General features: G+C 40.1%; 3 protein-coding genes across 7 annotated transcripts; 1 reads left to right on the top strand and 2 right to left on the bottom strand.

Moving 5' to 3' along the window:
• Positions 1-12,497: 12,497 nt before the first annotated feature.
• Positions 12,498-33,138, bottom strand: GCNT4 (glucosaminyl (N-acetyl) transferase 4). The gene is made up of 3 exons (XM_065656747.1): positions 33,057-33,138; positions 28,465-28,671; positions 12,498-15,625 (listed from the first exon to the last, which is right to left on the bottom strand). The coding sequence occupies exon 3, from the start codon at positions 15,622-15,624 to the stop codon at positions 14,257-14,259; it is 1,368 nt and encodes a 455-aa protein (XP_065512819.1). The 5' UTR covers position 15,625; positions 28,465-28,671; positions 33,057-33,138; the 3' UTR covers positions 12,498-14,256.
• A 4,426-nt stretch (positions 33,139-37,564) lies between these two features.
• ANKRD31 (ankyrin repeat domain 31) lies at positions 37,565-101,019 on the bottom strand. The gene is made up of 25 exons (XM_065656409.1): positions 100,913-101,019; positions 100,035-100,090; positions 98,422-98,501; positions 94,993-95,039; positions 94,228-94,322; positions 93,172-93,212; positions 87,353-88,006; positions 85,172-85,392; positions 84,728-84,846; positions 81,992-82,168; positions 78,704-78,846; positions 75,346-75,490; positions 73,216-73,277; positions 70,408-70,948; positions 69,600-69,848; positions 64,335-64,529; positions 63,331-63,473; positions 61,083-61,242; positions 60,517-60,617; positions 59,004-59,082; positions 56,775-56,871; positions 54,407-55,460; positions 52,118-52,258; positions 51,462-51,558; positions 37,565-37,747 (listed from the first exon to the last, which is right to left on the bottom strand). The coding sequence occupies exons 1-25, from the start codon at positions 101,017-101,019 to the stop codon at positions 37,596-37,598; spliced, it is 4,956 nt and encodes a 1,651-aa protein (XP_065512481.1). The 3' UTR covers positions 37,565-37,595.
• Positions 101,020-102,737: 1,718 nt separating this feature from the next.
• Positions 102,738-121,451, top strand: HMGCR (3-hydroxy-3-methylglutaryl-CoA reductase). Of its 5 annotated transcripts, none has more exons than XM_065657295.1 (20): positions 102,738-102,848; positions 106,325-106,520; positions 106,930-107,041; positions 107,574-107,661; positions 107,754-107,838; positions 109,390-109,495; positions 109,976-110,082; positions 110,504-110,620; positions 111,118-111,269; positions 112,134-112,378; positions 112,513-112,685; positions 113,172-113,366; positions 113,880-114,038; positions 114,174-114,331; positions 115,387-115,492; positions 116,391-116,561; positions 118,584-118,724; positions 118,836-118,994; positions 119,303-119,457; positions 119,603-121,451. In XM_065657295.1, exons 1-20 carry the CDS (start codon positions 102,748-102,750, stop codon positions 119,655-119,657), a joined length of 2,781 nt encoding a protein of 926 aa, XP_065513367.1. In that variant the 5' UTR covers positions 102,738-102,747; the 3' UTR covers positions 119,658-121,451. The 5 variants fall into 5 exon arrangements, with proteins under 5 accessions (XP_065513367.1, XP_065513371.1, XP_065513372.1 ...); XM_065657299.1 differs by having other exon boundaries at positions 102,793-102,864; XM_065657300.1 differs by lacking the exon at positions 102,738-102,848 and adding an exon at positions 102,952-103,150.
• The last annotated feature ends 3,512 nt before the right edge of the window (positions 121,452-124,963 follow it).

Below are 124,963 nucleotides of genomic sequence, written 5' to 3' on the forward strand. Positions count from 1 at the left end.
TAACTGAATTATGTAATTTTTTTTCCCCTTACTGCAAATTCTACTGCATGCAGCTTTTGGCCATGCAAACTGCCCTGAATGCTGTCGTGTCACAGCTTCTCCCTTGTGTGAAATTCACAGGAGCATTATACGCAAAACTCAAGTCAGCAATTTTCAGGAATTAAAACTTTCTGATGTTTTTCACTTCTCCTCACTGTTTATCCATATCACTTTGCCACTAATCACTTTGCCATCCAGCAGAGTAATTTTTCCAAGATTTGTTTTCATCCCGGTTGTGCTTCTTCCTGGCCCAGAGACCAGTGTCACTGCCTGATCTATACATCTGCCCTCCCCGTGCTTTTCAGCAGCTAACTCTGCAGCATGACAGACCGCTTGCTATCAGCAAGCACCAAACACGCATTTTATTAAACTGTAAAAAAGAATCCCTTCAATAAGACACATATTATATTAACTTGAAACAGAGCACTATATTCTTGTTCAAGATTTCCAGGCACATTGTTTCTTACATGATAAAAAGCAGTGCTGCCCACAAACGTTAGCTGAGAAACCACAAGAGCTTAAGGAACCTACCCCAATATGAATATAAGATGACAAATTGATTTGCTACAGAGGTAGAAAACATATTCAAATGATGGCTATGTCAAAACGGAACGCGCATATGAACAAATGTAAAAAGACAGTAAACAGATCTTTAAGATCAAGAGGAAAAATTATAACGAACACTAGGGAAATACCCTTTTATGGTGGAAATTTTACTAAACTTATCGAAGCTTCAACGAGTGTTTGATTATGTGCAGATAGGAACTTTTACATTCAAAGACAGCAGAATACAATAATGGTGCCAGACCAGTTATTTATTATATTAATTAATAATATATGTAACTCTATATAAGGTAACTATACATGATCACATCATTTTGGTAAGATAAAAAATATGTTTGGGAACCTGATACTCAAGCTGCTGCTTCCTATCACTTGTGGAACACCCAAGCTCAGGTCTACCGTTCACCTCTGACATTTTCTGGTCATCATTGGTTAGCCCAACATTAAACTGATCTAGACTCCCTGTAAGGTTTATTCATGTGTGCTAAACTACCCTGCTCTTCTACCTTGAAAGGTTAGGATGTATTAATGCCTATATTGTCTTATGGTAACTGCTATGTCTAGGCCTTGTAAAAGGGCTGAGATGAAAGGATAGCTCTTACCCTGGAGCACCACAGCCATGGTATTTCCAAGCCCAGGACTTCTGATGCTGTTAGCAAATAGACACATAAGAAAGGAAGAGAGAGATTTGCTCCAAAGGGATTGCTTTGGCATTGCAAATTAGGATGGCTCAGAATCCCTTGCTCTGTAAAAAGGTTCTTACTATTTTGGTGCTATGATACGAGCACTGCATTTATTCAGGCATTATTTTTTTCAATAAATTCTAAACCACAGCCTTGTTATTTCTCTGTTATCTATCTTACTTTGTTCCTCATTATTCCAATAGGCTAGAAAACATCCATCCATCTCTACTCCTAGAAAAAGAGTGTGTTTCAGTTACAACCTCTGTCCATTACTACCCTTAGGAAACATGATGACGTTTCTGCTCCTCCAGGTGTGTTGGACAAATACAGGAATTTCGTAGATCTCCTCCTCCTTCTTTTTTGCAATACCTAACTTCAGTTCTTACTACTGGCCCCTGAGGGAATGAAAGTCTAATGAAAATAAGGCCCACCTGGCTTGTTAGGCAGAAGGGTGACAGCCCCCCTATCATTATGACACGTGTCTGCAGAGGAAGAGAATGGGTTCCTCAATCAGTGAGCAAATCCTTGGGGAGAGAAGAAGGAGTTGTACCTTCTAGACTATAAAATCATGGCTAGCTTTTATGAGAAGTACATACAAGTAAGCTAATATAGAAAGATAATGAGCAAATCACCATTAGGTGATTGCTTTGGCCATAACTTTGTTAGTTGTCTGAGTATGGTCTCTAGGACCTGCATGTGAAGCGCAGTTGTAGCAGGATTTAATGCATTTGCTCTCTTACTCAAACTTCCTGTCAGACCTCATGCTCCTGTGTTCTGCTGGTCCCAGATTCTGAAGCATAAAATCATGTTTATTCTAGCCAAGCTCAGCCTTATTAAAGTCTGCTGCTCAGCTGTTCTCACAAGCAGCACATGAACTGCTCTGAGGGTTTCTTGGTCATTTCAAGACAATTTTGGAAGCTAGAAAGGAAAGAAGCATAAAATAAACAATAGACTGGTCAAGTAAGGACTGGAAGTACCTAATGAGTATCTATGAGATCACAGTGAAAACACACACACATACATATACACACTCATCTGTTCATAACCATCTGTATTAACTGGCAGAATATACTGAGCAGACGTTATTTTCTTTAATACTATAGGAGGAAGACGCTATAAAGCAATCATTTCTGAATCCACAGAGTGACCTTCTGGGCTGCTGTGTGCTGCAGACATTCCCAAAGCTGATGGAGACAGTATGATTCATTTTCATAAATTATTGAACCAAAACCAACTTTCAGCGTCCAGAAATAAATATCACATTGGTAATTGTTGCATTATTCACCGTACACAGGCTGACTGAAAATCCATGTGCCTAGCGGTGAGTCAAATGTTTATTCATGCCAGAGGGCTAACAAGGACATACACACACATACACAGAGACACGGGGTGTTTGCAGGGGGCTTACTTCCTAATAGAGCGACCATGTCTGTTTATTATTTACTTCTAGCTTGCTTTGCAAGAATCATTTACACTTTTAACACTAAAGTTGACATCAGGTCTCAGAATTTCCATACATAGTCTGAATGCCCCAGTTCTGTACATGCTGGGTGGGTGCCAAGTCCAAAGTCTTAGCTCCTGTTCATTTGCTTTCTTGCTTATTTTAAACCAAAGGTTTGAAGAACACAGCAAGGAGGTTTTCCTTTCCCCATGTCCAAGACGGTATATACCTTAGTAATTCATTCTTCTTCATTTTAACAGGACAAGTGGTATTGCAGACAGGCTGCAGAGTAGAATTTACCCAGTTACAAATGCAAAAAAACGTGCCACATAGGGCAAGCCAGAAGGGAAAGATGAGAAAAGGAGCCAGCAGGAGGAGAAATACATTTTGGAGAGGATTTGAAGAGTATATACATGCTGTACTGGGTCAGACCCTCCTTGAGATTTGTTTGCATAACTTAACACTTCTGTTCTTCAGCACATAAATCATTTACTTCTAATAGCATGCTACCTATTACAACCTCACAGTGACTAGACATATTTTCACTGAGAAACTGGGAAAATGTTTCACCTGAAAACTGAGTTTTTCATATTCAAGCAATAATAAAGTCAAGCAGAATCTTTAAAACTTTAACTTTTTTTTCAAAGTGAAGTCAATATGGTAGCAGAAGAAATAACACCCAGAAGTCCAGTATCCTGTAGAATGGCTTCAGCAGATGTTTTCTGACAAGTTTACTTGCAAATTCCTCAAAGCCTCACAGTAATTCAATATCAAACTCAGAGCTTTGCTTCAATTCAAAATATAAATAGCATCCAACTGACATTATTTAAATGGCTTTGTCATAGTAGAACCCAGGCAGAACTCATTTCTTTATACTTTTAAGCTTTTTTTTCCCAGAGATACTCTGCACCTTCACTTCTTCTGCATGCTTTGCTCTCACACCTGGTTGCTTGCAATATCAAAACCACCAAATTCAGGGGCAGCCTGAATTTACACCTTTGTCACAGGCATGGTAGGGCAGGGAGACAAAATCAATACTGCTTAAATGATGGCTCACTTGGTCACAGTAATGCCAGCATATACATGTTGGCACTATTTTGCCTGCATTCAGGCCCTCAGAAATTGCTATTTCTTTACATATGCATCCAGGAAGAAGGTAAGGCCCCAGGCATATAATTAAGGTATTTGCCTAGATCTTAAATTGGAGGTCATCTTAGATAACCTGTATTTTTCAAAGCAATAAGGCAACAATGGAAAAATACTGGCAAAAGCTAAAACAACAAAATGCATATCCTCCAAGTGATCCAGACCTTACACCTACTCACTCTGCAAGGAGCTTGCCACAGCCTTTAAGCAGACACTCCCTTCTCTGCCTCTCCCCAGCCCTCGCTTTTTCCCCACAGCCATCAGTGGTCCCACACACCCCTTGCAACCCCCAACCTCCCCTGCTGAGATGTCCCTCAGGTCCCAGCAGTGCAGGGGCTGAAGACCTCCGAGCTCCCTTTGCTCCGCCGTGGCCGTAATCCAGGGGAGCATCCCTCCCTGCCTCCCTCCCACAAACCCCCCGCGGTGGCAGGTCCTCCAGCTCTGCCACCAGCTCCAGAAGACGCCACTGTCTTTGTAAAGCAGCCCTGATTCCAGAGCAGTATCCACCAACAGATTATTTTTTTTAGCTAATTTAATTCTGAAACAAACATTTCATATATGTAGGACTATGTGGTATGTCCGAGGGAACGAACCAGTTGACAAGTCCAATACAGCTCCACGGTCGATTTATTAACACTCCTGCTGCCCTAATACAGCAAAACCTATTTCAGAGTCATTAAATATTTAAGACACTTGCAAACAGAAGTGTAAAGCTGATTTGCCATAGAGGCCACTCCCAACACTGGAAAACAAGCAAAAAAACCAAGCTGCCTCGCTGTAGCTAGAGCAGGAAGGGATCGGTCACTCGATGCCGAAAGCACAGACACATCCTCCTGAGACAACAGCCAGAATTGCTATCAGAAATTACATTTTACTTCCATGGCTCATTCATGCTTCAACCATCTCTCTTTCCTCCTAATATTTAATTAAACTTTAATCTTTCTCTGAGGGGCCCCCCCATGGAGCCTGGCAAACTGGGGTTTAAAACTCTGTTTCAGGAAATGTAAAAAAAAAACGTGTCTGGAACAGGAAAAGTTGCTTTGCAACTGTCAAGAATTAGGCTTCTCAGAAAGCCTTTCAGTAAGACCCATCTATAATTTTTTAAGCAACCTGGTGGCAGGAACGGGATTCCTGCAGAAGCAATGAACAGCGAGGAGAAACTCTTTGAAGTCTGAAGTGGGATTATGCTTAGAGAGAAAGTGATTGCCTTTCACCAGGGAGCGTTCAAGGTGTGACTGTGCAGCAGTGGCACCTCTCCATTAACTTCAAGTTGCAGATGTTGTTTTTCAGTAATGTATGACCCACTAAAAACTTCACTTGGCTTTTAGACTGAGTTTGCATCACTGGCTGTTAGCTTTCCTTTAGCTTGTAAACCAAGACTCTGAGTAGATGTATTGGTACAGAAGGCTGTAGCATGAAGGCTGATGTACAGCAAGCCATTGCTGCAGGACCAGCAATTGCAAGTCGTATGGGCAGGTTTCTCTCAAACAGCTGAGCCAGGAGCATCCTTAGTTGTGGCTGACACCTGAGCTCCGATACTTTGAGTCCCAGGGACTATTGTTACCAATTTGGATTGCTGGGTCCACACCAGGTTCCCTGATCTCTGGTCTTTACACTGAAGTGTACACCTTTGATTAGGCTTCTGATTTGTCTCTGATGTAGCTGCTTGTGTATGTGCTGTACAGATTATCTTTCCCTTCACTGCTTATTCTCCTTCCTAACAAGAATAAACTACATAAGGATAAGCATTGCTGAACAGGTGTAACTGCTCTGGCTAGTAGGGCTTCAGCTGCTTCAACGAGAGCAGAAAAATTAAAGCTAGCCACTTTTATGTATAGAGTACCATCACTGGTGCTAATTAATGCAAGGGCCCTTTGTGTTTTTAATGGTCAATATGAGCTACTCCCACTCCCGCATGAATTCAGCTGTATTTTTTCCTTAGTTGATTCTAGTATTTTATCTGCAGCCTTGATCAAATGCAGCCTTCCTTCTGCATAGAACAGACCATGAAAAATCAGAGTAATTCTCACATCAGGCATTGGAGTTACAGCTAAACTAGGAAATGACACAGGATCAAACATACTCCTTGGCAATTTGTTCCAAAGGCAAATTCCTTTGCTGAAAAAGAGCAATAATTTGAATTTCATTGCTAGTATCTGGCATCACGTTCCAGCCACTAGACATTTGTTATATTTCTGTCTGCTAGATTAAGCAATACTGTAGTAGCTGATTTGTTCATTTTCTGCATTTATGGCCCAAGATCAAGTTGCTTTTTTGCTTGGGGGTAAAAAAAGGCAGGTATCTCCATTTATCAGAAGCACTGACTAACTTCTCTTTGGCTGCTTTCCCTTCCCTCTGGGTGTTATTTCACTTTCGTCTGGTCAAGTCACTCATCCATAACTCAGTTTCCACTAAACTTTCACATCAGCAGGGTCAGCTGCAGTGATGAACAATGACCTGGTTGTGCCTTACAGGATTCCTCAGCAAGGAGACGCGTATGGACTTGCTTTTCTGTACATATCACAAAAATGAAGAACATGATAAAATGGTTGACCACAACAACAGACTTCATAGAAAACATAAGCAGAAGGTTTTTGCAGGATCTTTTACCCAGCAGCCAGAGGAAAGGAGAATGAATCCACTCTTAGAAAGGCTTCAGGACTGGTTTGTTGTGAAGCAACGTAATCACCCAGGGGTGGATTCAGCAGCTCCACAACCGCCCCCCAGGTCTTACATTCCAGTCTTCAAACACATCCCCATCCCAATCTTGGAGACCAGAGAGCTGCTGGGTACCCTACCCTTTAACTGATAGCACTCCAGGGCTGAATCACTTCCTGATTGTGTGCAAAACCAGCCAAATTTGACTGATCTGTCTGAGCATCCCTATGCCTTGACTAGGTGGACAAATGTGAGCTTCTCATCAGTCTTGTCAGCTAACCCAATCTTGGACATTCAGCTCAATTAACAGAGTCAAACGCACCTAAAAGAGGATGTGGATCCTCTCTCCTTACAGCCCAGCAGTCACCGCACTTCCTGGAGTGTGAAAGTTCAGATCTCATCCCTGCCTCACCATGCCTTGAGTTGGAGGAGAAGGCACTAGCCACCAGGAGGACAGATATTCAGAGCCATCTCTCTTGGACACTATGCAAAGTGCCACTTGTTTAACAGGAAACATTTCTGTTTAATTTTAAACTGTCTGTGAGCAACACCCAAACTTCACACTATCAGGTTAACCATCAGTTAACCTGGCAACTGTGGAAAGCCCCTAAAGCAGCTGAAGCCCTTGTCAGATCAAGTTCATGTCACTCTACCCCTCAGCTGGACTTGAACCACTATGCAGAACTCAGCGGTTCAGTTATGAAGAAATTTGAAGTAGATTTGTAAAAAATCTGTCAAAAAGCCCTAACCAAACAAGAATATTATAGCAGAATTATCACAGCAGGAAAAACTCTGTTTTGATGAAATGGGGGCCAAATACCATTGGGCTAAGCAAGTGAGCTCTTGCTACTGGTTAAACTAGCTCAAAGAGTGCAATACATTTTCTCAATGCAACCTGAACCTCCACTTTCTGTGCCTGGCCATCTGAAGGGAACATCTCAGCATGCCTGATTCTGAGTGTTTTTTTCTTTCTGGGATCCAGTGCATCCCAGCCCTTGTCTCCAATCTTTCCCAAGGCTGCAATATTGAAGCTCATAGTTGGTTGTGTTTATTTACTCCAACAGCCTTTAAATGCTGCTAGGTAGGATCACTGCCCAAAGGGCAGTGGGACAGAGGCCACCTTTTCTGTCCCCTCACCTGGTGACTGCAGCACTGTTGGGGACAGCCCAGCCTCAGAGGCACTGGAGGAGATGGCAATGGTGCCACTGTGCCAGCAGCATCTCTGTCGTGTGTGCATCTGTCCAGCAACTGAAAGCGACTCACTTCAGGTAGACTGAAACAAAAACTTCCAGGTAAGTGCTCTTGGTAAATTTTTCTTTAGTATCTTCTTGCTATTCTGATTTATGAAATGCCTCAGGCTTCTGAAACAGAATATAAAATAATCCACTTACTGACCATAGAGAAGCAAAATACTACAGCTACCTAATTTTAGGATGACACTGTTCTTCACGTTTTTGGCTCTTTATGGCTTTTTGACTTCAGAACCAGATTTGGCTGCCTTGGTTTTTGATGAGGACAGGACATGCAGTACAAAAAGACATATTGTGTCTGTTCCCAAATATATGCACAGAGATTTAAAATAAATCTTCATTTTAGAGAGACAACACAGATAATACAATTAGCCGGCTGGTCTTGAAAATTATAATGGTGTTGTTCTCTAATGAAATGAAACAGAGGCAGTGTTTGCTCTGCCAGCACAGTGGGCTGACTACTGCTCCAGTTCAGTTCCTGGAGGCAGCCCCATCCTCAGGAGGCTGTGTTGTCTGATCACTTGAGTGCCCATGGCCAGATGCTTTTCTGTTTCTGATCTGCCTTATAGGAATGCTGGAATTTGAGTCCTGGCAAAGAAACAAACCACCTAAACCTGTTCATGCTTTCACAGGGTACAACTCTGTTCTGCAAAGAATAGGGATGAAGCTTTGCCCACTGCAGGCATGCACATCCCAGTTCAGCAAAAACTTGGAAATAAGAGTGCATTTTTAAGAACATTATTAGCAATACAAAGTCAGGTTTGTGATTCTCCAACTGGCTGAGACAGCAGCTCTGTGTATTTTATCCCTGTTCAGTCCCGGCATCATCTGTTTTTTCAATCACTTGAAATGACTTTTCCAAACCAAATTTTTTTTCTTTTTTCCCCTTTTTTAGTGATGCACATATTTTTCCTTCTTTGGATGCATCTTCCTGAGACAACTTCTTAATATATAGCTTGTACCAAGCAGAATTCAAGACAAGATAAAGAAGTTGTTTGGCATAGGAATAAAGGATAATTTTGACAATTTTCCCTAGAAATACGAGTGAAGTAAAATATAGGTAATCTCCTAGTGATGGAAGCTCATAACTGTTGTACTTGTTCAGGCTCAGGGTGGCTGAGCACAGGCAGATGTCCTGCTAAAGCCAGTTAAACGGAAATCCACCCATGCCCCATGTTGATTCTGCTAAGAGCCCTTAGACCTGTTATGGGACAGAACGCAAGTTACAGACTACAAAGCAGCTTTGAGTAAATGAGACGTAAATGATAAAGTTTAATTAATATGGGTATCTTAAGGTCAGAAAGGGGTGGGACTGCTGTATTAAAAGTTAAGAAACCGTAGGAAACAAAACCAAGCATAACCTTTATTGGAGAAAATAAGCTGATGCCTTTAATTCTGCCATTTCAGACCTCTGTAGGAGGACTCCTAGTTTTCCATTAACTGGAAGGTCTTGCAGTTCACCTACAGCTAGTTTTTCCTTGTGTCAGATAAAAATGCATGTACCACCTATACCTTTCATCCTACTTTCTATGGTTCCTGGAAATTTAGTGCTAAAATATTTGCATATGGTCACTTCCAACTGTATTATTTCCAATTCCTATTGCTTTTGTGAATAAATGGAGACATGAACTCTAAAGTATAAGATGCAGTTATTCTTACTTCGCAGCTGTTATGTTATGATAGGAAAAATGCCACCTGCAGCATCTCCGTACACTCTCTCATTGTCTCATTGCCCTGAGTAAAGCTTAGGCTTGCCATCCTTTCTGTCTCAGAGGAGAAACTCAGGCAGAGAGAAGAAGCCCGGCAAGAGAAAAGCTGCTGCTTTAATTAAATCAGAATGAAGTCTGTAACTGTAGCCCAGGGAAGAGTCTTTTAAATAAACTCATAAGTATTCTAGCAAACACTTGAGATGCAAGGTGGAAGTCAGTCATTAGTTTTTCCAATTACCACATTTTTATATTGCTTATTTTATATTGCAAATAACGCAGAAAGCATCACTAAAAACCATTGACCTGCCTGGAGAAAAAAAAAGCAGAGACTACTTCTTCTGCCCTCTCCGATGCAACTCGCACAGCCTTCTGAGTCTTTTTGTAACTCACTAGTCAATCTGCAGTAAATTATTGAGAGCACCTATTTTTTTTTTAACAAGACAAACTGACACAGGCCCCAGGCATTTTTTCCTAAATGATCTACATTTTCAAAATGTACTTAACTCAAGTCTTGCTTACCTCAATCAGAGATGGCAGCAGCAACCATGTTATTTGTTGGTATTTCCACCTAAGCAAATCCCTGCTAAGACACATACATAACAGCTCTGAAGCAAGCAATAGTATTGTTTCTGTCTCCTTTTACAATATACCATCTGGCTCCTTCCTGTCTCACGTGAGAAAATGCATCATCCAAAGTTTTATGGCTTTTGCTTTCTCCCTTTTATAAGAAGGATTGGTACTCTAAGGAATAGCATTCTTTAACCATAGAAAAATCAAGGAGCCCAGTAGTTTTGAAAAAACAGAACCAGGATAGAGTTTTCAACTATCAGACTGAAATACCAAAGAGCACTGGAGTACTTTCAGTACAGACTTACTGCATGTTACTAACAGACCACATTGTTCCGAAGAATCATTTCTATGTGGGTGGAAGCTATCGTCACTAAGAATTACAGAAGTTCTGTAAAAACAATAAATAGAAACAGATATTATACCTGAAATAAAAATCAAGGTCATACTGTAAACACAAGCTAGTGTGCTACATATACTCTACATTTGCTGCCCAAGCACTGTTTTTCTTATGTTTATACATTCTGATTCAAATGCCACAGTAATGACATGGCTGCCACAGAAATGGTCAACAGGCTAAGTCCATTTTGATTACCATTACAGGTTAGGGGTCTAATTTCTAGTCTTTCCTTTCCCACTCTTTTATTCCAACATCAAAGAAAAAATGTAGTGGGGCATTTATTTATATTTATAATCCTCCTGACCCCACATCCAGCCTAATAAATTTATTAGTAAGACAAGTTGTACAAACGTCTCTGCATCTCTTTCATTAAAGCTCATCCTTTCCTTTTCTTCCTCACTTTTTTTGTTAAATGTTAGAACACATTTGGCATTTTTGCTGTTTTCAACCACTAAGAAAACAGCGGGCTGGACCCATACACCAGCGCTGACAGCCAGGAGCAGCATTAGCACCTTGCCCACGCATCCTTCCTGCACAGGAAAATCAGGCTACCTGATAGTCCGGCCGCTCCATGCGGCCAGCACAGGGCAGGGTGGGTGGAAGAAAGCTAGCACTGGTCTGCCTCAGCAGCACAGAGTCAACCATCCGATATGTGCAAATGTACGTGCATTTCAAGTTTCTGAAATAATTTAAAAGACTAATCTTTTTTTCATAAGTGGGGAAGGGGAAGAAGAAAGGGACATCTGAGCTTTACTAAGGCAAAAAAAAAAAAAGCCTGTGAAAGTAGAATGACAGATAACTGCCTATAATCTAAGTTCCAGCCCAAACAAAACTTCATATTTGCTTTGCCATAAGCTAGGTTCCACCGGTTTTCTTAGAAAGAAAGGTGTTTGTAGATCATGCCTCAAGTTCCATTTTCAGCAAAGAAAGACTTACCTGTGTAAAGAACAAAGATTCTGAAGTCAAAGGTAAATAATGAAGTTGTTCCCCATCCCCGCATTCTAATCACTTAAGTATGATACAGGCATCAGTATGGCATATACATTGCTGAATGCGAAGTCAAAAAACAGCAAGAAAATTATTGAAAAGTTAAGGAACTTATATTTTGGCAGTACTTTTTCCTGGAGACATTGGAAAACCTTGCCCCAGAAGGCTGCAGAATCTTTCTTGGAGATCTGCAAGACTCCTTGGGACAAAGCCCAAGAAACTCAGCCCAAATTTAGTGTCGATCCTGTTGCAAGCAGGTGTCTGGGCTAGATGATCTTCCAGTCTGAGTGAGCCTATGATTTTTGTGAACAGCCTTTCTAGAAGCTTGAATAGCCTTTAAAGTTACCTACAAAACCCCAGAAATATCTATAATTCATTAGAAAATCTGCACTTCATAAACTTGCAACTGCGCCCGTACAACTTGTACTTCCCCAGCCAGCAAATGTACCTGTCTAATGGGTGATGTTACCTCACACTCTGCCATCTCTGCGTCCACTTCTTCCCTACATAGGATGTACAAGCTGCCTTATTTCAGACTAGTTAAATTACAGATATCATTCAATCCAATTCAGCTAAAGTAGCACAAAGTTGCACGTTGATTAAAATTATTTGCTTCAGTTAAGTTAAGTTTAACGTGCTAGTGGATTTTGGTTATAAATTCATGGTAGAGCAAACTACTGAAATTGAACATGAACACAAAGCCAGTTTAACTAAAAAAAACACAAATTAAGTATATCATTAAATATCAGTTTACGTATACAGAAGGCTGAGGCTTGGCCCTCTAGGATCCTAACGTCCTTTTTTTTTAAACCTTTTTCCATGTGTGAACTCTATACTTTATATACAAGCACTGATGTATGGATCTGTGAATACTGTCAATATTTCATAATCTACAAAGTGTCTAGAAATCACATCAAGTCAGGACATCCCCCAGCAGACATGGCAAGTCACTGAAGTAAGCAACACACACTTTAAAAATAATCCCCATTTATTTCAGAAACAGTACATCAAAGAAATACTTGACCTGTGCGTTCACAGAATTCATAAATAGTTTGATAAGCAATTAGTACTGCACAACCAACCCATAACGGCTGTCACCCATAGGTTTCTACGTGCTTAGCAAAATACTAGAACACTGCTGTTCCCATTTTGCAGCTGGAAGAGCTGAAACAGAACAGATAACTTATCTGAGGTCTCATAGGAAATCAGTGTCATGAATGAGAGAAAAGGCCCACAACTCATTCTCAAACTCAATCTTAAACCATAGATGACTTGACCATGACTAAATTTATCAAGAAAAACTGAGACAAAAAAATCAGTTGGCTCTTTCAACTCAAATATGAATCAAAGATTTCTTGTGGGTACAGGACATGGTCACTAATTGCAGCAATTTTTGCATGAATAAGACCAGATATCCCAAAGACGCCCACGGGAAGAGGCCTCTTAATAAAAGCCAAATGGGTAGAAACGGGACAATGGCACGGAGCAAGCCAGACCCCTGGGTCCACCAGCACCACCGCAACCAAACCCGACCCAGAGCAACACTCCAGAGAAGCCTCCAAAATGCCAGCAGGCATTTCCCTGTTGCGAGAGCTTCTGCAGAGACCCTCACACTAACAAACACTCCCCTGATGCTGTAGCATGGGGAGCCCAGCTGCAAGGAGGCTCCCGGACCACTTTGCCACCAGGAGCGGCAGAGGCTGTTGGGGTACAGTTGCTTCACAGCTGGACCAGGGCTTCCTCAGGCGCCTGTCAGCCTGAGATCATGGCAGTGCGAGGCCTGCACAGAAAGACACTTCTACACAGGGTCTTCATTTCTGCAATATGGCTATGCTGAGGATTACCGCTCGACTTTGCACGTTTTGCAATTCGGTGTGGCACCACATTGCCGAACACTAAATAGAAATAGCACTTGTTATCCACTGTGTGTAGAAATACTGTCTCAAAAGGACTAGGATTTTACAGGAGGATATTTCTACTGGCAGAGAGAGAAATTAAGACCAACCTCTTTTGGCATGGTATCTACTCTAAGGGGCTGCAGACATTGCCCTCGACACATGCTTATATACTGCCTTTGAAGAACAACGGTACGTGATTCTGTTTCAATCAACCACCACCGATTTCATAGGCACGGCATGGCGCCTGAGCACACGTTTCACAGAAAGAAAAGCAATACACAGAAGAGCTGGGACAAGAGAACAACGCTACGTGCAATGCAGTATCTAAGGATCTTCCTTCCCTTGTGTGATCCAGACATCTTTGCATTGCAAAGATCTTTGTTGGCTCCCACAGACAGGGAGTTTGGGACTTCAAGTGAGGCCACGCGGCTCATTTGGTGTCGTGTTGATCTCTTGGTTTTGTCTGTGAGGTGGGCACTTCCAGTTTTCCTGAGGTAGCAGATACAGAGGTCTTTGTTTCGTACGTTTAAGAAAAACAAAGGTGGAGGAAAAGGGGACAGGCAGACAGACATGTTAAAAAGTTTCTTAGGAAAGATGCAAAGACACTTGATGCAAAACATGTTTCTGAAATACTCCGTTGGTACAAACATCATCAGAGCCTTCAAAAGCAAACCTCATCCCCTCAGAATTACCTTGAAGAACAATTACAGGATTATGTGGCAAGTTATACAGCAGTTAATCAGAGAGGCATGACTTTTCATAAATAAATGGCTGGGCACTCATTCTCCAGGGCCCTGAACTTTATGCAGAATGGACGTTTCACTTGCTCACATCCTGCAGCAGGTCAAGGCAGAGGAACTGCAGGCGCTGTGCTATAACAGAACATAGTACTGACAGCAAGGAAGACAAGACTGCTATAGCGAGGCATTCATAGAATTTATGTGCAGAAAATATTTATCGGAGGACAAATGTACCCACTCTTTCTGTTGTTCTGCCAGTTTTTCTGCCAAGCATTTTACCAAGACAGGATCTACTTTGGAGTCAAACTTATTGGCAAACCAATGCCCATAATTCAGAAGCCATCTTAATTCTGCAGCCCCATAGATGCAGACACTGCGAAGGTGGGTACCAGTGCACGGAGGATACAAATCATCTTCAAGATAATTCCACTTCACCAGACGAGTTTTACTTTGTAGGTCTGTTATGTCCTGGGCCGACCTTGGAACTTCCCCAGGGACACCAGGAACACGTACAAGAGTGGCCCAGAAATGTTCATCTGGAGAGTAAGTATCCTTTGACCACTCAAAAAAATCTTTTGCAAGAGAGCTTTCAAGGGTATATTGAATAAATGCTCGACTCAGAACAAAATAGGCGCTGCCTACGAATACCTCAATATTATGAGGTGGTGGATTCTTGGAAATGTTGGTTTTTACAGGCATTTGCATGTATTCATAAGGCACTTTCATAAGTTCATAGTGATAAGTAAATCGTTCTCTTTTGCTACTGCTTGGCTTTACAGTTTCCAGCATGTTTCCTCCCCTGAGTTTCTTCAGTTCAGCAACCAACTGGAAATTTGATCTCAAAGGGAAATCTTGGCCACACAAGTTAATCACATATTTCCAGGGAACTGAAGAGTCCATCAAATCAGACAAACAATTGAAATCTGCTTGCAGCCTCGAAATATGTGCATAGTCCACTGTCTCCAGCTTTGATGCAATGAAAATATTGGGGAAACATCTAGCAAGATTGTTCATAGCAGATTTGAAACTTTTTGTTGCTTTTTGGTCATAATGAATGCAGTAAATATTTTGATGACTGTACAGTGAATGTATAAGCCTTTCTACCATTACTGCGTCTTTGTGAACAACCAAAGAATAGGCGATTGGAAAATCCTCTTCCTCTGGAGAAACAGGTTTTAGGTGGTATTTCCTAAGTGAACGATACACGTGGCAATCACTCGTTATTGCTACAACATCTTCATCAGCTAAATCAATTATCTCTTTTCTTCTTATCTCTAAACTCTTGCCAATTTCATGGGGATCTTGCTTGTATATTGATGAACAATTAATTTCATACTGGAAGTCATTTCTAAGATAGGAATACCTGTTCCTAACAAAAGAAGAAGTGCTCAAAAAGTGCTCAACCAAATAAATGCCCTTAGAGGGGAAAAAGTGTCTTTCGACATGGAGAAGTTTCAGCAGTGCAATCAGCCACCCCGTAACACACAGGATCAGTATCTTCCTTCGTGCAGGACATTTGTTGGGACACTTGCGCCTCTTCATTCTGTAAGAAAACAGACATGACGATATTTTCAATCAGGAACAAGGCATCGGAAACAATTCCAGCTTCTAACAAAGATGTGCATACCAGTCTGCCTACAGCATAAACACCATTTTAGCAGAACTGGACACTGTAAATCTATGGTATCTTCTTATGATGTTAATTCAAAGACAGATTTTCCCACAATAATAAGCAAGGACTTCATTCCTTCAGAATCTTTGATGTTATGATTCATTCCCCTGAACTAGTTGACCGAGGGCAATAAAACGACTCGGGTTTCAGATTATTTCCAGCTAAATAAGAGTGTTAGAACAATACTTCCACTGTTTATTTTCCAAACCTTTTTTAAATTTCTTATGAGTCACAAACTGAAGTACAGTGACACCTGCACTGGCAGAAACATGACTGTGCTCTGAGTAAGTAGGACTGTTTATTTTCCTGAGTAACTCCAAGGGATTCAATGGGAGCAGCAAAGGAATTTTTTGCAAATCTTCGAAGAACATTCACTTAATGGTAGATATTAGTATTTTTTAAAAATAAAGCATTAAACTGAAAGGTTCAGAATTCAGTCGCAGCATCCTCTTTGTCTCTAATACTGGGACTGTTCCATGAAGATGTCCAAGGGGAAATTCATTTCCTTATCATCCTCTCCCAACAGAGTCTGATACACCCAAAGTCCCCCCTGTGTCCAGATTTCTTCTGGAAAATACTGCTAACCTGCCCTGAAGAAAGAGGTGGATGAAGACAGCACTTTCACCAGAATGAGTATAATGTAACCTTTTGAAGGCAGGAGGAGTAGCAGTGGGCAATAGTGCATCCATCCTGTTCTCTGCTGCCTGACAAAACCTCTGTTGTGACTGCAAAAACACAGACGTGGCCCGTTTTTATGCAGAACAGTATTTAATAACATTCCTCTGTAGCAACTTAACGACTGAGATATTACCATCATAAAAGCTAAATACAGTGATTTTTCCGTATAATTTCACTTTACCAGCTGAGCGCAAGCAGCGTTGTTGCTACCCCTGAATTAAAATGAGACAAGTCTACACCCAGGTGCAGCATTAAGCTTAGCTCTACTTAGCTTAAACTAAGCTCTACTTTGTCTCTAAACTGAACAGCCCCCAATATTTTATTTTGAGAAGAGCTGTTCCAGAATGCTTCTGAGGGAAGGAAATGCCTGCCCAGTGTGTCAGCTTGTGTTCAGACCCATTATTGGGTTTGAAACTTTGGAAGTGCACAATCAGCAGAAGCATCCCCATAACCTGCTGTAAATGTTATGCCAGGCCATTATGAGGCCAGAAAACCTTCGATTCAGAACAGAACAAATGCAACAACATCGTCATCTGCAAATAAAAGAGATTATTTGATACGATGGTACATAATATCAGCAACAAGAGGTTCCCTGGGCAGCAGACAGCTTGTCTGTGTCTCCCCCCATCATTCACGCCCTGCACGCCTCCACAGGTGATGATGCCAAGGCAAAACAGTCCCCAGATAGTCCCTGCATTACAGCTGGGTGGACGGGTGGCTCAACACAACCCTTCTCCTTCAATTCCTGCAACAAGGGTAGGGCAAACACCTGTAACACTGTGCCTTATTCTCCTCAACTGCACTGACCTCCGCGGGAGCTCTGCTTCCACAAGCAATATCAAAATGAGCCCTCCAAACCAAATGTTGGGGCTTCCCTCTCCCTCTTCCTCAGTTTCCAGGTGAAGTTACTGGCAGGAACAAAATGGTGGGACCACCGCAAATGGCTCAGATGTCTGCAGATCCCGCGGATGCATATAAAATCAAATACTGAGGTTGTGCATGCAACAATTTCTGAAAAAATAACTTGGGCATCTTTAGCATTCCCACCAATGTCAGGTCTTGCAAGCGTAGCTTCAGTCAAAATGCAGCCAGTCAAGGCAGAGCTGCTTCATTAGTCTGTTCTCTCTGACCTTCCACTTCTCTGTGTCTCTTTCTGCTCTTCCGGGGGCAACAAAAAGGAGAAGGAAATGCCACCTCCTCATTTCACCTGGGGGTACCAGCTACAAGCCTAAGAAGGGAATGGAATGAGCCAACATGTACCTATTTTGTAGAAGCCAGAACTCAGCAGGTCTCTGCAGGTTTTACAAACAACCTCCAGGTATGCTAACGAAGAGAAAAAGATCTATCTGCCCTGTGCACCATTACCAGAAAGCAAAAAATCCCACCTTCCCCCTTAGTCAGCAGGTGCTTTCCTTCACTTCTCAAACTCAGCTCAGTGTCTAATCCAGGTCTCTGCTTTACCTGTTTCCTTCCTGTACCTACGCTCCTGAGAAAAGCTGCTCTCAAAAGCCACTCCTAATCAAAGCCCGGTTTTCAGCCACGTGATGGAAGTCCTGCAGATGGGAACACGGCCAACTTGCTCCCATTTGCTCTCTGGAGAGAGCAGACCTGTGTGGCACGATCTCCGTGTACAGCCCATGCTGTGCCCCAGGCCAGTGGTCTCCCTGGCTGACAAGGACAACCTGTACCACCCCTGGCTGAAGAGCAATCACCTCATTCAGGGAGTGGATCTTTCCTTCCTCTTGAGCTCCTTCAAAAAGCTGAAAGAGAACCTGCAAAAATATAAGGGAAGGGGAAAAAACCCCACGTCTCCACTGCTCAGAAAACCATCTACCTATGGTAGCTCTGGCCACATTCCACCCAGCATCAAACATTCCGTTTCTAGGCAAACAAACAAAAGCTCCATTGTGCCATGCTTCCCTGCCTGAAACTACTGATCCAGACCCTTGCAGACCAGTGAGGTCCACAGTTACACCACACGTGCACAAAATCATCTAGACAGCACTGAGGACTCTCTCTTTGCAACTGCTGAGCAAAGGATCCACTCTCAGCTCCCTGAATATTCCTATGGTTTTCAATACTGACAGCCCCAAGGTACTATTGTGCCATATAAAGAGGTCATAGAAAACCAAGAGACTCTGGTAACATGGTTCAAAGTCCCAGTGGAGGAAGAAATTAAGGAGCTCTGGTGAGAAATCTCAGGTCTTACATCGAATCCCTTGTTTATGGAGGATGTCCCCCTGATCCTCGCCAGCGTCTGGTCAGATGACAGCATCAGGATGCAGCAATTACATCCATGGCCCCATGCGTATGTTTGTTGTTTTCTGGGTTTTTTTTACAACACATCACTGTTGCCACAGTGGTCCAGACAGAATCAGGCCATGTGTGACCCCAGCCACTCTTAAACACTCCAGCAGTGCAGTTCACTATTACAAATATCCCACTGTCCCTCCTGCTCCATCCTTATCACATTAAATTCATAGTCTCTTGTTGTTACCTCCAAGGCACTCCACGGTCAGGGTCAGTATATCAGTACAACAGTTTTGCTCTTTAGGCACAAATCATTTGCCTCTAACCAGGACGAAGTTAGTTCCTGCAAAAGATCGGGATTTCTTGAGGAACAGTGCGAGACCAGAGAACGAAATCCCTCAGGACAGAAGGGCCATCATAAATCTCATCAGGTTTTGATTCAAGTGCAAAACTCCTACTTCTTATCACATGCAGCACTCACAGCCCCACTCAAATATAGCAGTGCACCGTACATGCAGGCCTCTCTGGAGGTGGGAACAAATGACACGTGGCAGATTGGAACAGACACCCAGAGCTACCTGAAGCACCTACCTAGGGCAGCACTGACCAGACACCACCTCCAGTTATCTCGCTCATGAGTGTTTTCTTTTCATGTGTTACCATACTATCAGCAGACAAACATTCCCTCTTTTTGCACAGAATGTTATACTAGAAAGGAGCACAGCATTGCCATCTTGCCTTGTTTTGTAAAATGTTTATTATCTTCCGTGTGTGAAAAGACTCCTGAGGAAATTAATCGAGACTGATTGTATCTTGTGATCAACACCTATTGCACAGCTGGTCCATAAACACACATACACAGTGTCTGATCTGGTCAGGGCACTTACTGCCTGGGATGCAAAGGACAGAATGATTCAGAGCAGTTAAATGGGTGTTTTTATTTATCCTTTGCTTCTGTAAAGCAAGGGGTCTTCAAAGAAAAAAGATGCACCAAATACAAGAGAAACTCATATGTAGTGTGTACAAAACACGTATTCTCACACAACACTTAATTATAGCTTGTTATTATAACAAGCTATACGTCAAAGATGGTGTGCTCAGCAGGATTCAAGAAGGAAACAGGCAATCAGCCGGCTATTGAGAGTGTCCAGAGTTGCCTTCACCAATGCATAAACATGGACTGAAAGCTAAATTCCCTGTAACCTTGACATCAGGCAGTTACCAGCTGTCAAGTCTTCCGACTGGAAATTTTTACCAATAAAAACATTTATTGTGACCATTGCTCTGTTCTCCAAATCTGTTTTTATCTACTGCTGGACCAGAAAAGGGATTGCTAGTTAGTTCCATGACAGCAATACTTGTATCCTACTCGGAGAACATCTAGGTTTTCCACTGGTGTATTTCACTGCCTTTTTTTTTCCTATTTATCTCCCTGCAAGATGCTGTTTTGGGCAGCTTTACACCTTTCCAACACTTAAAATCACTTGCTTTCTGCAGCTGCGCAAGCTGTGCAATGACACAAAAGGAGGAACAAGGCGGGTGGTGAGAGAATTTCACACCCTGCTGAAAAAGTTCAGCTGCAGATCAAGTCTCTCCACTCGCTGGATGCTGTATTTGCCTTAGCAGAACAAACCCTCCTGAGGGAATTGAGCAAAGGCTGAGCCATTCCACTCTCAGAATTGAAACTCTCAGTCCTCGCCTTCAAGGTGCTCTCCAGCCAAGCTCAGCTGTCTGTGTGTGCCTAAGACAATGATGCTGGACTTGCAGGAGGACCAGAAAACACCTGGCACTCTTCAAGCAGGCAGCGGAGCTCCACTCCTTCCTATATGCTTGAATCTAGCCTGCACGTCTCATCTCCTGCGGCTCACATGGCACTCACAAAAATCTTTAAAACCCACAAAACTAAAGGATAAGCTTTCTCCCCTGTGTACAGAAAGTGTTGAAACTTATGAACCAAGCTAAGGCCGGCTAAACGAAGTTCTGAGATGGAAGGCCAATCTGAAGGCAAAAGCGTGCTTGAAAACGCACATAAGGACATACACTAGAATTAGACCTTGGTTTCTATTGACTTGGAGCAACTGGGGAAGACAGAGAGAATGTGGAAATAAGAACAGTGGAAATAACACATATTTGTCTACAGACATGCATACATATGTTTTGGGTAACACAGCGAAGGTGCGGAGAAGTGAAGTACGGTCTGATCACAGAGAAATACCTGTTGCCTCGATAGTCACTCACAGCTGCTAGCTGTCAGATGTGCAGAAGTTTACCTTCCTGAGAAAAATTGTTGCTCCTGCTTGTAAACCACTGAATCTTATTCCTGCAATCTGTAAACATAAATTATCAGACAGTGAAGCTGCAGAGTTCCCAAAAGCGTGCAAATCCCTCCTGTGGGCACATCACAAGCTGTAAGCAAAGACTGCAGCATGTCACGCGTATAACCGACCGGGCACCTTTCTGTCAGAAGGAAGCAACACACGCAGCACCCCACTCCTTCTTCTCCCCTTCCCATGCCAGCCTGGCACAGCCTGCGCTCCGGGACTCTGCTCTTCAGCGCTGAGAGGAGGATGGGCCTGGAATCAGCAGAGAGCACAGCCGCCGGATGGTGACTTTCTCCCGTGCCTGCCTGTCCCCATCCCATCCCTCCAGGAGTCACCTCGAATCCTGCAAACAGGAGTGGGGCGAGTTTGCGTGGCCAAGCACTCAGGGAAAGCAGGAGCCTTGGGTCTTCACCAGGCACAGGACTTCTGTCCAGTTCCTCCCTGAGTTATACAGCCCTTTCATGAACCCTGTTTCCCAGGGAAATTCTGCTGCCCTCTTTCTGCACCACATTTTCGCTAAACCTCCCAGATTCTACCCTCTGGCCAAGAACAAACACCCACATGTGTATCAGTCTGATTAACAAACCCATTACCAGTTTGTTACATCAAAGTTTAATCCATGGGAATTCATCTGAAGATTTCAACTGCAGGAATCTGCGTTTCCCTTTTCACTAGCACCATAATGCAAGACACACACACACAAATATTAAATCTGGACAGGGGCTCTCCCTTCACTACTGCTGCTCACATTCAGAAAAGACGGATGAAGGCAAAGCATCCATCCCCCAAGCACCAACTGCAGCTCTTAGCCTCTCAAAGATCATGCCCTCAGCTGCAAAGATTGCTGTGTCAAAGGTTTCTTTATTCATAAAGCCACACATACCACTCAGGATTCAATTACAAAATGAAAACAGGTGAAGATGTTGCAAAGATGAGGAAATCCTCCTGCCAGGTGCTTGGGCTTGAAGTGGGAGCACAGCACAGTGGCTGGGGAGGGGTCCAGCTAAAAGCTTCCACTCACAAACCTCAGGCATTATTACAACTCTTCTGACTGACAGACAGGCTCTAATCTGTCTTCTGTGACACTGAAATGTAAAGGCAATCCCTGAGAGGGTTAAGTAAAGACCAGGTGTGCTGCTAACGCCACATGCAACCCCATCAGAAAACTCCAAACACCCCACTCTGTAAGTCATGTTAACAACCGGGTGCTTTTGCATTTCACTGGCACTCCTGAAAAACATACGCATTGCCTCAAGTCAATATTTTTCTTTCAAACTCAAAAGAAACATATCCTTTTTTTTTTATTTAAACTGAATTTTAAAAAAAGTTCTAAAAGAAATACAGTTTCGAACAGGAATAAAATATCAGAGATGGCAAAAATCCAAGTTTTGGCTTGTTTTGCAGTTTAACCTTTTTGTTTCGTCAAAATTAAGCTGTATTAGAGCAACGTTTGCTTCTTCATTTGCATTTTTCATAATAAAAAAGAGGTTGCATCATTTTCTTCTGTAAAAATCTGTAAAGGCAATCCTGGCTTGCAAGGCAGAGCTTAAGAGGGAGTGATGACCTGCCTGCCTAAAAAGCTCTTCTACAGTTTCACCTGAATACTTTGTCAGTTTTGTCACATTCTGATCTAAACACACTGAGGCCACTGCACACTATCACAGAGATAGCAAGGTCATTGAAAGTGAAGCCTGTAACTCTCCTATATTATTTAATTTGTATAATTTATAGTTCTGTAACGTGGAATCTCTAAGGCGCTGTGGAAACAACAGCAGTGTAAGCTAGATTCAAACTAGCTTTGCATGTGCCTACCTGGAATTTCACTGTATTGACCAAATCACTGGAAAAGTGGACCTTTTAAACTGCTGCATCTTCTCAGCGCTATGCATTCAAATAAAGTGTCACAGTTCAGATGGTGAACTGCATAGCTGGGGTAGCATAGGATGCCTCCTACCAGCCCATCTCTTCCCTGGAGGAAAGCAGACCACACATAAAGAGCAGTAGAGCAAAGTTGAGCCCACCTTCCTGCAGGATTGTGGCCCTTGAAAGGAAAATAGGAGCTGCAGATGCTGTGTGTTGGAGGAAGAACAGAACAATCATGTATTAACCACCTGAAACTGTACATTATGAGACGTGGTGGTCCAAATTTCTGCTCTGAAGAGCCTCCTGCAAGCACACAAATTAGTTTATTAAGAATGACATTTTTACAAGGTGTACACACATTCCTTCAGAGTAAAAGCACGTTTAAAACCTCACTCCTACTGAGAAACCAAATAAACACACCACCATGTATTATTTCATAGAATCACAGACTGGTTTGGGTTGGTAGGGACCTTTAGAGGTCATCTAGTCCAACCCCTCTGACATGGGCACAGATATTTCCACTGGACTGCTTGAGGTTGTCCTCCAACATCTAGGAATATTTTACACCAGAGAGCAAACTCATTGTAGTTGAATTACTCACAAGTGCTTCTGGATTTGGACTTGAAGAAAATGAGCATAAAAACTGTCCTGAATCCTGGTCATTGGTACCACACATGCAAGACCCACCTTGCCCAGTGTTTGCCAAACTAAGAGGTTCCTCTGCAGCTGGTGGACAGATATAAGGAACAGCAAAGGTCCATCAGTTCATCCCAGAGCATGGGCTGTGGCACAGGCTGGATGAGCCATCCCTAGGGAAGTCACAGCCCCAACAAACAGGAGCCAGGACAAGACCCTGGCTTTCGTGCTAGCAGTGCGAGCTCTACCAGCTCTGTTTGCAATGCACGTTCAGTGTGAAGCGCTGTGGGTACAGCAGCACTGCACCAACCCTGACCCTCTGACAGTAACACTCAAGCAACTCCTCCATCCCAGAGCAGTGCCCAGGAGCAACAGACAAAACCCAGCCTGGAAGCTGCTCCGGTCAGCACAAGCCTGAGTCAGCCCGGAGAACCAAACTCCTGCTCTGGCTGATCTCCAACATCTCATACCCACCAGGGTTGCAGCCACTTCAGACTTCTTTGAGGCCAACCCTCTACAAAGGGTTAAGTAGCTATTCAAGCAACCCAGAGAAACAGACAGGTTCCCTCAGCAGCGCAGAGAAACTGGCAGGCTCTGGGCTCTGCTGCCTCTCTGGAGGAGCATTTCCACTGTGCTAAGACTCTAATGACTTACATATGGAGAGCCCTGTTCCTGAGAGCGCTCAGGGCTTTACTGCTGCTTCTCACACTATTGTTTCTGCTGTTCCCATAAACCGCGTGTACACGAAGTAACAGCAACTCTCAGTCCGCGCAACTCAGAGATGCCAATGTCGTCCTTGTACAGGAGAATTCTGCAGCTCCTTTCATCCCGAGCAGGAACAAATTACCAACCCTCACCCAACTCTCACTCTGCGTGGCAAGTTTTAACCTGCAGTTCACACAGCCAACCACCTCTTGCATCCCTATATCAGCAGTACAAATCAGAAAATACGAAAACTGACTGCATCTCTTGCCGCAAAAAAGACAGTACTGAAAACGCAGCCCCAGCCCCTCCAGCAGCTTTTCTTCTTATTTTGCAGACAACTCTCATATGGCCACTGGAAACAGCCTTTTTGGGAATAAAGCAGTTTCCAAAAAACTGTTCTTTTAAAGTAACAGGCATATTATTCAAGGTAATTTTTCTTTAACTCAAAAGTCAAAAACCCACAGATATTTACATTTTAACATCTACACTTTTTTCCTTCTCCCCACCCAGTAAAAACTCCTATGGGGCAAAAACAACCATGAAAAACAGTGACAGTTCAGACAAGCTACTTTTGGTAGAGATAATTTGTAATTAAAAAGTACGCAATAAAGAGTTTGCTTTAACTGGTCCAAAAAGGGCAAATGCATCACTGACCTCATTAAAATCTGTGGTCTTCTTCCAGCCTTTCCTACGCACTGCAGAGGTTTGTCTGTATTCAGATCCCACTGATTTATTAACAACTCGTCAACCACTTTGTTTGAGAGCACAAAGAATTTCGCAACTCCAGAGCGCTTCATTCCCTTTCCTCATGGTGTCTTTTCTATTATATTCTATTATGTTCTCCACTAAACACAACCACTTCAGTGATTAAAGGCAGAAGCTGCCAGGTGGATCTATAGAGCCCACAAGCTGTCTGGATGCTGCCCGCAGGGTGGAGCTGTCATTACCACCCAGGTCCATCACAGGAAGCCAAGAGCCTGGTGGGGCCACGAAGCACCAGATGCCTCCCTGCAGACAGAAGGAAGAAAATCCTGCTTTGAAGGTTGGGTTTTGTCCAGGGAGACTGGAGGAATCTCTGCCCAGAGCAGGATGGCCTCACGGAGAGGGAAAGGCACTCCAGGCAGTGCTGAAAGCAACAGGGTCAGCAGCAGGACATGCAGGCAGGGCTGAGGAAGCTTGCAACCTGTCTGCCTGCAACAACCAACGCATCGCAACTTTCCTGAGGAACACAAGGTATGTATCAGCCAATGTCCACTGGCCCCCCTGCTCTGCTCTCTGCCAGTCCTTCCTGAAAGACCTACTCAGTAGGTAAGCAAAAGTCCAAGCTCAACCACCAAGTACACTGAGCTACAGGAAAACAAAAGCCACAATCTCCCTTAACGTCTAGCCCTATCGAGTTTACGCCACTTCATTTCTACTTTGGCGCTACCCATCAAAGGGGTATGTGACTCTCTACAGTTAGCTAGAGAAGCCACAAACGACTTTTGGTGTCACGCCAGGTGGTCAGCTGGTGGGTACCATCTCTGCACCTGTTTTCACATCAGCTTGGGAGTGGTTAAACCAGAGCAGGGAGTTGCATGACATTGGCTGCTACCAGAATAGAGATTCTTGGAAAATTCAGGCTGCGAGTAGGCAGGTGGATCTGGAATACACAGAACTCACTACAAATGCCGTCATGGGGCAACCTGCTTTTGCGCTTGCCACAGAGCAAGAATTAAATGAAAAGGTCAAGTCTGAGGCAAGTCTGTGGAAGGAGAGGAAATGGAGGAAGTGGATGCAGGGGAACAGGAGTGCTCCTACCCCACCAGGTCGCTCTCTCTCCCATGCAGAAGCCTTTCTGCTGATCCACAGCACGAGCCAGGCTCCTTGCTTATCTCTTAGGTTAAACACATAAAAAGGGAACGGGTGCTGAGAAGAGTAGGAGCAGCAGAACAGAGGTTGGGAAATGTTGCAAGAGGAGAATGGAGGGAGGGATCAATGAGAGCAAGTGCTTTCGTATAGGTGGCATTAACAACAAAAAAATCAACCAGAGCAGCAAAACAGGTGCTTTCCCTGACTTGCTGCTCCACCATCCCTCAAAGGCACCTGAGGCAAAACCCTTCCTTGGAAACCAGGTCACAGGGTATTTCAGCAACAAACACTATTATCATGTAATAGCAGGAACTACAGGTACAATTCCCTCTCCCCCAGGCAAAAGCACTTTGGAAAAAGTTCTCCCTGATAAAATATCTCTGTTTGCTTAACACACACCTGCTCCCACAGCAATGCAAACTTGGTCGAGTTGTTTGCATGACCAGCTCTGCAGAAAGACAGTTAGCTCCTTCTGGTTTTCCCCCTACTCTATACAAATCAAGTCACTTAATGGGTGTCTGGGAAGGTAGAGAAGACAGTATTCCCAGGAAGCTGGGGAAAGAGAAAAGTAATGATGCACCTTGCTAGGTGATTATTTTATTTTTCTTTTTTTAGTAAACTGTTTGTGTTAAACTTTTAACTCTACTTGATTATTCAATTCTGCTAGCTGGGAAAGTTTATTTATTCATGTGCTCGTATTTACTGCTACTAGCTGGTTATTTCAATTGCAAAATTATCTGTTGATAGGGATCGCAGAGCTTCTGTAGGAGTTCTTTTTAGTGGCATTAAATCTAGATCAGTTGATTCTATCAAGTTTGCTGGTTCTCCACCTACTCTCCTTGCATTGGAGCCTCAGCCTGTGTCCCTGTAATATCATAGCACCCACTACCAGCCTCCTTCCACACAGCTGACCCCCTTGCTTTGGCCTGCCTGATGTAATACTTAGATTTCCTCTAAATGATGGGCAAGTAAAGAACTAAGTAACTACAATGACTTGCATGCTGCCTTATGGGCCTCTAATTGTACGATGTGGAAAAATACGCCCTTACTTTCAGACCGGACCCTAACTAAATGATGAGCCTGCCCATTTTAAGACCCTGATGACTTAAAACAAGACTATGACCCAAGGAACAGCAACAACAAAAATCTGCCGTTTACCACAGCCTGTTTTGTGCTTCTGGAAGAAGACAGACAGCTTCTCACCAGACACATGGGAAACAGGTTCAGCAAAGCTATGGCAGTTATGGGTGTCACGTACGACTTTGTCATGAAGACTCCTCATCACATGCGATACACAGATCTGCATTTCCTGACAGCACCTGCTGCACTGACAGTCAGTTGTTTTGCTTGTCTGTGCCACTCAGTCCCAGCTCTCTAGATGTGCTTTAGAGAAGGCTGGGTGCTCTTTTCTAGCTGCCTCCAGTTCATCGGTGATCCCCATAACTGCAGTAAAATACTGAATATTAATTCCCGCATGTCCATGTCCCAGGGATATGTCGAGGAAAAGAAAGCCTGTGTCTCTGCTCTCTAGCCAGGCAAAGAGGCATGCGACTTCTGCAGGGTCATGCAAGAAGACAGCAGCGCAAAAGATAAATGAACCTGGCTCCGCTGCATCCCCAACTAATCTGAACTGCTTTACAATAACTTTTGATGGAAGCTGCTCTGGTGGAGGCCTGGAAAGAAAAAAAAATCTCTCAGTGAATCACTTGGTACATCCAAAACTATTCTGTCATGACAGTCAGATGATTTGCAGCCCTGTTAAGGAAGTGTTTAGAAAGCTCAGGGATAGTTGGACATGGAAATTCTCAAGCCTGATTGCTTACACATTGCATATATAAATTATCTGACTTTATGAGATGAGAGTATCCATGTTTGCCAAGGATTTAATGCACCATAAAGGCAGGAGTCGAGATTAAAAAAAAAAAAAGAAAAAATATTTTTAAAACATGCAAACCCTGGTAAATAGAGTTTCCTCCTAATTTTGGGAAATCTAGATTTTAACAGCTTTGCTCCAACTCATATGACAGTTTAAAATACTACTACTACTACAGTGGAGAGAGGGTTAATCTTTACCCCTCAAACTACTGCATAGCGTATAAATCGGGCCCAAAGGACCAGAACTTGTGTACATTGGCAAGAAGTAGCACCACAAAAGAGGGTGGAAGTTTCCTGTTAGATGAGGAGGCAGGAGAAACTGCACTGTGCTGCTGAAAAGCTCCCATTAAAAGTGCAAGATATTTCTCCATTTCCTTCACCTCTCCACTAAGCTGCCTGCAAGACTCTTGTTTGTGAGCCCCCACTGTAAATCACCCCCTTCGAGTCAGTTCCCCCATGTCAAACTCTTCACCACCAAAGTCTCTGCTTGTGACATCAGCAAGATGATTTCAAGGAGAGCTGCAGACCTACCTCCTGGACTTTGGTTTGGTCTCCTCCCCTTGCGGAGCTCTTTAGGATGCCCTGTCCCAGAAGATCGACACGGGCAAGGCCAGCTCAGTGGTTGAACAAAGTCCCCGTGTCTGCTGCATCCTGCCGGTGCCCACAGCCTTCAGCTTCATCGGTGTTTCAAGCGTGTATGCAGCCGGATGTACCGAAGCAGCAGGGGCAACAGCATTGCTTGCAAAGATTAAGAAAGAGAAGTGTAAAGTGTTAGCTGAAAAACAGTGGGTATGAAGGCTTTGTGTGATAAGCTGTAGAAGCCATTGTCTGTACAACAACCCTATTTTTTTGTTTATTTGCATAGCATTTCTAAGCACCAACATGATGGGGGAAAAATAAAATACTGTAAAAAGAACAGATCACATCAAAGCAACCTGATTTTCTTTTACGGGAGGGTGAAGAGGACTTGGGGAGAGGCAGGAAAGTGCTGAGATCTGATGAGTCTCTGTCAAACGCCTCACCAAGTTCAAGTCTCGTGCAGCAGTTCAGACACCAAGACCTCTGGTCTCAGAGGCCTTGCTAACTCCACAGATAAATAGCTTTGCCACCAACCCAAGGCCAGAAATTTAGACTACTGGTATGACCACCACAGTGCTGGAGATACTTTCTGAAACTCTGTTTAGACACAATGATCTGCACTGCAAGTTCACCTATACTTAAGTACCTCATACAGTATACAAGGTCTCTTACATGGCAAGGAATATATTTTTGTGCTATTGTACCTAAGCTTTGCATGGGTGATGGTTACAAAGAAATCTGGGCAACTACACACTGTACTACTTGCATGTGCCACAAACAAATACCACAGTATCTTCCCTTAAGGAAAGCACGGCAGTGGTACTCCTAAAGCATATTTAGCATTCTCCACCTCTCCATCCACTTTCCAAACAGAGTATTGTGCACACCAGCCTCCTCTTCATCAGCACTCCTCTGGCTTGTATGGATATATAAACTGCACATCTCTGTACTATGGAGCTTTTTATAATACTTGTGCTCCATTCTTCAGTATGGTAGGAGCAGGTTGAATCTCATAAGCTCCAAGGAGAAGTCTGGGTGCAGCGGATCCATGGGAACCTGCAGTCCTGCCCTAGTTCGATGGGTCCAGCACAGCAAATTCATACAGAGAGAACAGTTTCTGAATTCCCTGCTTAATATTTGGAAATCCCTGTATACATAAGACATGCCATGGCCTGACACTAGCTGGGTCAACTTTACCCTTTTTCAGTGTGATGGGGAGGTACAGTGCGCAACAGTATCCAATGTTATTGATAGACAAAAAATTAGGAACATAGAAATAGAGATATTATGGGAATTTTCTGTGAGGCAAAAGCTCCTGGCACATGCTGAATTGGAAAAGCTCTGCAGAAGCTGTGCATCTTTTGCATAATACTTAGGGTGTTGGCTTGTCCTTGCCTGAAAAGCAACCATGCAGAAAGACACTTCCATCAAACAACAATGCACCACAGAAACACACACAGGCCAACCACGCTCTGCAACATCAATCCAAAAGGCCTTTGTTCAGCACCAGGGAATCCTGCCCGGGCCAGCAGCCAGCTTCCAGATGCACCACGCAAGCCACATTGCAGTTAGACAACCCAACAGAGCACGAGGATGCGTGGGTCTCCAATGGGCTGATATGTACCCTGTCCTCTGCTCAACAATGCATGTGTCTGGGCATGATGCAATTAGAGAACTCCTCTTTCTTCACAGTTGTCCCTCTTGTACTTAAAGGAGAGGGACCTGTGCATCGCGCTTGGTCATATTGCAAATCCTGCTGAAGCCCTCTTCATTTTTTTCAATGAGAGGTCTGATGAGACTTGAATTGTTGACAGAGTTACACAAAACTTATCTCCTCTGCTGGATTTGGCACTCTGCAGTTTATGTCACAGAAATGAGCTTTTTGTGACTCATCTCATGTGTCTCTTAGTTCCTTTATTGATATTTCCTGAGAGACCTCAAAAGCTGGAGCCACCGTATGACTCCTGATGCTTTTCTGCAGCTGCAACAGCTACACTAACACCATAAGCTCCTCTTAAGCATCATCTGTTAGTGATACCAACCTTGCTCCAGCAGCAGACATCAGGACAGCCCACGCTCCTCACCCACTTCCTACCTGAAGTCATTTTATCGCATATGTACACAGTAACCACCAAGACTAAAGGCAGAGCCGGCCCAGCAGCACCTCTCTGGTGCTCTACTCCTAGCTCTGACCAACAGCCAACACATTTTCAAAATCCCTGCATTACCCTTTCCTGAAATCTGAAAGTCTGAAAATGCTTCGTTTCCATCCGGTTCATGGCCATAAGCTTCTGGAAATCATACTGTACATTGTGGACACGTGCTGAGGCCCTCAGCCATACCTGGCCAGGATAAACAGCTGCCACGCTGACAAGATCCAGAATCGGCAACCTCTGGACTTACCTGTTTGCTCTCAACCAATGTTTCAACATTTTCTAGGCATCCCTGAATCCTATACGTCAGCACTTACCAATTTCTTTATACCTAATGGTAGCACGTGGCTTTGACCCTTTGTGCTTTTTAAATTTTACCTTTAGTTAATTCTTTCCAGCTCACCTGGGCAACTTTTAAAGAAGTTCAGGGATCTAGTCTCAGCCAACAAGGCATTTAAGAAGAGTATAGGTTATCATCCACAAAATCTATAGAACCTAGTTCAGAAGCAGCTTTCAGTGTCTGGTCCACTTTCCTGCATCCCTAGAGTAATCCCAGAACAAGTGTTGTGCCCACACAGGCAATTCAAATCTGAATGTGTCCCTTATCACCATTACTGCTTTTCAAAAAGCTGTAGGGCTTAAGAACTGCTCACATATACTAATCATGTGTCAAAAAGCACTAGCCAGAGTTGTTAGGGAATTTCAAATGCCTTTACAGCTGGGGAGCATACAGAAAATACATAAGAACTAGACTGAAACCCATCAGTATCAGACATATAAGACCCAAAATCACAGATGTACAAATATAGTAGCAATTCACTTCCCTTTCCATGACCATCTCAGAAAAGCTACATGCATGGAAGAACAGGCACATCACATCCATAGGACCCACCCAGCCCAGGATGCTGTCTCACAGTAACGAAGAACAGATACTTGGAAAGAGGAGAAAGAGCAGAAGGAGAACAAGTACTTTCCAACGTCTTCTCCACGTGTTCTTTCAGATTCTGTTCCCTTACAGCTCAGCTGTTTCCAAAGCCAGGGCTTACAACTTTCTACTTCTCATGAAATGTCTATTTCTTCCATTCAGCTGCTTCTGAACCCATGTAAGTTTTCTGACATCCAGTAAACTGGGCAGGAGGGAGGGAAGAGGGGGACAAAACACTCTACAGCTGACTGAGTCTTGTGTAAAAACCCCCTTTCTCTCACCGATTTTCAATCTTTTGCCTTCCGGAATCACTCGACCGTTGTAGCTCTTGGTCTGAAAGAGAGCAAGCAGCTCTTTCCTGTTCACTGCCTCCACTCCAGCTGCAAGTTTATCTACCGTTATCTACCCCTCAGCCGTGTCTCTCCCAGGCTATCAAATGCAAAAACATTATTATTAAGGAAGTTTATTATAAAAGGTCAGTATTAAGCAAATTTGCTAACTCAAAATGAAACAGGCTGGTTTATGGACTAGATCTTTGCAACAAGCCAGAGGATGTTCAGTGAAGCAGATCTTCAGGTGGTACACAGTAGACAAGTCAACATCAAGAGATGTTCTCCTTAAAGTCTCCTTCCACAAGCCTCACTCTGACATTAATGTCTGTTCACCCCATAATGAGAGAGAAGCCTCTCCTTGTGGGAAAAAAACAAAACAAACCAAACGTATTTTAGACAGACCCTTGCTGTTCTGTTACTTTTTATTTCCTCATAAGGAAAAATAGCATCTTTCCACACTAAAGAAAAAGTGCACTTGGCATATTAAGCACAGCTATGGACTAACGTGTACATTTTTAGGAATTTACCGAAAGACGAGAAGAACCACGACACTTCAGCCAACGTGACAACAGACCCGGTTCCTGTTACCAAGCCACACGTTAACTTGGTGTAACTGTTGCTCCTCAGAGAAGCTGATGCGGCTGCACAGCTGGGCACACCGACCGAGAGCCGGGCTGCAGGCAGGTGTGCGCCCGACTTCAAACGCCTGCAGCCTCCTGATCGCTGCCTCCCGCTGTCCCCGAGACCTAAACCGCTCCCCAGGCCCCCATAATTAACTTTTAAGACGCTGGCGCCTTCTTACCGGAGCTCCCCATCAGCACCGACCCTCCTCCTCCAGCCGCCACCAGCGCCGCGCCCCGCCCGCCCCCGCCTCCCCGCTGCGCGCCCGCGGAGCGCCGCAGCTGCCGCCCTCTCCTCCTGCTTCTCCTCCACAAACTCCGCCACCGACCCTCCAAGTTTGCGCCCATGGCGGAGCCGCCGGGAGGACGCGGGAGCTGCTGCGGCCCCAGAGCGCCGCTCCGCGCAAAAAGTTCGGGCCGTGCTCCGCGGGGCAGAGCCGAGCCGGGCCGGACGGGTCCTGTCCCCCCTCCCGCTGTCCCTGTCCCGGGAGGTGCCCGCTGGCAGCGCACTCACCGGAGCGGAGTGCGGCCGTCCCGGGCCGGCAGCTGCGGGCAGGGCGCCGCTCAGCTCGGAGCCGTGTGTGTGTATATATGTGTGCACGGACATGTGTGCGACACGGCACCCCATGACGTGGAGGAAAAAGGAGGGGCCGCCGCCCGCCCCGCAACCTGGCGGGCAGGAGAAGGAAGCCGCAGCGCCGGCGGGGTACCCGGGAGCGGGGCGGGAGCGGCCGCCCCTTCCCAGCAGCCGGCACCCGGGCTCGGGAGGAGCCCGCACCCGCCGCCTCGCCGGACCGGCCCCGCTGCTGCTCCCGAGGAGGCGGCGCGGCCGCGGGGGCAGCGCAGTTGTGCGCTGCGGTTTTGCAAACGCTGCGGCCGGGAAGGAGCCCGCTGGGGCGGGGAGGATGGGCGGCAAGACGGCGCTGGGCACGGCCCCGGTGCCGCCGGCCCCGAAGCGGCCGACGCTCCTCCGGGAACGGGCCCCTGCGTGACCGCCCCGCCCGGGCGCGGCCCGGGCTCCTCGCCCCTGCCCTCGGGGCGGCGGCGGCGGCCTCGGCTTGGCTGCCCTGGGAAAGCACAGACGTGCGAAGAGCTGTGCTGCAGCGGCTCCGGGGCCGGCGGCGACTGTGCTGGTTTGAACTAATAAGCTGCGGTCTGGCTTTCAACCACTGCTAATAGTAAAATAACAACTCCCGTATGAGGAAAGGCTGATGGAGCTGGGTCTCTTTAGCCTGGAGGAGACTGAGGGGTGACCTCATTAATGTTTATAAATATATATAGGGTGTCAGGAGGATGGAGCCAGGCTCTTCTCAGTGACAACCAATGATAAAACAAGGGGCAATGGATACCAACGGGAACACAGGAGGTTCCACTTAAATTTGAGAAGAAACTTCCTCACCGTGAGGGTGGCAGACGCTGGAACAGGCTGCCCAGGGGGGTTGTGGAGTCTCCTTCTCTGGAGACATTCAAAACCCACCTGGACACATTCTTGCATAACCTCATCTGGGTGTTCCTGCTCTGGCAGGGGGATTGGACTAGATGATCTTTTGAGGTCCCTTCCAATCCCTGATGTTCTGTGATTCTGTGGTAACTTGCCCTTGCACTGGCATACTGCGGTTCCCCAACGACTTCCAGGCAAAGGTCGGTATTTCAAGCTCCAACTGACCTGTGAGGCCCTGCCCTCCGAGTGCCTGCACGCCTGGTGCACAGGTTCAGTGGGAAATTTTGAAGACGTTGCCGGAATGGAGAGCATCTGCCCGCTCCTGCAGCGCAGACCTTGCAGCTGGGCACAGCTGTGACAGCTCGGCTGGAGGCTGGTAATTGCTTAAGCCACTGTAACTGAGTTATATGTAACCGTATGCCTGAGCTCCTTCCACTGAAACCTGCGTGAAATCAGGACACAGCTGCTGGACCACTCGCCTGCAGGTTACTCTGCTAGAGTAATATTGGTGTAAGGGGTAAAACTTTCTTCCCCGAGATCAATCCAAAGCCTTAGCAACAACCTCCCTAAACAAAAACCACAAACAAAACCACAACCAACCCAACAAAATATACATATATGAAAATCTCAAGAGTCCTCTGAAGGTTGTTCCATCTCTGAAATGTTTTACTCCCTTCCTGTGTCATGTTCAGGTTTCTTTTCTTGACATGGCCAGAAACTTAATCATTCCAGATCATCTATATCATTTCCCATCCAACTAATTATCTGACTACTGGTGACCAGAAAAAGGGCCTGAATCTCACCTATGTAGTTGTTAAATCTCTTAATTGTTTAAACAGGGTGTTTTTCTCCAGTTAACAATAAGATTTGGAAAACAGAAAAAAAGTCTTTGCCCCTGTGTCATAATGTCAAAATACTCACCAACCACAACTGCTCCAAGGATTTATGGCAACATTTTTCTGGTATCACTTTTGCCTCTCCTCCTTCTTAGTTGCTTTTCCACCACCAAAAATCCAAGGTGTATTTGGACCTTACAGTACTTTAAATACGCTTCCAAAGCTGGCCTTCATTCCCACGTTTCTCTTGCTCTTGCTGGTTATAGTTCAGCTTTTCCTGGCAAGAAGGCACAAAGTTTTGTGCTGATCCTCTGCCCAGAGTGAATTTAGTTTTATCCACATCTTTGTCTTTCTTTTCTCCTTTCCCCATGTCTTCCTTGCTTATATAATTTCATAACCTCTGGCCTGTGTTATTCAGGAGGTCAGTTTATCACATTGGTCCCTGCTGGCCTTAAGAATCTATGAATCTCGTCTTTATTGTCTGCCTCCCAGCTGCTTATCTTCCTTCTCACTCTCATTCTTTGGTTTTGTGCCTTGCATTCTTCCTCACTGGTATTAATCTTCCACTGATTTTTTAACTCCATCTTGGCAACAAATAAATAAATAATTCTGTGGAAATATTAATCTGAATTTGCAGCATTTGTTCACTGTATCATCTATTTCTCCTCTTATTCCCCATCTGAAGATGAACAGCAGGCAGAATGCCAGGGGGTTTGTATTCTTTGCATTTTATGTCCTTTTTACTTTAGCCTGTATCACACAAAATATGGGCTAATTCGCAGCCCAGGCATGGAGAAGGGGTTTACTGAATAAAAGAACTGAAAAATGAAAGGAGCAGGAGGGGCTGGGAGGACTAACCACTGCTGTTTGCCACTGGTGAGCAGGAGCTTTATTAGTCTGGTGTAATTAGGATCACTAATAGCTGCCTATCTTTGACTTGTGATAACATCTTTTATTTTCGTCCAAAAATACACTTAGAAAGCACAAATTTAAACAGAGAAAACAAAACACTGCATTACTGATGGCATGACTTCTTGCCATCTCTTAATGGATCTTTACAGTAAGAAAAAGAATCCAGTAGGGAGAACAGGGAAAATTCAGAATCTTACATTTGTTAGTCATATTGAAAAATATTGGCAAGCAAACACCTTTTTCAAGATGCTTATATACAATAGAAATATTGAAAAAAACCCTGGTAGTTTACTTCTACCTATAGCATCAGTAAGAGACAGCAGTTTTCATGTAACACTTTGCATTTGTACCTCTTAGCCCAGCTTGAATCAACCAGATTTTTTTGCCACTGTATTTTCGGATTGCCTTAGGTCATGTAATCACACGAATATAATGGACTAAAAGTATTACTGTCAAGTCCTCCCAGTTTTCGTACGTTAACTTTATTAGACATCTTGTAACAAAGAAAAAAACGTCAAACAAACCCATAATTCAGTAGTCACTGTAACAGTCAAAAGCCTTTCACTTTTCAGTGAAAGTGCAGTATTTGAATGAACATTTCCTTTAAACCAGTATGCCTTCAGGTTTGTTTGGCTGCAGCAGCTGAGAGACTGCTCCATTTTCTTTGTGTGTGTTAAGTGCCCTTTACGAAATACCTGTCACTCAGTAGCCCTTAACTTTTTTGACTTCCAGGCAGTTTGCATTTCTTTATCCTGACAGCCCATCAGGCAATGATTGCTCATGCATGCTAGGGTACAGTATTAGCTCTCTGCACACCAGAACCCTCTCTCTTCCCTAAACCACCTTCTGTTTAAGACACTAATCAAATCCCTGCAGAACAGCTCTTCGCACTCCAAACAGCTACCTGAGGTTGTTCTGTATTGACAGGAGGTATTTCTCATCCCATTCACTGGAGTTAGGAGTAGGAGGTGTTATTATTTCATCTCTTCTTATAATCCAGAGAATGAAAGAGCAAGAATGCCATTTGAATGCAGATAACTCTCAGGACAGTCAAACGTGTTATAAATATGCTACTGAAGCAGATTCACACACTGTAAAATTAAAACAAACAGAAATCCTCCAGAGATCGGGGTGAATATCTAAAATGTTGTTAGATTGAAAAACTTGTGTTCCACAAACACACTAACTGCATTTCCTGCCATACGCCAGCACATTTCTGCCTATCAGAAAGACTTGGCTGGAACATTAGCAGAATTTTCCTGAGCACTTCCAATAGCCAAGACTCATCTTTTAATCTCTCCCAGCACCTACCTCCTTCTCAAATGTTTGAATATATCCACACCATATAAAGCAAAGCTGCTGGTGATTTTCAAAGATGGTCATCTTGATTTTTCACCTAATTTAACAGCTTACGTTATTACACAAACATGTGCAGCCATTCCTGATAGCACGTGCTTGTGCAGCGCAGTTCCAGATTTAGGGGTAGGAAGTGATTATCGGTGTTGATATCCGTCTGTTTCTGTGCAGCCCCATCAAGCATGGGCAGCCACTGAAATTAGTGGAATTTCATATAAAGTCATCAACCTGGAATATAATTCACAATGAGCACCAGTGTGTAACAGTCCTCGTCTAACTCCCCGTTAATCTTAATCTTACAGTGCAAAATCCAATATTGACAGTTACCCTCACCTGCTACAAAGTACTCCTCAGTTCCTTGTTTACCCAAACAATCTTTCAGTCCATTTCAAGTGCTGGGCAAATCATTTACCAAAATGACAGTAACAAAGCATTTAGTTCTAAAATCTCAAACGTTTACCTTTGAGTAACAAGTAAAAAAAAAAAAAAGTTAGCACTCAAGAAGTCTTTAGAATCCAAAATCTTCACATCCTTTGTAGAAACTCCAGTACTTTTCCATTACAGCACATGGTAGAAACTCCTCTTTACGTACCACTACTATCTCACGGAATTGAAGAAAATGTGTCAGACTTTCCTCTGAGTTGAACTGGACAGAAGAGCCTGTTGAAAATGAATGCAAATGATTACAGTGCATATCAGAGTAACAGAAAACAATCACTGTCACTGTTATCCAGAGAGGTGTTAACAGCTTGTTAGAAGCACATAACTATTAGAGATCCCTAGGAATCTGTAATGCACCCTGGGAATCTTGTCATGTAAGAGCCCGGCCATCTCATCGGTATCTCTCATTGCACTCAGACTTCAGTGAGACACGGACCATACTACATGTCGTGGTGCTCAGGGTGGCTGGTCAGCCATCCCAGCCTTTGCCAATTATATAAAGGGAAAGTGCAGTTGTTCTTCAGCACTGCTTACATTTTGACACGTTATGTCCACAAATAGGTAGGTCTAGTGTACTGCCCCACAATTAAGGAATCCCTCTTACAAGGAATGCCCTTCCTACAGTCCTGAATGAACTATATGAAAAAGAAGGTGTACACCTGTATACAAGAAACTGCAGGACTGAACAATGGGTATTTGCAATATTTAAATATCTGCTGGACTGAAGCAACTATCGCAATGCATAAACTTCAAGGCACTTGTGCCAGTGCAGGACAAGCTGAATTGTTCATTTTCACTGTTAAAATCAGCAGCACAGTAACACTGTAAAGATCCAGCAGTAAGAAATGTTACAAGACATTTACTTCGTAATAGCACAGACTCCAAAAGTCATTGGGAACCGCAGAGCTCCAGAGTTACTTGGTTTTGTTCATCTTTTGTCCACACTTTCTCCCTTCAGTACACTTGCACAAAATATCAGAGCTGCTAAGCTGTCACAAACAGCCAAACGCAGAAATTGCCAGTGAGAGCAGAACCATCACATGTAGCAGACAATATCAAGAGAGGGAGGGCTGTCATGAAAGCTGGGATGGACTCTGTTTTAAAACAAACAAACAAACCAACCAACCAAAACAAATGACAAAAAGTGTTCAGACACCATTTAAGAGTCTTGAGAAGAAAAACAGGATAGGCATTTCAGGATTACTAAATCAGTCAAGGTAAATTGTTGTCAAAATGCAGAGAAAACATGTTTGAAATTACACCAGTTGGTCATTCAGCTTGCACTTACTTCTCGGCTACCACATGCCACCCCAACAGCTTGTCTGTCTCAGTTATCACAGTTTTCCAGTTGTGTCACCTACACTGATTCCAAAATGCAGAATATATTCACTGAACTGACAACATTGGCAGGTCCCAATGCTAAAACCATCAGAGTATCTTGCAGGTATTAGACCTTTTATCTCCATGTCTCAATAAAGATTTCCCTGCTGTTTCCTGACTTCCAGAAGCTCGCCACCCAAAGCACCGAAGTGGCAAACTGCAATCAGAAGCGAGAGGTCTGTGTTCGGAAGTGCAAATATAGAGTCTTGTGTGTGAGGATGTGTGTAGTTCCACACCCATGACATCCACAGAAAAACTTGTGACTCCAGCGAGAACAGGATTGCATGTGGTACCTCACGCCCCCTGTGCATCTTCAGCACACTCACGCTGTAACAGAGTACGTAATGGAACAAAGCACACGACCTGTTATCAGTCCAGGGTATATTTAAGTATCTTTGACTACAATAAAGATAGACAGGCCAAGCACAAGTCCAACCTGAGAAGTTACATCACAGCACTCCTCACACAGTTGTTATCGCTCATGAAGCAGCGGCCAGTCACAGCAGAAGTCAATTTAGACACTCACCCAGAAGTGGTGTTTCAAAGGGCATAAACAGGAATGCTTGGGTGGGAAGTCACAAAACAGTTTTAAGGACACCTTCAGGTAAAAACTATTTTAAAAGTAAGTCTGTGATTTTTTAAGTAAAACAAACTGTCAGAAACTGAGCCTAAACATTGTCATGTTGACATTGTCATGTCAACTACAGGTACATGACAACCATGGCTTCAGCCTGCTTTGATTAGCTGAAAAAAGCTTTTTCGTTCTGAAACGTACACATTTTTACGTAAGCACAGGAAAACGTCTTGGCAAAGCCTGAAGTTCATTTAACATCCTGTTTTGAGAGATCATAATTGGAGACAAGACATTCCTTTCTTAGTTTGGAAATGCTCCTCTCAGCACTCTCACTGCAATATTCTAACTTATTTACTAAAATTCTCAATCAAACTTGAAAGTGTAATAAAGATATGACCAAATAAATCTATTGAAATAACCTTTTTCAGCAGCTGGCAGCTTTTTTCTTTGATTCCTTTGGGTCAAATTAATGTTTTACCTGTTGGATTAATATTTTGTAGATTAAATGCCAGCATTCTATCATAAATACACTTTACCTGAGTGAATTATTAAAATATCTAATCGCTACCTTTCAGTAACTTCAGGTAACAGTCAACAGTTAGCAAAAGCACAGTTGTTCTCCTCAGTTCTGACATCAGAGATATCAAAGTTTCATAGACAATAATTTTTCCCTAGTAGAGATGGATCAGTAATTGAACATTTAGTTCCTGTGTTTCTTCCTCCATGTTCTGACACAGATGACTAATGTCCTTTCCATTTCCATTTTTCTTTCTCAAATCTTCTTCCCTTTTCTCTCTCCCTTTGCTTATTATTATTTTTAATCTTTTAATATCCACTTTGATGTTTCCTTTCTCCCTTTTGCTGTCCGTTAACTCTCATCTCCTTATAAAAGACCATCAGCTTACAGGTGTAAGCAGTGAAGAAAGGCTCCCACACCGCTACTGAAAACTCATTTTAGTGCCGTGGGTACAGAAGGAAGCTTAGTAAAGTAAGATGCACACAGGGAGGTCCTCTCTGCCTTCCTGCCCTTGCTGTCCTGTTAGGTGCTCTCAGCTTCTTGCCATCTTCATGAACTACAAGATAAAGTATCAACCAATATCAATACCAGAATGAGCCTTTTTACAATAAATCTGGGTAAAATGCATATTTTCTCTTGGTACTGTCTCTGGTCTGCTTGCCAATACCTTTTCTGTCTCTGTGGGTATCTGTTTTAGCCTTATACTTTTGAAACCATTCTAAATGTGCTTCAACTTGTGTTTCCATTTTGTTACAACTTCTGCAAAGTCTTGTCTCTAGCTGCTAAGAACCCGAAAATTGTATTTAAGGAGAATTCCTCTTAGTGATGCAATGATATGCATGTCAGATCAGAATCTCCAGTTGCATAAAGGTTAGTCACCAAAGATTGTCACTTCTGTGCAAAGTCACCATTCTCTGATCATTAAAATAACCCCTGAAAGATCAGTGTTTAAAAATGGCTATCTCACCAGTATCCTCCTTATTTTTCTCAAGCAAGAAACTGCTGGAACTATCCAGTGATATGGTTAAGCATTTTATAACTATTTTACTTGTGTAAATTATTTGTAAGAGGATTTTAAATGCTTTTGCAGTTTAAGCAACATATTTGAGGCAATTTATAGGTATCTGTAAATCCAGTTTCAATACTTCTGTAAAACAAGTAAAGATTATTATCACACCTGAGGGAAAGACAAACTGATTTGTAGTATTAGCGGAGAAGTCACAGGAGATGTTATTCTTCTGACTCGAATGGATCTGGTTCAGTGCCGCTAGTCTAAACATGGGCTACAGATGTGTAAGCAAAGAGAAAATCTAAGAACAACACACTTAAAGGTGACAGCCTTTGATCTGGAGTGCCACAAGGGAGCATTTAAAACCAAAACCTGCTTAAAGCGCTTTCAAGTTTCTTGGGCCTTAGCCACACTCCTCTCAAGAACTTCGAGAAGATCAGTCACAAGCCAGGAGTTGTCCATTCAGACCAAGTAAGGCCTTGGAAATGACAGCAAGTGCCTCACATACACAACATTTTTGTATCCTCTGACTCTTAAAGGCTGCTACTGAACTCAGGCACCTGAATTCTACCCACACTAGTGGTCACTTTGAAAATAACTTTTCTTTCAGCTGAAGACCTGGTATCTTGGAAAAAGAGATTTCTGTGGACAGATTGTCATTGTAAGAACAGATCTTTCTCTGACAAAATAGGATACTTTCCTGGTATTTTTTTTTCCCCTCCAAATGCCTTTACTTGTCTTGAGGTCTCTCCACAGTTCTTGATTGACTTCACATGATATAGATCTTAATTCAGATCCTCCTGTGAATGCTGGAGTCCAAGGTCTCTGCCTTTACAAACGCATCAGTAAGTAGTGATCTTTCTCTAACAATCAGACATATGATGCCAGTCAGACACCTGAAGTTAAGGTATCTGTCCTCTAAAAGATAAAAGCCAGCAGGGATTTTGGCTTGTTGTTTTTTGATCCTCTGTGCCCACCCCCATCCGGATTTTGAAAGTACTTTTTCCCCAGGAATTAATTTATCAAGTGATCCTAAATTATGCATGCCGCATTTTTTGCATTGGTAATTATGACCCTTTGAAAAAAATTGAAGGTTATTTATCACATCTTATGAAATAAATACATCATTTCTGTTTGGAAGATGCCTAATAGACTATAATGACCAGGTACTTCAGAACACAGCTCAGTGACAGAAGGACCCAGAGCACCTTCTGATAGTCCCTCAGCCTGCAGTTCTTTCCTTCACGTAGCAGATCTGCAGGTTAAGTTCCTCATTTTTCTGTAACTAGAATTGGTATAACAACAATGTGGAACATAATTCATACTTTCCCAATGCATTATTCTATTCTATTGCTTCCAGATAAAATGCTAGATTTGAGAAAGTAACATTTCTTCCTTCACTCAGTAAAGAATAGCATTCCTCAGAAGTTCATTCTTTCTTTTTGTCCTCCAGTGAGACTGGCAAAACTAATGTCACAAAGCAGAAAAAAAAATTACATGTCTAGAACCATGCTTCTTTGGAAGTATTTCACAACAGGTGCCTTTCTTGTTACACTCTGTATTTGCATGGAAAAAAAGACTTGCGGGTATGATTAAAGACCAAGAATTCATGCCTTTTATTATAAAGCATCAGTTTCAAGGTTTATGCAGAAATCTCTTTAATTATTTTATGTTTCATGTGGCAGAAAGTATTGTTCCAACAACATGGACCTGAAGATGTCATAGTTTTTCGAGAGACACAATTAATAGTAAATCTTTCTTCTTCTAAATGTCTGAAAGATGTTCAATATTAGTAATACTTTATAGCTTTCTTGCAAGCATTGCCTAGATAAGTGATATAAATACATTATTCCCCATTTAAACTTTTGCCTACATCATCATTTTATACAGTATCTGTTTCTTTTTCCTAGGTAAATGCCTGTTAGCCAATAACCAATACTTTATATGATATGACACATTCTGAATCATTATTCTTCAGAGTCCTTGGATTAACGTACTAAGATATTGTTAAGTTTTTTATTTAGCAATGTGGGAAACTCAAAACCTCCAATCTACTACAGAAAACCCTCAATGTTACAATAACCTATCAGGGAAATGAGAGAACAATTTAAATCTCAGTGGCTCTTACTTTCTTGAGTATAGTTGTAACATGATTTTTCCACAAAAGGTGAGAGAGGTACAATTGACATATACCAATCAGGAAATGTACACAGCCTCCCATAAAAGAATGTATATTCAAGACTGAACTAATAAAGAAATAAAATATACTAAAATAAGTACTTGTAAAATAAAACGTAATGGCTGATTCAGTTTTTCTCACACAAATATTTTTATACAGCAGTCCAGATGGCCTTTCAGTTTCTTGATTAAGTCAATCGCTGTATTTAGTTATCAAAATACTAAGTTTGAGTTTGACAACAACAAATGCATACACTAGTATCCTTTATTAAAAGGCCCCAATATTGCTTTAAAATGATTCACAGGAGACTATTTCTTGTTATAACTAGTGGGGTGCCGGTTGCCACAGTACGTTTCTTTCTTTTTAAACTTATTATTATTATTGTATACTTGATTATACAATAATTCACTTGTATATTAATTTGGAAGGAAAATACAAGGTTCTCTAAAATTATTTCTAACCATTTTAGAATTTAATGTGCCAAGATGGTGGATAAGAACAGTTCCAGGGCCCACCTTCAGTAAATAAAACCAGAACATTTTAAAACTCTTGCAGTTTATAGCACGCTGAGGTGACCACTGGAAGAAAAAAGGGACAAAGAATAAATCAGGTTTCAGCTCAGGTCAGAACAGCTATTTGATAAACAACAGCTCATGTTTTTTGTGCACTGGCAAAATCTACAGGCTCAGAAAAACTTCTAGAGCCTTCTGCTAGGCTATTATCATGTCACGATTTAAAGACTGAACTGTTTTGTTTTGAAGCTTCGTCCCAACTTTGTTGAAATTATCTCCTGAAAAAGAAAAAATATAGAAGTGTGATACAAGCTGAACAGTCGTGAAGGTAAGATCTTCAGGCTGTCTCCTAAATGTTTTCATTTGACATCGCCAGAGTGTGGTGTCAAAAAAGTCTGTCTTCTGTTTCAAGCAAAGCAGCCGCTGAAGCCACTGCCTCTTGAAGCTTGCTGTTTATCACGTTGCCTTTCATTTATGGCTTTCTTAAGTAAGATGAAAAGATAGATGTGTTGTAGGAAGATTATCTACAGCAGTTCTCTTTGGTTTAGTTGTCTCTCAGTCTCCATGGGACTACCAAAGCAGATGAAAATGTCACAGTGCAGCTGATGAATTAAGATGTGTCAGTTTTCAAACAATTTCTTTTACAACTCGCTTCACAAAGTAAAAAGGCCAGAAAGCCAGTGTTTAAAACTCTTGACTAGGAGTCAGTTTACTTATTTTTAGCCAGGCTTCTTAAAGACAGATGGTTTCTATACACAGCAAAGAGAGGCAATGGTTGCAAGTTTTAATAAGCAAGATTACAACAAGATATATGGGGAAAAAAAAAATCACTAGGAGCATGGTTAAGCATGTGAATATGTTGTACAGCACTGTTCTGGAATGTCGATCCTTGAAGATATTCATAATTTGACTGGACAAGGCACCAAGCAACCTTATCTGACTTGAATTTAGTCCTACTTTGAACTCCACAGACCCCAGCTTACACACATTAGTCTATAGTTCTGTGCAGTCACACTGTCACCTAGTTACTTCTGAGTGATTTCCCAGTTGCAGAAAAACCTGACTGACAGATTAAGAAATACAGGCATAAAATTCTTAGAATTGGCTTCCATTGCATGTAGTCCTTGAAAGCTGCTTGGTTTTTTTGTGGTTTTTTTTTTTTTGGCCTCCTAAAAAGTGAATTTTGTTTGGCTCTTGCTGGTCACATAGCTCACCACTGAGTCAGTCATGCAACATTCTACCTTCTATCTTCTTGCTGATAGTCAAATAAGAGCAGATAGAGGATTTTGGAAAGGAATAGTGTGCAGATGGAGGAAGCCTATACTTCAGACATGGTATGCAAAGTTACTGGAAAATATAGCTTTGTAAATTCTTCTGACAGAACTATGTGCTTCTTTCTAAAGTCTGTAAGTACCTAAAGCAAATGCCTGGAACTTTAAATTGATGGAAAATACTTTTAAATATTTTGTCTGCAAGCCATAAAGAAAACAGCGTAATAGCTGCACCTTGAGATAGCTCTGAGATGGAAAAAGATTATGGATAGAAGTATTTGTCTACAATCTCACTTTGCTTCCAAAGTACAGAATACAAAGAATGTATAGTTCATCTCCCTGTCTTTTACAGTCACATAAATGGGGACATTGTGTAGTTGATGAATATTCTGCTATAGGTAACACAGAAAACACAACTATTAGATGCCAGGGTTTTATTTTTGTGGGGTTTTTTGTGGTTTTGGGGGGGTTTCTTTTGTGGTTTGTTTGTTGGAGTTCTTTTTAAACATGTCCAAGTACTTCTCTTCCATATTACTATTGCCATTACCGATGGTGATGACGAGCCACTACTTCAACAGTACCAAATAAAAAAAAATTCAGATATACAGAATCAAGTTCCTTTAAGTCATGCCGTTTTGTAAAAAACAAATAAAATAAAATAAAATTAAACTTGGGGCTCTCAGTTTACATCTTGACTTTTCAATCACTACATGACATTCATCATCTTTTCCAGGTTTCACCTAAAACGATGAAGAATAGTAGAGTTTTCCAGTAGTTTCTGACATAGTTTTCTGAGCCTAAGCAGAATTTGGGGCTCTGAACTGGAGCACTATGCAGCACAAAATATATTGCAAGCTTTCAAGAACGGGTAACATTTCTTTGCATTATAATTACATGGAGCTTTAAACACATTGCAGAAAAAATATACAGACTAGATTTGTTGTTTGGACTAATACCAAAATAATATCTTCAATCAGTTCAAAGAGGCACATGACATCCCTCTACTGAGGAGTTTACAATTTAAAGTCTAATGGAAGATTCTTGCAAATACACACATATGATGCTTACTAGTAGGCAAATTTTACAGCTACCTAGGAGGTACTGTAATGCTTAATAGCTTATTTCCATTCTACTGGAGCAATTCATTGGATTTAAATATTCTCTGGCCAAGTCAGCAGTTTCAGCATCACAACTCTGTACTAGTGCACAAGACAAGAACATAAGATTGACTAGCAAGAATCTGAAATTAATTACTCCTCTATCATTTTTCAGGACTAACGAAGCCCAGAAAGTAAACTAGTTAAAAGCCAATTTATACACCTGAGTTTTACAGTCAGAATTTATTTAGCATGAAGTAAAGCAGCAATGGCATTGCGTATCTGACTGGTTCTTTGTAAACAAATGCAGAGGGCAAACAAATACAGCAAATCCATCTCTGGGCTATGAGGCTTCCCATGGCACTTCCAAAGCTTCATTTAAGAGACTCAATATAATACTCACAGATACACTTGTTTTTAAAGGAATCTCCTTAAGTAGGAGTTTGCTTTTCACAGTTAAAAAAAATATTTTGGTCAGACTATGATGCCTGAAAAGCTTCTCAGAACTGGATCCAAAAGGTTTGTGTTCTATAAGACAGGTATGTGCTGGTGGTTAAAAATTTTAAAGGTTATAGTGCATGCTAAGCAGTTTCTTCTTTCATTTAACAGGGTAATTGTAGAAGGCGTAAACAAAAATGTATATATGGAACATTTCTGTAAATTTCCAATCTATTAATTTTTATTGTATAATGAATCTTTAATTTGACATAAGCCCCACTGTCTTTTAGCAGTTACCTTTGCTACAAAATGACTCTATACTCTTGCTCTAAAACTTTCCACACAGGATTAACCACTCAGATAATAGGGTGGCAAGGACCATACATGCTACAGGACCATTATCTTGGTAAACAGAACTATAACTAGTAACTATATTTGAGAAAACATGAATGCGGCTGTTCATCTGTTTAGCAGAGAAACATGACTCCTATGAGCCACAATTTGTGCAACTTTTCAATTCATATAAAAGGGCAGTTCAACCTGGGTTTTTGATGCATAGATGTGAATACAATCTACTACACAATGTATTTTTTATAGCTTTAAAGAGCATCCCCCTCCAAATATTCTGCCCTGGCATTTAAGATACCAAGCCTACTTGCTCCTTTTAAAAAAAATTTAAAAAGGTGAGATAACATAGCATTTTCTGCAGAGGACTCTCAGCTCTTGAGTTTACTTAATGCTTTGCACTGTAGCTGCAAGGTCTCTGTACAGACTAGCAGAAGCATAAAGCATTGCTTTATAGTGGGGATATACTTTCAGTTTACAATGGCTGACACCAATTAGGCTCTTCACCTCTGATTTCCCTCTGTATCCCACAGCAGACCTGACTCAGCCCTGTTACCCACTTCAGTGCCAAGTGTCACCAGTCTGAGTTCGCGCTGTTTGCGGTCAATCAGGGTCAGCCCTCTGCAGTGTAATCAAAATTGGCAGAGGCAAAAATACTAGGTCAAAGTGCAGTAAGCACTGTTTAAACTATATGAATATTACAGATAGGGTTTAATGTGTAATCAACATACAAATGTAACACTGAAAACACAGAGTTACAAGCTCAGTCAGCTCCATGAAGATCAGAGCCCCTTCAGAAACACTTCCACTTTTCCCTTTAAATTATATTACATCAGACTCTTCAGCAACACTTTTGTATCATATTTCTCCACCTAAGTCCAGAAGACATTTGTCTAATCTATTATTTTTTGGAGATACTTAACCTACTACTTAAAATGATATGCAGCTATTTTGTTAAATACATCAAAATAACAAAATGTTTCTAATTTGGGCACACGAAAGTCCAACATACTGAGCTCTGAAAAACTTCATTATTGAGTCATTCAGATCAGTGCAACCCATCAGAAGAGTCATCATTTTTCCCCAGTACTCCTTCCTTCTCCAACACAAATAAATTCCATGCCACCTACTTTCTTTCTGCTTTTGTATATCTTGTATAGCCCTTGCACCCACCATTAGGTTTTTTAGGCAGTTAAAAAAAATCTTACTCTTAAATTCCCTGGTAGCAGCTGCTTCTCTTTCAGTGCACAGCAACATTTTCACAGCTGCTGTTTGTGGCAAGGATGGGGTTTTTGGCTGAATATTGCTCAAGTCAAAGCTCCCAAGAGGCTGAGCAATGGAGACAGCACCAGGACTCTGATGGTGCTGGTTGTGGTTGCTGGTGTCACTCATGATAAAATTCTTTCCTGAGAGCATAAAAAGATCAAGACAACTTTGTTCTAAGAACAAACAGTATCGTTTAACACTGGTGGTTTAATGGTTTAATGCACAGAGCAGTCAAGCTTTTTATTTTTCTTAAAGGTAAATGCTGAGATTTTCACTTAGCCTTTTACACTACGTAACACGTGTAAGGGCATACTTTCCTCTGCTCCTTTACCAGCACAGCCGTAGCTGCTGTAAGATGACTGAGGTGTTCTCGTATTTTAAAGTATGTCTTCCTTGGCAAAATTACATTAGATGCAATGTAGACTTAACTTGAAAAGTAGCCTACTAAATAGATGTGAATTTCACTGCTAGTCTCAAGGAAAACAGAAACAAAAGATATCACATATGATCTCAGCAAAACTATTCTAATTTGCTTTCATGCAACCTCATTGAGCTCAGCGGCTCATTTTATGCTAGATACCTGAAGTAACACTAACATAGACCTTCTGAAACAGCTCACATGTTTCAGCTATCAAGGAATCATCTGGATTGCCTTGAAAACACCCTTTATTCCACACAACTTTGGGGTCTTTCATGACCTAAAGGTGAGCAAGAGTTGTTCTAATCTTTACAGATGGCTAATGGTTATCAAAGGCTGTAAGGGATTGCCAGAGCATAGGAATTGTACTGCTCATGCAGTTTTCCAAAGACCATCTTCCTGAAACAGCAATCTGCAAAATGAATGTCCATATCATGCTTACTGTGACAACTGGATATGCTTTTATTTTAAGCCACTTTGCTGGAATTTCAATGTGAAACATCTAACACCAACATCTGCTCTGCAACTGACATCTGCTCTTCAGCTGATATCTGCTTCAGAATCCTTGTTATTCTTGGCCATTTTTAGCAAATATTATGTCATCATTACATGTATCAGAAAGCACAAAGGAATATATTCCAAGCCATATAATCACTGTTTCTTCTGTCTTCCTATGTACAGACAGTCTAAAAGTATTGTTTATTTTCTTAACGTTTTGTTCTCACTCAGACTTGAATACAGAAATTCCTGCTTTCTGCTCACATGATCCTAGAAGAGATGAAAGGCTCAGACTCAAAGAAGGGGCATAAAGTTATATTTAGTTAGGACTTAGATGACTAATTCCAAAATTGCAATCTTTAGAGTTTCTCTTAAATACCTACATTGATCTGGGACTGCTTCACTACATGGGCTCTTCAAGTGTTTTGCATTAACGTTCTTCAGGTACCTCAAAATCTGCTGCTATACAAACCTTGAAGCACCTTAATCTCAACCAAGCTGAAAAGGTGGGACATTTCTTATGCTGGCAGCCACAGAACAGCAACTCCACCTGTCTTGCCTAGGGACCTTGATTTAGCAGAGGTTCTTACGACATGCTTCTCGAATTGGGATCTATACAAAGTTCAGTGGTAGCTACTTTTTTCCGTTAAAAGATGGCTAGATACAGCCACTGCCTTATACAACTTTCCTCCCACTTCCCCATTCTCTTCATACAGTAACTCAATGAACACTGAGATAAGATTTGGGAAACTGGAAGGAGTTTGGGAGAGGGGTACTTAATAGCATTCTCCTCCAAAAACATTCAAATTGTCAGGCCCCAGTCTTCTTTTTTAATGACGCTCTGGGACGCATAGAAAAGAAATTCAGTTCATTAGTAATGAAAGAAAAAAAGAAGATTGATTCTTTATAAAAGCAGGATAAAACTTCTACTATAAAATAGAGAGGTTGTAAGTATATTAGAAAGATAAAAGAGCGCCTGGGAATGTCCTCAGGCAAGCGGCACAGAATTTCTCACATCCACAACAGCAAACCTTCCCGTGCTGTCGGGCAGGTTGGCTGAAGGCAACGTGCCCTTTGGGAACGGCACCTGGAACAAGCTGAATCCCGAACTGGGCCTGGAAACTATTCAGGAGCTGCACTGTACCCGCAGCTGTTCTTACAATAAAACAGTGCAGGTTAATCCCTCTTCTGGAATGATTTAAGACATGGCTTAATTTCCTATTATATATCTGCCTATGTAGTGTCTGAAACTGAGAACACTTTGGCTTCTCCTCCCTCAATTTCTCACCTAGGGCTAACGGGTAGGCATTACCGTGAGCTTAAATTACATGTGACGCTGGGTTATTAGTGAAAAACAGGGGAGAGGGGAAAACCAACCAGAAAACATTTATTGATCTTCAGGCTGGTTTCTGTTTGTCAGGAGTATTTTTTTAATAAATGGATTTCTGATGTAGAAGTTACAATGTTTATAATAAATTTTCTACGAGAGGAATAATTACAAGAATTAGTGAAATATTCAAAAGCCACTTAAAAAGTTAGGAGACTAAATCCATTTTAAGTCACTTACACGTGGTATAAACCTAAGTTATCAAAGCAAGGCAATGTAAACTCATCATGAGGATGCCCTTAGCCTGAAGAAAATACCAGTAGAACACATCAGTCTGAATATCAAATTAGTTATTCTAACCTACTATTTCTCAATTTACTTTTAGTATGTTAAGAACAGAACAAGCTTGGTATCCCCGTTCACGTGAGGTGCAGTGTCTCATTAAATTAACAGAATCAATCACAAAACCTCAAAGCTTTTAAGACTTCAAGTGCAACTGGCTGTCAAAGGAATAGGGTTTCCCTGGGAACAGACTGTCAAAATTAAGCTGAAGTTTTTAACTCTGTTGGACAGTTCTGAAAAAATTGCTCAATGTCATTTTGTCAGATTAATGCTCTCTGTTTCTTATGACTGTTTATTTTCAGAGAATAAAGTATCCCCCTACTTATTACTGTTGCTTGGGCATACTGGGATTTCCATCAACACGGATTTTTTAATGTGATTTTAAGATGTACATGAGATTAGAACTTATGCTAGTGTATTTGAGTTTCCAACAGAATAAAAAATATTAAACCAGCTCACTAAAAACTTCACTATATATTAAATATTTTTAAAATAAAATGCTACATAAACACTCTTTACATAGCAACCAAGTCCTTAGTAATTATTCTCTTCACACAACCAATTTATGGAAGAAATGTACTTCTTTAGAGATCACGTGTAAGTTCTGGCACTATTTATTTTCAAGCCCAAGATCAGCAAAAAGCGTGTAGCCTGGAAAACTATCAGAAAGCAATAGAGGAATTTTGGAATTTAAGCTCTTTACAAATCACTTTCTGCTGCTTTCAGTCATGGTGAATATTAGATTTTAAGTGGTACATACCCAAAGGCTCTCTTTCTTGTGATGGTAATTCCAGGTCACTAGAAACTGACACTTCTTCATCAAGAAATTTTGACAACTGTGTCCCAAGATATGTAACCTGTACAAACAAATCTAAATGGATATCTGACCATTTTAATTAGTGTTTATTCTGATAGGTGTAAAGATTTCACTTTTCTTATAAAGCTCAGTTTATGCACTTAACAGTCTAATCTGTGTCTGTCAAGATCAAGCAGAAAATTGAATTTTCTAATTTGAATTCTAAATGAAAAAAAGGATAATACAATCTACCTGCAAAGCCCTCTAAAATCTGCCAGTGTTTTTGCAACATTTGTCCCTAACACGCTGACATTTCAACAGTCTTGCTCCTTTTTATTCTAACAACCTTTTAGCTTTTCCTGACAGTCTCTTAATCATCTTTAAAACTTCCCTTTCGAAGCACTGACAGCTTACAAAGTGGACATTCCACATTCTCTCAGCACTCATGATTAGTTCATCACTGTACGGGTACAGCTATGTAGCTCTTTGTTGCTTATTCATTAAGAGTAACAAGACTTTGTGACATTTATGCTTGTACCCCCTTTTGCTTTATGAACAGTAAGGTGAAATTTGTTATTGCCATTTATTATTGCTAATTTGCAGAGTAAAATCAGGCCTACCTTATTCCACGCATACTTCCATGTCACAGAAATATCACTTCCTAGTAGGTCTCTAACCCACTGAACTGGATTCTGCAGTGTTTGTCTCTTACTGGTTCTGATTTTGCCATTGTTTAAGAGTGTGGCTTTATGACTAAATTCCTGAAAAAGAAAAATAAAGAAATAATTTTCAACTCATATAGTAACAAATCTGAATTAAAAAAATAAAAATAATTTAATGCCAGTATCATAAACTGTGGTATGTAAAGTAAGAGGATTTATTCCACCACAATGACATGTTTTGGCCACACAGACACCACTGTCAGAGGACAAATCTCCCTATGTGTGTTGCAGTTCAGAACTTCTTAGACATAACAAGGGTGTGAATAAATTAATTTTCCAACAGTGAACTCAGGAACTCATAGGAGGCAAATCTGTGCAACATGAAACTGTGCTGAAATGCAATCCACCTTACACTTGTGAAACAAATGGATGTCACAGTGAAATTCCAGCAGTGATTCAAAGATGAAACGTATTCGCATAAAAACTTCACTTGTGTCAAGGGACATCACTTACACATTTTAGAAGGAACCTGACAACCTTATCTTGTGCAAAATGAAGTATAAAATATTTATTTTCACTGTCTCTGATAATGCTAATAGAGCCTAGTTCTGCAAACATACATGCACCTCCAGAAGCACAGTTTATAGTTGTTCAGTAAATAATGTTTTTGTTATACTGGTCTCAGTTAAGCTAACACAACAAAATAATGAGAAAACTAGCTGCTGATTAGAACTTAGCAAGGGTGCTCAGCATGTGTGAGGTTAAACAATCAGAATAAGACAATGATCCACCAGCAAATACTGAACTGCCTCCTAGTGTATCCACTGACTTGGGGTGTCTGTAAGAATCTAAATTAAGATATTTAACCCAAATATTTTGATGAACACTCAATCCAGCTCACAGTTCCACAGTTTAGATCTACAGTGTTCAAAACCTGCATTTTCCTTGCCCAAAGCTAACCTTAATTAAGGACTATGTACTAGCTGTACGTTGTTCCCAAGTATATCTCTATAATGATAAAGAGGGAAACTTTACTCATTATCTCGTATTTGCAACATAAAGACACTGTCTTCTAAACTTCAGTCTCCACAGCGCTATCTTCAAGACACAAACGAGTGACACTTTTATTCTAGTAAAAATCACTGACTTCTCTACACTCTGAACATCAGCATTTCAATACAGGGTTATAATTCCTTAAGATCAATCTGCATCAAGCCAGTATTACAGATAACAGTCTTGAGAAATAACACTAAGCATGCTGAATTCTTCATCCTTCTATTTAGTTATCCTGAGGTTCAGAGGAATATTACACATTGTTTAAAGAAAAAATCATGTGTATATACCTACGACACATCCCAATGTAGAGGCTTGTGACTTACTGATGCTGCCTTATGTTACAAAACACAAGACTCCATGAAACGGCCACTCTCAGCAGAAAAGCATTCCTGAGCAGATTATAGGTGCAGAAAAAGGAGCCTTTTCTACATTAGCTACACCTGGTGAGTTGGCTGAAAAGAACCTTTCACGTTTTAATCAAAATGTTGCCCTGGAAATTAACTAACTCGCAGCTGGGAACTCAGTCAATAATTCCATCATTTGCTCAATACCAAGCCAGTCCACTGTCAGCTGCCTTGCAAATCTGCTCTGTATTTAGAGGCAGAGGGGCATGTTTTTGTATTAAAAAAAAGAGGTTTATTTTTTTTTTCTTTTGCAAATACGTTTCACACCAGACCGTAAACTACAGAACCAGCTGGCATGTCAGCAAGCAATTTTGCATATATTCACGTCTATCACAGCACTATGAAATTCTTGATGTCACATCCCTTTATTTGACGGATTTGACAGTTGCTTCCAAGAATGACACTAAGTCAGAAAAACCTTAACATTCCTGCTCCTTCCAATATGAAAATCAAGTATCACACAATGCAAAACAACCAACAATTCCACTCTGGTTCTAGCAACAGCAAATGTTAACAAACTGATAATGCAAAGTTAGACACAAATCCTACACATGCAATATTCTGAGTATTAAAATTGTGGGCTGAGAAAGACAACATCCATAGCATTTTCCTTTAAAACTCATAAAAGATTATCTGTAACCAACAAATAAAAATTTTCAACACCAAGTGCTGAAGTTGCAGACTTAATAATGAGAACTGCTGTTTCCCCATTTTAGTGTTTGTTTGGGTTTGGTTTTGTTTTTTTCATTATATACTAACATTAACATTATTATATCTCAACAATTACCTGCAGTTTGAATTCTAAAACATTTTCTCCTGGCTTAATCCTTCCCAATTCAAGCAGATCTATCAATTGGAGCTTTTTCTTATTTTTATTTCCATATCTCACTTGTTTTTGTTCACATTTCTGATTACTATAGGTCTGGGAAGATTTCTCACTGAGGTTTACTGTATAATCTGTATTTGAGGTAAGATTTGTAAGCACTGAGTTGGCATTAAATGAGTTCTCACTACTCTGAAAGATCATTTGCTGCAGATAATTAGGGCAGTTCTTTGTTGGTGTTAACGGAATTATTTGTTGCTGCTGCTGGAAAGCTTCTTTCCTGTTTACATATCTGTGTAAATCCTCATCTGTAAGAATCTGCTGGCAGTCGCTGCCTCGCTGACAGACATTGCTATTGACAACAGTGCTTTGGGCTTCTACAATATTTAATGTGTTGGTCACTGAAGTGGGATTTAAAGACTTGTTTCCTTGTTCTGCAATTGCTACACAATCAATGCCTTTTTGCTGTGAGCACTTTGTTTTAGCAGTGGAAACAGTAGGTTCTGAAGGCAATGTCACCACTTCTACTGCATTTGTCGGCTTTGACATGTTGTCGAAGGGATATTCTCTTCCCCTGTTTTCAGATGTCAAAGCACGATCGGAAGCCTCTTTGCTTCTAATTGCTTCTTTATTTGCTCCCGTCTCATCCAAGCAGATGTGTGGATGTTGGCTGCATTCCTGAGCTGAAAATCTGTTTTCTAAAGAGAGCTGTGCTTCTGCTTTGTTCCCATTAGCCGTGCTGGCAGCAAGCCCCATACTAAATGTAACTACATCAGGACACATGACTTCATCAGCAGTTACACTTTGACTTTTATCATTTCCATGGGAAATAACTACGTTTGAGATTTGCTTATCCAAACACAATGCACTGAACACTTGCTTTGCTTTTTTGTAATTTTGTATTTTCTGGACTAATTGATCCTGGTTTTGGGCAACAGTCAACAGACTCTTTTGCCTAGAAGCAAGATTAACTAATTGTTTCCTCAGAGCTCCTTTTTTAAAAGAATCCACCGAAGCCCTATAGAGAAAAAAAAAGTAATAATAAGGACACCAGAGTTACTGTAAACACAAAATAAACACAGTAGATATAACTCACTAAGAACAGGAAAATGTTTCAAAGGACTCTGCCAATACCTAAAATTTGAACAATCTTTTCATCATGTATGAAGGTTATAGTTCAAATCCCAGGCTTATGGACAATAAACAGCAGAATCATGTCTAGAAGTAGGATGCAAAAACATCAAAACTTCAGTAATAGCCTTGTCCTCCTATACGACCCTTAATTCATGGAATCAAAACTGGGTCTGTATTATCTGTCTTTGTGGCTCTAATTTGGAGCCTTTTAAAGTAAGCTCAGGATGAGCTACTGAAAGATGATAGTATCAGAAATTTTTTATGGTGTACACAACACAATGTTTTGTGAAACCACAACTGTAATAATACCACATGACTATTAAGAAAAGAGGACAGAGCAGTTGATGATAATGTGTATTAGTCTGGGAATGTCTGTCCCTTCATCAGACCCTGCTCCCCAGCTGCGCTGGTCTCCCTGTGCGACTCCTTCCCTGGGAGACTTTTCCTTATTTTCCTCACTTCCTCTGGCACAAAAGCCACCAGCATAGCATACTACTCTTTTTGCCTAATTCCCCCTCATAAGACAGGTGATCGCACTACTACTCTGGTACCATGCTGGGAAGACGGGGGGAACCACAAGGTGTGGGAAAAGGAATAGCAGCATGGTTTAGAATCATAGTCCATAGTCCCAGCATTCAGGCAGTCCCTCTTAGAAGGATGCAAAGAGGCTTTGTAAGAGCTTTGAGAATTCACACAGTCCATGCATGCACTGAAGTGAGCACTCCCAGCTCATAAAAAAGGAATGTCTGCAAGCATGCTTCAAGCCACTGCTCCATATGGCTCTTGTGGGCTGTTGGTTGAACTACTCCCAGTCCAAGCGTGCTAAAGAAACAAAACCAGAGGCAGAGACACTAAAAGTTGCCACTGCTTTCCTACACAATGCTGCAAAAGTAATCTAATTGCTCAGAACCTCCATTTCCTAATTTCTACTTGGGTATTTTCCCACACCTTCTGTATGTTCATTACCTAATTTCAATGCTCACTGTGGGAACAGTAACTGATTAGTATGCATTAGCGAAACTCTGAAGTTCTTCCTTGATGTAAAGTCTTACTTGAGTAACCGAAGCCAATATGGATCATGCTTTTGCAACATCTGAATGAAAACCACATAGTTTTACGCTACTGTATGTTAACTTTCTATCAACCTCCATCACTATTGCTATAAGGAATAGCTTCCCATAAATACAGTCCTACTTACCTGTATTTTTTAGCAAGGGTATCCCTTTCTCTTTTCTGTTTTGTAAGCATTTCATTCAAAGTATCTTGCACCTGAGACAGCCTCTGGATATACACATCTGTCCAATATTTTGATATAATCAAAATTATGATGGCAATGAGCAGTAGAAAAAAATTCTAGTAATACGTTTTTAATGTAGCAAATACAGCCAAAATAAGAAAATTTTGTTACTGCAATACCTTTCACTGCCATACATACTGATAGCTCTTTACAAGTACAGTACTTTTAATGAAATTCTTCATAGAAAGAATGAAATACAAGCTACACTTAAAAGGAGATAGCCCAATTTTTGAAGTGTAAGTGCCTTGTCTAGGAAATTACTAAGAGAACAGGATAGATTAAAGAACTGGATGATAAGCACTGAAACTTTTGAACTTCTTTGTGTTGCTAGGAGCTACATAACATGACAACTATATGTGAGGCTACCTGCAGAAGTTACACAATCTTAAGAAGATGGCTAAAATCTTTATGTTTGAAGTACTATAAAATAGTTTGATGAGCTTAGACTGTTCCAAGTTGCGTATAATGGTAGAAGCATATGTATCATAGTTCTACATGGTTTCAAATCCATATTATAAAATTCTAAAAATTATAAGTTGTCCCTTTTTGTTAACTATATTTTTCTAAAGTAAGAAGAACAACTATCAATTGTTCTTTATATGCCCTGTCTCTTAGCCATAAAACATATGGAAGAGCTCATAAGTCATGACCAGCAGACTCCACTGGGATAATATGCTAAACACAAAAGCTAACTCCTGAAATTGTAAAACAGGAAATAAGAGCTTTTTATAATAATGACAAATAGGAAACTACAGGATGGCATTTATGAAATGTTTCCCCAAACCTGTTTCATAGTGTCTACCAATATTTACTTACTTATTAAAATAGAAAAATATTAAAATGTTGCTCTTATTAAAGCAACTTAATAGGGAATTTGAATCTAATATTTGCAGTAGGTTGTACTGCATGCAAATATCTTGATCTACATTATAAGTTTGCCAATGTACTTCTACGTTCTTGTTAAGTCTCAGGCCTTTTCACAAGTAATGACTGATTTAGTTTAAGAGGTGCTAGATTATTAATGCTGTTGTCAGTACTGGTAACAGATCACCATGTTCATTCCTCTCATACCTCTAAACAGGAAAAGTGTGATAGTTTTATTTTTTCTCATTTATTAAATCACACCAATCTCTGTCTATAGGCTCTGCCTACTGTATCATCTACCTGTCTGTCAAACATTTTTCAAGAAGACATGTTGATTTTAACGAACAGTTCATTCACCATAAATTTGAGCTGGAAACTATAAATCTGTGTAATTCCATATTTCGCATTTATTTTTAAAGGGATAAATTGACTGTTTTAAATATAATTTGAAAGTTCACTCTATATTCAGGAAAATAAATTTAAAAAACCCCCTCTTTTCTGTCAGGAAGCAAAACTGTTTCACGGGCATGAACTGCTCCAAAGTAAACAGTATTGCCTAGATAGCATGCGCAGCTGGGGAGAGAGACTTTGGTCAACGGTGTTCCTGCAGAAAGCTTTGCCACTTGTACAGTCATGGCACAGACACAATACAATTAAACTGCTACACAGCACCAGCATTGTATTCTCCTAGGAAGTCAATGTCACTTAGTAGGCTCTTGAGATTAATCTGAACTGAGATTTGATAGCCTAAGACAAATTACACCTCTGGGCACCAGCATTTCTGAAACTGCCCATCATCCACAGCCTGCCTTAAAGATCTCTCTTTTTTCACTCATAAATTATTTTAAGCTCCTGAAGGTCCAGCCACACTAGAATGAAAATGTTGCCTCTGTTACTTTACATACAGCCAGAGCTGCTCTTGATCATGGAGGGGCTCACGTACTTGTAACTAAAAAATGTTGCCAGCAGTGTGCATTCTTATCTAATGATCCCTCTTTATATGATTATGTTGACTTGAAACACATGCCTCCAAGCAGCATGCTTCCCTTTTTTGTCATCATATTCATTTCTCTGTAAACAAGAAATAGCACAGGAAGTGCACTTACCTGGGAGCTGTTTTCCAAATCTTACTCTCTGAAGCTGTATTTTACAGAGGCAATATTAAAATATATTACGTGCAACACTATTTTAAAAACAATTATACTACCATGGATATTCCCCTCCCCCCCCCAAAAAAAAAGTGAAACAACTTGAATTTACGTCTACCTGCATCTTTGGGAGTTCTCAGCTCAAGTAACAACAGTTCTTTTTGCTTCTCTTCTGCATCTTGTATGGCATCAACAGACTTCCATTAACAAACACAGAAATAATAGTAAGAAGTGGAGCCAAGTGCACCAAATAAATGTCCTAGTTTTGTTAAAAACAAGTTTCTCTTTTAGTGAATTTTCCTGTCAGCTAAAGTCTTCTTACTAACTGCACTTTTCTGAATGCTAGATACATGTTTTGGTAGACATAGGAATGGAATGCAGGGTCACTGAACTTATAAGGATGGTTGCACATCCTGCAAGAGGGGCAAGAAGAAGTAGTGAACTGAAACTGACCAACTAAATATTCCATCCCATTCACGTGATACTTCATATAAAAGTGGGAGATCACGAGGATCTCGTCCTTTTTTCCTTATGGCCGACATTGGGAGAGGACCTTGCGAGTTGTCCCTGCGAACTGAGGCCTAGTGACAGACTGAATCCAGTTCCGGTTGGCTGCTGAGTCCAGTTCAGGACTTCGGGTGCCGGCCCTACATCTGCCAGAGCAGTTGCCGGGACATTCAAGATTGGTTTTGTATATTTTGTATTATTTTCTCTATTTTTATTAGCAGCATTAGTAAAACATTTTTAATTTTTCCAACTCTCTTCTCTCAGTCCTTCTTTCCATCCCAATCATCTGTCTTAGTGGGAAGCGGGGAGAGGGTGGGACTAGAGGGGGAGCAGGACAGGGGAGAGGGGGCTAACAATACATCTGCAATGGTTTATTGTCACCTTGCAATCAAGCCTTGACAATAAAACACAGGCCACGATGCATGGTCTGCAGGATAAGTATTGGTGGACTCAAGTCACTCCAGGAAGGGAATTACTGTATAAAGACAGTGGGGGCACCGGTAGGACAGGCGTACCTAGTCCCAAGGGTATGCTCTGCAAAGGGCTGTCACAGCCTGGTATTACCCAGGCATTTAAACTAGTCCGTGCTCAGAATCCCACCTCCAAGCACACTGCAGGGATGAGACAGTGAATTTCACCATGACAGCATCACCCAGACAATGTAGACATAGCCTACAGATACCAGCAAGAGCTCTCCTAACATACAACTTGTGCAAAAATCTTCCTGGCTGTTTTAAATTACAATTAAACAATTTCTAAATACCTTCACTATCATGAAGCAAAATCGTACTCTTTCCAAGAGCCATTTTGGAAATGTGAAGAAAAGCCTCAAGATTTCTGTCCTTTTTTCTATCCATACAGGCAGTAAGAAATGTATGTAAGTATCAACTACTGTTTCCACAATAGAAGTGTGTGCACAGAAATCACAGAGAAAAGTGATAATATACACACGCATATACTGTAAACCACAGCTTATATACTCTAAGCCACTGCTTAATGCTGTTTACACATGCATTCTAAAAGGATAATTATTTAAATAATATTTTTATGTTATTCAGTCAGCAAAGGACACTACACAGTACTACACTATGAAGCAGTTTAGCAAAACTTCTATCTATATTTACCACACTGTATTTCTCATGTTGTGGCTCCAACGCTGCATCATCATATTCGAAGCAGTCATAACAATGACGTTTTGATTTTAACCTAGAGGGATATCTCCTCTCTTCACAATTAAGAAAAATAAATAGAATTTAAGATTAATTTGCAGGAGCATAATATATCAGATTAGCTCATATAGATTACAAAGATGCAACGGCAGATCACATCATAAAAAAAATATAAAAAAATTATCTTGTACACGCAAATGACATCAAATAGCATAAGAAAGCAAGTCTTTAAAGCTACTACTTTCAAAAACACAAGGTTCCTATGAAAGGAAGTATGGATAACAACAAAAATCTGAAGAGCCAAATATGTCCCTATACTTCATTCTCTCAGGAAGGAAAAAAAACCCTCATCTATACTAGTTTCTGAAAATAAATAAATAAATAGAATTCAGTAGTTAACAGAGTTAAAAGTATCAGTGCCAGGCAATATTCAGCTCCATAAATCAGCAGCATTCTAATATGCAGTTTTTTCTTTAGGACTACTGGATAATCCTATGATTTACATTACAAAACCAACATACCTGTAACTTCAGTAGTCTCAAGAGGAAGTAGAGAGTCCATAGCACCATAAGACTTCAGCAGTTCTTTCATTTCATCATCGCAAGCTTTATCCAAAGCACTTTCCCCTAAAACATCCCTCTCACAGGGATTTGCTCCATGCTGTAGTAGAATCCTGGCTGCCTATTATATATTATTATTACTAGTGATAATTCTTGTTATGGACTTATAATACAATTATGTGTGTTGCATCTATCATAAATCACAAATAATAAAGGTACAAATAAGATACTCTAAAACCTCTTACACTTGTAGTCCCAATTAAACAAACAAGCTTAATTGGCTATTATCAACACAGACTTGTATCTTACACTTCCAATTTTTCCATTAAAATACACAAATAATTGATAACTTGTCATTAAACCTGCTATCTTCATAGTATTGTCATAGAGAGCAATTACAAAACTTCATATATCTAAATTAAATGGAACTGGTCAATTGTATTAAGAAAAGTGCAGAGAAGAAGTGGATTCTTTTTAAGTATTTAATAGTGGTTTTGGTTTTTTTTTGGTTCCATGCTCTGATGACTTTTCTCCAAATTCCAAATCAATTGCAAGTCTGCTTAATTGTAAAATGTGGAAATGAGATGAGTGGCATCAGTGGAACCATCTACCCCTAAAATTCATAGAATGCTAGGAATCATAGAATGTCCTGAGTTGGAAGGGACCTACAAGGATCATCGAGTCCAACTCCTGCCCCTGCACATGACAACCCCACAGTTCACACCATGTGTCTGAGGGCGTTGTCCAGTCTCCTCTTGAACACTGTCAGGCTTGGGGCTGTGACACCTCCCTGGGGAGCCTGATCCAGTGCTGCAGCACCCTCTGGGTGAAGAACCTTTTCCTAATGTCCAACCTAAACCTCCCCTGGCACATCTTCCTGCCATAATTCAGATCATGTGGAAGCGCTGATGAGGTCAGAGCTTAGATGGTAAAGAATTTGTATACATATAATTTCTCATCTTTAGCATTTCTTCTTCTTTCTTACATTCAGAGGGCTGTTAACTATCACAAAGTTACCAGAAAGACAATATTCTCTCTAAGTTCAGAATCCTCCCCATTGGTTTTCCCCCACAATACTGAATAATTGCTTACATGTTTTCAAGAACCCTGCTGATAGTTTGGCATGATGACTGAGAAATCATCCCCTTCATTTTATCTTTCCTCGCAGAAAAGATAAATGGGATGAACTATCAACTCTTCTGACAGGAATAGAAGTGGTATGCTTGGCTCAACCTGGCATCAGCTTTTTACACTCAGTTCCCTGGAATTCACTGTGCCAAAACAACAGTTTATTTATTTGTGTGCAGTTCTGGGCCCCACAATTTAGGAAGGATGTGGAGGAGAAATTGAGAGATGCTGATCTCTTCTCACTGGGATTCAGTGACAGGACATGCGGGAATGGTTTAAAGCTGTGCCAGGGGAGGTTTAGATTGGACTTTACCAAGAGGGTGGTCAAACACTGGAACAGGCTTCCTAGAGAGGTGGTTGATGCACCAGGACTATCACTGTTTAAGAGGCATTTGGACAGTGCCCTGAGTAACACATTTCAACTTTTGGTCAGCCCTGAGGTGGTTGGGCAGTCGGACTAGATGATCATTGTAGATGATCACTGAAACAGTATATTCTGATCTACAGAACCATAGAATGGTTTGGATTGGAAGGGACTTGTTAATGAAAACAATGGCTGATATTTAAACAGCAGGCCTAGTTGTCTGGTTTGTATCTTTTTTTTCTTTACAAAAAGTTTTTTTGCAATGAGGGTCATGAGACACTGGAACAGGTTGCCCACAGAAGCTGTCGATGTCCCATCCCCAGAAGTGTTCAAAGTCAGGTTGGATGGGGCTTTCCCTGATCTAGGGAAAGATGTCCCTGCTCATGGCAGGGTGGTTGGAACTAGATGATGAAATTCAGAATGCTCGATTTCAGTACTATATTTTTAAAGCCCAATACATGGGAGAGAAAAATGGGGACTTTCTCATTTTTTCTGATGTGTCTGCTGGACTGAAAAAGTCAACTCACTGCACGATTTCAGCTGTCACTATTGAAAAATTTTGTTAAATTTAAAGAATATTGGTTTATTTCCTAAATGCAAATCTACACTAAAATTGTATTAGTAAATTTGACTTTCCTTATTTAAACCAGGATTTTGCTTTGCTGACCCTCTGCTGGAAATCAGACTCAGGAAATCTAATGTAAAAGAAAAATGTACCTCCAAATAATTGCCATAAACAGCATCATGTATTGGCAAAATACCATCCAGACTTCTGCTGTTAACATTAGCACCGGCTTTGAGTAATTCTAAGATCACTTCAGTAAATCCTCTATTGGAAGCTTCATGAATTGGTGTCCAACCTAATAAAAGCAGGATGACACATACAGGATGTATCTGATTTGGAAACATCTTCACAGATCACTAATTAGTGATTATATATTTTGCTGCATTTGCTGTACTATGAGCAACGGACTACTCTCTTTAAGATAAATCTCATACAAATAATCATCTTGAAACGCCAAGGTAAATTAAATTTCCTGTGTAATTCAGTTTACTTTAGAGAAAAACTCATCCAATATTAAGCAGAAAAATCCTGCTTACTTTTCTATTACACTACTAAAAATAATAAAAGAAACAAAACAATTGAGTAGAAAGACTCTAAAAACTCAGAAGCATAATACTAATAGTCTCATTTCTAATCCTAGTGGCATTTTATAGTATCAAGTCTGCCAGACATCCAGAGGAGAATACCATCCATTCTGAGACTATAAATCAAAAAATGTGTTATACAATCAGGAAGAAAAAAGAAAAAAAAAATCTTCTAATCTGATTTTTGTTGTCATTTCCTAAGCAAATAAAATTTGTGAATGTGCTTCACATGTGTACATATTCATGTGCATAAGCATTATCTCTCCTGCAGAACCTTCAAGTCCACTTTCCATACGTATCTCCAAAAAAGTGCTCCTCAGCAAAGGAGCAAGACCCTATTAATGCTCCTGCTGAGAGAAAGGCTGCATTAGCTCCACGCTGAGACACAAAATCCAGGGATTCACTGATTGTGCTTGCACTTGTTGCATGACTTCCTTTCCTCCTCACAATTACATCATAACTCAAGATTCCATAATTATATTTAAATTACACAAATTATATAAAACCATAAATACTGTAAATTATATAAAATTGTATCATAAAACAAGCCCATAAGAGAGAAATTTTCAAACCTGCATAGTCCTGTTCATTGACACAAATTCCAGATGATATTAGAGTTTTCACCAAAGACAAATCTCCTCTCCTGGCAGCAATATGCAGCTGATTTTCTCCGTTTTTATTTTTCCTCTGTTTGATCTTTCCTCCAGCTCTTGTCTTACAGGTACCATGCAAAATTACAGCTTCTTTTCTGGTAGACAGGGAGGATTCTGAACACATATTGGGTGTTCATTAGGCACCACAAAAAATGTTTCATTATAAAGAAAGAACTAAGCTTCATAACTCACTTGAATTAATGTAAAAGTGTGCAATACTGTTGCCTTGATTATTGAATAACATTAATTGACTACATCAAAAGGTTAGAAGGTACTGCCTAACAACTCAGATCACAAGCGTACCCTATGCAAAAGAACTTTCAGTTCAAATCTACATGACTTAACAAGGGTAAAATGAACTAGGGATCAACAAAAAGGTAACAAGGTTGCCATTTTATACCGTATAGAGGTATGTTGTATTTCTCCATGGGCTGCTTTCAAGTTACCGTGCATGCCTGCTAAATACATAAAGCACACACATACAAGTATTTAAGAAACTATATAAAAGGCAAGACTTGACTACCTCTTTTCCGTTCCTAACTCCGTATCGCGGAAGAGATAGGGTTCTGCATAAGGTATTTTTACAGCTTTGATGTGAAAAAGTCCTATGGATCCACTGCAAATCTCTGATTAATGTCTTGTGACATAGCTGAGCTGGCTTTTAATTCAACTTGTGCAGGATTGGACCCATCATTGTAAATACGAACTTGATTTAAACCTTCCATTGGTTCACAAAGCAAACAACATCCACTTCAAATTTTATGATGTGATTGTCAGATAGGTCCTAATTCTCACGCTTCAGGTAATAGACATATCAAATTGTTAAGAGGTGTAAAGAAAAAGCAGATTTAAAAAGTACTGATTCTTTATATAGAGTAAGGACAATCCCCTCTCCCCAAACTGCGACCAAAAAGACAGGGTCCATAAATCTTCAAAAGCTCTACTATGCATGATAGCATTTCTAAACTCCTGTTCCTGCTGTTACAATGTTGTGTTATCAGATTTTTTAGAGGTTCACTGTGTTCTTTCTCTGAATTCTTGCAAATCCCCAATTCAACCAAAAAAAGGGAAGTGTAATGTTTTAAATAAGCATTTTGCAACTTCTATCCATGTGCCTCTTAATTATTCCTGTGAACAATTAGTTTCTGCATCTCAAGCACTTCCTCTTCTCATCAGACAAGCTGTCTTCTCAAATAACTTTCAGTTATCAGTATCCATTGCTTCAAACATCTTCCATGATTTGACAGCTGCCTTTCTTCAGGCTCTTCCTACCTTCTAGAAAATCTGCTTTTCTAAGGTTTCCTTTAAGGTAAACTACCGAGCTTGTCATCCAAGACTGTCTGGAAGAACATGAAAGGCATAGTGCAACTATATTAAAGACAGATATATAGTGAGGATATATCCATACTAATTATAAACTAGCTTGTTCAGGCGCTGCTGCAGCCAGACTGTGGCAGCGTGGAGCTCACTGGAAGCTACTCTCACCTGTCAGAAAGCATTCAGGTGGCCTTCTTTGCACTGGGAGTGCTTGGCCCATACCATATTTGCAAACAGAAGGCCTGACAAGTTTTCTTTTTTAAATGAAAACTGAGGTTCTAGAGCACACAAGGGGGGTCACGTTATTGAAATAATCCTCTAATCTGAGGTCTGCTTTTCTGCAAGCTAATGTACTGTGTTTTGTCTAAATGCTTCTGAACTCTCAAAGCAATCATCTGCTTTCTAGTTCTTCCGTTTCTTCCCCTTTGATTCATGGAAGAATGTCCTAGGGACTCTCTAGAGATACGAGAAAAAAAAGATGCACAACAGCCCATTAAGCTAATGAACCTTAGCAATATTTGCAATTATTTCTCTTCATTTGCAGCCAAGTTTTTCAGCTAAGTTGTCATGCACAACAGTTTTATTCATGGTTGTTAGGAAACATTTGCAAAAGCATAATGGGACATTAGTATGTGAATCACTAAATACTGGTTCTCCATGGAATAAATTGCCAGGTGGGTCACGAGCAGGAAAGATCAGGGACTTGGCAAATACTAAATCCAGTCAGTACACATATGAAGATAAAACGGAGAGATTACAGTAACCAGCAATCAGACTACATTAGGCTGACATATCTCAACAACTTCGAGGACGTCCTCCTTCAAGAAGACATTTGAATACTTCAAAATTGGTCTATAAGTAATTATTTCCACAGATTAAACTATAAGAACAGAAGCAAGCTGTTTGTTCCTTCCTTCTATATAATCAGAATAGGAATGTTGAGAGCCTAGCAAGTGACTCACTGTAGATGGAAGTGACACTGCCTCGCTGAAGAAGAAAAGATTTTTATTCAAGAATAGAATAATATAAGGAATACCACTGGGACACAGGAACAATCAGATGAGATATAAAAGCCAGTTAATGAAGAAAAAGTGTGAGACAGCAAAAATTCTGAAAACCCCACAAGTCAGAAAACATTATTCCATCTTACACTTTTTTTTCTGCTGCAATCTGAATGTCACTGCCTCAGTCTCCATAGCTATTAATGCCTTCAGCTGTATGAAGGGCTACACTTTCTCACATCACCTCTCAAACAAGAACATTCTCCTGGGACAAAGGAAATAATTAAATTTTAGCTGAATAAAGTACTACTTGAATAATCTCTTTTGGGGGAAAAAGTAATCTGTGACATGCTATTCCAGAGGAGACCAAAATGTAAGACATATGTATGGAATAAAGTTTTTTTTAAATCACAACTGTATGTATAGGGGGTAAAAAATATACACAAAACGAAACAAAAGAGTATTAATGCACACAGGCCTTCTTACAAAGATTCAGCAGGAATACAGGAGCTACAGAAAACAACAACTGTAAGGAAAGGAATAATTTCTATGTTCAATGTTTATTCTCCTAATAATTAGCAGCAGATGATGACATATATCAGATATGCCAAGGGTTTTTCCAGAATGAAGTAAAAAGGCATTCCTACACAAGGAGGAACCAATTTGGAGACCAGAAAGCTAAGTACTGACACTGCCAAATAGTAGAGAGCAGTAAGTAACAAAAAGCACCTACTCCTTTCTTTTTCCCTTCAACTTCTAAAAGAAAACATGAACTTGGAGTCCAGACAATCACAAATGCAGCACCTTAACATGGGCTGAAAACTAGCAACCACCTGAGACAGGAAGAGGAAACAGTGTTCTGTACAGATGAAGGCAGAAGAGGAAAAGAAGACTGTGACAATCAAAGAGAAAAGAACCAGCAGGAACTTCACACAGTTCCCTGGATGTTTTTTGGCTTGTGTTACAGAGCATTGCATAGTTTGGCTGATAAGTCCTTGATGCAAGTTATAATACTAGTCAGCATCTGGACCAAGTCCCCAAGGAGAAGGAGGGTACTAAGCAAACATCAAAAGAGATAAACAAACGAGTACATTGACAGTATGCATGCAGATGTATTTGTCCATATCATCTGCGCGTGTGACTGGGTGGGCATGTGTATTTGTTATATGTATTATTTTAAGTATACATGCTGTTATGTACAATGGTTTTAAAAGCATTTAATGGACGCAGGAGCATGAATCCCATTGATTTTCAAAATATATACGATATACTTAAGGCTAGAATTCATTTACATGCCACTCAAAGGCAACCAAAGTTTGACCAGTAGACCCCAGCAACACACAGCTGCAGTCCAAGGAGGAAACTAAATTTTTTTTTCCATACACTTGGAAAAAATAAATCAGATATTATATCCACACACAAATACACATGCATTCACACATACTTCTATAAACCTACACAGATATAAAACACCTTTTCCTATGTATTTATATACAAAGCATACATTTACACTGACACAGTTATTTGAAAGGTAAAGTTTCACAGAGCTGGAAACAATTACAACTAAACAGTTTGAAGAAAAAATGTCAGCAGAAAAATATGAATAATACCTAGGAGGTATTTCGCAATATATCCCACACTCAAGACAAAAAGCTGCACGGATTCAAAAACTAACCTGTCTTGGGAATTAGAGAGCAACAGTAAATGAGAAATGAAAGAAGGGGAAGTGAACGGTAGCAAATACAAATAAAGAGCTGTAGAAAACCGCTGTGGAAAGCAAAAGAATACAAGGAGATAGTCACATAAGCTAAGGTCCTAAGATGGCACTTTTAAAAAATCTGTCGAAACCAGAAAAAATTATTCCCAAACTCTTAATGTCTAGAGAGAAATGACAGAATTGCCTAAGATAATCAGAAAAGACAAATACTCTATTCTGTAACAAGGTGAAGCTACCTCTAGTGACACAGTTCTTTTCAACACAAGGAGAATGCGAAATGAAATGAGGAGAAACATTTTTCAATCAGTTGTCGAGATAAATTACATTTCAAAGTTTTAAGAGAGGAGGGCTCCCATCTGAACTACAGGTTTTGATTTTAGTAAGTCGAGTGCTATGGTCCTCTGGTTCCAGAAAGAACCAAAGTACACGAGATGACTGCCAGCTTTACTAAAAAAGCATTAAGTGAAAAATACTTGGGGGTTATGATGAGTAATCAGTTGGACCAGGGCTCTGTTGTGACAGTAAGGCTACAAGATAAATGCAAGTCTTAGACATGGCATGAAATTGCTAAAAGGAAAGCTGTACGTGCAGGCAGAAGAGAATATACCTACCAGAGGACACTAGGTCCTTATCCTCCTATAAGTAGGTTTGTTCCTATGCTACAGCTAAAACCAAATGTACCAGTATAATCAGAGCCTATCCTGATTTGTGCCTGATGAGGATATAGTCTATAAAATATAAACGTATATATGTCTGCCAAATATATGGAGAGACATGTTTTCTTTGATCTGTGATATGTAAAATAGTTAACTCAGGACCAATTTAGTGTTATTTGAAAATATCATTTATGCAACATAGTTAACTAAGGATCAATTTAATGTTATTTTAAGCTCTTGGTTATGATCCTGCATCCTCTCAACCACAATGCTGAAAGACTAAAGAATGTAGCATAAATAAAATAGCGTAGGTATGTATGTTCTGTAAAACAGAAGCTCTGGAAATATTTCAAGTATTTGGAACTCACTAGAGTATTTGCTCAACATGCTATGCATATTTTTCCAAACCTTCCCTCGTGCCTTCTTCACATATGTCTGGAAAAACAAACAAACAAACAAACTCCACTGTTTTTAGAAAATATTAACTTTTCACCTGTTTTCTTGGATGCTTGCTGTTCTGATGCTTGACTGAATTGTGATTGATTAGATGAAAGCTTGTTTTTGCTGCTAGTGGAAAATGAGGCTGCCTTTTGGCTTGTCTCCTGAGAGTGTAATCTTACTCTTTTAGTTTGGACCACTTCTGTTTCAATAAAATCTGCAAGCATGTTGGTCTTTCCATTTCCTTCTTCTCCGGTTTCTTCAGCGCCTTCTGTTCCAGTCACTTCAGCAAACACTCCTTCATCTGTTGGTTTAACAAAAGAACTTAAGAGTATCAATGGCATAACGCTCAGTAATTTCAAAAACTATAATTGATATTAAAATGAATGTCAAAATGACAAACTAGCCTAGGTTAAAAATGCCTGCAGTAACTCACTCAATTTTTGAAAATTCTTAAACATAATAAATCTTTTATCCACTATTCACCATATGTTAATGTACTGAGATTGAATCCAAAACAAGGCAAAGATTCTTTTGTGAAAATATTACCTTTATTGATTCTTAGGTATTAAAAAAAATAACATACTTAAGAATTTCATTCTAATTATTGTAATGACACATTTTGGTAAATACAATGGGGACTTGGATATAAAATAGCCCCCAAAAACACAAAAGCAAAAATTACTAACTTGTTAATTTGGCACACTGGACTATGCCACAACACATTCCATGTGTCTGCTATTTATTTATGGCAAAATACATTCTCTGGAGACCAACAGTTGTGCATTTTTTTTTTTTAATAAAATAAGCAAACCACTTACAACAAACTCATAAAATAATTATTTTCAAACAAAACACAGCACCTGTTTCCTGGGAGGTTTCTTTCTGCATATTTTCCACAATCTGAAATGAATAAGGAGACTTGTCATTTGCATTAACACCAAAAGGTAAATCTGCTATTGAGTTTGTCTCGTGGAGATCCTCTTGTCTAAATTGAAGTGTCCCCTTTTCATGGAGTTGGAAAGCTATAGACTCAGCCTCTAAACTAGTCGCATTTTCAGTTTCCATGTGACATCCTGCAACACTTTCTTCTGCATTAAGCAGGATCCTCCCTCCTTTCTCTGGTTGTGGAGCCTTTTGTTCAATGGTGCTTAGTACACCAGTGGTAGAATTGCAAGGACTTCCAGACACATTTTCTCCATTAGTAGCTGCTAAAAGCTCATGTGCTAACAGTGTTTCTGCATTTGCTTGAGGTTTCTGTTCAATGCAGCTGGCTCCATCCACAGATACATTAGTACAAATGCTCTGCACCTCATTTACAGTAGTCTGTTGTAGTAAATTCCTGCGGTCTGAATCCACAAGATTTGTAAGCGCTGGTTCTGAATAATCTGTCTGTAAGGAATTCTGTTTGAACAAATGCAAAAAGAGTCTCAGATCCATTAAATTTGTTTCCATTAACATCAGATTTAACTTAATTTGTCAAGTTTTTCAAAGAAATAATTTGTTCTGAAGGTGTTATCAGTATTTAGATTCCTGTCACTTAAACTGCTACTGTTACTCTGCCAGAGATTATGTTGATCACTGTCATACCTCCTGACTTCCTGTCATAACTTTAAAACAGATACATCCTGAGAGGAAGTCAAAGCACCTAAGTATTGACTGAGAATCAAGTTCTGTTAAATCAGTAGTCTGACTACTTTGGGCAGCCACTTTTTCTCTAGAAACCACTGATGTGGGGTGATGCAAACCAGTGATCTTCTTTCCTGTTACAACAGTAACCAGTTCTGCCCTTTTCTTCTGTAAATGGATTTTCACTGCTGCAACTACTAAATTCATGTTCCTGTTGCAATCCTGTTTGACTTGGCTCAGTTTTACTTACAACATTAACTGGAATGTAACAATCATGAGAAACAGCAACGGTGTGGCCCATTTCACTAGGTCCAGCATCAGGAAAACACATTTTCTGTAATTTACTTGTTCATTGGTTTGTAAGTAGACCTAAATATGAGGTTACATTTAACATGAAACATTACTTCTGAATAGTTTTACTCTTGGTTGTAGCCTCTACAATGAGACTAGCAGATCTAGTTGTCTTTTTTTGAACTTTTTTAGAATTTGTTTTTCTACCTTCAGAATCCTAAAGAACTTTATTTTTTGTATATTTCACCAATTTGTTTTTCTGCTTTTCAGCAAAACTTCTTTTGATGCTTTCGTATTATCATGTTGAACTATGCCATCCACAGTTAATTCTATCTACAAAACAGGCCATATACTTAATTTCATTTTCTGATAAATTGCTATACTATATACTAAAACTGTGCTGATTTCCTCTGCCTGTGAAGCCTCTTAAAACAGCAGGACAAATAAATTAAGGAACTGAGAAATATCCTTATGAAAGTGTAAAAATTAATGGATGAAATCCAACAACAAATATTACTGAAATGCTTTACACTTTTATTTCTTTCTGAAAACTGACCTGGTTTCAAAGCTCTGCCTCTGAAGAATTAAAACTATATACCAAAGCCACAGTGTCACACTTCTGGCAAACCTGTCTGCAATGACTCTAGGAAGTTAGAAAGAAAGGGAAATAACATAGCAAAACCACACAGAATTAACTCATGGCAATCTCACAACAAAACTACTCGAAAGACCAATGACTAACTAGAATTATCCTGTCGATCACTCTGTATCTGGAGATAGAACCAGAACACAAATACTGCAACTACTCACACAACTACTGAAATCATCAGTTACACAGCCACAGTAACAGGTTTTCCCAGTTACATATTTACAACACCTTGCACTTGGAGAATACCCCTCAACAATGAACTAATGTTTTAAAGTGCAATCTAAGACTATACATCATGCATGCTGTTATAGCATAACATTTCTAAGGACACAGGAGACTGCACTACTGTTAGTAACAAGGACAAATACAATAACCACATGAATTTAGGATGCAAGAAAAAAGTGTCTGTGCAGACTGTATTATATGTTATAATTACCAGTTATAATTGCCTAAAGAGGAGAAAACGTGAGGGGGAGAATACAGCTTTTAGTGTCAAAAGCTGTAGTGCTATACACAAACAAATTCAGACCCAAGTGACTGATCATGGTGTCCTGTCTCCCTGCAGGGACAAGCTCCTCCCACATCTTATGGAGGTCTCAGGGCATGATTGTATAACCAAGAACAAGCAAGACAGTGGCTCCCTAACCCTTTACTATGCAAGCCCAAAACAACCTGCTACACAGAGTCAAGAATCAGCTATCCTACTGCTACAAGTCAGGCAACATCTTGCAGTTTCAGTCAGGTTTCTGCAAGTACAAGGTGGCACTGATGTACTGTGCTTATTGTACCTCTACAGCACTTGCAAAAATTCAGCAAGAACCACTGTACCTGAAAGGCAGCTGATTGCCTCTGTTTTGCATCTTCATGAGACTGCAGCTTATCCCAAGTACCAATAAGGATCGGCAACTGCTTGCCAAAGAATTAGTATGACATTGAATATTACTCTGTTTCAGTCCCTAGTAGGTATGAAGCATTTTGTACCTTATGTGCTGATTTTGAAACAGGTCAGAAACAGTCATCTGCTTTAGTTTAGTGAAGACTGTTACTAAGCCCTTAATAGTTTAGCATCAAATAAACATCAAGATTCTTTGTAAAGATGTACCTGGTACAGGTCTGTATCCTCCACGCTTTGAGTATTCAACTTACTACTTGAGTCACCTACACCTGAAATGAAAGACAGAAAGAAACCAGAATTGAAAAGAGACCGTAATTCTTTACATATATACCATCTTATGACCATACTCTTGTGTGTAACCATACTTAACACATTTAGCTATCCAGAAAAATTATCAAGGCATAAGGCTTTTATTAGAATCTAGCACATATCAATATATGAAATACATATTAAAATCTTGGGAGTCTGGTCTTCGTTGCAGATGGCATCTTGTACAAATCAGGACAGATGACAGTAAAGTATGAGATTATGCTTCCAAATTTTTTTGAAGATCATTGACCTGAGCAGTTATTTTTGAAACTTAGAGGAGCTACCACATTTCCTTAACTTCTAATAGGCTTCCATGATCCCAAGAGACTTTTCTGAAGCCAGTGGTGGTGGGACGATAGCCTAGCTTACATGTTTCCCTGTATAGCACATTTGGGCAGGGAAAAGGATGGAGTAGCTAAAGACAAGTCGTTGGTGTAAAAATAGGCCAGTACCAATTCGGTGCCTTGCTGATGGCTTTAGTGTTCCAGCTACTCTCTGTGCTGACAAAACGGCATAAAAAGACTACAGCAGCTACCAAGATCTTACCCTAGATACCAATATATTTACTTAATCCATGCAAACTCTATTTACTTCTGGCCAATATGTTCTTAAACCTAGACTAGTCACATCATATTGAAAAAAATCTAGCTCATCATCCTTTGTTACTTTGTACTGCAATATGAAGCCCAACCCCAGCCCTAAGATTCACCCAGCAACTCATGCTGGAACCAGCCTTAAATTTAACAGGCATTTCACAGCATGGCAACTCTTCCTCCACCACTTCAAGGAATCTGGCATGCCAGATGTTAACCCTAGCTTTAGGATCACTGTTAGTCCACTCAATCCTGTCAGTCTTAGTCCTAAATTAAGACCAATGGCCCAGCTATTGAGCACTGATTAAGCCAAACCATAATCTAAACCATTATTTTTAACATATTTTTAGCCCTCATTAACATCTCGTCCTTCTAACCTTGGTGTGTCATCTCACTGCTTGATGTTATCCCCTCTCCCTTCAAGCCTAGTTTAAAGTTCTGTCAACGTGCGCCACTGGCTTGTGAGCAAAGACCCTCTTTCCTCTTTGAGAAAGGTGAACCCCATCCGATGTCAACAAACCTGGTGTCATGCATTAATAGACTGAGCCCATCTTTTTCTTCCAGTGTCACTGCCCACAACTGGAAGGAGAGAGAGAAAAATCACATGTGCTCCAGATTCCCTTGCTAACCTTCCCAAGGCCATGAAGTCTCTTTTGGTTGCCTCTGGACTATGTGTTGTGGCTTCATTGTCACCCACATGGAAGAGCAATAACAGGTAATAGTCTAAGGGCTGAAGACTCCTTCCAGGCTTAAACATGCAACAGCCCACACTGGCCCATTGGTGTCCAACAGTCCTAATTCTAACTCTAATCAAGGCCTATCTTGTGGCACATCTTTGTACCTGCCCCTGACCAAGCAGCCTCTTCTCAGCCTTTTTCTCAACTTAGTTCTTAAGACTGTAGAAGATCCAACTCTCACCTTTGACAAAATGTTCACCTATCGAATCCTTGCAAGCTCACCATCTGTTACGTATAGTAATATTACCCTACTCCCACACCCAACACTAGCAGTTAAGGCGTGGCAACCCCTAAGATCTAGATCTAATCCTAGATCCTCCATTTTTTATCTTATGGATGCTCCAAAATTCAGCCTCTATACCAGTTTAGAACCAAATTTTATCCCTAGCTCTAAGCCATACCTCAACCATCAGCAATTTCAGCCATGCCCCATTCTATACTTAACCAGGCAACAACTATTGTGCTTCACATCTTCACTTCAAATTTAAAGGCAGAAAAGAAAAAGCCGGACATCATTACCTTTTATACTTTGACAATGTGTACAGAAACTGTGCTGGGTAAGGAGTGCTCACTGGTACTCAGGCATCAGCCAGTAAAGCCCGTGGAATTACTAGCAGTGATTAAGGAAATACAGTGCAACATATGTTCTAAATTCCTCCTTGTAATGGTGATGACATGTCAGAATAATTCTCTCTTACCTGACACTGAATGTCTTCTGGATTTTGCTACATAGCGTTCAAGCAGTTTCCTCATAGACGGGCCAGAAGCTTCATCTAATGCACACCTTCCCATCTCATTTTTTATTAAGGGATCAGCTCCATACCAAAGTAATAATGCTGCCATCTAGAAAAATAAACTTTTCAGATTGTTTCTTTTCCAACAGTGTTTTCCACACTCCCTCCTTATGCAAGCTTCTCTCTCTTGCACTTAAAAACGTGAGCAACTAAAACCAAACCTAAGGCCTATGACGAATAATACCGGTCTATTCTAGTTAATATACCCCAAGCATTACCCTAGATGCATCATTATCCTATAGTCCTTTTCATTTTTACAAATTTGTTCTAGTTATTAACCTGATGTCATTAAGCCAAGGTCTTCCAAAATATAGGGTAGGATTCATACTCCCATGGCTCTTAATTGGTAGAAGATAACAGGTGAATTTATGGTATGAGTCAGCTTATCTATTTCAGATATCTACTTTACGATAAAATAAATTGTGTTCTAGGTGTGTCTATTGTGACTCCTGTTACTGCAAAGTGAAGCTTTGACAGCTGTTTCAGATGTGCAACATACATCTGGTCAGATGAAACCCACTCAGGTGGTCTTACCCACATCATGATTTCGGTACACATATAAAGCCTGACAGTTGTTATTCAAGAAATTACCACTTCAGCAAAACGTTCCATGTACCTTTGCAGAACACTTTTTCAAGACGTGGGAAATCTATACTCTGATGACTTCCTTTCTGTGCATAACCCTGCAATCTTATTCCAGCATTAGTGTGGTTTTACTCTGCCTGTCTCTTTTCAGCGTGTGTCATCATTTCAGATTGAGCTTGACTCACATCCTTCACACACGCATTTAAAGTCTCTCATACTGCTAAACAGTTTGCTACCAAGAAAATTGCTAGTGAAGTTTTCTCAATTTGTACATTCTCCTAACAACAAAGCAAATAAAAAAGGGTTCAATCCACAGCAAAAACCCTCTTGGGCTTCACCAGCTGTCCCAAATCTATTGATTTTTTCAATGAGTAATGTTAGGAACTCTTCTTCCTTAATGAAATCTTTAGCTACACATCGCAATTGTATGCTTTCCCCCTTAACTATACTATTAGAAAGTCTTTCATATACTTACCAGTTTTCTGAAATAAGAAATAAATTTTGCCATATTGCAAGTGCAGAAAGGGATAAAGCAGTCGAACGTGTATTTCCAACCTACAATAATAACTTCATGCAGAGAAGCTAGCTTTGAAAGAAACAGCTCCAAATACTAGGTGTGGCAGTTTCACTTTCCCCCCCAACGCCCTGAGAACTGGTGTGGCAGTTGCACTGGTAGCTGCACATCCCCCTCTCAGAACTGGGGCCTTCAATGGGGCAGTTATCTCTTTGTGGAGACCCAGAGTCGGTGGGCAGGGTCCTCAGCAGAGGAGGGGCCAAGCATGCCCACAGCCCAGAGAAGCCGAGAAGCTTCTCGAATGCCCACACTCGGGGGGTGGGGTGTAGAGAAGCCAAGAAGCTTCTGGAATGCTCACAGCCAGATCTGAACAGACTACAAATGAGGTTCCCTCCGGAGACCCCCTTTGTGTGGTCTTCTCAGAGATGCGGGTCTGCCATGCTGCTGGAGTCCCCCACCTTAGACAGAGAAGCCGTCTAACGTAACCTCCTGGGACGGGGAGCGCCTCACCTCCACGTGTGGGTGAGTGATAAATTACTGAATATATGCTTTAATAAGTCGTCGTCTGGTAGGCGAGTGTAAAGTCCTCGTCTGGGACAGACGAGTGTAAAGTCCTGGCCACAGTAGGCTAGTGTTTATCTCTTATGGGCAAAACGGGGCAGAGAGGGCTTTGGTTTGTTTTCTTGTGAGTGCGTATATGCACGCTGTGGATCCTCATTATTCTTATTTCGCTGCACCCCGAATAATCTCCTAACCTAATATCCAAACCTGTATCTTATGTTATCGGAGTGCTAACTAATTGTATAAACCCCGTTTCTAATTGCTTTATCGGCGGTACTTTTCCAGCCAGAATAAAGTTTGGTTTGGACCTTGTTGTCTACCTAAACCTATTTTGGGGTGCCTCCGTGACACTGTGTTACTAAAAGGTATATTACTGAGTTTCTATCACTATTTTACTGCTAGTCAGAAGCAACAAAAATTAAGTCTGACAGACCACTGCAGACAACTTTACTGCTCCTGAGTAAATAAGTGCCACCACGTAGTACCACTCCCTGTGGACATATCAGCTCACATAACTCCTAACACAGCTCTGTATTGAGTGATGTGGGTATGCCCCAGGTGACCTAGCTGAAATCAGTGTTCTTCCAATATCATTCAAGTTGCTGACCCCTAAATATTACTTGCAAAGATGCAGAGTCCTTCATACATAACCTTGGACAAAGAACTTAGAAATATTTCATGAACCCGCAAGAGTCTGTGATCTACAAACTGAAAACCAAGCTTGGGGCTCTCAGGTCTCAGAAAAAATTATTAACCTAAAGCCCACCCTCCCTCTTCGCTCCAGGGAGACCTGGGGAGAAACAGATCATCTTATCTCAGTTGTGAAACAGAAAGAGAGCAAATGTTTAGGGACAAAACTTATTATACCTCACTAAAAAAAAAAAAAAATCTTGGAAATCAATAAATATTAGGCAGCATATATGCATTTACAGAGAAAGAACCAGCAGGAAGGTAAAAGGGACACGCAGAATTCCTACTGAAATCTAGGCCACCCTAGCAACGTGGACAAACATACAGGCAGAGGCAAGCACTACCAGACTGAAAGAGGATCCACAATTCAGACACAGGGTTATGAAACCAAAGCATTTGGCAACAAAACTTATAATTAATTCACATTGACTATTCAGTGTCACTGAATAAGACCAAGCAAAATATAAAGCCACGTCTTCATAACTCTCCATGCTATGTGTCAACAGACAAAAAATGTCTATGCATAGCTGTGGCTGCACACCATACACGCATGTTTACTAAATCATGGGAAAAAAAAAAGTCATTAAAACTCCAGAAGAATGTTCAGGTCATACATTATTCTGCAAGGTGACATAAAATCACTGAAACAAGTAGTATTAAACAGTAGCAGTCTATTCCTCAGTACTTCAGCCATTGTCCTAAACAGTTAGAGAAACAATTTCTACTTTTGGACAAATCTTCTAAAGCATGCAAAGGTCTGAAGAGAAATTGGGCAGAAACAACTTGCAATCTCCTGAATTCACTCATAATCTGAAAAGACCAGCCACTTGTAAAAATATTATGTGACCTTCAGCATCCAACAACTATCATTTCTATTCCTAAACCATAATTTCTCTTCAATTTGGAATATACCTCATAATGGCCTTCTTTAACTGCATCTTGCAATGGTGTTATTTTTTCACTTCCTCTAGAATTAACATCAGCTCCTGCTTTCAAAAGCTCGTTTGCTATCCCATAATAGCCTTCCATACTTGCTCTATGTAGTGCAGTCCAGCCTACGAAAAAGAAAATGCTGTATTTCACATTTGGGTGAAATATTTTATTAACATTTAGGTCAGTTTTAGGTATTTATAAGTATTTCAGAGGGTGTATTGAAAAGATAAAACTTGATGCATTTTACAATAAGTTATATGAATAAATGTTTATGAAAGAGTCACAAGGATTGGGAGGTCTCATTCTTTTGTCAAAATTTGCACTTATTGAAGAACCTGGTGCTGCTGTAACAATATTAGTTTTATGTTTGATAGTTATGTTATGAGAGAATAAAGATTATTCCACCCACATGTTAGTAATTTGTCCCTGAATATAATGTATACACTATTTTAAGAACAAGATAATTTTCATGGCACTGTTTTATTTACATAGCCATGCTGAAAGGTAAGAAAGAAGAGACAAAATAAAGACCTGGAGTCTTTATTGCCAAACAAAAATGTTTTTTAAGACTATCCAATAACGGTTCGAGTTTTCAAAGAAATCAGTGAAAAATCCTTACTGAAATTCCCTATCCATTCCCAGCTATATGGACTAAATCAAGACACGAGCTTCACAACCCACAGAACAATTCTGCTCCATGAAGGAGGTGTTGAGGAAAAATAAAACATGGCATGTAAACCTTTGAACTGGGTTTAGCATAGCCTTGCATCAGCTACTTAAACATTCATTGTGTAACGGTTTTTTTCTAAGGTGACAAAATGAAGGGAAAAAGACAGAGGATCTTCCACTTCCTATCTTCCACCTCTCAAACCAGTGTGCCCTTCAGAAGAAGAATTTGATGGACAGCTTTACTCTTCAACCATCTTCCATTATCAGAAGGTTGTCTAGGCCTAATTCACATACTAAATACATGAATTAATAAGTGACTTAGGCTTGTTAAGACTGTTCTGTGCCCATTAAGCAAAATCATCTTAATTTCATTGGAAAGAGAAACTCTTGGGGCTCTCTCGTACACCATGCAAACAAGAATATTGTATATTTATACAGAATTGGGTCTATTATGGGCACAAGACGTTGTATCAGTTCTGCAAAAATTTTGTGCCATTAGGCTTTGTTCCTGAATGCTTGAAATTCAACAAAGTTTTAACCACATTGTCTAATGCTGATAGTACTTCAAGACAAACGTTTTTTAACAGTATCATCTGTAAAACATTCGCATTTTATAGAGCCTATTTCATTAGGAACTCTAGTAACTTGATATTCTGGAGCAAAAGCTTGAAATCTGTTAAGGGAAGGATAAAAAAGGTTCACTAAGGGGAAAGTACCTATTTCTCTCTCAGCAAAAAGTATCCTCTATCTGGTATTTGCCCCTGCAAAATCCAACGTGCAACACATTCAATTGATGACGATTAGAGTTTAGCAACATGATTCTCCAAGGACACCATGCATGCTCAAAACCAAGGAGAAGCACGAGTTGTATTGCAACTGTTTTTTGGCTCCCTCAAGGCACCACCAATCGAGACTCAAACTATCTCCACCATGCTGTCCATATCCTACATGCTGACATCCAGGAAATAAAAAGGAGGGGGAAACACAAACAAACCAACCGCCAAACAACAACAACCAACCAACCAACCAACCAACCAAAGAAACACACAAGAACTCAGTAAGGTACTGAAGCAGAGTACTGTAGCACAGGAATAAGGACAAATACTATGCTGCAATAGAGATAATCACTGTTGGAGGGCTTTAAAGAAAGAGAAAAGGTACTGAGGCAGAATATAATAATCAGAACAATGATTCCAAAAGAAGGTGAGATCAAAGTGCATTTCAAAATGGCACAAGTCTGGCAACTCCACTTCTTTCTGACTGCACCACTTTCACTAAAAAAGAAGGAAGAAGGGCCAGGTCAGTCTCTCATCTCTTCTAGGAGTTTAACCAAAACACATTTTGTACAGTTGTGCTCCTTTTGCACCAAAAAGTAGTGATGAAGAAACAGTGGCCTGGCAAAAAATGCATAGGCAGAAAAAGGAAGCAGCTCTGATGCCAAAATCTGGAAGCAGTGCACTTTAGTTCACATGCACACAGAGGCTACAGCTGAACCCACACTATCAATATTTCTCTGTTGTTGGCAGGTGGCTTTGAAACCTACCAAGAAAATATCTTCTCATCTACCTCTAGCAGAATTTAACACATATCACGAGTCATTTTGTTTGCTCAAATGCCAGAGTACTATGCTGTAGAAGTGTGAAATTTGCTGCTGATTCAATGTATTGATATATTCCAGAAGACAGAGAATGTCTACCTTAATTTTGGTCTGGTTTATGTCTGTATGATGCAATAGCCTTTAACTGCATAACACTTTTTTTTTTTTTGTTACCACAGAACAGTTGTGAAATCCTAGCCATTGCACAGGATGGAAACACTTTAAGAATGAATTATAGTTTTCTAAGAAATTTGCCAACTCCCTGTGAAACCATTTTTTCTTTTGTTATAGAAGTTTATCAGAGCCTAATGGATGAGGTGGGCAACTGCCTTACATTTGAAACTACCAATTGATACTTTAGGGTGTGGCAATGTCTTTGACACAGAGTTATTACACAAGAAGCTGAGTAAGGTGAATTGCTTCAATCAAAGTATTCACAGCTGGCCACTATTTGTCTCTCTTTTTTTTTTGGTACCCTAGAGGAAGTAAAAATGCAAAAAGCAAGCACTCACAACTTCGCAAAATCACAAAAGTGCTAAGTTATGAAGCTACAACTTCCTTTAAGATTCAAGGGGCAAAAACAGAGTCCCTGAAAAATTAAACTGGAAAACACAAATCTTGGCATCTCAAACTAGCCACTGAAATGGAGCCCCCCAAAAAATCTTTAAAAAACATTACTTTAATTATTTAATTAAGGGACTGTTTTGTGATAAGCACGTACAGGATTCTTGAGCTAAGGCTAAGTAAACTTAATTGCATCACTTTGTAATTTTTTAACTGCTTACTTTTTCCACAAAATTTCCTTTTTTAATATAGTTATACATAGGTCTATACATTTTCTCATGAACAATTATCAAGTTAAACCAATAAAAATTTAATAATTTGCCAACTAGTAACAAACCTACAGCCTTGTCCACTGCACAAACTCATAATATGCACTTTTATTAGTTATAGGTAGACACTTGTTTTGAAAATAATATTTTAATACTATTGAAACTTACCAGCATAATCCCGAACACTCACATTTCCACAGGCTTTTATTATCTTACGTACAAGGCCTATATCTTGATGAGCAACAGCTCTGTGCAGTAAGGTCTCACCATAAATATTTCTCCTTCTGATTGTTGAAACTGAAATAGGGCAAGCAGGGTTTATAGTACTAGCAAAGGCTTCCTGTCCTGAAAAATAATGTAAAAGGTAAGTTGAACAGAAAAATACCTTTCCTCTGTAATTTTGGCTTCACTTTGCTAACAGTTAGTAAATAAGCTTTCTGGAGAAAAAATATTCTTTCAATCTAGTAGAAACAAATACTTCAAAAAAATGAACTACCAATTAAATAATAATACCACTCCGTAAAAGATGCTATAGTTAATGCCATACCAAAACTCCAACGGAATTGAACACACAGAAATATGGCTTGGTAAAAGTATGTTAAGTTTAGACTTTTTCCTTTTTAATGACATTTTTTAAAAGTGTGTTGTTTCCTACTGGATGATAAAACTGCTATTCTAAGTTACAATTTATTACAAGATAAGCATTTCAATAGCTGGCCAGTTTTCCACTAATTTATCTTTTTTTTAAAGTTAAATTTATCAGCAGTTCTTTTGTACTCATTTATGTTTTAAAACCTCTGCTTCATGAGCAAGGAGTATTTACACTAGGATAGTGATTGAGATTAGCTTCCTCAGGTTACTTTGCCCCGTTACTTCACAATAAACTCAGCCATTGCTGCATTGAGCAAAAGGTGAACAGTTGCTTGGGAATAAGAGGCCTAAATGTAAAAAATAAAATGTAAAAGACTGTATTTTTTAACTTCTAGTTTATTGTTTTACAAAACAAATGCTCTCTCCTCTATTCACTCATTACAGCTTTCAGATTGGGTGAAATTATTTCCAATACACACATGAGCTGTCTGTACTTCACCAGAAGTACCATCCTAGCACCCTTCCTATTGTGGAGAAGAGCATCCTGGCTACTGCCTCTTCCGAAAAACAGGAGAGAAAAGAGGAAAAAAAAGACAGCAGGATTGCCTGCAGGAAAGCACATTGCATGGCCTAGGCCATTCCTCGATCTACTAATGAAAAACCTTGGGACTGCAGGCTATATACACTGCTCTTCTCCACAAGCTGTAGCAGATGCAGCTCATTGGCCCTAAAACTCCACCTGGGTGCCAGAAATAGATATTAAGTATGACCTTAAAACACACAGTTCTCCTGAAGTTGTAACTCACAAAACTCTCTGCTGTTTTGTGCATGGTGATACACTGTGAGCTCAGACTAATTCCCAAGCTTCTTAAGTTCTTGACTCGGTGTAGACTTTTAGAATCTATATATAGGTAGATACATAGATACCTATATATAGAATAGATATGGGTCGACTAGCCGGTCAACTGCCAGCTAGTCTAAACTAGCCAGGCAGTTCAGGAGAGGTTGAACCACACAGACATACAAAGAACGAGGGGCAGTTTCATGTTACACTTAACCCAGTTTAACTTGCTACTTCAAGAGGACCCATTTCCCATCACTTGTACCTTGCCTTCCCTACCACCTTCCTTGTGTCTGACCTTGTGCAAAACAACCGATGCCTGCTGACCCAAACTGAAACTTTTTGTGGGGCTATTTTTTCAGTGAATTACCAAACTAAGATGACTTACAGATTCTTGATTAGTAAGCATGATGCAAAAGGGAGGTAAACTTGCTAGACTGGGTTAACACAAAGTTACCACTATAGGCAGTACAACTCCTTTTGCAGAAATCGTGCTAAAAAAACAATAGCTTGTTTTTTGAGTGGAAACGAGTAAGTCAATTTGAATAGATAAGCAGTTGGTCATACAACTTCACATCTCATAAAAATGGTGCTTCCATTAATTAAATAATTAAAACCCTGCAAAAGAGAAGGGTTGTTAATTCGAGGTAGAATTATTCGTACTTTCTAAGATCTATAACGTAGCTGTTACAATTCAAATACTTCGAAACTTTGTAAGCTGTTTAACTGACTGACAGATAAATCCAGACTAACTGGGCTTAAACAAACAAACAAAAAATCAAGACCCCAATCTTAAAGGTAATGGAGTGAGCTCTTAAGTGAGGAAATTCTGTATTCTACACACTTCCCCTGCGAGGCAAAGAATTTCTCTGCATGCATTTTCAAAGGATGAAAAATACCAATCTTTCTACTTGACAAAGGAAATTGCAAGGAAAAATACTTCCAAGAGTGCTCCATAACAGTGGTAGTGAAGGCCCTATAACCCTATATTTGCAACGGACAGCATAACAGCAGCAGGCATCCAAAACAGAATAAACTGTTCTGTATAGGTCAATTCTTGGGGATGACACTGCCCTTGCAATCATGTTGCTCATAGAATATATGATTATAGAAGGATATATGAATGTATAAGAGGATCTACATTTTCACCCTGCATAAAAATGTTTTTCTTCTGCTTTTCAGAATACACTGTATTTTTTTCATATTTAACATTGTGATAAAAATTGCATCTTGAAAAAATTCTCATGATTCTTAATGAGTTTATGCAAACAAGTCAATTGTTAGGTTGCCATTATGTAGGTTTAAATAACTGAGGGAAATTGTCTATAACTTTAATTATTAAAATGTTTGTACCATCTTTTTAAAAGAAATCCACGCCACAACATATTGGAAAGGTTATGAATTAATTTGATTCAGTATAGTTGTTAAAATAAAAAAATAACCTGTATGATAAACACCAGACAGTATCTTACTCAGCTTGTTTTCGATTCTCTTGCTCCTTCTCTGCTCAGCTTTTCTATCCTCATTCAGAGTTACTTCTTGGCATATGTTGGTTTCTAGATCCTGCTTGTCTTTAGATTTCTGAATTTTACTGACAAAAGATTTGCTTAGAATCAAGAAAAATACTCTCTTCTCTATATAAACAGATTTTTATAGTAGAGCTAAGAATGTGAATATATTTGATTTTTAAAGGAAGTCTGTAATAGCATGCAACCATATAGGCTAACTCAGGTAGTACTAAATAAAGAGTAAATCAGGAGAGAAACTAACTTCCAGATCATTAAATAAAAGGTAAAACCTTTACCTTTTGATCATTTAAAGTAATTCACATGAGGAATGAGTACTCTGTATGCATTGTATTTGTAACATTAATTTTTAAAAATTATTTAAGAATATTATGCATGATTTTGCCATACTCAAAATCCTTAGCTTTGTTTCTTGCACTGCCACTGTGACACATCCTCTGCTGAATTTCTTCTAGTGTTTGGCAATGACTGGAAATTGTTGTTGGGGCTGTTTCTGTACATGCTGCAGCCTCCACTGAATATGAACTTCCCTCCCCAGTTTGCTTTTCATTAGAGGTGGCATCCCAGTAATCTGAAATTACTTCTTTCTCTTTCTGCTGACCATTCACAGGCTATGACCAAACAAACAAACAAACAAACAAAAAAAGAAGAAATATTACAAGCAACTGGTAAGCACGCAGTTAAAACAAGGGTTGTATATATAATAGCTCCAAGAACATTGTCTTATCAATTACATGTGTGCTCACAGATAACGGAGGGGTTGCTTAAGTGAATAACTGGAATTCTACAGATACAAGAGACAGAGGCTGCCACAGGAGAGGCACACCCAAAGTAGTATGCCACACCATGTGCCTCCGGCAGAATAAGCCAAGGGAATTACGATACTCAGAATCGCAACTTAAATAATAAATCTAGGCTGGCTGACAGCAAACAAAAGTTGTTACTATCCGAAAGCTGTTTGGCTGGACTTAACAGATTCATTTCAGTTTCCTACAGACACGAGCTCCTGTCATTAAAAAGTTATGTTTAAGATGTCTTAAGCTAGCCCATCTTAACTCATTCTTACACAAGCCTAGAAATGTGTGCATGATCAAGCACTCTGTTTTGCCTGGGGTTCAGTAACTCCCAGCTGAGAAGTTATTTCTAAAGACATACTGTCCCTGAGCTATAGCCACCACAGATGAGATTCACTTCACATACCTTCAGCTTTCTGAAAGCCAGGGATCTAGATGACACTTGGCATCCTCCTTACCCCCGTCATTGGCAAAGAGGAAGAACTACTTTCAGAGATGAGAGTGAGTCACCTCCTCTTAAGTTGTGCAAAGGGGAACCTAAACCATTGGTGTATACCAGAGGCTTATCTAACAGTAAGAGAGAGAAATCTTGCCCTAAAGATACATCATCACTTGGCAGTTAATTTGAATTACTTGAGTTTATTCACTGCTTTAGTCACGTGAGTGTGACGTGCTGCTGAGTATCACTCAAGTTGCTGAAACTTGGGTATTCATTGCCTTCCTACACATACGAGTAATGTTGAAAACTCTTAAGACACACCCTCAGCACACATGCACATAAATTCTTTTGAAGTGATGTGGAATAACTTATTAGTCCTTTCTTAGGATACAGATGGAAATGGAGGGTTTGCTGATTAATGTTTTTAATTGACATATTCAGCAAAGAGGCAACTGAAGTGGTGAACTTCATTCCTATAAGTGGTCCCTCCAGGCCAAGAAATGATGCCTGTTAACATGGCAATTGGGAAAAACCAGATATTTCAGTTCACAAAACTATCAATACAGCACTTTCCATGGCATTACATACGATATGGGAAGAGGGCTGGAGGAGAAGAAAAAAACATGTCAAAGGAAAAAAGAAACAAAACACCTATTTGCTTTATAAGGAACCATATATTAAAATAAATGGGCCATCCAGCATCCTGCTTTCACCTTCAGGACAACACAGGCTCTCATGTTTTGGGTACTTGTTTCACCACAACAAGGATACTCTGAAGAAACAAGGATGAGAAAAGACCAAGGTGTACAATATACTGCTAGAATGCAAGTTACTAAAAAATTAACTAGTATTTTTCCCCCACTAAATTGCCTCCCTATTTTCTGTCTTTAAGAACAGCAGATAGAGGAACAAAAAAAAAGCTAAATATAGTTATTAAGTGACAAGAAGTTATAGATCCTCATTCCCACAGGACCCTGCTTCACAATCTTAACTGCAATATTGAGTAAATCCATACACTAAGCTTCACGCAGCTGTGCTACAAATTTCAGAAACGAGCATTTCACTGAAAAAGCTCTGTAAGTTGCCATGGTTCTGAGAAAATTACCCTAGAGACCTTTCACCACCTTGAAATTAGCTACCTATTACAGATCAACTGAACAGAAAGGGAAGAGGGAAGAGGGAAGAGGCAAGAGGCAAGAGGCAAGAGGCAAGAGGCAAGAGGCAAGAGGCAAGAGGGAAGTCTTTCCTAAGACTCATATCTCCAAGTAATTTGGCTATTCTATGAAATATTTTATGATAAACATAAATTTTCAAATATTAATTAAACTGTGTATATACTTGCTCATTTGTTGTCCTCTGTAAGGTAGATCCCCTTAAGGCTTTTATTTCTTCTGGCTGAATTATAGCAAGTTGAGTCTCAATCACATTTGTTATTTGTGTACAGTCATCATCTAATTGGGGAATACTGGGTTCTGAATTTAATGTCTCTCCCTTGGTGTTAGGCTGAATCTCATTTGGCACTAGAGGAGTGACAGGTTGTACTACAGATCCTGACAAGGCATTCAGAGCTGCCACAAGCTCTACCGGCAGGGCATCACTGCTCTCATCTGCTGATGGATCGCAGGAAAAGGCATGATCCTCACACTCTAACGTGCCAGGCAATGGGTTTATCATTTGAAGACTCTCAGAATCACTGAGGGATCTCAACAAATCGCTCACTTCCAATTCATCAGTCTCTATACTCTGTTCTGCGAATACTTCCATGAAAATCCTCCCTAGGGATGTCAGTGAAAGATCTGTATCATTATTTGGGGAATGTTCTTCTACTCTGTTATCTGTGTCAACAACTGTCATGCAGGTTCTCTGGCAATCTTCTAAAACATGCGGAAATATATCTTGTGGTGCCTGTTCCTTTGGAACCATTATTGTATGCTCCAGAAAGGCATCTAGACAGAGGCTTATTTCTGGAAAGACATCTTCATTACTTAATTTCTGTGAAATCCAAACATCAAAAAAAAATGTTTACAAAAAGGAATGGAACAACTCTAAAAATCAAGTAATTAACACTCACTTCAGAATTAATCCATATATATACACGTATATTTTATTTGCAATTTTTGCATAAACTATAAGACTCAAAGCCTTCCCTAAGAACTCTTACAATTTCTTAACAAGGATTAGACTGAGGTCTCAGTTTCAAAAGCAGAGCACTTCAGCTGTAGTCTTCCCTAGCTGTGAAAATCCAGAGTAAGAGAGACTAAATCTGTTATAAAGTCAAAGATATTATGCCATTGCCAATGACCTGAGGGTGTTAAAGGGCTTTAGAAGAAATGCATTAAAAATTTCCATTGCCCAGAAATAATGAAAATGAACATATTCACAATAATATAAAAAGCATAGTTAGTAAAACACAATATATGGCTTTTGATTATGTGTTTATGTGGATTCAATACAGGTATTGAGCATTTGTGCTTCAGAAGCTTCAGTTCAAAACCTCAGGAGTATGTTTGGAGGCTGCACTTTTGAGTTTCCACACTGAGTACAGAACCACAAGACCATAACTGTTTTTGGAAAAGTAATACTGCTACTGTTTTTCCTACTCACTTTGAGCTGCTTTCAACAGATGCACCCGTTTTTATACCCATTAATAGCTTTTTCATTTTTTTCCCTATCCCTGTTTCAAATGCTTCTGCAGGAGAAAATCAGATGCCTCAGCAGACCTAAAACATTTTTTCTGTATTACATTTGGATATAATAGTGCTGCTGCTCAGTAATACTGTATCTTAAGAAAATCTCTTTCAATACATTTTTAGACTCTTGCTGCCAGCAAGTGGCAATACTGAGTAGTACAAGAATCGTTTAACCACTGGTAACCTAATTTTGATAATACTCACACAAAATAAAACAGAAAGGGCAGAAATCTCACAGCATTGACTCACATTCGGTTTGTAAGCCATTATAAACCCCTGATTCTTTGTTGAAGAGTTATTCCCCAGTCTGCTGTTTGCCATCTTGTAACTGTGTAGTTAATTGCTCCTTTTTAAGTACTGACTACTTTTTACTTTGCTGTATTGAATTACAGTTTCTTTTTAGACCACTTCTCTCATTTGTGCAGACTTTAAAATATTGGGGAAAAAATCCACTGGCATAACTTTCTGTACTTGAAGAACAGTGGCATAAACAGTGTGTATATATATTACAAGCTTCCTAAGAAAAAGGCTTGGTGCATTTGTTAAAAGGTAGGTGAAACATTTATACTAGTGGATAAGGATCAGGAAGGCATAAATGACTGATTTTGCAAGATCTTAAAAACCCAAACGGCAACTGAAATCCAACACTCAAATGTGACCGGTGATCACAAAACCTCTATCCAACTACAGATGCCTATATTTCTTGAGCACCCATTTCTGCTGGCAAAATCCTGTGAGACTTGCTCTACAAGTCATTAAAATCTACAGGGCACAATAGAAGTAAAAACTTTCCATCCCTAAAACCCATCCTGAGCTGCCACTTATGTATAAAGACATTTAAAGTCCCAGTGCCTAAGGGCCCTGCACCTGTCTGTTGAAAAGGAACAGAGGAGCTGCTGAAGGAGCAAGGCTGAGCCAGCTGGGAACTAAAACAAAACAGGGAGTTCACTCTCTAGTGGACCCTGGTCTGGTAAATATAGTCTGAATACAGTAAGTTTCACTCAAAGGATGAGCAGGATTCCCCCTCAGTCAGCAGCTCAGCAGTAAAACATGAATATTGAGGTAAATGCAGGTTCAGGTCCATCCCTGACCAGAAGAGCTGTGCTTTAAGAAAGGGGTTCCTATGTAAGAATGCCAAAGAGAAAAACGTATCTCTTTGGCATAAGGTTGTTAATACTTTTTAGGGTCTGAATGTCAGCTATCTCATGGCATCTGTGAATCTCTTCCACTAAGCATCAGCACACTACTTTTAAAAGCCTTGATTTAAATCCCACCATTCTCATATCTCAATTATTCCTAGTACAAATCCAAACCAAGGTGCTCCTTAATCCAGGCATGAATTCTGTTCCAGCATTTCACCACCCTCATCATAAAAAAAAAAAACCCTCTTCCCTATAGCTAGTCTAAACCTCCCCTCTTTTTATTTTAAAAGCACAGGCTCTTGTCCTGTCGCAACAGGCCCTGCTATAAAGTCTATCCCCATCTTTCTGATAGGCCTCCCTTTTAAGTACTGTAAGGCCAAAATAAGGTCTACCTGGAGCCTTCTCTTCTCCAGGCTGAACAACCCCAACTCTCCCAGGCTGTCCTCACAGCAGAGCTGTTCCGGCCCTCTGATCATTTTTGTGGCCTCTTCTGGACCCTGTCCACAGGTCCATGTCTTTCCTGTGCTGGGGATGCGAGAGCTGGATGCAGGACTCTAGGTGGGGTCTTACCAGAGTGAAGGGGCAGAATGACCTTTCTCAACCTGCTGGTCATGCTTCTTCTGATGCAGCCCAGGACATAGTTAGCTTTCTGGGTGGCAAGCACATATTGCCAGGTCATGCTGAGCTTCTCATCAACCAACACCCCAAAGTTCTTCTCCGCAGGGCTGTTCTCAATCCATTCTCTACTCAGCCTGTATTGATAGCAGTGGTTGCCCTAATCCAGGTGCACGACCTTGCACTTAGCCTTGTTGAATCTCATGAGGTTCACATGGGCCCACTTCTCAAGCTTGTCCAGGTCCCTCTGGATGGCATCCTGTCCCCCAGGTGTGTCAGCTGCACCACGCAGCTTGGGGTCATATGTAACCTTGCTGAGGGTGCACTCAATCCCATTGCTTCTGTGATTGATTAATTTATTAAGAGTACTGGTCCCAATATGGACCCCTCAGAGATGCCAGTCATCATTGATCTCCGTCCAGACATGGAGCCATTGACCACTACCCTCTGGACATGATCATCCAATCAATTCCTCATCCACTAAAGTTCATCCATCAAATCCATATCTCTGCCATTTTAGAGAGAAAAATGTTCTGGGGGATTTTGTCAAAGGCTTTACAGAATCAGATGCACCAGTTCTTTGATCATCTTTGTGGCCCTGTGTTGGACCCACTCCAGCGTGTCTGTATCTTTCTTGTAGTGAGGACCTAGAACTGGACACAGAATTCTAGAGGTGGCCTTACCAGTTCTCATTGGAGGATCTCCTCCCTTGACTTACTGGCAATATTTTTCCTAACGCAGCCCGGGATATTGTTCACCTTCTTCGATTTATACAGAATTCTAACCTTTTATTTATAGGTTCAAATCTATGGGACTAGATGGAAGAGTGGTGACGCTACGGTCTCTGCATTAAGCAGGTTATTTCAGCAGACAGTTACACTGCATATTGCCGTAAACTGCTCCACAATCAAATGTCAAAGAAGAAATACTGGAACTGGTATTCAGCTGTAAGTTAATGGGAGGTTTCCTAAGAAGCTGCAGATGGCAGGCCCAGTATGATTTTCTTGTTTCTCTAGGACCATGCTGTTGATGCCACTAGTGCTCCAGAAATCCTTAAAACTGTCCATGACATTGCAACAGGAGTTAGTAATACCAGTTACTTTTTGCTGTGGAAAAGGCAACAGAGCAAATTTCAATAACAGTTTCTTTATCCAGCATACACAGACCTGAAGGCAATGAACCAGTCAGGGATCAACTGAGACTAGAAATCAAAAAGCACAAAGAGGGCATTGTGCTTCAGAGGGGCAACAGGAGATAATGCAGAAGTAGCAGAGCAGACAATAAGCAACACTGCAGTTGCAAATGACAGCATACAGACATACAACATAGAGGCAACGGCCAAAAACCCCTTCATGCAATGCTGCCAGCACTTCCTCTGCTAACTGGAGAGAAATCTGCTGAAGTCCCTCACTGCTGCTTGGATTTCACTGACTGAAGACCAAGAATGGAGTGAGTGCTGGAAGGGAAAAGGGAAGAGGGGAAGTGGAGGAGAATCAAAGGAACATTTGACCACTGGGTGTTTACGCTGGTGGTCACAGAATCTTCAACTCTTGCTCAAAACATTTCTGGATTGGATGGTTCACATGGATATATTGTGGAATTTTATTGCTACTGTGTTTTCTGGTAGCTGTCAGGGAATTCCTTCTTCCCACCAAGGTTTGTTTCTCCCTCCCTTTCTCCCTCCCTTTCTTTCTTCCTTCCTTTCTCCCTCCCTTTCTCTTTTTCTTTCTTCCTCTTTCTCTCTTTGTTCCTCTCTTTCTTTCATGTGCAAAAGCAGTGCTTGCAAGCAGATATTTACTAAAATAATCAGTACTAGTTGTAAGCTACTCTTCTAAGATTCTAGTTGCATTAAGCTTGTCTAAATTAGTGTTGGCACAGTCCCCATCCCTGCACTCCCCTTCAACTGTGCATTTCCACATCCCCTCTTGTGCTGCACTGGCGTAGCTGGATTGAAAAGATAACTTGGCTGAAAACTAAGACAACTATAAAAACTGAACAGCATTGACAGATATTCCTCAAAACTCACTTCATGCAGGGGGTCAAACAAGCACTAGTGTTGGTGCAAAGGAAGCATCTGCAAAGAAGACGGGCAGTACCTTGCAACACCCAAACAGATAGGCTCACACTGGAGTGGAATCATCCCCAACGCAGTATCGCTGAGAAAGGAGCTGACAAATGCGGCGAAAGGTGGTTCCAAGGCTATGCCCTCACTTTTACCTCATCAGCAGTGAAACCTGTCACTCATGAGCAGCTTCAGGACTATCAAAGTGATATATCAAAGAAATTAATACTACCTATTTTTGGCCACAAGTCAGTCATTACTTGTAAACATTCCTCTTCAAATACCTTCCTAATGCCTCTCCCATCACTTTCATTGGTGAAAAACATGTTTTAAGCTACTAAATGTCTTCATTACTTTAGTTTAAGTAACAGCCCTTACATACTCTGTGTCATAGTCTTTCCTACTTCACTGTTACTGCTACGCTTCTACCCTTGTGCCCTGCAAGCTTAATAACTGCAGTTCCTACTGAAAAAAACAGAAAAGGTTAGCTCGTAAATTGTTTTCACCTAATGCGCTCAGTGTCAGTTTCAAAAGTTGTGTGCCTGCTTTTAAAAATGAAAGAACCAGGTATTTTTCAGTAAAATACTCTATAATGTTAATGAAATTAAATTATATTTTAAATACATTCAGTTGTAAAAATACACTAACCTCTTCTTCTGAATCCTTCTGAAATCCATTCAATTCGATATCTAAATTTAGGAGAGTAAACAAATATTTCAGCTGTAATTTCCACTTCTGAAAGTTCTCATCATCTCTAATAAAATGGCCTCACTTCCTGATTAAGACTGAGGTTTCAAACCTTAAAAATTGCTATAGTCATGTTCCATAAGTGAAACTGACAACAGGGTTTCTAGTTAGGCTCTGTTAGTCACCTAATTATATTCTAGGGCTATTTTGTCACATTTCTTCACTGTGGTTTAAAGGCCTGTGTTTCCAAACATTATCAGCAGATGGAACTGCTGCCTATTCCACAGGATGAGACCTATCCCCTCCCCTCTGGAATTACAATGCAATTAGACAACATGGCTAAAACAATCCAATACATTATTGCCTCTGAAAAGGGCTGATCCCAATCCTTCTGCTCCCATCACCATGTTTTAACATTCACATGACTCCCTGGGAATTTCCTAACCAGAAATAAAGTGAACAATTTTCTGTTGAGCTAGCAAAAATTAGCTCAAACAGGGAGACAGCAAAACAGATGGGGCAGTCCTGCACTGCTGGGAGCACAGATGAAGAGAAGTATAACTGAAATAGCAGCGGGTGACACACAGATCTGGGGAATTACAAGTAGCATTTCTGTCTCTCCTTTCTTACAGATGTCTTTGATTCTTGCTTATGTCAGTAAGCATCATGTAGGAACCCTCAATGACTGTTACATCCATGCTTACTTTACATATTCACACGGGACTTGACTACCATGTGGCCTGTAACTTTTGCCAGAAAATTCCACAGCAATGAAAGAATTTTAAGCTGGAAATACACCACTGGCTTGGGAGAACAGTTATATCTTCAAACAATCATAACAGAATACTTACAGAAACATAATTTGTAGGCCAACACAACTATGAAAATTAAACAACTGTTGTGAAAGACACATACAGTCAGATTCTAAATAAACCTACGTAGATACTCATCTTCAACTTCCCAAATGATTTTGCGACACCTAGAGCAACTTTCAGTTTTGTACGAAATACAACATACCTACAGAATTATCTTGCTGTCTCTCTACTGCAGCATTTAATGAAAAACCAGGCTTAGAAATATCTTCAGTAAATGATGGACACTTTATCCAATCCCTAGAATTAAATAATACAATAAAAAGTTCTTATTCAGAGACAATTGTAATCTGCTCACCTTATGAAAATTTCTGCAGTACTTTTGGTTTTTTTAATTTACTTACAAATATTTGTGGAAACAACTGTAGTTATTTTAAAGGCAGACATCTCTTTACAAGGACATGCAGTAACAAAGACTTTCAGATTTCCTAAGTGGAACTAGATCAAAGAATCGCAGAATGGTGAGGGTTGGAAGATGTGTTTGTATATTAATTCTGTAAGAGAAAAAATGGCCTTTCCTATTTTTTATTACTTCTTTCTGTATTTCTAGTATAAATCCATCTTCTACTGAAATCCTTCCACAGCTTTTAAGAACAGAAGGTCTAATATTATTTATTACAAATTTGTATTTGTATAATGCTTTCCCCTGAGTTGTCTACTGTCATTCCTGTTGCTTATGCCATTACACCATTAGAGGTAATACCATCAATAAAAATAAACACAGGTACAGTTTGACTCATATTAGACACAGAATTACCTCCGACAGAAACACAGATCCTTCACTAAGCAAACAAGAAAAATGCTTCACAACAGAACACCAAAAATAAAACAACATACAAATGGAGGCAAATTGGAATTGCTTAATTACAGTATGCCTGACTGGAATTCCTGTGTGATTTATCATACTCACTGCAGTAGAGACTGAGACTGGTCAGATGTATATGCCTCCTGAGGCACCTGAATGAAAAAACAAAAACAAAACCAACAAGTTAGTAAACAAAGTACTTCATTATTTATTTTCTCAGCTTTATTACATGCTTTTCTTCTTCCTTCTGTAACTGAGTTGGGAAATGGTATTTTTTTATCTGATTCTTACATACATTACTAACAAGATATAAAAGCCATTCCACTTAAATATTTTTTAAATTTGTGCTTTTTGAGAAAAATGTTCAAAAATAAATCAATAGTAGGAAAGACAACACTCAACCAGAAGGAAAACACACCTATGCAAGTAAGATATGATTGCTTTAAACTTAAGGTGTATTATACATCAGAAGACCAAAATATAGAGTATTTTTATTTCAACTCCCAGTTTTAATGCTCTTTGTAGCAATTCCCTCTCTTGGTGGATGGGTGCTGCTCCAGAGACTGTGGAGTTTAGTATACAACTCTCAACATCCCTGGAAAAGGCAGAATTAAGGAACTTAGCTGACAAGACCTGCACATCAGCAAGCTCTCAGTGGCAGGGCTGCCACACGCAGACACAGAAAAGTGCATGCAGATAAAGAGAGAGATAACGTCAGACCAGGAGGTGAACTCAAACTCTTTAGTAAAAGGAGCCTGGATTCGCTTTTTGTGCCTCTAACTGTACGTAAGGGAGAGATCTACTCCAGTACGGAAAAACGAGCCTTTATGTAAAGTCTAAGGCAACCTAGGAATGGTTAAGACAGGCAAGTGAACTGCAGAACAGTTCTCTTCCATATGAGCTGAAGACTGGGGATTACTAGTAGACCAGCATACTGGCTGCAATTTTAAACAAATAATTGACATACAGCAGAGAACATTAACAGTCCTAGGAAAATTCTGGGAAATAACATCTTGGTGTGGACATCAAGTGATGACTTCTTTGACTTTCACAAGGTATTAGAACACTATAAGAACGACCATTTTAGCAATGACCTGAAGAGTAACAGGTGGAGATCATCCAGTAGAACAGTCTGCTAAAAGGCTCCCTGGAACAGAACAGATTCTTTAGAACAGTTTGTGCAACAATTACTGACTGATGTAGTTCCAAAATATGGCAATGGGGTAGTTGGCAGAAAGTTACTAACTTTGCTAACACACCCTTTGTACAATTCAGCCGGGCTATTTACACAGAACGTTATCCAGAGAGCAGGTGAGGTCATGAAGATAGCAGAACTACTAAACCTCTCTAGCTAACGTTGTTCAGATAGACGCTTAAAGCTCAATCAACTACCATTATATCTCAGAAGAAGAATGAGCTTTTTTCTGCTAAAAAATTGGGTTCTAAGCAAAACCAGTATATCGTCTTCTCAAATTATAAAAGTTACACAAATAGTATTTGTGGCCACTGTCTGCAAGTACTGGGGAACAGCTTTTTGTCCTGCTTTCTTGCTTTTGGTCGGGAAATTCCTGCAAAACTCAACTGATTTTTCTCATTTGAGCACTTATTTGTACAACAAATCATCTCAGGGGACTCTGGATGCGTCCCAAAAAAGACTAATGCTTAAAAGCTGTAAATTCCACCTAACAACTTTAGGTGCACTTCATCAAACTGGGCAATAAAAAAAAGCCTGAAAAACTCAAAAGCACAAACTTAAAATTGTGAGGGCTGCCTGAACAAACTATGGAAGAGGGTGTTAATAAATAATGGAAACAACTTGTCAGCTGGAAAGAACCTGAATGGTACAAAATCTGTCTGTATATCTACTGCATCTCTGGTGGAAGAAAAGTCTTACAGTCTCTTACATGGTAGAATCAAAGACAGGACTGCATATCCCAAGCCTCCCCTAACCCATCTGAAGTACAAAGAAAAGCAAGATGCTTTGGAACAACTGGAACAGATGCTACATTTCCTGAAAAATTTCACAGCCACTCTGGTCTGCACAACCCTCACATCACATCAAGATGCTGTATTCATATAAGATCACTTCTGAAGACACAGCAGAAGGAAAGCTTCTATGTAAGCACATTCCATGTTGGCTCTCAGAGTGGCTGAAGAACCACACTACTGCAATTTACACATGCAAGTATCAGGGATGACAGGCCAATATCGTTCCTTACAGCATGCAGTAAAGATTTAAATTTCATACCGTTCCCATGCTATATATGACCAAACTGCCAGTGGCATGCTGTATAATGCTGAGAGTTACCCAAACTATTTGGTGAAAACTACTAGGTTTCTATGCTTTTCTGACTTTTCCTTTTGAAGACAGGGGATTTGTCCTTAGACTTGGCAGAATCCCTTACTGGGACTGCAGACTGGCTACTCTTGTGAGAGTCATGAAGCCACTCCAGTTAGACAGTAGATAGTCAGATCAGCTCCCACAGGAGACAGAGAGAGGGTGAGTACTTCCATTATTCCCTCTGTCCTCAGAAATGGGCACTTGACTAATTCCCTGTGTCCTCAAAAAACTGTGATAAGTTTCAGTCAAGACAACCTTAGGACATGCAAGCAGCAAAATAAACTTATGGAGAAAAGCCTTTGAAATAACAGCATCATTTTGATTTTGTTCACTGTTTTCTGTACTACCAGTTGAGACAAACTCGTTTGCAAACCTGTAGTGCTCTGTAAAATCATTCACTCAAGCAGAAGCAATGTCTTTTTTCAATGTATTTTTTGTCATCTAGGAGTCAGTTTAGTTCTTCTAAAAAAAGTATTATACTGGAATAAGGATATATAGATACTGGTCTTCAGACTGGCGAATCCAGAGCACTAAAGACAGTGTAACAGTCACAGGTTTTAAAACAATCTCAGTGAAAGAGTAGAAACCTGTTTGTTTCTAATTGTTTCCTGAGCGTCTCAAATGCAGGTGGAAAGCTGATTGCTCAATGAACAGAATTTTATGGGCTAGTTACCAACTGTGGCACGTATATTACGAGGTGGGCTAATTAGAAGATTCGAGAATGCAGAATTATCCATAGAATAATTACCCCATCATCACGCAAGCAGACATTTTATTTTGCATTTCAGATTATTATTTCATTTTTTAAAGAAACAACTGTCCAATCGTTGGATCACAGCTAATCTCGTAATGAGTAACTGAGGGTGTATTCTGGCATGGTTAAGCCAGATTGTTATCTTTCAGCTCCTGAAGCGAACGTACTAAAAGGTTTGTGCTCTGTGACTTCCTCATCTTTGTCATGGGCTTGTTGCTCAAGTTTTAAAGTTCATAGCCTCATGGAATACGAGGGAAGAGTCTCAGATACATTCACAGACAGAATGTGCTACAAACATGACAACTGTCGTGCCATAGAATTAATTTCAACTGCAAGCCACCAGGCTCTTTTACACACAAAGAATGGGACACCCAGTGAGTTTATTAATAATTAATAGCTAGTTAATGTGTAGCAGGAGATGTATGACTTCTATACCTACTGGATTTATGTAGTTTTCCCTCTGACTGTATGTGTGATCACAATACTTCTGTATAAAACAGATTTCTGGAGAGCACACTCCTAGAAAGGGAAAAAAAATAAAAATCAAAATCAAAACGCAAACCAACCACCACAACAACAATTACAGGAAGTTTTGATTACCTTAATTTCTACATAACTTTCCATAACTCTCATAGATTTCTACATAACTCAGTAATTGAGGTATATGTATCAAAGCTTCTGATATGCAATGGACTTAAATGGTTAAACAGTCAATCTGACTAGATTTTGAAACTACAATATAGGAGAGGTCAGAAATTAATAAAACCAGCTGGGGGGAAAATTGCCTGATCCACTTGACTAAAAATATGTCTACTCCTATATGGAATACTTTCTTTAATGACTATGCAAAGAGAGAACTTTTCTCTGGAGAAAGAAAAAAAAATTTTTTAAAAAAGGAGTGAGAAACCCTTAAGGCAGGACCCTTAGGTTTCAAAATCAAAATGTTGTTACTGACATTAATAAAATATCCAACAAATGAATCTTTAAATGCATGTCATCACCAAATTGCTCCTATACAAGTACACATAAATACATGAATAATGAAATACTAATCCTAACTTACTGAATATAAAATGCTGCAGGCAGAATGCTAAAAATATCGTAATCAATTACATTTACAGGCACAAAAACCCCCCACCTAACCCTCAGAAAAATTCCCATTCCACAAACTGAACAATGAGTCAAATAAACATCCCTTAAACCATGTATGCTGAATGGTGCCAGGTTTTAATTCCAGTGGATAACCACAGGTAAATTCAAAATGGGATGATGATAGATTGATAAAAAATCATAGTCCACTCGGGTCTTCACATTGGCAAAAAGACAAAAAAATCTGGAAGAACACCAAGAACACATTGTGTCACTTAAAGACTAGGCAGTCTCTGTATTGCTGGACTAAAATGTACAGGATGCGGGTCAAATGGATTATGTAAAAATACCAAGGAGGTACCAGTAAAACTGTTACGTAACTAAAACATGCTTGTTCAGGCAACCTACTCTAAGGGAGTTATTAGGGAAGATTTTAAGGCTTTAAATGAGTGTGCATGCATTTATGTTTAAACTAATTTACTAATACACTTAAAATAATGTACTTAAATATCCCTATCCAAATTTTGTACATTAAATTTAATTGATAACAATATTTTTCAAAATATTATATGCAACCGTAGTCACATACTACTATTAAGTGTATAGATTGCATTTATATTACTATTATGTGTTTAGATTCAATTTATTTTATTCTGCTCAAACACAATATACATATCTAAATAAAAAGGATATCCCTATATACAGTTCAAACATTTCCCAAGCCAGGCATTCTCAGAGTACACAGGAAGAATACAGAAATTAAGAGCAAACCTATTTTTCAAATATTAAAACCATACTGAAGATTCTTCTAAGCTATGAGCTGTAACTATGGAGATAGTAAGAGAGCACATATATTTCATAACAATAAACTCCATGCAACATTTACGTTTCAATAACATGGACTCAGCCAACATCCACAGCAACAGTTCACTGAAAAAAACAAGAGTGAAAAATATGTCCTACCTTCAGTACTTCTTATTTTAGTTGTTAAAGCCATGTCTTCATTAAGAAAAGGCAACCTTTGCAAAAAAAAAAAAAAAAAGAAAAAAAAGCCCGTTAAATAGTTGAATACTCCGCTTTTCAGTCCTATAAACTCAACGGGCTGTTGAAAGCAGTGAAGGGCACCCGTCTCAGCCTCTGCTGCCAGGGCACTGCTACCCACAGGCATCTCTAACGCTAACACCAACACCCCCACACTGTACCCAACATTCTGCACAGAAAACCTTAGACGGTTTACGTATTTTCACTTTACGTATTTTCAAGCAATACTGGGCCACAAAGCCAGCACAAAGAAGTGTAGCTGCTTTGTAGCTTCAATTCTTCGCCGTGTCTCAACGGATACAAGATATAATGCCACCAAAATGGTACCAAATTAAAGTGCCGAGAAATAACATCAGCAGCAAATTTAATAGTGTTTTCTTTATTTTCTCTGAGCTGGTTTCTAGTATGTTCTGCTTCCACTGACTAAAGAGTTATTCAAGAGGGCACAAGAGGCAGAAACTTGGGAGGCTCACAAGGGTGTGTGTGTAAAATCAACAGGGCCACTTGCAAAGCTGAGAACTACTGAGTCTAAAGGCATAGAAAACGCTTGAGCGCGAAAAAAACCCCAAACAAAAACCACCTAAAAATACACATTTATGAAATAATGGAGAAGAGCTGTATTGCACTCCGGGATATCAGGCGAAGGAGTGGATGGGTCCCGCCCGTGGTGGTTTTCCTGAGACGACGCCCAGCGCCGGGCAGGCCGGGGGCAGCGCCCGCCTCTGCTCAGGCGGGCCCGGAGCGGCCCCCTCAGGCCGCCCCCGCCGCGGGCTTCTCCCCGCGCCACAGCGGCGCGTTACCAGCTCCTGCTGCGGAACTCCTCGTCCTCCACATCGCTCTCCATCACAGAGCCATCCACAACGGTCTCGTCACTGTCGCTCTCCTTGCCCGCGCCCCGGTCCCCCATGGCGCCGCCGCTCCCCTCCCTTCCCTTCCTTTCCCTTCCCCTCCCGCCCCGCGGCGCCGCCGCCGGCCGCCCCTCCCCCCGCGGCTCCCTCAGCGCAGGCGGCGGCCGCCATTTTGTGGCGGCCTGAGCCCCGCGGCGCCTCGCTCTCCCGCCCGGTTCGGAGAGGCAGAGCGGGAGAGGAGAGCTCGTCCACACAAGCGCAGGCCCTCGAGTGGGGGTAATATTGTAGGTAGAAGCTAAAGGCTGCTCTCTCTTGAGCGCCATTGAGATGAGCGTCCCTCAGCACTACCGGTGTTGGCTCGCTGGGCGCAGCGCTGCTGTCCCCACACCTGCAGCAGGAGCCTGCGCCTCCTCACCAGCCTGGGGCTCCTGCTTCTGGCCCTGTTGTGTGCGTCATTCAGAAGAGCCACAAAGCACTTAACATACCAACCTGTGTGTCATCTAAAATCGCGCCCTTTTCCTAATTGGTGTACTTCGGTGGCCACGTTTAAGCGTCTAACTTCATCTGCTGTCCTGAGCACAACAAATGGTTCATCTGCTCAAGATCAGGAACATGTCTGAGATAACCAGATTACTAATGCCAACGTTATCACAGTACTCAAGTAGCATTCTGGTACGTATCCCAGTGGTCATCTGTTAATCACACCGACGTTTTTCCTCAGGCAGCCCCACTCCACCTCTGCTTTCCCTGTCCCTGCGGCAGCCGGGGCTGTGCTGCTCCATGGCCTGCATCTGGTTTTTTGTTATTTGCCAAAGCATATTTATCACCCCCTGCTATGGAAAAAGTGTGGAAAATAGAGCAAGATACTAAAGGTCATCTTCAATTATGTATCAATTATGCATAATTGTTGCAACTATGTGCAAATTGCTATTTTGCTTCAACTTAGTCATATCCATATGCAATTATAGTAATTGCTGTGCATATAATCAAATGACTCAAGAAATCTCACTGGTAATACTTTACTCTTTTCAGGTAGTAAAGGTGAAATACTCAAGAAAACATGAGCGTTAAGAAAGAAGCTGTCAGGGAAGATGGATGCACAGTGGTAAGTTGTTAGGATATAATAATATTATTGCACCAAGTGGTGAGTCACACCTGACTTGGAGGGCCCAAAGAGAATAAGGAGCCTCCCGTGCTTCATGAGAAAAAAAAAAAAAAAGTATTTCTTCTTTGGCCAAAAGCCACAAATATAAATATATTGCTGCTTTTTTTTTTTCTGAATGTTGAGGGCACCACTGCTTTCCGCCTTTCTTCACACCGTGGTAAAGCACATCCAGGCAGTGGGTCGGCAGCAGCGTGAGCCATAGCAGCACCACGACAGTAGGAGCTTACCAGGGTAGCCCTGCCTGCCCGCCCCCCTTGCCCGGCAGGACGCGGCACAGCCTGCCCACGGGAGGGCGGGCAGCGCGGCGCCGAGACCCCGTGGCAGCCGGGGCGGTGCCCGGGGCAGCTGCGGGGCTCGGGGCTACGGGCGCCGTGGGCGCGGCGCGCCTGTCAGTCGATCAGCATATGTAAATAAGGCGCATCCTGCCGCCCAATCAGGAAAGGCGGAGAGGGGAGCGCGGTAGCCCATTGGCGGGCAGCCCATGGCGAGATGGCGTGTTCCTCGCTCCTGATCGAGTCTCGAGCTATACAGCGTTGGCCGGGCGGTTGCCTCGGCGACGCAGCGAGTGACGCGCCGCGGGATGGGCGTGCCGGGCCCTCGCCATTGGCTGCGCGATCGGGCGATGGCGGCGGTTGGCGTGTCGTGCCCCAGGTGTCCTTGCTCGGAGAGGAGCGGCCGGTTCAGTCCGCAGCGCTGGGGGAAGGAGCGCGTCTGTCTGCAGCGGTGCGGGGCTTGGGCGGTGAGCGGGGCCGGCAGGGCAGGGGAGGGCACGAGGGCCGCAGGGCCGCGATTCGTTCAGGCGCCGTGCAGGCAGCCCGCCGTTGCGACACGGGTCCTCTGTGGCCGGGGGACGGGCTGCGGCTCCGGGCCCCGAGCGGCTTCTTGGGGGTCGGCCGAATAACGGCGGCGCGAGGGAGGGCACCGTGGTCATCGCTGCCGCTGCGGAGCGGCGGCGGCCCCGCGTCCCCGCCTGCCTAACCCGCCGCCCTGGGTAGCGGGTAGGAGCGGTCAGAGACGCCGCGCTGGTGCGTTCTTGAGGCCGGAGGGCGTGGCCCCGCGGGGTGGGCCGCTGAAAGCCGTCCGCCGTGCCCGTGCGCGCGCCGCTCTTGCGCGGGGCTCGCCGGGTGCGCCCGACAACGCGCGGGGCTTCTGCGGCTGCAGGGAAAAGCTCGGCCTTCGCCCTTGCGGCTTCCAGCGGGCTGCGGGGCGGCCCAGCCGAGGTCACGCCGGAGGCTGCCCCCACACGTTTCGCACCGGGGTTTGAGGGGCCGCGGTGGTGGGCCTGCGTGAGGGTGGTTTCATTTTTTGAAAACACAAAACGCTACCTGGCAGTTTGACAGGGCCAGTGTGGTGTCATATGCTTTTTAGGTGAGCTCTGCACAGGTTTCCGCTCATGATTTTGCCACTCGGTTCCTCTACAGTACTGTAGCTGTTGCTGAGTCAGGCAGCAAGAGATGGAGACTTGTGTTGGTCTGATGCATGGTGTTATAGATGATTGCTCTGAGGTTAGTGAGAGCTGTGTAACAAACCTCGGTATTGAAGTCATACAGTTACATGGCAGGTTAATGCTCTAGAGCATTACATACAACCAGTCTAGTTTGCTTTCTACACACTGGTTATGTTTTTGAATGGGTTGCAGATGTTTTTGTTTGTATTTTCTTTTAATTCCCAGAATGGATTGTTTTACTTAATAGTCTCCTGAAAAATTTTGATTGAAAATGACGGCAAGCAGGAAAATTGATAGGAGTTATAAAGCATCCCTCTCGAACCACTATTTTGAAATTTAACAAAATATTAGTAATAAAATTCAGCTTTGTATTTAATGTCATGTCTTGCTAATTTCAATGTAGATATACAAATATTTTAAACAATTAGAAATATGAGCTGATCACACGCATTGAAATATTTTTTACAGCACTCAGTAATGCAGAATCAGTGTATGAAATCTTCATCAATGTTTTCTAGAAACGGCAACTGCATAGCAAAAAACCTTATGCACTTCAGGCAGGTTAAATAGACATGAAAGCTTTAATGCTTTTAGGTTAGGAGTTACTGCCACTCATTTAACCCCAAGATCAGCAGTGAGGCATCCTATATTTCATAGGAGCAGCTAATTATAAAATGTTGTCTAATAATAGATAATATGGATTATTATTTTCATAATCAAATTAATGCATTTTCCCCTATGATTTATGTAAAGCCATTTTATACTTACCAGTTTTGCTTAGAAATGTGAGAGAGAATATCTGAAGAAAGATTTTAAAATCTTTCTGGCTCTACTAAAATTTTTGTAATTGCCTAGACAGTAATTATGACTGTCAGAGTTCAGGAGTTGTATTACTAGTTTTAGGACTGGAAGGACTCTATGTAATATAGTCATGTAGTAAGTACTAATTCTGATTTTCCTGAAACAGCATGGTATTCAAAAGTATTCATATTTTCATAGGACCTTGCTATGCCTTTTCTATTTTTTGTGTTGTTTCAAAATCTTTGATGCTAAGATATTGTTCTGGCTATGTCTTATTTTAGTTTTCATAATTTTCTAGAAGATACCTTCCATTCTGATGGGGAAAAACTATAGTAGCACTTTGGAACAGTTTCGCAAAAACATATATTTATGAAACAGTACGTAGATTACATTAAACAGGGAAAAACAAAGGATATTGTTGACTTTAAAAGGAGTATTTTGTTTTGGTTTTAAAGGAAAAAAGTTTTCTGTCAGGAAATGCAGTCCTGTCAGTTATTTTTTCCCCATTTGGTTCCATAAGCCATGAAAATCCTGCCACACCTTCACTGTGGAAGGATAAAGAAAAACAGATTGATGCTGTTGGTGCTCATATGATTGAAATTCGCATTGGTAGGAAATCAAGATGATTGTGGTATCTTCAGGAACACTAAGCAGATAGATTTGCCCTGTTATTTTCTCATTTGAATGACAGCTTCATTTTTGATATCCAAGCAAAAGAAATAATACTAGAAAGACTGTCTTCTCGGAAGCCTGGCGGATAGGTTGTTACTTTTAAGGCAATGTGAAAGGACTTCTTCATCCACTTTGAGGTGGCAATGTATATAGCTCTCAATCCTTTGTGGAAATCTTTACAGTGCTACTATTGTACATGTAAATACTCAATTATAGATTGTCTCTGTTAGCCAGCTACTATTTAAGGGTCTTTTGAACTTGATGATATATAGTTTACATTCATGACAGAGTTTTATGAGCTGTTGATTTTGTGCAACAAGAAAAGTAAAGTCCCAATACTAACGCATGTAAGAGAGAATTTTATGGCATTTTGTTTCTATGCTATAAAACATAAATAAACATCCTTGATGAACTTATCTAAAGGTGCAGCACAGTGAAAATAGACTAGGTTGTGGGTTTTTTTTAACTGAATGATGTACAGAACATCCATATTCTCATTTGTCTGAAAGAGGTGTGAGAGTTTCTGTGACATGTTTGTTGTCTGTTGAAAGGAAAAGGGATGATGAAATGCATCAGTAGCCTGGGAATTAGTTATGAGTGCAAGAGAACTCTCACAGAATACCATATGTGATAAGGACTTGTACTTGAGATGAAAAAGGAACTGTTTTGAATGGTATTAACTTGAATCACTGAAGAATATTGAGTCGAAAATAGAGAAGATGAAGTCAGAGGAAGGCAACATTGCAATTCCTGCTGTTGAAATTGAGCATTACCAACAGTGGTAATTTATATAACATAAATTTATATAATTTATATATAATTTATACAACAGTTGGTAATTTATATAGTTAAAATAAAGTTAATCAGTATTTTTTATAAGAAGAATAATATTTTTTATGGAAAAGTGAGTAGACAGAAGTAAATTAATTTAGCAAGTGCTTACATTGGTGGTAAAAACAGGAAGATGGAGTAAAAGTATCAAAATTTTGTGACAGGAAGATACTGAGAGATGTTCTGAGAGTGGTGGAGACTTCTTAATAAGACCTTGAAGAAAAAAGGGAGAGGTACATTAAAAAAAAAGATTGAGAAGGCAGGACAAGATCATATATTTCAGAAGATTAGAAAGAAATTTGTTTTACTTTGGAGGTTGAAGGGTGAAGATTAGTTTGCTTATCATCTATTACTTTTTTTCTGAGGGATGACTTGCAGAAATTGATAGAGCTCTGTCTTTTTTCCCTGAATCTCGTATTTACTTATATGAAATATTCTTTTATTACAGGTTCTCTAAGTATATAAGAACAGTCTTGAAAATGTTGTCCAGACTCTTTCGAATGCATGGCCTTTTTGTAGCCTCTCATCCATGGGAAGTCATTGTGGGAACAGTGACTCTCACAATCTGTATGATGTCCATGAAGATGTTCACTGGGAATGATAAGATCTGTGGCTGGAATTATGAGTGCCCCAAACTGGAAGAAGTAAGGATTTAAATTAATGTTCTAGTACTTCCTGTTAATCAGTAGATCCAGGGTCTTCTGTAGAATAATATCTGGTTATGACATATTAGGAGGAAAGGAACAGTGCAGAACCTTCTTTATTGCTTTCTTTTCCCATTGTGGATCTTAAAGATGTATGCAAGCAGTGACATGCTACAAAAGGTTTTCATTCTATCTAATGTTCAGTTGCACAGTAGCTAGTGAACAAGGATTTTATATTAATGTTGTTTGCAATATTTTAATTTTTTAAGCCAGACTAGCAGTAATTCTTATTTTATTCTGAAACTTCATTTTTAGTGCAGATTCACAATGTATTTTTTAGTTACTGAAACTTAACAACTAGTTGCTACTTAATGTAAAAGCTAACCAAATCGTTTTGTATTTCAAACAGGATGTTCTGAGCAGTGACATCATCATCCTGACAATCACGCGCTGTATAGCAATCCTTTATATATATTTCCAGTTTCAGAACCTAAGGCAGCTTGGGTCAAAATACATTTTAGGTACTGTGCCTGATTTTTGTATTTGCTGTATGCATTTCAATTGTTTCTTTTTAATATAAATTGGTAGTGAATATTAGAATTTTACTACTTACATACAGAACAGGGTTATTTTAATTATTTGCTAGACAGTAGAATAAATGTTCTGCATAGATCCAAGTACAATTTTTTTAAGAGAGATTGCATAGGATTATATAACACTGAAATATAATTATTGAAGTAACTGTTTATTGTGTGAAACACTTAAAAATATAGAGCCGTGTAAGCCAGTTTGCTCTTTCAGTGATAATGAATGAGAAGATTTATGGCTTTTATTTCTTAAGAGTCTTTGAATGCAGTAAAAAATTTAGATTTAAATATCTGTATAAAAATGGCATCTACTTCAGTTGGTATCTCAACTGCTGTTAATGTATTCTGAAAGGTGAGAATTGTCCTTTGTTTGCTTCAGAATTGATCTAAAGGTATAGTTTTTCTCCTCCCGATATATATAGAACAAAAATTTCCAATTCTCTTTTTTTTTTTTTTTTTTTTTAAGGTATTGCTGGCCTCTTCACAATCTTCTCAAGTTTTGTTTTTAGTACAGTGGTAATTCACTTCTTGGATAAAGAACTGACAGGTTTAAAGTAAGTAATGGATTGTTATTCTGGTTTTTCTGCTTGACTTTTTTTCCTGTACAGTAAACCCTGAATTTTAACACGTCCTTCTTTTTTTTCAGTGAAGCTTTACCGTTCTTCCTGCTTCTGATTGATCTGTCAAGAGCAAGTGCATTAGCCAAATTTGCACTCAGTTCAAACTCACAGGTCAGAGGGGTTGAGGTTTTTTTGTTTGATTGGGGTTTTTGTGTGTGGTTTTTGTTTGGGGGAGGGAGGTTGTGTGTTTGTTTTTGTGGTTGTTGTTTTGTTTGGTGTTCGTTTCCTTTTTTTTTCAATGGAGTTGAATTTAATGTTTGAAGATGAACATCATCCTGTGGCAGGGGAGTTTGAACTAGATCATGTTTAAGGTCCCTTCCAAGCCGAACCATTCTCTGATTCTATGAATAATACAGTTGGCGAGACATAGTGAATGCTGTATTGGTGATATATAAAAAAGGATCAGATTTTATCCAGATTCTGTGTTCTCTTGTCTTCAATCCAGATCAGTGTTCAAGTAAAAAGACTGTAAAATTAGTGTGCATAATCATGGGAGCTTAGTTATTTGTATGTATGAGTACTTTGTAGGTACTTTATAGGCAATGCTTATTGCTCTATTAAGGAGGCTAGAGTTCCTAGACCAAAGTCTTCCCTAGAAGAGGTATTAATAGAAAAAAGTTTATTTCTAGGGCTCAGGAACAGTATATAAAGAAACATCTAATGTTACAATGCCAATACTGGAAAAAGCATTTCTAGACAAAATCTTAGCAGAACAAACATAGCATATGTGTAGACAGAAACATTCATGCTCTAATGCAATTAACACAGCACAGCAGGAAGGATTCACAGGACACCTTGCTTGTCACACAGAGTATTAGGAAAAAAACATTGCAATAAGTTATGAAATAAATATATTTAGTGAAATTAATTCATACCTACAAAATACTGTACAAGGTAATTGGGCATACTGATTGTATATTTTCACATATTGTAAATCAAAGTATATTGCACAATCTCTATATATGCAATATTATTATAGTGTGTTGTTTATTTTATTATAGTAATTGCAAGTACAGAAATTTTTATGCATTTTCATGAAAGTATTTCACAAATAGGTTTTCACTACAGCTTCTCTCCCTCTCCTCCCAAAACCACCACCACCAAAAACCCAGCAGCAGACCCTCTGGAGTTTGCCACGGCTGGCTTATGGAGGAAATCCCTTTCCTCCTCTGCCCCGGGAAAGTTTTAGTGTCTTTTATGTCCTCTTTTCTGCCAGCTGAGTCTAGAGAGTTAAATAATACAATTAAAAAATAATAAAAGTTAGGGTAGAGATATGTGGTTGCAAGAACTTCTGAAATGCCATGACAAAAGTGGCATCTATATCTTAAAGTGTAGAAGTCATGTTCTTCTGAATGTACTTTAACCAAAGTCTGTGCCCACCAGTGTTGTAGGAGCTTAGAATGGTGATGAGCCAAAGGTAAATAAATTAATCAAAATTAAATAATCTTCTGTAAATAAAGGCTGTCAAAGTATAATAACTTATAGGAAATAAAGTAATTACAGAATACATTCTCTCGTAAGAGTTCATTTTCAATATTTGTTTTATAAGACCTTATCACCTTAATGCTACTCAATTTACTAATCATGTACTAATTGTGTTATATATAATCCCTTAATTTGATTTTTGTCTTTATGTTAACGTATAGACATTTCTATTTTTAGGATGAAGTAAGAGAAAATATTTCACGTGGAATGGCAATTTTAGGCCCTACATTTACACTGGATGCACTTGTGGAGTGTCTTGTGATCGGTGTTGGTACTATGTCAGGTCAGTGATATAGTCTTAAGAGTCTAAATCTTTCCAGTTAAAAAAGACTATTTGAAAGACATTGTGATATTAAGAGTTTCAAATAATAGGTGTTACCTATGAGAGTGGAGTGACTTAATCTATTTATTTAGCTTTTTTAATTTACATAATGTCAGCTAATTGTTATTTGCTTAGATAAGTGAAGGATTTCAAGCTTTCAGTATGAAGCTTTAAAATCTTGGCAAACTGTAATTGTATTTATTCGGAATTAGACTTTAAAAGTTTTCTGTAAATACCATACCATAAATACATACTGTGCTTAGAATAAGCTAATATATAATGACTAGCGCTTAACGTGCTTGTTTTTCATTAACCTAGACAGTTCCTTCTATAATCTGCAGTGTTAGTTTAATGATTTCTTTCTTACTTCTGCAACACTTCAAGTATATAGAAAACACATTGTATGTTCAAATGTAAAAAATGTCTTATTTTTCCATGTAGGTGTACGACAACTTGAAATTATGTGCTGCTTTGGCTGTATGTCTGTTCTTGCCAACTACTTTGTATTCATGACCTTCTTTCCAGCTTGTGTGTCCTTGGTATTAGAGGTAAGACCAACTTCGAGACATCAAGTATAGTATTAAGACCCTGTGCTTCTTGTAGGCTATACATTTCTTCATGAAGTTATACAGCAGCATGTTTGACTTCCTTTAAAAATGAACAGAGGGCAGGCGCATAAAAGAGTGAACGGTGGCTCAGCTGATAACAGTAACATGTTAATGCTGCTGTAAATAAGTCACACTCAGTAGTATGAGTTCTGAACTAAAGCAGAGTAAACAAGTAAATTATTTAGTGTCCAAGGTTCTTCACTATTTAAAGTCTAATGTAGGCTAAACAGTAGACTGTAGGGTAACTCTTCTGATGGTAAATTCGTAATGACCAAATAAAAATACAATGTTGAAGCTCACTTGTTGATTCTTCTAATATGTACTAAATAGGACCCATTTTTAAATTTTGTTACTTTTGCAGCTTTCGAGAGAGAGTCGTGAAGGGCGCCCTATATGGCAGCTTAGCCATTTTGCTCGTGTTCTGGAAGAAGAAGAAAATAAACCAAATCCTGTAACGCAGAGGGTCAAAATGATTATGGTTTGTGGCTCTCTTTCATCTGTAGTTATGCAATCAGTAAGGTGTCCTGACACAGTGAATAAAGCTCTTGTTTTCTGTAGACTTGTATTCTGCATCCCATTATTCTAGTTTATTGTAGTAATTTTTATTAACATCCCCTGTATATACACCTAAAGTCTTCCTGTGTATGCCATTTGTGTGTCACTCAGGGCTTTTTCATGTGTACTAATTCCTTCCCTCTTACCTGTACAGTACCCTCAGCTTTTTTTGCGTATTACTTCAGCAAGAGGAAGGATGTGGTGGGACAGGTTCAAAGCTATGAGTTTTACAACAGGCCAAAAAAAAAAAGTTGATGAGAGGTGTGGAAAATCAGCCTCTAGCTTTAGACTATTGAGGCATGAGAGACAAAAAGAAGCCCAAGAAAACAAACAAAGAAAATTTTTAATCTTAGTAGGTTGGATACCTACTTACCATTGAAAAATTAATATTTGTTGTGTTGTTTTGTGTTTTTAATACAGTCCTTGGGTTTGGTTCTTGTTCATGCCCACAGTCGTTGGATAGCGGAACCAGCTGCTCAAAACAGTACTGCAGAAAATTCAGTGGGATTGGATGACAATGCACCAAAGAGAATTGAACCTAATGTTTCATTATGGCAGTTCTACCTTTCTCGGTAGGTGACTTTGCAGAAGAGAAGTGTGTTTCCTTGATTAGTCTGTATTCTCCAGTGCTGCCAAGCTATGGTCTCAGGGTACAACACATGTAAACTTGCAGATCTGACCAACGTAGGATTTCTTGGAAGTAGAGATGACATTTCATAAGCAATATTTCAATATTATGCCATTCGTCCAGCCTCCTTCAAGTAATCAAGAACATGATCAGGAGTCAGCTGTCCTGTATCCATCAAAACACTACCTTCTCCCACTAGCACTGCTACCTTTTAGAGCACACTGGAAAATAAATTTCTGACTGCGCCAGAGTAATTATTTGTGCAGAACTTCTCACAATTCACATACAAGTGCAAAAGCCATGTCACTGTGGCTTTTCCTTCAGCTCAACTGAAGTTAGCAGCATCTGTGTTCCATATTAGTTCTGAAAACTCAGAACTGTGTGGTTTAGGGGTTTTTTCCCCTCCTCCTAGCAGTTCAGCTTGCATTATAGTAGCTGTTATTGGTAGAGGACGATAATCGAAACTTTATCTTTGGGAGATTGATTTAACACCTATCTGATGTAGCTGCTAGATAGTGAATATTTTGCAGTAATTTTTCTTACTGGGACAGCTTTTAGCTAAAATTTAGGAAATACTTCTTGACATCTGAAAATTCTTATGTTGTTAATAACACCAAAAACCAATTTCTTTACCCTAACCTAGTATACTTGAATGTCCTGATAGAAAATGTCTTTTGACTGGAATTTCTTTAACAGTATAAATTATGATGAAACTATTACCCTTTCTAAAGTAAAGGGATGTCAGAATGCTGTTACAAACAACAAATTTTATATACCGTGTATTTACTTTTTGACTTTTCTGTTTTAGAATGGCCAGTATGGATATTGAACAAGTAATCACTCTTGGATTAGCCCTTCTCCTTGCTGTCAAATACATTTTCTTTGAGCAAGCAGAGACTGAATCCACACTGTCACTTAAGAATCCCATAACATCTCCAGTGATGGTTCAGAAGAAGGTCCCTGAGAATTGTTGCAGGAAGCAATCCGGACTTCTGAAAAACAATCAGAGATCTAATACAGTAGAAGAAGCTTTAGTTTCCAAAGATGGAAATGGTAATTTTTAGCATTTTAAAGTCTGAACCTATTCTTGAATATTTGGAACAAACAGTGGAATCTTAGTGTATTGTATTTGGAATTAAAACTTAAGAATTTTGTAAACCCAAGTTGTTTTACTTGTCTTTATGCAGCAGAAGTCATAAAGCCTGTGTTAGCAGAGTCATCAACCAAACCTGCCTTTGTAGTTGGCACTTCCAACTCTGTGGAAAATTCTTCTTTTCCTAATAGAAAAGAGGAGGAAATTGAGTTACCTAAAGAGCCACGTTCTATTGAGGAATGTGTTTGTATACTTGGAAATGCAGAGGTATGGAAAAATAAAAAAAATAACTCTTTTTTTTTTTTTTTTTTTAATCTCTACTGCAAAATCTGATTTAAGAATGCTTACAGCTCATTTTTCAGATTTTAAATGGTCCTATTGATTGTAATATCATTCCTCAGAAAATTATATGACTTTAATAACTGGAGTGGGGGGGTCACGACTAAAACAAAATGTTTTCATAAGTCACTTCTCTTCCAGTCAGTCAGGGCAGGGGAGAGAGGGAAGCACCTTTATCACTCATGACATATCAAGTCATTGAAGCCTGATCATGTACACCTAGAAGTGGGTGTCTGAGTGAAGAGTTTCTGATGACATGCTGGCCTACTATAAAACCTGACATTGGCAGTTGGTTCCCTTAGATGTACTCTGATAGTGTCCAAGGAAAGTTGTTCCCTTTTTCATTTGGAAACATTTAAAAGGATTTTCACCAAGTGAATCCATACTTTCTCTCTCCACCCTTTACCTTTCCAGAAAGGAGCAAAATTCCTTACTGATGCTGAGGTTATCAGCTTAGTTAATGCTAAGCATATTCCTGCATACAAACTGGAAACCCTGATGGAAACTCAGGAGCGAGGTGTGTCCATTCGCAGACAGATGTTATCTAAGAAACTCCCTCAGCCTTCATCTTTGCAATATCTTCCTTATAGGAATTACAATTACTCTTTGGTAAGTAAAAGACGGACAAGCAAAACTCACTGTAAAACCATTTTCCAAATACATGAAATACATGCTCGAAGTGATGTATATAAATTAACAATGAGCTTGGTCAAAACTGATGTAGAAGGAAAAAAAAGAAAGCAAACATAAGGCACTACCTTTTATTGCTCTTGATGTTTTTAAACCTAGAGAGGTGGGTAAGTTTTGTAGCTTACCCAAAAAATATTTCCTACTGAAGTATGCAGCTGCCTTATCTCAGAAATGCAGAATGCTGCTAATACTGAGCCTGAGTTCAGCTGAATATTCAGCTGAGTATTACCTTGAGCTCACGTTAAAGTGGAAGTTCATTTAAAATTCATTTAACAGCATTAGGTTTTCTTTAATAGTGTTTAAGACTTAGTAGGGTGGGTTGTCATTTTTTTTCTAAGATACCTTGTTGTAGTCACAGGCATAGTATGTAACATGCTGTACCACACCATTGTAGTGTAACCTTAATGATACCTTTTGTATTGTTTTTGGAAGGTTATGGGAGCTTGCTGTGAGAACGTGATTGGATATATGCCTATTCCCGTAGGCGTAGCAGGACCACTAGTTTTGGATAACAAAGAGTTTCAGGTGCCAATGGCAACAACAGAAGGGTGTCTTGTAGCAAGCACAAACAGAGGTTGTAGAGCAATATGTGTAAGTATTGTTTGAAAAACTTGAAAAACTTTTTATATTATAAAACATGTTTGGGCTGATAATAGGGCACATTTCTGTATTCTTAAAAACACTTTCAGTAATCTTGCTTTGTTTCTCTTCTGCTTTGATTTTTAGCTTGGCGGGGGAGCAAGTAGCTGCATCCTGGCAGATGGGATGACTCGAGGACCCGTTGTACGGCTGCCTACTGCTTGCCAGGCTGCAGAAGTGAAAGTTTGGCTTGAAAGCCCTGAAGGCTTTAAAATAATGAAGGAAGCTTTTGACAGCACAAGTAGGTTAGTACAATGGGCATTCCAGCCTTATTTCCTGATGTAAGACTTGTATGGATGGTAGAAAGCTCCTAACTTATTTTTTGTGTGTGTGTACTGCAATATAGAAAATTGCATGCTTATTTTGGCTATCCCATGATGTAGTGTGAATCTAAGAAAACAAAAGTCACTCTGGCTGCTTACCAAGGCTAGTAATAAACATGTTCCAATGATAAGTGGTAAACAACTGTATCTTAGCATCAAATACATTCACATTGCAATACTTATTTATTTTGTCTAAGCATTTGAAAATAAACAAAAACTTATTTGGATTTTTAGGAGTTATGAAGCAAAAAGTAATTCAAAGTTTGGAATCTAGTCTTTCAGATGGTATTACTAATGTTGATAATTCATTTGTGGGCTTGCGGAGAATATAGGATAAACTAATGCTAGAACTGAAATGCTAGAAAATGTAAAACAGTGTCACGAATAAGTCTGCTTGAAGCCCTAGAGTAAGCCCTAAGTCCTAAGACTTAGGATTACCTGCTTTCTTTAGGAAGATTCAGAGAGATTTCCACATCAGTTTTGTTTCTTACCAGTCTTACAAGTGTCATCCAAGGACATATGTGTATGTTGGCCAGAATCAACTCATGCTGCTGTTAAAATGCAGCATGTCCTGGTTTCTGTTTGACTTGTGGAGCTTGTGCTCTTGTTGAAGACAGTGTGGGTTTTGCCTTGCTGTAAAACTGACATGAGAATTTCCAAAGGCCTCATTTTCAGTTTATACTTGGTAGTCAGATGTTTCAAGAAACACAAATGAATTGAATTTTTATTTCATGAAGCCCAGGGATAGAAAACATGAAGCATTGGACACTTTCACAGTGAACACTTTGAAAGTATTTACTCATGAAGACTTACGTCCATGGTAGCTGAAGGTTTTTCCTTTGCCGAGGGAGGAGGAACACAGTGTAGTTAACTGTGCTATCTGCAATAATTTACTGTCATTTTGCCACTTAAAACTAATTTAATCTTTTCCCTCTTTTCCCATGAGGTTTGTTAGTAATAGTTAAATTTTCTTGCAGGTTTGCCCGCCTACAAAAACTTCTCATCAGTTTGGCTGGTCGTAATCTTTATATCCGTTTTCAGTCTGGAACAGGAGATGCAATGGGAATGAATATGATCTCGAAAGTAAGGACCAGTCCCCTGAAGTCTTCCTGGCATGTGAAGACAGGAAAATGAGACAGCACTGTTTGCAGTGCTATAAAATAATAAGCGTTTGACCTTGTCAAATGTAAACAAGAACAGGATGAGAACGGTGAAAGAGAAAAATAACTTTGTATTTTTTTAAAATTATCATTATTAAAATATTATTGGTAATATGGAAATTAAGCTGGTTGCCCTGTTGTTTTGGACCAAGTATTTAATCCAGCAGTAATTAACCTGTTACTGTGTTTATCATTTCCTTGTAAGTAAAGGTTTAGTAATCTGGTGAATGGCAGCAGAGGGGTGTTCTCTAGTTCTGTTTGTTTGGTTTTGTTTTTACACAAACATGTGGAAGAACCAGATACATGACCCATAGATTCGGGGGGATGCCTTGTGCTGTTTGAGATGAATACTGATTGCCTATTCTATATAAAATTTAAGCCTATCAGAACCATTACATAAATGAGTCTGGTCATAGACAGGTATTAAATATAGCAGACGTTTTGTCTGATTTTCTAGTGTAGGGAAACTCCACCAAATCCAAAATTAATTCATTTAATGCCTGTAGTGTTTCACTCGATTCATGTTGTATCTTCAGTATGGTAAGCATATTCCTATTCACCTAGAATGTATCCAGAGAGTCCATATATACTGGGAGAAAACAGTTCTTCCCCAGAGAATTACTAAAGTGGTTAGAAAAAATATACTGATAATCAGTTGGTGGGGTTTTTTTCCTGTTTTGGGCTCCTTCCTGAAACTATGTTCTCTTCTTCAGCTGTAACTGATGATCTGATTAATGTAATCTTGCTGTTCCACTGTCCTTGAGTAGCTTGGTTTGCAACCATAATGATATACTGCCTTCTATCTGTTTTTCTTCTAACAGGGAACTGAAAAGGCACTGGCAAGGTTGAATGAAGAGTTTCCTGATCTCCAGGTTATAGCTATTAGTGGTAACTATTGTACAGACAAAAAACCTGCTGCTATAAACTGGATAGAAGGAAGAGGGAAGTCTGTTGTTTGTGAAGCAGTCATTCCAGCCAAGGTTGTTAGAGAAGTAAGTATTTGCTTTCTTTTACTTGTTTATAAAAATGCATACGTTTTATGGAACTGATACCTATCTTAATTATTAACTGTAAGTTGCTTCGCATGTAAGGATGATTCCTACATATATTTTCAGATACTGCTGTAGGATAAGCCATTTTTCCTGCAGCAGTAGATACATTTTGCTTTCATTGTCTCTTCTGACATATCGTGCATATATTTAATGATGCATATCCAGTTGAAGGCATTAGGATTTTAACTTTTTACCTTTGAAAAAGTATGCCACAGTTTAACAGATTTTTACACATGGAGTTGTGCCTGTCATTAAACACAGACATTTTGGTGATTTCACTCATTTGTTGTCTCTCGCACAAACCTGGCATTCTTTTCAAAGTTTATATGACCCCTATTACAATGAAAACGCATAATCATGTACTTCACTTAATTCCAAAGCTGCCTTAGCATCTTGCATGATTAAGGTTAACCTTTATAACCACCACCAGTCCTAGCCCCTGGCACACTTCTCCAACATCGTAAGAGCTATTTTAGATTCTCTTCCACCTGATCTCAAAAGACTGGTTGTGTGTGTCAGACCAGATCCATTGCCTTTTACCTGGTGCCAGCACTGGCCACAAGAGACGATATCCAGGGAGGAGTTTACTACACTGTACTCAGCATAGCCTTCCATCAACTTGTTCAAGATTGTCTGAATTGGTCCTTTTGCATTTGATGGATTTGTTTGGTTTGCCCCAGTAACTTGTCCAGTCCCTTTTGTGAAACTTATGTGAACTCTTAGCACTAGTATTCCAGGCAGAATTCCACAGTGCAGCTACACCTTATGTGACAACTACCTTCTTCTTCTTCTTGTTGATTCTATTTGATGATGCCCTGGTTTTGTACTGGAAGAGATAATTAAGACTTTTATCTTCACTGCTAAAGATTTTATAGCTCTAAGACAGCCCTTCCACCTTCCCAGCAATTCTTGTTTTCAGACCGAAAAGTAGAAGTTTCTCTATGAGGAATTAATAAAAAGACTACTTTAGCAAAGGTCTTTGAACATTGTTATCTCTAGTTCTTATTCAGTTCTAAAATTCTGCGTACAGAGTTGGACACATATTCGACGTGTGTGTGCAGCCTGGATTTATACATTGACATAATTTTTGTCTTCTTGGTTTGCTTCCTAGTAGCTTATTAATTTTCAAAGTGTTTGCATTTTTACAGCTGATTCAGTGGCAATATCTATAATAACACTAAGATTTCATTGCAGAGTAGTAATGGGTAGACAGTCCTTTGGTAACAGGCATGAAGTTTTTAGGTAAATCTAGGATGTTTTTCCCCAAACACTTACATCACCACATTTGCCTACAATGAGCTCTAATACATAAAGTTTAACATTTTTGTCAGTGTTGGAGATTTTGTGCAGATCTCTGTCATCAGTTGCTGTTCCTGCTACACTGGAATATCTTAAATTATGCTCACAGCACTATCTTCTTTTATTCTCGGTGATCATTATACTAAATTCAGTGTATATCTCTTACCTGAAGGCTTCAAAATACAGTCAGTGTAATTTTGATACTTAATTTGATATTACTGTGCACACTGTTTATTTACCAATGTAGCACAGTGGTTTGTATTTGAACTCTTCAGTTTAGCTTCATATCCTTATGCAGAGCAAAATTCAGGATGTCGTAGTGGCTGGAGCAACTTGAGAGGACTGTTGCTATCATGTCAAGGTGAATTAATGGCATATTTCTGCCATGTTGATTTTGTTTTATGCTGAAGATAAATGAGAATGTGAAAAAAGATAATGTAGCTGGTGAGCTTTTCTTAAAGGCCTCTGTGAGTCCAAATGCCTTGCACTGTTTTTTCCACTGTTACTTGGACAATGCAGCCTGCATTTGAAAGGGCTCCTTTGGAACAAAAAGGGAGGTAGGCATATGGAAGGAAATAATGGGTGAGGGCTTATTAATCATAAATAGAGTATTTGTTCTCCTGCCTAAGGAACAGTAGTGTAAAAATGTGTTACTTTGTCTAGGTGTTGAAGACAACTACAGAAGATCTAGTTGAAGTCAATATAAACAAAAACTTGGTGGGTTCTGCAATGGCTGGGAGCATAGGTGGCTACAATGCCCATGCAGCAAACATTGTGACAGCTATCTACATTGCCTGTGGCCAGGTAGGTTTGTTTTGCACCAATTCAGGTTTTCTTTAGTTCAGTAGTTCTTAACCAAACACTAAGTTGAGTGCTTTGGTTTTGTGTTGTTTTTTTCTCCTCCCTGATCTGAAGGATGCTGCGCAGAACGTGGGTAGCTCTAATTGCATCACTTTGATGGAGCGAACTGGTTCCACTAATGAAGACCTGTACATCAGCTGCACAATGCCTTCTATAGAAATAGGAACTGTTGGAGGAGGCACAAACTTGCTCCCACAGCAGGCATGTTTGCAGGTATAAATCAGAAAGTTTAAAGCAACTTGGCGTCTTAAATCAAAGCTTACTTTCATGTTGTGTATATTGTGTCTGAGTAATGTTGTGGGAAGGGAGCCTTTTGAAACTTGGTGGATTTGACATAAACATCTTAGAATTGTCTAATAAATTGTTGTCATGTATCTAGTTTCTAAAGCTTAAGATGTTTAATATTAAAGAGACTTAAAGCTAGTTAACTGGACATAATTCTGAAATACTGACTTTAATACTAGATTTACCATAAATCTACCTAGATTTCATAGCATAATATTGCATATTTTTCTCTCCAGATGTTAGGGGTTCAAGGTGCAAGCCAAGATAACCCTGGTGAAAATGCCCGTCAGCTTGCTAGAATTGTTTGTGCTACAGTGATGGCAGGGGAATTATCATTAATGGCAGCTCTTGCAGCTGGGCATCTAGTCAGAAGCCACATGATCCACAACAGGTAAGAAATGGAAGAATTCTTTTCTTTCTCTGCTGTTTTGCCCTTCTGCCAACTACTCAAGATTCAATAATAATTACATGAATAATTGCAACTTATAATTGCAACTTTAAACTATCTAATATAGTTATCTTACTGGTTTTATTAGGTCAAAAGTAAATCTGCAAGATCTTCAAGGAACCTGCACCAAGAAAGCAGCTTGAATACTGAAACAGCTTTGAAATGAAGCATTGTTCTAGCAACTGAACAGGTGCACGGGGATGAAAAAATAAAAATCTGTGAAGTTTAGAATGAAAATCACCTTCAACACAGTGATATCTGTCTAAGATAAACAAAGAGATCAATGGACTTGTATGAGACTACTTACGCCTTTGACCTTCTTCAGTGGTTAGAGATGACTTCATGAAAGAAGTCTGGTCAGATGTCTTGAACATGGGTTTGGAATCCTTGCTCTTACACATAATTTTCCAAAGGGTCGGTCTTACGTTTTTACAGGTTGAGATTATTTTGAGTAGTAAATTTCTGGTAACTACCAAGCTGAAAAGTGATGTAATGTACTTTGTACATTTATAAAAACTCGGCTTGAATGCACTGGTCCTTGCCATCTTTATTTTCTGGTTAGACAAGCATTTTTTTTAAGTGATGGCAAGCCCAATCACTTTCTATGAACTCCCAATTTAAATTTTGTTCACATGCAAAACTTAGGTCTTAGGCTGTAACACAATTTTACTGAATCATGTTAGTTTTATAGACACCTCTGCCTATATATAGTACTTGATCTGCTGCTGCTTCAGCTAAGCAGCATTCAATGTTTTAACTCCACAAATTAGGTTATTCCTTTACAGAAAACCTGTAACCTATGAAGTTAAACTGTTAAATATAATCTGTGCTTAAGTAGGAAAAAACAGTGTCTTCAACTGTTTTGTTAATTTGTTGGGGTAGAAAAAGTAGATTTTGAAATTGGTAACTCCAAGAACGGTTATGTGTTAGACAGGTTAGTAATTTAAGGAAATGCAGTTTCCCAAACGTTTTTTGATTTGAGTGCATTCAAACAGGAGTGAAGATCAGATGTTTACGCTTCTTTTAAAATATGTATCTTAAGGTACAGTGTGTTTGTATATTCCTAATTATTCTTTTATTTTTTAAAGTGTTTCACACTTATTCTCCAGGAATAGGTGTGTATCCACTACTTAAGCTAAGATAAAATGATGTCCGAAAATCACACTGTTCCTCAACATGAGCTTTTTTTTTTTTCTTTTGATGTTTTAATTCCTTTTAAACTTTCTTTTTGAGGGGGGTAGTATTTATTTTAAGAAGAAATTTTATCCTTTTTCAATGAAAAGTACTAGTTAAAGGAATTCAGTGAAATTACATGTTATTGCAACAAGCAGTTTTTGTATTCAAATACTGTACTTGGACCAGTGAAGCAGTCTCAGGTGTTCTTAATGTAATACAGAAAATCCAGATGTATTCTGGTTTGATTCACTTTTGGGGATATTGCTAAGTGCATCACCTTGCCTAGTTAATCGCAGGAGGAAAAATGTTAATATGCTTGATGATGGGTTTGGATTGGTTTGGTTTGGGTTTTTTTGTTTGCTTTGGGTGGGGATGGGAACCAGTGGATTGGACTGGGTTTCTTACAGGAATGCAGTGGCATTCTTAAAGGGGTGACTAGCAGAGGTGCTCTTCTAATGTGCAAATTTGATATAAATCATGATGCGTTGTTTTGTAGTACATCAGCACATTAATATAATTGTAATGCGCTCATAAAGCTAATGTGCAAGCATGAAGACATACCACATGCTAGATATGTCATGATAGCATGTAAATATGAATGTTTATCTTCCTGCAGCATTGTTGCTAATAGCTACCATTTTATTTAAGGGAAGTTGGAACTACTTTGTTTCTATGTTCATTCAGTGATCTTATTTAAAGTAACACTGTTCTGGCAACAAATGGTTCAGTGTTCATTTTGGTCGATTTAACTGACATTCTGTCTTGCAGAATTAACATTTTGTATTATTACTAAATTGTGTACATTTTGGTACAGAACTACTTTTTCAGTTTCAGTAAAACAATGGAAAAGGTACTGGCTGAATTCTCATATTTTAAGCTTACTTCATTACTTAGTGACATACTTTAGTAGACAACATAAAATAAGAGAGTTGAAGAAAATATGGCTGGCATACAGTGCTAAACATAGTGGGGCTGTGACACGAGAACTTCTCGATCTTATTTCCACAAGCCTGTACTCATTTATTCTCCTCGAAGCTGAATTATGCAGTTTGCACCAGTGAGAGAACAAATTCCCTGCAGCATTAGTGACACCTGCTGGGGCCTATTTGGGCATTTCTCCTGTCTTTCAGAAAACTGCTCAATTATCCTTGTGGCGGTTTTTCATGTGTCCACCAAAACCAAAGTTTCAAAGGTGCTTTTAAATCTGTTAACTGACTGAATTTTGAACACTGCTTTCACCAGGAAAATGTAATTTTATCAAAATACACAGTACTGTTTTTTGTGAGGCAGGTTAAGCAGGAAGAGTAAAAGAACCCATCAGTACCACATAAAGAATTATTTGAAATTCTTGTCAGAGATATCATAGTGCATGTTAACAGCAAAATGGTTAAGCTTTTGGTCAGTACCCCACTACAGCTCCTGGAAACTTATAAAAAATTTTCCCCTCTCCCATCCTTCTCCTCACCTGTAGTCCAGCTCCCATGTTTGGTCTTGGAAACGTCCATCAGTCTATAATCAGACACACAATGCAGTCTACATTTTTTTCCAGTCTCCTCAGAACTAAAAGTTTTTATACCAGAAGCAGGGGTCACCATTTCATGTGTGTTAGAACCTTCATGGAAGCAAAGGGCTCTTGTTTCCCTGCACACATACTGAAAACTTCACATAGCAAGATTGTTTCAGTACAAGAAACAGTCTTGCAGTGTGTGAGTCCTTGGCAAAACCAAACCAGCTGTTTCTAATCGAGTTTCTGAAGCTGCTGAGACTTAAATGGTATACCACTACAATTGGTATAGGTTTCCAAATATTTTAAAACTGTAGAAAAAACTTGTAAAAATAGCGTGTATGACTCTGGTAACTAGTTTCCTTCTCTCTTTACCTAGATTACCACCTTTCTTCTCTGTGTGCTGAAACTGCTTTACCCCTCTACACACCAGTCCCCTTCCCGCTGTCTGACGTGAGAGTTTCTGAGTTGTGAGGCTTGGAAGCTCCACAGCTGTTGCTGATTACACAGATACATTATCATCTCCATCTCTTTTGGGACATAGCTCATCATTTTTGAGGTTCTGTCCTCCTCCCTCTCTCCCTTTGGCTTTGGTTAGGGAAGGTTTACACTGCACAATGACACCTGCTGAAACAGGGAGATGTTAACTTGGGCTTCAGGTGGTGTCTTTGTTGCAGCAGCAGTATCTGCCACAAGCCACAACAGCCAAATAAAGACTCACAGGAAGTTTTGAGTTGGAAGGGACCTTCAAAGATCTCCTAGTCCACGTCCACCCCCCATGGGCAGGGTCATCTTCTACTAGACCAGGTTGCTGAAAGCCCCATCCAACACGACTTGAACATTTCCAGGGATGGAGCTTCCACAGCTTCTGTGGGCAGCCTATGCCAGTGCCTCACACTCTCATAAAAAATAATTTCTTCCTTACCTATTTTATTCTTCTGGAGAATGATTGTACAAGGTCAGTCCATTTTCACAAGCTAGAACACCATGATGAAATAACCATGCCATAAAAGTTATGCCAATGGCCAGTCTCTCCTAGGATCTCTGCGTGAAAGACCAGACCTAGGCAAGCCTATCAAGCTCAAAGTGAGACTAATCACATAGGGCTGTGGCTTCTGCCCCTCCACTGGGTACCACAACATGGTTTGCCAAATTGCTTCCCACTTCCCCATAATGAACTGCTGGTCTCTAAGCATAAACAGAAGGCGATTCTACAGTACATGTCTGCCATAGGTTGTGACACCATCAATCCACGCTCTCAAAAAAGTTGTCTTCAAAGGAGGCAGTCACCCTGCTGACAGAGCGCTGTGCAAAGTTGCCTTGAAAATCTTACTTCACCCTCAAAAAAGTGGGCAATGTTGCACCCCTCTTTTGCCCAGCACTGATCACTCCATCAGTTTTTCACCTATCACCCAGGCAAGCCTGCCTTATGCCTGTGCATGTGTATAACCATCCTGCCAAGAATAAAACTTTTTTTAAAAAAGGTACTCACAAGCCTAGTGCAAAAGGGTATACAGCAGTCCAGCTCATTCCCCTTCTTTTGTATGTGAGAGCTGGCATAGCTGTGTGTGAACCAGCCCAGTTTAACGACACTAAACCAGTTAAAATTTGCTCAACTTTTGGAATATTGGCTCTCAAAAAATGCTTCATGAGTGAAAAAAATGGGCGGGCCTATCAGGCTGTTGTGGTTTAACCCCAGCTAGAAACTAAGACGGTGATAGATGCCTGCTCACATTCCCCTGACTGTGAGTGCGAATGGGGAGAAAACTGGGAGGGAAGGGAGAAACTCATGGGTTGAGATAATAACAGTTTAATAAGACAACAACATAGTAATAATAGTAACAGTAACAGTAATAGTAGTAGTAGTAGTAGTAGTAGTAGTAGTAATAATAATAATAATAACAACAACAACAACAACAACAACAACTACTCAGTGCAATCCCTCATGAAACTCCAGTCATGCCGAGCAGCCAGTCCTGGAGAGGAGAGCACCCTGGTCCCCAACAGCTGATCCCAGTGAGAGAGAAAAGAGGCAGAAAGGACCAAAGACCAACTGCAAAATGGCAGAACAGCAAAAGGCTGAGCTGACACCAGACTCCCAAGGGAACAGGACCCCTGAACAGAATTAAATGAAGCAGAGAGCACAAACTCACAAAACTAACAATCCAGAAAAGCCAACTCCAATTATATACTGAATGTGAAAGTGCACTATAGAGCCTCTAAGGCGACGAGCAGCTCGGCAGCTGCAGGACCATGTCACTGCCGTCTTTCCCAGGACTGGTGAGGGGATTTGGAGATGTCTGAGGGTGGGTGGAGTCCCTTCTGCCCATCTATCTTGTCCAGTCCTACAGGGGGTTTGCCTGGTTTCGGGTAGTGTTTGTTTTCTGCATTGCACTGCTGCATAGCTCCTCGGACTACAGGGCAGAACTGCCTGAAGTAGCTGTAACTGGGGAATTTAAAATAACTTGCATTTCAAAACAGAAAAGTAGACATACTCTTAGGAGTTTTTTTTAGGCATTTATGGTAATGCTACCATGCACTGTAGCTAGGCAGAAGAGAGAATCTGTATCACCACAGAGAGAAGTGAACCTCAGAAAGCATCTCCTGTGAAACACTAAAGGGAATTTTTGACTCACTTTTACTTTTCCTAGCTATCTTTCTCAATATATATTACTTTGTCCTGTGATTCTAACTACATTATGACCGTATTAACTAAAGCTGATCTGTATACCAGAGAAAACCAATTTTTTGCTCTTACAAGAGTAAGAA

The sequence above is a fragment of the Caloenas nicobarica genome, chromosome Z, assembly GCF_036013445.1.
Source record: "Caloenas nicobarica isolate bCalNic1 chromosome Z, bCalNic1.hap1, whole genome shotgun sequence".
NCBI lineage: Eukaryota > Metazoa > Chordata > Aves > Columbiformes > Columbidae > Caloenas > Caloenas nicobarica.

Bases quoted from the DNA above. Each gene is read 5' to 3' on its own strand.
- HMGCR (XM_065657295.1), top strand. From the start codon at position 102,748: ATGGCGGCGGTTGGCGTGTCGTGCCCCAGGTGTCCTTGCTCGGAGAGG. The intron at 102,849-106,324 runs GTGCGGGGCTTG...CTTTTATTACAG, and splicing joins GAGCGCGTCTGTCTGCAGCG to GTTCTCTAAGTATATAAGAA. The intron at 114,039-114,173 runs GTAAGTATTGTT...TTTGATTTTTAG, and splicing joins GAGGTTGTAGAGCAATATGT to CTTGGCGGGGGAGCAAGTAG.
- ANKRD31 (XM_065656409.1), bottom strand. From the start codon at position 101,019: ATGGGGGACCGGGGCGCGGGCAAGGAGAGCGACAGTGACGAGACCGTT. The intron at 52,259-54,406 runs GTAATTGTTGAG...TTTCTTTTTCAG, and splicing joins TTTTAGAATTCAAACTGCAG to GAATTTAGTCATAAAGCCAC. The intron at 37,748-51,461 runs GTATGTACCACT...CATTTTCAACAG, and splicing joins ACAAGAAAGAGAGCCTTTGG to GCTCTTCTGTCCAGTTCAAC.
- GCNT4 (XM_065656747.1), bottom strand. From the start codon at position 15,624: ATGAAGAGGCGCAAGTGTCCCAACAAATGTCCTGCACGAAGGAAGATA.